General features: G+C 39.5%; 7 protein-coding genes and 1 long non-coding RNA gene across 15 annotated transcripts; 6 read left to right on the top strand and 2 right to left on the bottom strand.

Annotated features, from left to right (window-relative positions):
- The first annotated feature begins 272 nt into the window (after window positions 1–272).
- On the top strand, window positions 273–13391 carry sepsecs (Sep (O-phosphoserine) tRNA:Sec (selenocysteine) tRNA synthase). Its single transcript, XM_072687813.1, has 11 exons — window positions 273–702; window positions 1620–1774; window positions 2776–2894; window positions 3037–3195; window positions 3767–3920; window positions 4157–4259; window positions 4361–4490; window positions 6211–6302; window positions 8404–8497; window positions 10439–10529; window positions 12823–13391. The coding sequence occupies exons 1-11, from the start codon at window positions 589–591 to the stop codon at window positions 13067–13069; spliced, it is 1458 nt and encodes a 485-aa protein (XP_072543914.1). The 5' UTR covers window positions 273–588; the 3' UTR covers window positions 13070–13391.
- A 2350-nt stretch (window positions 13392–15741) lies between these two features.
- Window positions 15742–24305, top strand: lgi2a (leucine-rich repeat LGI family, member 2a). Its single transcript, XM_072687812.1, has 8 exons — window positions 15742–16091; window positions 16323–16394; window positions 18418–18489; window positions 19120–19191; window positions 19282–19353; window positions 19995–20164; window positions 20263–20427; window positions 20676–24305. The coding sequence occupies exons 1-8, from the start codon at window positions 15910–15912 to the stop codon at window positions 21491–21493; spliced, it is 1623 nt and encodes a 540-aa protein (XP_072543913.1). The 5' UTR covers window positions 15742–15909; the 3' UTR covers window positions 21494–24305.
- LOC140562286 (uncharacterized) lies at window positions 19494–36552 on the bottom strand. 5 transcript variants are annotated; one of them, XR_011980131.1, is made up of 4 exons: window positions 36450–36552; window positions 25935–26096; window positions 20577–21325; window positions 19494–20098 (listed from the first exon to the last, which is right to left on the bottom strand). It is a non-coding gene; the product is annotated as an uncharacterized lncRNA (long non-coding RNA). The 5 variants fall into 5 exon arrangements; XR_011980129.1 differs by having other exon boundaries at window positions 25935–26066; XR_011980132.1 differs by lacking the exon at window positions 36450–36552 and adding an exon at window positions 35393–35637 and having other exon boundaries at window positions 25935–26066.
- LOC140562283 (uncharacterized) lies at window positions 26824–34176 on the top strand. Its single transcript, XM_072687809.1, has 8 exons — window positions 26824–27140; window positions 29680–31635; window positions 31753–31916; window positions 32017–32237; window positions 32735–32864; window positions 33430–33530; window positions 33627–33785; window positions 33951–34176. Exons 4-7 carry the CDS (start codon window positions 32026–32028, stop codon window positions 33763–33765), a joined length of 582 nt encoding a protein of 193 aa, XP_072543910.1. The 5' UTR covers window positions 26824–27140; window positions 29680–31635; window positions 31753–31916; window positions 32017–32025; the 3' UTR covers window positions 33766–33785; window positions 33951–34176.
- Window positions 36553–38139: 1587 nt separating the features above from the next.
- On the top strand, window positions 38140–45570 carry LOC140561617 (uncharacterized). The gene is made up of 7 exons (XM_072686844.1): window positions 38140–38300; window positions 40671–42674; window positions 42809–42972; window positions 43073–43293; window positions 44070–44199; window positions 44573–44673; window positions 44764–45570. The coding sequence occupies exons 2-7, from the start codon at window positions 40685–40687 to the stop codon at window positions 44900–44902; spliced, it is 2745 nt and encodes a 914-aa protein (XP_072542945.1). The 5' UTR covers window positions 38140–38300; window positions 40671–40684; the 3' UTR covers window positions 44903–45570.
- Window positions 45571–47595: 2025 nt separating this feature from the next.
- Window positions 47596–64412, top strand: ccdc149a (coiled-coil domain containing 149a). 3 transcript variants are annotated; one of them, XM_072687807.1, is made up of 12 exons: window positions 47596–47763; window positions 49062–49223; window positions 49539–49577; window positions 49701–49808; window positions 49943–50059; window positions 51257–51429; window positions 51792–51864; window positions 51945–52029; window positions 52245–52389; window positions 53363–53439; window positions 60509–60622; window positions 62446–64412. In XM_072687807.1, the coding sequence occupies exons 1-12, from the start codon at window positions 47695–47697 to the stop codon at window positions 63099–63101; spliced, it is 1818 nt and encodes a 605-aa protein (XP_072543908.1). In that variant the 5' UTR covers window positions 47596–47694; the 3' UTR covers window positions 63102–64412. The 3 variants fall into 3 exon arrangements, with proteins under 3 accessions (XP_072543908.1, XP_072543907.1, XP_072543909.1); XM_072687806.1 differs by having other exon boundaries at window positions 60506–60622; XM_072687808.1 differs by lacking the exon at window positions 60509–60622.
- Window positions 64413–71581: 7169 nt separating this feature from the next.
- sod3a (superoxide dismutase 3, extracellular a) lies at window positions 71582–72193 on the bottom strand. The gene has a single exon (XM_072688584.1). The coding sequence runs from the start codon at window positions 72191–72193 to the stop codon at window positions 71582–71584; it is 612 nt and encodes a 203-aa protein (XP_072544685.1).
- A 6862-nt stretch (window positions 72194–79055) lies between these two features.
- On the top strand, window positions 79056–103271 carry dhx15 (DEAH (Asp-Glu-Ala-His) box helicase 15). 2 transcript variants are annotated; one of them, XM_072687805.1, is made up of 14 exons: window positions 79056–79267; window positions 82472–82817; window positions 84012–84205; window positions 84461–84620; window positions 86055–86273; window positions 90777–90944; window positions 96845–96931; window positions 97204–97353; window positions 97853–97961; window positions 99263–99454; window positions 100364–100486; window positions 100889–101079; window positions 102206–102375; window positions 102718–103271. In XM_072687805.1, exons 1-14 carry the CDS (start codon window positions 79260–79262, stop codon window positions 102833–102835), a joined length of 2235 nt encoding a protein of 744 aa, XP_072543906.1. In that variant the 5' UTR covers window positions 79056–79259; the 3' UTR covers window positions 102836–103271. The 2 variants fall into 2 exon arrangements, with proteins under 2 accessions (XP_072543906.1, XP_072543905.1); XM_072687804.1 differs by lacking the exon at window positions 79056–79267 and adding an exon at window positions 79304–79467.
- Window positions 103272–121896: the final 18625 nt, after the last annotated feature.

Here is a 121896-nt window from a genome sequence, read left to right as displayed (position 1 = left end):
TGTGAATAAATCTGCCCGAGGTGAAGGCATGGTTATGGGAAGGCTGGTAGCTACCTCACTCGGAGAGGCTGATGAACGTTGCTGCAGAAGTTAAAATATGCATTTCTGCAATTACAGAATCCCCTCAATCCCCCATGCCCGCATGTGTTTTCTATTTGGACATATAAAGGTACTGTTTGATCAGGTGTACCCTCACATACAGTCTCCCTGAAGGACGGCGCGTGAAGCGACTCTTATTTTGAAACGTGGGTCACGATGTTGTGCGAAAGCAGGAAATGCGCCTGTGAGCTGAACTGTCATGCTGACTGGTGGATAATTAGCTTTGGATAATGTTTTACTGGAGTTGAATTGGTGGAAGCAGAGTTTCAGGAGAAACGGGCGGGTTTGTGCTGTGAAGTGACCAATGCGCTGTAATTTCACCCAGCGCTCACCGCAGCTTCAGCTGTAACAGTGGAGAAACAGCCTACATGAACGCCCTGCATGTTAATTATATACCATAACATACTCATATGTGCAGCGACGTATTTAGCACGAGCTTACTGCTGAACTCTACAGGATTTGATCGCTGATTTAACCGAAACCTCCGGAATGAACAACGAAAACTTCTCCCTGAGCGAAAAGATTGTGTCCCCCTCGTATGTCCGTCAGGGTCTTCAGGCTCGGCGCGGTCATGAGCAACTGATCAGACTTCTGCTGGAGCAGGTAAAGAGACACACGCTTGTCGGACTGTAGTCTTATGTTAATGATCAGACTCCATTCACTGAATGCCACAACGACTGTCAGTGTTTTTTTCTGTATCCAGTAAACAAGCTAGCTAAATGATCCAGCTGCTTTATGGTGCAGCCCTGCTGGGGCAGTTTCACATCGCTCTGAATGCCTGTTGATAATGTCAGCGCCTGGATTAGTATGCAGTACCTTTGCAGAGTAAAATACCTCTTTGTAGCCCTTTCAACCTGTCAGCTTATTCTAGCTCTTAATCAGTGAGCTTTATTATCCAAGGCCCACCCCCCAAATAATGTCTGGTAGAGGGGTGCTGCATGTGGCAGACTTTTATTCAAAGCATGCCGCACTATACCAGTAATAGTCTTTGGTGTATACTCCTAATGTTGCATTCACCTTTTGTCTGTAATATGATGAATCTATAATTCACTGTGCATAAGAGCATCAGCCAAATGTAAATATAATGTAAACGCAGTAAAACAGTCATTGGATTAAGTGCCCCTGCATGTTCGATGTATCCTATAAAATGGCCAGTCAGTGGAAGTAAAACATGGGCATATTAAACAGGTAAGTCAGTGTATTGCCCTAGTCTTAGCTGTATGAGTATATTTTCAACCTTAAGTTTTATAAAAATGTAAGTAGCAGTGCAGTATGAACTGCCACAGGCTAATGTAATGCCTGAGCTAATGAGGAGGGGGGTTGTCTGTCTGCGTAATCCAGTATCATGATTAAAATGAGTACTTTATTGGCTCCAGTCCAGTGTTGTTTGATACACATATGTACTGAGTTTTAAGATTCATATTAAGTGATACAGTGCAATACCAAGGTTTCTTACACTCCTAAGAAACATAAATTGTTTAAAAGTGCTGGTTTAACTACTCTGTCTTTCCCTTTTTAAGGGGAAATGTCCAGAGGAGGGATGGAGCGAGAGCACCATAGAACTCTTTCTGAACGAACTGGGGGTCATGGACAGCAACAACTTCTTAGGAAACTGTGGCGTGGGAGAGCGAGAGGGCAGAGTAGCGTCCAGCCTGGTAGCCAGACGACATTACAGGTAGGTTTTCTATTTAATTTGAGATGTGCTTGCTGTTTGCTACCTTTAGTGACCAAGGTCAGCTTTCTAAAAAAAAAAAAGACTAATGATTTTCATTTAATTTCATGATAATTTCTCGTTACACTACCACCCACCCTGACAGCAGGAACTGGCTCGATACCATGACCTCAGTCATTCAGTGGAATTCTGTCATTCTGTCAATTTTCCTAGATTAGGCATGGTTATCAAGAAGGGTTATAGTACAAGTCAATAATTTAAAATCACTTGCTGCAGTAATATGTTTTTATACACTATTTGGCTAGATGCATTTGTATTTTTTCAATATTTCAAGAATTTTGTGAAAAGGACATTTAAATGGCAAGAAATATATAATTCATTATATACATACATTGACACATGTACACATTTACCTTTGATCATTTTATATCTACCTTTGAAATATGTTTAATTATGTTTAGTAATAAATAACATAAACATCATTCTGGAAATATCTAACATTTCTTCATTTTCATTTACAGCTTCATAGGGTCTTACAAATTATATAAAGATAGTGATGCAGCAAAATACCAGCATGTTATAGTAGTTTTATACATTTATCTGTAACCAAACCAATGTATTATATTGGGAAAATTCTCAAATTTTAAATGTAGTATACATGAACAGAAAAAAACCAAACAATGTTTTTAAGAAGAGTTAATCAGAAGAGTTGCAGGTTCCAAGTGTGTTCAGCTGTTCAGTGTTGCGTTAGCGGCAGATAGAAGAAAAATCAATTGGGTGGCTCCATGGGACACGGAGAAAGCACATGCTAGTTTCTACCCTCACTGATTAAATTTGGGAGACTTATTTTTATAACTTGTAGCATTTCTCAAGAAATATAGCAAGGATAGCAAGGAATCGTCTGGGGTGAATTACAGACTATGGTGCGTAAAAGCAAGCTACACTTATGTTAAAAACCAAATATGGGTTTACCTCTAGTCTGTTTATGGTCCTCCCTCCCTCAGACTAATCCATGGCATCGGCCGCTCTGGTGATATTGCTGCTGTTCAGCCGAAGGCTGCTGGTTCCAGTCTCCTCAACAAGATGACCAATTCAGTAGTGCTGGATGTTCTCAAATTTGCAGGTGAATGATAAATGATTGCTTAGGTTATTGTAAACAAAAGGCTTTACTACACTGTGTGTTCCTTGTCTTGTTGGAGCTTATTGAATATTGACTCTTTCTGTCGGTTGCATGCGGAGAGGTAATACTTATTTTCTTACCGCAGGTGTGAGAAGTGTGTCTTCATGCTTCGTGGTCCCCATGGCGACTGGAATGAGCTTGACATTGTGTTTCCTCACCCTCAGACACAGGAGGCCAGCGGCACGCTACATTCTTTGGCCTCGCATTGACCAGAAGTCCTGCTTTAAATCTATGATCACTGCTGGTATGATTTGTACAGACATGACTGATTAGTCAGTGCTAACACTCCAGGTCATCACTGTATTAAAACATACCCAATTAGAGAAGTACCATCAGTGACACAGTTTGGAAGTTAGTATGCACTGAGTTGGTAGACATCTGCTCTTCCATCCTTTCCTCCGAAAACAAGGATACAAATAGTGAGTTTGCCTCTCCCCTTTGCTGCAGCAACAGCCTCTACTCTTTAAAAAAACTTTATACAAAATGACTGAGGATTTGACTGAATTCAAGAACATTAGTCAGGTTGGGTGCTGATGTTGAATGACTAGTTCTGGATCACATTAGTACCGGTTTTCTTGTGGAAGGTTATATGAGATGTGAGCGTAATTAAACACCTGCTCCAGCAATAGTCAGTGAATGTCTAGACACGTTTTGGCATATTTTTAATATACAGTTATATGTATATAGTTTTATGCAAAAATACATGTTTTGCAATTGGGTCTCGCATGTTACAGTGAAACTTGATCTGTTAGGATGACTGTAAACAACATGAATGTCTGTCATCAAGCTCTTATATGTGCTGTAAATTTGAGCAGGTTTTGAACCAGTGATCATTGAAAACGTTCTGGAAGGAGACGAGCTGAGGACAGATCTAGAGGCAGTGGAGAAGAAAATTGAAGAACTCGGAGCTGAGAACATCCTCTGTGTCCATTCCACCACTTCATGTTTTGCTCCCCGTGTTCCTGACAGGCAAGTCACCTGCCTGCCACCTGAGTTTGTGGTCGTGCCTAGACAACTTAAATGACACCTCATGACATACAGTTGAGACGTATAGTATTGTAGTCTCATCTGACTCTGGAGCTTTGGCATTGTACTGCAATTACTGTTTTAAGATCTCTGAAGTCATTTGCTACTATTTAGTCACCCTTTTTTATTTATACAATATACGATGTGCCACCTTCCCCTCCTTGTCTTTTGTTTTACAGATTGGAAGAGCTGGCTGTTATGTGTGCCAAACATAACATCCCTCATATAGTCAACAATGCCTATGGAGTACAGTCATCGAAGTGCATGCACCTTATACAGCAAGTAAGCAATGCTTGATTTTTTTGAGTGATTTACCTGTGATGCCATGTTGCTGTAATGGGTTAAGCTGTTTAAACACAGTAGCTAAGAGAGTTTCTGTACAGGGTGCACGAGTGGGAAGAATTGATGCTTTTGTTCAAAGCTTGGACAAAAACTTCATGGTCCCTGTGGGAGGTGCCATTATTGCTGGCTTTGACGAGGAGTTCATTAAGGAGATCAGTAAAATGTACCCTGGTGAGTGTGTGAATTTCTGTTTACTTGTGTTTGTGAAATGTTTGCCAAGGTTTTGTACACAAGACAGTTGGTTTAACTGCCTTAACTGCCTGTTTAGCAGTACATTCAGAGACTTTGGCTTTGTCTTTATATATGATTAATGACAATACTATGAATATTTTGTCAAACTATATTATTTACTGTATCTGAATAAAATTGTATTTTATTTGTTATTATAAAATCTAATTTAAGTATGTGTGCAGTATGCATGTCTGTGTCGACAATAGTAAAGTGTGCTTAAATGACACTGACCACTACTATTGCTGCTGACGCATTTTGTCTGCGATCACGTGTATCGCAAACAATATTGCGATACACAGAATATTTTTAGCATATTACCCACCCATACTTTTACGCTACGTGATGCAGTTGCCATAAACAAGCATTATCCACAACCTGCAGCTAGTACTGGGTGATATGAACTCAAATCAAGATCACGATTAATTTAACATTTTACCTTGACTACAATTAATAAGCAATTATTTTAATGAAGTATATTCTTTCAAACAAGCTGCTCAAAATGCTTAGTTGGCTCTGTATTTGAGTTTTTCTCCTTGTTGCTTAATTTTGCAGACTGGACATGTTGGTCTGTAAATGTTGCAGTGTGAAAATATCTTATTAATAGTTAATTAATATCTTAATCCAGCGCATTGATTATGGTTAAATGTGCTGCCTTTGGTCTAACCATGAGCAGATACAATGTGAGCATGTGACTTTTATACTCCAGACCTTTTTACTGACAAGTACTGCAATCAGTGTGCCACCAAAACCATGTAGAAAAAGCACTCCCACCATGTTTAAACCCCCACTGGTTAAAAGCAAACTGTCCCAGAATGATTCTCTTCTATAGTGGTATGGCTGCGTGCTGCATCTAATTTAAACCAACATTTAACACCACATTCAGAACTGAGAGAAAGAAGCTGAAAAGCACACACATTAGGGAATTCAAAGCTGTTTACAGCTTGTATTAACATGCATATTTAAGACAAATGTAGCAAGTGTAAATGGCAGGCTTTTGTTTTTGGTGAACGATAAATGAAGTCCAGCCTAAGATATCCAGATTACAATCCAGATATGAATGAAATGCATGTTAATGAAAAGTGTAAAAGGCCTCATACATTTTCACAACACAATGGAATGGCTGAAAGATAAAAAAAAATCACAAAATAAAGCACGTCAAAAATAAAAAAGTGCTTTTACTGCAGATTTTACTGCGTTTTGTATATTACAAATCATCAGGGCTGTTCAAACTGGATTATAATCAATATTTAACGTACTATAATATGGGCATTTAAAAAGTTGGCTAGAAACAAAACATCAATCTGGAATGTCCCTCTTTATACTGGTGAAATGAACTGTATTAGTTTGCATATTTTACCTATATAACGTAGTTGTAGTATGTATAAAAGATAATATCGAATTTTACCAATTCGACCAATCGTCCAATGTTGGCCAATACTCCTCATTTAAGTATTGACGGCAAAAAAGTGGGTCAGGACATCTCCAGAATTCATAACCGTACGTAAAGAATTGTCATTTGCAACGGCTTAGCTCTTGTCTGCATTGTTTGCATTGAAAAATGACCCTTACCTATTCTGCCGCACCCCTTTATTGTGGTCTGCCTTTATCACCCCTGCTTGGATTTATTCTGATTTATTATGCCACTTCTGTTCTACAACAGGTCGCGCATCAGCTTCCCCGTCTCTGGACGTCCTCATTACTATGCTCACTCTGGGGGCCAGCGGCTATAAGAAACTCCTCTCTGAGAGGAAGGTAAGCCCCTTGCAGCTGCCTTGCTGAATTTAATACCCAATTCAATTGAAATTCTCATTCCTGCAGCTGTTGCTATCAGAACGGCTAAGAGATATTGATTGTGGGGAAGCTGAGGCTTTTCCAAAAACACCCCAGTACTTGTGTGCAATGCTATTGATGCAGCAGCCCACTGCAGTGCGTTCACTAGTCCATGCAGTACTGCAGACTGTGGCTGCACAGATGCTTCAAATACAACACAGTATCAGAATAGGTTTTACCCCAAAGTGAATGCATGTTCTTTATTTGACTTGCACTATTTAAAGTCATTTATGTGTGATGCATGTATGAATGTATGTATATACACTACATGCCCAACTGTTCAGATCCACACAGCAGTGCTCCGAAATCTTTTGAGAAAAACATTATGCCGCCCCCAAACCTATTACTACTTAAAATGCCTACATATTAGAAGTAGGCACTTCACAATTGCAACAAATGATAAGAGCATAGTTTGAGGAGATTTTGGAGGAGCATGTCTTATTTAAACCTCAGACATTTAGTTTGGGTTGTTGAAGTAAGTGGTATCACCATGACAAGATCCAAATCTGACTGCTTCAGAAACAAGGTTATAGATGTATATTAGTCTGGGAAAGATCCTAAAACTATTAGAAATTTACAAGTGGAGAACATTTAAAACAACTGCCAGCATGGCCCTAGAGCAGACCACACATTCCTAACAAGATCAAAACAGTTCTACATCATAGAACCTGCAGTTAGCTCTTGCCATAGCTGAAGTCCAAGTGCATTCATCTTCCATCAGAAAGAAACTGCACATGTCTGATTTTAATGGGAGGTGTGTAAGAAGGAAACCTTTGTTGCTGTCAAAAAGACACATCAATGCAAGACTAAAGTTTGCTAGAGAACACCTTGATAAAGAACAGTGAACAATGTGCTGAGGACAGATGCAGATGAATCTTGAGTATTGCCTTATTGTTTTTGGGTTTCTTCCTTACAGACATCAAGGGAGCTGCTGAATTCTATATGTTTTTAAGATCTTTACCAGACTCATGTGGATATATAGACTTCTTACAAAAGAACTCTGTGCTCTGTGGATCTTGCCATGGCCACCCCACTCATTTTTACTTTAGCCCCTCTCAAACATGCATGGTAACCTCCGGACATTACCCGAAGGAGCTGTATGGGTAAATGCAGATCAGTTGTACCAGCCATTACCTGGACTTTATCCTGCCTGCCACTAGTACAAAGTCCAGGTAATACCTGAGTAAGCCCATGTGTGACTAGAGGTAATTCTTTAGGCATTTTAAGTAATAAAATAAATGTATTTTTCCCAAATTACCATTACAGATTATTCGTAAAAGACATGGAGCATTTCTGTCTGTCCATTTATTCATCCAAATTACTATAAATGCTATCAAATGATATATGTATATGTGTGTGTGTGTGTGTGTGTGTGTGTGTGTGTGTGTGTGTGTGTATATATATATATATATATATATATATATATATATATACTCTCACACATATAACTACATCATTTAAAAAAATTATAAATGCAGTAATGTTTTTTTTAACCAAAGTACAGCTACTATTCTACATAAAGACTAATGATGGGACATTAATTTGCACGGACTTTGTTAGCAATTCATTCCATATTTTACATATTTTTTACTGATAAACTCAATGCTGTTAGCGTTTAAGTAATAAAGGTGTGATTATACAGAGGAAAAACCTGCAGCAGCACTTCTTTCCCATGCTCACGTGGGACTTGGGTTATTATTCAGTGTTGCTGCATCAGTCTCATCCCATGTTCTGCTGTAGTCTCATTGTAATTGATCCCAGTGTTGAATCTCTGTACTGCCAGCACTGCTGTTTCTGCTACAGTGCTGCCACTGAGGCACAATGAGAGAAGCTAAGCAAGCCATGAATAGAGTCAGAGGAGGAGAAAGGGAGGGAGGGAAGAACGGAGAGATAGGTGGAAGGAGCAGGCCAGCAGATGGAAAATTGCAATATGTGCAGTAAACAGAGTGAACGAGCAGCTAAAAAAAGGCTGAGTCTAGTCGGAGCGGGGCTATTTATAACTGTGCTTTTGCGTGGCCCGAAGGAACTGTACACGCACCTGGCTCAGGAGCTAAAGGCACTGGCTGAGAGGCACGGAGAGAGACTGCTGCATACGCCACATAACCCCATATCACTGGGTGAGACACACTCAAGCATTTACACATACTCTGACTGAGCCAACACACTACATAATGTTACATTCTGTACATCATGTTTGACAAGTCCAGACACACAGGGCCAGATGTACGCATGGAGAAGAAGGCACAGCACGAAATGTTGCCTTGATGTTACATAGTATGAGCTCTCAATGCGTCTTCATTGTTCACAGAGTATATTTTCTGCATGTGGCTGCATACTGCGCATAGGACAACCTGCTAGCTGGATTGTCTTTGTGAGGATGCAGGGATTTAAAACCTCAATGAAATAGACTGTTAAAAACAACGGTTCTTTGAGCAATGTCATAGAAGAACCCTTTTGTTTCATAAAGAACCATTTTTGTATAAGAGGTGAATGTGACAACCTTTACACCCCTTCTTTTACTTAGTTTTTAAAAGTTCTTCACACACAAACATCTTTCATAAATGTTATTTCATTGCTTAAAGAACCCTTTGTACCACCATTATTTTTAAGAGTGTAGAGCAGCATTAAATGTTCATTTTGTAGGGACATAATTCTGCAATCCCTCAGAAAACGGAATCTCATTAAAGCATTTGTTGTCATTGGGATTCATTTTGTTATTGTGATAACAGTATGCTCTTTTTTGCATGTAATGATGATCGTCAGATAGCCGGAAGACCACTGAAACTGCTTGTTTTATTACAAAGTTAAAACGAATAAAATTTTATTAAGAGTTTATAAATGTAACCCTGACTCTAGTGCATTTTGCCTCTTTGTCAAAATATTGCGTTGCACATTGTGTATCGAAAATGTCTTTTTTAAGGATCAAGATCATGTGTTTCTTATTACCCACTGCTAATTTAAAAAATGAAGGACTTCAAAGAGCTGAAATAGTTTTATTATGTGGGCAGATATTCATTCTGCATATATTTGAGGTCTTTGCCTTAGGATAGTCAAGTGGTCTTCAACCTTCTCCTAAAAAGTTACCTTCCTAATTCCAACTGATTACTGCTTGCAGGTGCCCTTAATTGGCTGAAGGGGGTGTGTAAGGTTTGGTTTTGATTAGAAACTTGTGGGAAGTTAGCTCTCCAGGAAGAGGGTGGAGGCAGCTGGTCTGGTCTATATAACATCTTAAATATAAGACTCCCAATGATGCATGTTCGTGCCTGGGAGTCTGACAGAGAACATTCACAAAAAAACACATTGTGCACTTTTCCATGTATCTGGCAGATAAACTGCACTGCAAGGCTAATTATGTTATGTGCAGTACTTTTTCAGGTGGAATGTGTCATGTTTGCATCTGAAACTTGAAGGTTTAATACATCTGGCCCAATGTGCTCACATTTGTGTCGAACATCTTGCTTATCAGTAATCTTGTTGTTTCTGATGATATATAAAAATTTGTTGCACATGTAATTTCTTCTGTAATACCTGGTTATGCATGCCCTTGCTTTAATCACGCTATCCGTTCTGTCAGATCAGGATTACACTGGCCTCTTGAGTCATTTTAGCCCACTCTTCCGCACACTTGCACTTCATGTCCAAGCGGATCTCTGCACTGACACTCCCACGTTCCAGGATATTTCCAACCATAGCCGTCTGCCTGTGACCTCTGCAATAGACACGATGGAACACTGGCACACTATGTCCAATCAGCAGAATCACCAGCCCTCGGTCCTAATTCTTGGTGTGAAAAAGCAGAAGAAATCTTGAAACTTTAGCTAAAATGAGCACCAATTTGAGGAGGAGTGGATTAAAAGGGATTCAGGAGCTCAAGTGACTGATGTACTCTTAACCTGACAAGACTGAGATTGCACAGGGTGTACAACCAAGTATTAGAGAAGAAATGATATATCCTAACTAATTTATTTTATGTTGAATGCGTATGTTATATATATATATATTATAGCAATATTGTGGTAACACCTGGTGTTAAATATGCTTTATTCTTTATTCTTCAGCTATGTCTCTGGATGGTCTTCAGTCTAGCTGTGATAAAGCAGTTACCCAGCTAGGCTCCATGCTCTTCACCAGACAAGTGTCAGGAGCTAGGTGAGCTATTCCGCTCTCTTAAAAGAAGGTTTGAGTCCCTACATGCATTCATGATGACAACAGTCAACTGCTCACTGCTTGCTTTTTGTCCACATGCAGTTTTACCTTTGCCAACAGCTCCTTGTGCTTGATAGTGATTTACTAAACTGCCCCTGAAAATTTTAAATACATCAATTTTGTCATTTTGTGTACAGTACATTACAGATTGAGTTTTTCCACAGTGAGAATACTTGATCTTTGGAAATTGTGAACTACAGAGAAGAAATAAACTGCTGCAATATTAATAACAGGATTTTGTATTGCTGCCAGTTTCATTACTGCAAATGCAGTCAGTGATGGAGATGCATAAATATTTAAGATGGAATCATAAATAACTAATTCAAGTCAATTCTGTTATTGCTTTCAATTTATACACTAGGAGTTTTTTCTGTTAGTGCTTGCTTACTTATGTTTCCCAGCAAAGTCCAGTTTGTGCCTTTTTATACTGTAAATCCATTTATATATTCAAAGAATAATGCTTTCTTTGATGAAGGACATGTGCACTCTGTACTTTTTCTTACATCCTTAAGTCTTGCTCGGTAGAATTCATAATGTTGTGCACGTTCATTAGATGCCTTCTGTAGGATGGAAATTGTATTTTCTGAAACCTATATTTAAGGTGAGATTCAGGTTAGGTCAGTTTTTTGAATCTGTTGAAAAGTATAGAGTGAAACAGAGTAACTTTTTCATAACGTGTCCACAGTGCTCGCCGGTGCTTTAATGGGTTTCAGTGTGCGTGCTCAAGACCTTTTGTATTGATTTTTCTGCTCCACTGATCTGATGGATATGCAGCTGCCATGCTTTTACTGGACTTCAAAGGGCTCTACTAATGCATTTTTCTAGATGTAGCTTTATGTAATCGTAATGGTCTCCACGCAGAGGTTGTGAACCTTTAAAAATGAATGTTTAGTGTTGCTTTGATCAACTTTACATTTTGTATACCTATATTCGTTTGTGTAAGTTTAGTAACTCCCTCCAGCATGGAAGGACAAGGAGTGGAGCAGAATAAATGCCGCTTGACAACTGCCGGCCTCAGTGGAGATGGCACGGTTTTGTCTTTGTAAGCATGTTTTGCTGGGATGCTAATTGGCCTTGAACAGATCCCTAGTGTAATTTAAATGATGCTGCCAGCTAACCTCAAAATGCTTTGCCCTGATAACGCAACCCCTTGCCTAGTTCAGTGGAATGGGGTAGGCTAATGGAGCAGTTTTTCAGAGAAGTCAGCAACACAAGTGCTTACTGTAAGGTGGATTTAATTAGAATGACTATCCAGCTTGGCAAATAAATTATACAAATGAAGTTAAAATACTGTTAACAGTTATTTAAGATTGTTATTTAAGATTGTATAATTATTATTATTTGCATTTCTATATAAGATCTGTGTAAATACCTGGATTAAATTCTGTATATAAAATAGATTTTTCATAGCTTCTGTTAAACCTGTTTTTAATGAAAGGTGTGTTTTAATTGCTTGCACCACTTTGAAAGAGCAATATATATTCCTTCGAAGAGTGCAGATTCTCAAGTAACGACGCATTCATGAAAACAGTAATGAAGTAAAACGACTGATTTGATTATCAGTACCTGATTCACATAGCACAGCCATGTCTCAGCGTTCTAATGTGCTACCAATATGGCCTAGGGTTGCGAATTCGAATCTCGAGCCACATCTCTTTGCCTCTGGGTGGATGGATGGCAGGCACAGGTATCTGTTAGCTGGCATGGTCTTTCTCAGAGTGTGTCAGCTGCCCGGCAATGCTGTGAAAGAGGCTTGAAAAGAGGTGTCTGACTTTGCATACCCTCAGTGTTTGGTGCATTGCTAGTTCTAAGGGGAGTTACGAAGGGGTGGGTTAATTGGCGGTACCAATTTTTATTAAAGACCACATACAAGCCAGACAAAGGGTCTATTCTTAGCACCTGTAAATTATATAAGATTCTCCACACTTACACGCCATAAAAAATGTCTCCAAAGAACCATCCACTGAAAACATTTTAGGGAACCAAAAAGTTTCTTCTGTGTCATCACACAAAAAAAACCTTTTATTGTTTGCTTAGTTTTTACAATCGTAGTGTTATTATTAGTAGGTTATGCAAGAACAGTTATTTTCTTCTTCATTCACATTTTGTCAAAATATCATCATGAGAATATTATGGGCAGAGTGTATCTTTACATCTCTAGTAAAATGTGTCAAGCCTTTTATCTTTCACTGGTGAAGGTGTTTCTAAATCAGTTTCCACTTTGCTGTTGTTTCAGGGTTGTCCCACTAGGTGTGGAACAAAGTGTGAGTGGACATACATTCCGTGGCTTCATGTCTCATGCCAATGCCTACCCATGTCCCTACCTTAATGCTGCCTCTGCCATTGGCATCACCAAAAACGATGTGGAGCTCTCAATCAAGAGACTGGACAAGTGCCTCAAAGCCCTTAAGAAAGAAGGCAACATGGAGAAGAGTGAACCAGTGACACCATCTGAAGATCCAGATGACCAAACAGTGCCCTGAATTAGACTCTAGCTTAGCAAGATGTTCTTTTTACTTCTCCAGTGGACAGAGTGACCTACATTTCCATTGTGCCCAGGAGCTGAGGAGTAGGCTTTAGAAGGAATTCTGGATTTTTTGTTGAATATGTTTGGTCAAGCCAAGGAGATAAACTGTTTGGTTGAAGCTGCCTGTTAATGAACACTTTTTCATTTAATTCCTTTAATGTCTTGCCACTGTCCTACATTTTAGTTTTTTTAGTGAAGTTGTTCTTGTCAGTGATGTGCTTAAAAGTAGCGAAATCTGAACGGCATTGATTGCAACTCAATAAACAAGAGCAACACTAGACCCCATGAGATTTATTTAACGTAGATGCTGCTTACAAAGCAGAACTTGTTTGAGGAAACTCTTTACTCACAAGTGGTGTAGGGTGCTAAGGGGTTTATAACTCCATTAGAGAGCAGATTATATACATTTGGTCTCTAATGGAGAGCTGTTGCCTGTAGCAGATTCAGTAACATTTGAGGATGCAGTAATAGCATTGCAATTTATTATCCCTAGTACTGGTAAAACTGGTGCACCTAGCCATGCTAATACACCCTGCTGGGATTACTGATCCACATCTGCAGTGGTTGAAACACTAACGGAATGCTAAAAGTGAATTTTAGGCTCTCTAGGTCTTTGAATCAATAACCTGCATACAAAGCATTATGCTACAACAGAAGCTAACAAGCCATATAAAGCGAGTTGTGGGAGGGGTATAGGAAAAGAAACCTGTGCTGACAGGTACCTGACTTGGCCATGCTCTGTCCAATAATGTGTTCTCTTATAGAAACTGTTAGAGTTTTGCAGTTGTCAAGTCTTGAAATGAAGAGACTGAACAAGACTGAACCAAACAACCTGGATGGGCTTTTTAGAGAGGGAAGGTCAAATTCTCCAGATGTTGTCAAGGAGAAATTTGCATCTAACCAACATTGCCCCCCATCATGGCAGACTGGGATTTGATTTCCCACACATCATACCACACCACCTAAAGCGGTAAACTTGTGTATTTTCAGGTTTATTCTATGGATTAACTATTAACTACTAATTAAATGCATTAAATACTAAAACATTACTGACGTCTGCTAGCCGATGCATCAGAGCTGGGTACCCCTCACTTTTCTCAGAATGTGTAGGTTGCCCTAGTGACGTTGCATTGGCAGTAGAAAAGAGGTGGTGGCTGATTGTGCATGTGTCAGTCCTCACCCCAAACATTTGTTTCCTAAGGAAAAAATGGGCTGCAGATACTGTAGGGCTTTCATATTTGCTAGTCAAATTGAATGCACAGAATCTGTTTCTCAGTGGCAGGTGTTGAGTCAGCGGCTCTCACCAGTTTAAAATGCTTTTTACAGCACAGCAACATTTACATTAATGATTCATCCACCATCACCCTGCACTGTTCTTCAAGAAGTGTTCCACACTTACTGTCACTTTTTACAGTCTCTCTCGCTCTCTCCTTTTCCCTCCCTCTCCCTCTCTCTCATTTCTTTCTCCTTCTCTGTTTTCCTCCTCTCATTGTCTATACTTTTAGCAGCCATTGTTTACTACTTCCATTTCTGCTGACTTCTGTATTTTATGCTATGACAGTATGGTTTCACCCCCCCCCCCCCCTTCAATGCTCTCTCTCTCTCTCTCTCTTGCTTACTCTCTTGCTCACTCTCTTGCTCTCTCAGACTGCTTACTCAACATTTTTTTTTTATTTCCACTCCATCTATAGGCTACGCTCCTTCATTTCCCCCTTCACTGTGTGTCGCTCTCTTGTCTGCTGCTGACTGTGCAGCCATAGTGTGAGTCCAGAGCAGCTGAGAGCCAGAAATAAACTAGCGATAATTACGTAATATTGATCAGCATCACTGCAGTGCTTTATAACTGGTACTACTTTCATTAGCCTCTAGACTCTAGTCACAGTCCTCCATGCAGGCAGGAACTCATTGTCTCTGTCCATGGTCCTCGTTGACTGTTCATCATGCAGACAAGTGGACTCTGCATCATTTCAAGCATAACAATAAGCGGCTGATAAACGTTTTTTTGGCACAATGGCATAGAGGAACGTCTAGAGCACGGTTCCTGGACCAGACTGTGTAGTTAGTTTTGACCCTTATAATTGTCTTTCGATTTATGCAGCTGTGAAAAAAAAAAATAGCCTGGCCAGTTCAAGCTGGTCAATCTGATTAAGATAGTTGCCAAGTCTGCCTCTTGATCAGCGAAGGGTTTGTTTTGGTTTTTTGAGTTTGATGGTTTAGCTGGTCGACCAGGGTAAACAACCTCAACCTGACCAAACTGGTAAACCAGCGTGACCAGCATGAGCATGCTGGCTGACCAGGAATGATCGACATGACCACCCTGACCAAGCTGGTTGACCAGCACGATGACCAGCCTGATCATACTCGTCAACCAACTTTACCAACTGTATCGGCCAGAATGACTAGATAGATGACCAGCTTCATTAAGTGGGTCATGCTGGTCGACCAGCTAGTCAAAGCTCAGCTGGTCTTGAGCATTTTTCATCAGGCACATGTGGACGTTATTGGGTTCAAAAAGACGTTAACTGAAACCACTCCATTGAGAGGTTCTTCTGGGAAGCAAGGGTGGGTGCTAGTACAGTATTTCTCCTGCTGCTGGCTGAGCTGGTCCACAGGAGCTGTTTAACCAGCAGTCGCCAGTGTTGAGCTCCTTTAATAAATAATTAAAGGGAGCGCGAAGAGCTGCAGCTGAACTGCTGATGTCAGGAGCTTCATTGCTGCATTTGATGGTGCAGACTGGACTGCTGTAGCTTCAGCTCCTTCCTCTCCGGACTCCCTCATGCGAACGAGCCAGGAGCGATGCTCTCCACGGTCAAACACTGCGCTGTAATATGGGCGATCCTGCTCTGTTTGGTCCCGTCTGCGCACTCGGGGAAGAAGATGTTTAAATGCCCTTCATCATGCAGCTGCTCCAAGGAGTCTATCATTTGCGTTGGGTCTACCAATGTCCCCCGGAACACCCCCAACGATGTCAGTTCACTGTAAGTAAAGCGATTCGGCCAGTGTTTGTGGTGTTGGTGTGAGGTGTGTGTAGGTACAGCAAAGGCTGGTCTGTGTGTGATGGAGCCATGGCAGAGACCGCACAGCGCAGTGTGCTGCAGGAGAGGCCGGTGGTCTTCTCAGAGTTGGTGGCTGTGGCTCGCTGTGCTTTGTTAGTTATGAGGGGAGTCCTTTCATTTGTCTCTGATGGACGATTCTCCTGTGCTTTTCAGGAGCATCGTGAACGGAACCTTCTCTGAGGTGAAGGAGGCGATGTTCTCTCACTTGCCCTATCTACAGCTACTGTAAGACAAAACTACTCTTCTGCACTCTGTATCTGAGATTACAGCTAACAGAAATGCTACTGCTTATAATAATAATACTAATATTATTATAAAAAAATAACTAATGCTACAACTGCTTGTGTACTAATTTATATTGTACATAAAATATTCTTGTTAATATTCTGTTTTATAAATAAAAATGTAGACTGTTCTAGAAATGTAAAAGTATGTGAAATTGTGTATGTGTTGATGATAATGATGTTCAGTCTATAGCTGCTCTAAACTGTCTAATCTTGTTTTAATATCTAGCTGAAATTGTTGCAGTTCCATTTTCAACAATTATGCTTTTATTATAGGCTGTACCTATAAGAAATGTGGAAACACTTTAGGGCATACACTCCCCCGCCACCCCCCCCCCCCCCCCCCCACTGGCCTTTCACACTGGCCTTTCACACTGGCCTGTATAGTTTCAACCCCTGATTCAGCTCATCGGCTAACGATCAAGCCCTTTATGAGCTAGATCAAGTGTGTTGGAATAGAAAAGACTGCAGTTGAAAACCACTTATTTAAAGTAGACGCTTTCAACCTCTGGGCAACACTGTTTCTATTAGGATGCCATCAGGTTTTGTTTGTTTTAACCTTCAAAAATCCTGACCCAACTGAGCTGGCTATACATATGGATTTCTGATAAATTAACATAAAAAGAAACCATTCCAGATGTTTTAGTGTGTGTTATGCGTTCATTATTATTGTGTAACAGTTCCATTCACGATAGATTAAACTCCTTCTGGGCCACCAAAGTCTTTGTGGTTGGACACTGATCCTGGTCCTGGTGATCTACCTTCATGCACCCTTAATCTAAACACTTACTCCAGCTAATGAAGGCCTTCAGGAGCGTCTGAAAATCAGAGGCAGGTGCACTGGGTCTGAACTACTTAAGTTGGTAGATCTCCAGGACCAGGATTGTGGCAGCAATAGGTTCTACGTGTTGTTACTCTAGAGCAGTGGTGGGCTGGGGTCCAGCACAGTTGGCTGATTTCCCTGCTCCAATACACCTGCTAAACCTGGCAATTAACAGGTCAATTGAAACAGGTGTCAGGAGTTGAATCAGGAATCCTCCAGGACTGTAGTCCCCCACCCCTGCTCTAGGGCAACCATATGAACCCTGTCCTTATTTACGATTCAGTTTACTGGATTCATTTGAACCCGAGTGTATTCTTGCTGCCTTGATCTTTAATCCCGAATGAGAGCTTTCTGTGATCTGAGGCCAAAAGTATTATCTGCATTGGTACTCACTTATTAAATCCTTCTTGTCCTTTGAGTATTGAACCGAGGAGGATTAGCTGGATGGAGCAGTGCTGAGTGTACGACATGAGTAATTGTGGACAGAGCTGGAGCAGAAACTCTTGATAATGCACACACACAAAGGGAAATATAGTTTACTGTGTGCAATTTGTACAAATGTTATTTCAGTGACTGCTCTTATGCTAACTTTCACTGGATTCATGAAGGAAAGCTTTCATTTTGGACATATATTGGTATAGAAGAAAGTCATCACATTAGCTACTGCCAGTAATAACTACTGTTGAAGTACTGTTGATGACTATTGACCATTTTGCCTTTGTTTTGTCCTAGCAATTTTTATATATCACACCCGACTGTCTTCAGTATCTCTGTGGACAACCTTGAAAGCATCCACATGCTAAGATGAATGAATGCACTGTGACAGAAGGTCATTTTAGGCCACATTTATCACTCTTAGTTGTGTATGATGACAACTGACTGACTCTCTCTTAGTGTCCCTGTCTCACTGTGAACAAGACATTGTCTCTGTTTTCTACCCTGTGACCCTGTAGAGCACAGTGTCCTTTCTTCGGGCACTGGAGACAATCATGGTGGTAGTGCTGTGATATACTGTGGAAAAGCTAAAATTAGATCTGAAAACTGATATTATGGGGAGGGGGTGGGATTGTTGTACAGTAACCAGACAAAGAGTCGGCTACCGGGATATTAAGCACAGGCTCTGTATCTGTGTTTCTTTCAGATTACTTAATTCAAATGCTCTTACTACAATCAGGGATGATGCGTTCTCTGGCCTACCACATCTAGAGTATTTGTAAGTGTAACCTTCGTTATGTCATTTAAATGTTTTATTGATTTTCTAGGTGAAAATATGTGAACACATCCTCTACAAAGTACACACTTTAGCTGATTATAATACACACTTACTGTGTATTGGCTTTATATAACATAATGTGATATGTGGCAGTAAAATAATGTGTTCCTGGTATTTAGTAGCAGTAGTTATTACTGACCAAAAGTGGTCCAAGGAAGGAACTGGTGAAAGGGCTTGGATGCCCAAGGCTCAATGATGTGCAGCAAACATCTTGGTTCTTGGTTTATTAAGCAAGTGGTTTTAATGTTATGACTGATGTGTTTTTTGTTTTTTTTGCTGTAATTAAACCTCATATCTTTAAAATGGTACCCTAATGGAGAAAAAAACAATTATGTTTTCTATTTTATATTCAAATAATATTTATGTATTATTTAAATCTTCAAAACAAGGTAGACTTCTGATTGTGCCTACTGTTATAGTACTGATTGCTGTTATGTTTGGCACTGAAACAGTGACCTGTTAGTGATGTTGGTATATTGTATTTAAAAAAAAATAATAATAATTTTGAGTTGTCTAATTTTGCATTCTCAGTTCTTTGTATCATTTTGAATGATCTGTCCACTCCTATAGGTTTATTGAAAACAACAAAATTGAGAACACCTTTAAATACTCCTTCAGAGGACTCAGAGACCTGACCCATTTGTAAGTTTATATCATAGCTAATCTTAATACCCTATAAGTTATGTCATCAAACTGATTCCAGTGCACTTTCATGTATCTGTACACTTACAGGTCTTTGGCAAACAACAACATCAAAGCCTTGCCAAGAGATCTCTTCGCTGATCTGGACTCACTAATAGAACTGTAAGCTTACAAATTAGTCTGTGCTGGAATGAATTCACTGTGTAGTAGAAGTGTGTTTGCCTGTGTAGTATGTAGACATGAGTAAATGGGATGTATTGAAACATATTAATATTTAATAACTAATACAAAACCAAACAATGTTTAAAAAAATAGTTTTTAAAGTTTTTTGAAGACAAGACATTTAGAAAGTGTAACATTTACAAAAATAACATTCATCAGCATTTCCATTCACAACTGGATTTTCTCAATTTGGCTGGAAAATCGTAGTCATAGTCAACCATAGTCATTTTGGCTGCAGTAGCAACCCTGCAGTTTAAAATCCCTTTGCTTTCCAACAGTTATACTATTCCAATACAGTTTTACTATTACCACTGTTTTCACACTGTGCCTGGATTCTTTAGGTTTGAGGCAGCAAACAATCCCAATTTTGTACTTTCTGATATTGTCCCTGACCATGAGTACATATTCATTGCATTGTAAATAAAGACATTTTCATGTTCAAACATAAAAGACTTTGCAAACACCTTTCTTTTTATTTGACAATGGTGTTCAACAGTCATTTAATTTGTCAGATACTTGTTTTAATATACTAGCCTTTAATATGTCCTCTCAATCCTCTTGGCTGGTCTGTCCTCCTGCAGAGATCTGAGAGGAAATATGTTTGAGTGTGACTGTCGTGCCAAGTGGCTGATGACGTGGCTGAAGAACACCAATGCCACTGTGTCAGATGTCCTCTGTGCTGGTCCTGAGGAGATGAAGGGCAAGCGGCTCAATGACATGGCAAGCCTCCACAACGAGTGCATCTCCACAGGTAGTGTGTACTAAAAATATGTCTTTAATAATACTCCAATAATAAAAAATACAAACAAACAATCTTTTATTCTAAGCTATTATTGTCTTTCCTTACAGATTTCATTCCACTTCACTCTGTGACCACTGAGTCTCTATCTGTGGACACATTCTCACACAAAAACGATGTGTATGTGGCCATCGCTGCCCCTAATATAGAGAGCTGCATGGTGCTTCAGTGGGACCACATCGAAATGAACTTTAGGAGTTATGACAACATTACAGGTAACATTCAATTAATAACCCTACTTATCCTAATCCCAAATACCCACAATGAATAACCAGTAACTTAAATTCCCAGATATGATCAGTGTGATGGATATTGGATTATTGTAAGCAGACAATATGCACAAGATGCTTGATTTGTTACTAACCTGTGACCGTCTGTATCAAGTTCTGTTAATGAAGTGATTGTTTTGAGGTTAGACGTCTGTCACAAATGCATATTTTTCTTTTCCATTTACAAACTGCAGGTCAGTCCATTGTTGGCTGCAAGTCAGTGATCATCCAGAACCAGGTGTTTGTGATTGTTGCTCAGCTTTTTGGTGGGTCTCACATCTATAAGTTTGACGAAGACCAAAGTAAGTTCAACAAGTTTCAGGACATTGAAGTGTCCAAGATTTCCAAACCAAATGACATTGAAGCATTCCAGATTGGCGACGATTGGTTCTTTGTTATAGCTGACAGCTCTAAGGCTGGACTTTCAACCCTCTATAAGTGGAATGACAAAGGCTTCTACTCCTACCAATCCCTGCATGAATGGTACCGTGATACAGATGCAGAGTTTGTGGACTTGGATGGCAAGGCTCACCTCATCTTGGCTAGTCGTTCTCAAGTCCCAGTAATTTACCAGTGGAGTAAGAGTGCCCTGAAGTTTGTATTGCAGGGTGAAATTCCCAACATGGAGGATGTAGTGGCTGTCAAGGCTTTCTGGATTAAGGAGGAGATTTATCTGGCTATGACACGCTATATTGGTGACTCCAAAGTTCTGCACTGGACTGCCAAGCATTTCTCTGAGGTTCAGGCTCTACCTTCAAGAGGTTCCATGATCCTTCAACCATTCTTCTTCAAAGATCGGTACTACCTGGCTTTAGGTAGTGACTACACTTTCTCTCAGGTCTACCTGTGGGATGCAGAGAAGAAGATTTTTGAGCGTTTCAAGGAAGTGTACATCCAAGCCCCGCGCTCATTCACAGTGGTCTCCACAGACCGCAGGGACTTCATCTTTGCTTCCAGCTTCAAGGGTAGCACGCAGATATTTGAGCACATCATTATCGATTTGAGCCTGTGATTAATTATGAACACATGGTTCAACTGACCATTTGGAAGTATTTCAGCACCCTACAAGGTCTTCCATTCAAAACCTTAAAATTTACAAGCAGAGGGGTAAGGAAATATTGGATGAGGAGAGGGTTCACATGGCATTATCAGGTATGTAATGTAGTTTTATTGTAAAGAACATGGTAGTTCATGCATTTGTGTAAAGTTATAGATTGATTTAGGAGATCCTGTGCTATTTCTCCATTTGTGCTCTATTTTATTTATTAATTACCTTTAGCAGAGATGTTCTTCAGCCCAAAAAACTAGGACATTACAAGAGGACACATAACACTGAGTGCAGTCGCTCTTGTTCCAAAATCATTTGCATATATAAAACTAGCAAAAGGACTTGGCATTACTGCAGCAATCATGCTGTGGCACCATGCATGATACAGTTGCATTAATATAATAATTTTAATGCAGGCATGTTTTACAATTTTCTGATGTTAACATACAAAACACCATCAAATCCTGTAACATTAAATTCCCTGTATGTGTGACAGTTCACTTCATTTACATATCCTTGCAAGATTATACAACAGTGTATTATTTGCTGAATGTAGGACCTGCTTTCACTCTAATTGCATTCTAAAACTTAAAACTACATTTGTTGCATCCTCCATTTAGAACGAACATGCCTACATTGCCTTACGGGTGCTTTGAGTTTTGGTGCAAAAAACACTCTGTACATATACTCCGTAAATGCTTTCTGCTTAAACCAGACATAACGTCTTTTTCTGTAAAAGATATCTAAACCTTTTCTCCATTTAACTTGACATCTTTAACCATTTAAAAATGCGCTACATCCTCTCTGCATTCTTGACATCATCTCCTGTTTGGCACATTCCAGCCATTGCTATGATTTTACTCTCCCCTTTTATACACACTTTTTTTATTTGTAATTCTGTTTTTTGATACATCTGTGGATACTATCTTACCTAAAGATACTATGCAGGTGCACTTCACACTTCAGACCTACTCATAGAATCTGTGCCTATAAGCCCTTGAAGTGGTTACAAATAAAATTGACTGCAGATCCTTACAGCCATGTTTGAAATACTGGACATATTTGTTTTCACAACTATACGTGTTTGAAGTGTTTTGAAGAGCATTGTTTGAGCATTTTTATGCAAATGTTCATTGGATGTACAGTTGTCAATTTTGTATTCAGAGGTTTTCTCCTGCTCATTTAATACCCATGCTACATTTTTGGACTGATCTTACTTTTGGTAATGGTAGAAGGTAATAGGCTTCAGACCCATTACTTAATTATCTTCATGGCTAGCATTAGGGGAAAATATCACATTGTTCGCATTATTTTGTTTCCCTCACGTCAGTTTTTTATGATTATTCATCACTATGCACCAGCAGACGGGCAAAATAATGTTAATCAATGATCCGTTTCACCTCCCACTTTTACCATGCCCACCCTTGCTCATAGACCCTCCATTATTAAGGGTTTCATTTAAAATTTAAATAAAATGAAATGCAGTATAATTATGGTTTATTGAATCTCATTAGTAGAAAACTGTTGCATTAGCTATTTATTTTGACTCCTTATTGTTGTAGATTTCAGGCTACACATCCTGATTTTGTTTCGGTTTAACCCCTTAAACAGCCTATGGCCCACCAGTAGGCCGAAAGTGTACAAACTTCCTTTACCAAAAAATAGCCCCACCAGTTTGTACAGATGTCCCTGCAGTTACTGAAAAGCCTCACTGGGTTAAGGGGTTAACTCAAGTCAGAATAAATATCTGCTCTCTGTAGCCAATAATGGAGATGGAGTTACATGATAGACCTGTGTGCAGGATCAAACATTTGCTTTTGAGGCAGGGTAAGGTGGGGTGGGGGATCCAACAGACAAATTACCAGAACATATCTTGGAAGACACAGTCTGGTATTATTTATTACCATACTAACAAAAATCACAAATATTAGTTAATTAATTATTTCTGAGGCTATTTGAGGCTCCCCTGATTAATCAGGTTCTCCATTACCTGTGGTTTTACGTCTCTGGGAATCATTAAAAATGCTGACAGTCATGGCTACGGTTGAGAAACTTTAAATCAGATAAAGAGGAATCCTCTAATGGAATGACCTAATGCAATGTGTATTGCTATAAACATTCATCTTCCTCCATTGTTTTTTTTTTTGTTTTTTTTTAATAGCTTATTTTCACACTGCTGAGAAACCATCTGCTAGTTCACAGGAGGCATTGAGCATGGCTTGAGGAGAAACTACTAGAACATCCAATGATATCATTCTGTTTAAAGACAAATAAAATAAAATTACAGGGAAAATTATAAAAGCACAAACCTTTAAACTCCTTCATCATCATGTACTGTTCCTCTACTGTTATGCTATCAGCACTCCTGGCCCATGCTGTATATCTTGAAATCATTTATTTTTCATGCCACAGTTTGAGAGAATACTGAATGTCAAACATGCTTAGACTGAGTGTGCCAAAACAGTCACTTTTTACCTGCTAGGTGGAATGTAATCACAGATTCAGTTCTTTAGTATATCATTGCAGATTGTAAGAGCATGCTGTTCAGCTCTGAATGTCTGACACATTCAAGCTGCCTACAATCTTCCGTCACGGGATAATGGAACTGCAGATCCTAAATAAAGCTTCATAGTTCCAGTTGTTGCCTAATCTAATGTATTTGAAAGCTTTTTTTTGTTGTTTTTCCCATGGCATTTATTTATATTCTGATTTTGTTTGAATGTCTTGTATGTTTTTGAATACTACTGAAATATAAAATAAATGCTTATCAGAACTGTTCAATGTTTATGTAGTCACTCTAGAAGCAAATCTTATCCTTCACTAATATTTTAAAGCATGTTTTCTTGCCAAACTTTGCAGTTGCTCACCATGAGATTTATCCATCATTTAATTTAATTGACCCACACAAATGTTTCATAATTGTATTTTACACTAAACTGCCGGTCACTCGTATGTCCTGCCACAACCATTGAAGCTCACCTTTGTCAGCCACACTCATGGCCTCGTCTATGAGATATCTGTATTTGTAGAGCAGTTCTTTAAATTTAAAAGTTAACATTCTTTTTTTATTATAAATTGGACATAAGGGTGATTCTTTAATTATGGAAACTTGTATGTCTTAGGTTATAAATTCATGTTAGAAATTTTGGTTGTTGTTTTAAACATCAACATTTCCCTACATTTGTCTTGCCCCCAACCCATACTTCAACTTTTCTGCTCCAATTTAGTTATAAAAATGTGTTAAGATTGATATGTATATTTATGTTATGTTCATATCTATTCAACTTTTGCCAATTTTTTAGCAATACATTAGTGTCCCCAACATTACCGCCATTACCACAACAGCCTATGCTTTGTGAAATGGATCACACTGGACCAGTGGGAATATTGGTGTGGCATCAATCCTGCAGCCCTCAGATTCTCATATTGGGCCAGTTTTGGATCTGTCATGTTTAGCCCACAGTGCCCACAGGGTTTGCAACGTTAGATTTTCCACTTTTCCACTCTCCTCCATTCTCCACTCCACTCTTTATTCTCCATTACTACTCACTATAAAACCACTCCTCTAACCTCTCCTTCTCATGATGCTTCAGGTCCCATCAGCGAAGCCCCCCAGAACTCCAGCCCAAATTTCTGCAGTCTATTTCCTTGCCTCAGCCAAGCAAGCATGGTCAGCACTTCACCAATTTCCCTTATAATGCAGTTAATACGTAGATCATAAACACACATAACAATGTCACCGAACATTATTAAACTGCTGATTCAGAATCTTAGAATAGAAAGTAAGTTGTCTTAAAAAACAGGCAACATCAAGCTATTAAGCACAATTTCATATTCAACACATTTGTTTTTGAAAGACAACACAAGAAGGACATCTTTTTAAGTTGTGTCAAACAACTGATAAAGCCATTAGTGTGTTAGTGTGGCCCATGGCCGAGACCAAGTACAAATACCAATATAAATAACTAATTAGTCAGCTAAATATAAATAAGAAATGTGCCAATTTTAGCACAGGGAAAACTAAGGCTGCGTCCCAGTTTTGTACTGCATACTAATACTATAGGGTGTAGATACTCTATACTAATCTTAATAGTGAGGCTATGGGAGGTTTTACACAAAGGTTTTGTACTAACAGAAAGTTATTAAGTGTTGCTATGCCAAAATATTTTTGAGGGATGTTATGGTTTCCATGTTTTTCTGCACTGTTTAGCATTGATATTAACATTTAATAACTTAATAAATTATATATATATATATATATATATATATATATATATATATATATATATATATATATTATTATTTTTTTTTATTTATTTATTTATTTTATTTTTATTTTTTATTTTTCATAGTAACCCCCTGCAATTATACCAACTGACAGATCATTCAACACAATGCTGCTTACCTCCGTCCATCAGCTGGAAGCAGGGCTGGTAGGGGTGTAGAGATGGGCAGTAGAGGTGATTTATTGGAAGAGGTATGGGGATGAGGAGACGGAACAGGTTCATTGGTAGGGGTATGGTGATGGGAGTGTAACCTGATAACAGGGAAAACTGTTCAAATCACCCTGTGCACACAACAGAGTAATAGGAACTTTACTTTTCTTGTAGTTAGACAAGTTTGTCTTTTTTCAGATTAATACTTTGCAGAACGCATCCATCAACATATATTCAACATAAACGATGACTGAAACACAATCACAGAACGTGCAGCTTACTCATCATCAGTGTCCATAAAATTAGTGTGTGTGTGTGTGTGTCTTAAAGACTTAAAACAAAATGACCTGCAGGTATTATATATTGTAGAGAGAAAAGGTATAAAAGGATGTAAAGCACTCTCTCCCTTACTTGGATCCTTACGGAAAAAAGCGAACAGCAAATCCAACACTGCAGTCAGTCTGCTGAGTTCCCCTCTGCGCTCACTGAGCATGTGCTGCTGCGTGGTGCAACAGAATAATGCTTCCTCCCTTAAGTTCATTGAAGTTCATTGTTTTTATTATTATTATTATTATTATTATTATTATTATTATTATTATTATTATTATTATTTAACTATCAGTATATTTGAGAGGGTTACATCAGAATGGATGGTTAAAATTATTATCATTATTATTATTATTATTGTTGTTATTATTGTTGTTGTTGTTGTTGTTGTTAATGGTGATGATAATGTATATATTTCAAGTGATGTAGTTGTGCGATTCAAAGATTTTGTTAGTTGTCTGGTTCACGTCACAACATCAGGGAAGTAGTAGTGAGGCGGGTCAGACGATTACGTGGAAGAGGGTGGGGGGGCAAGAGAGAGTGATTTTTGGGGCTGCTCGATTCTTTCCTTTGTTTTGACGGTAGCTTTGGCCTTACAGTAGTCAATCAATTAAAGAAACTCGATTTTTTATTCCTCCTATTTTCTCACTCATTTACGAGGTATTTGTACTGTATTACATTGCTCTGTGTTGCGCTGTACAGTAAACTCTTCAGCTCTGCAGTGTCTCGTGTCCTTTGGTAAAAGGTCACAGCGGGTTTTTCTAATCGCCTCCCGGTCTCACATCAGCAGCGACGCGGAAAAGAGTCATCCCTTCATACACGTTTCTTCTCACAAATCCCATGAAACAGTAAGCTTGTGGCTTTTATATAAAGTTCTTGCTTTAAGATCACTGTAACATAAAAGTCAAGTTAGAAAATGTAACACATAGCAGGACACACGAGGGTGGCGCCCTCAGTGCTGTTTTGTATGATGTTTATTGATGATTATTATTTAATATGAAACATATATGTGTTTTGTATGAAAGGCAGTTCACAGGGATTTTATTCTGCTACGACTCTGAGTCGACTCTGAGTCGAACAATGTGAGAGCTTCTCTCCTCCAACACACAAATACCCACAGTGTGGAGAAGAGGTCATGTATTTTCGAAAGGTTTGGTAATGCGAAATACTTCTTTACATAGTTCTTAAAAATAGTGGTTAACTAACAAGAGTATTTCAGTCATTAAAGTGTTTTAGCTCGAAGGGAACTTCAGACTGTGCAGAGAAGCGAGTAACGGTTTTACTAAACAGGAAGCGTCGTCACTTGGGCTCAGTCAAGAAAAACGTGTTACAGCGTTAGTTAGTAAATAACTAACTCCCATCTGGATCAGCTATTATTACATCCATGATACCTATACGGGTGACACACATTGACCCTGTATATATATTACATATAATAGTACATGTAATAGTCGTGTCTGCAGAAATACAGTTTTGTAGGACGCTTTTTTAATGCAGGCTTAAATCTTAAATCTAGCCCTGTGCTTATTACATTCATGACATCCAGATAAGATAATCACAGTGTCATAGCAGCAAAGGGATAGCAAGACACTCAGTTACAAAAAAGTGAATAAAGTACCAGAACATAAACAATATACATAATAAAAGTCAGACCCCTCAAACTATTTTTTAATTATTTACAGATCATTTACAAAAGAAAGAAAGTTGTAAAAGGATGTTTTTTTAAGGCAGTCCATCTACCAGGAAATGCATGCTCTTGTGGCTATGTCATACTCATGAAACTTATACATGTGTTACATGCATGTCACAAAACATGTGACTAAAATCATTTCATGCTTGAGTCTACAGAAGAGAAAGAAAGAAAGTTGTAAATGGATTCCTTTTACGATAGTCCACCTGCCTGGAAATCCATCCCATCTTACTTCTGGATCAGTTCTTATTATACCCATGATACGTGATACATACTTGATACTACATGTAATACATATTGCCCCTAATTGACTAAATAGTGATTGATTGATTAATTAATTAATCAACTTCTAGAGATCATATCTTTTATACGCAGATCACCCCTCACATTCTTCCGTGTGTTTTATTGATTCAGCACTATGTATAAACCATGTTTTTGACTGTGTAAAATGTGTTTTTATCGAAAGTCGTTGGTTGAGAATACAAGGATTTGGAGTTTAAACGGTTGGTAGGAAAAGGTGAACGTATGACTGAATGTAAAGAGCTGAGAGAGCTGATTGGTCAATAGGGAGTGTTGACGGCCAGAGAGGAAGTTGAGTCTGAGCAAGTTCTGCAGTATGCTCATGATGATGAAGGACAGACAGCTTAGAGACGGTCAGCAGAGGGACTTTCATGTGTGCAACTGGTTTTGACACATAGTCAGGCAGGATTGTAGATACATTTATTCAGATGCCGTTGCCCTCTTTTTCACAATAGTGCATGAATAGCCATCCAATGCTCCATGGATCTCTGTTTCATTTAAATAAATGAAGAATTAAGACATGCTAATGTTATTTGAGTTATCCAGATTATTTCATATTATAAATCTACATGAAGTGCATTATATGAAGAGCGGTTATAAGAAATTACAATGCAAACTCAGTGTCTAAAAGAATGTTTTATTTATATTGTATATATATATATATATATATATATATATATATATATACTGTATATGAACGTTTACAGTAATAGCCTCACAGTCACAGCCTCCGATCATCATCATCGTCAATGCTATTGTGATAGCAATGTCTCAGTCCATAGTGACGTAAAACTCCTCACAAAACTTAAAGACAGGGAAGCTGGTGAACCAGCAGCTTCCAGTTCATGGCAGGCCTGTATCTTGGCGGTAACTGGGTTGTTTTTGACCATCCAAATTAATATCCTCTCAGCTGAAGGCGAGAGGTAGTTTGGGGTTCCTTCCAGGCACTGGCAAGGTGGCTAAATTTCCAATAACTTGTACTTGTACAAGTCGTTTGCACTGATGATTGTGGCATTTGCAGTTGTTTAGGAATGGTTCCAGGAGATATTCATGACTTCCTGAATCTATGATTATTATTCTCACATCTGCTATCACAACAACCCATTAGGTGGTCAATCCAATAAGTGCTAATAAATGGCTTTGGTACATGACAAGACATTTAGAATGTTCAGCACTATTCAGTTAATGCTCTATTCAGGTAGACATCCTGCCAAATGAAATCTTTTAAATACATTAAAAAAAACGTTTTACTGTTAAATATATATGTTGTTATTTTTTTACTTATTCTGCTGTTTTTGCATTGTTTTGTAGTAGTGTGCAAGTTCTCTTTGTTTAGAGCTTTATCAATTGGATGAATATAAAGTGTTAAGCTCCCCACCCTCTTTTTTTCTCAACAGAACATTTAAGAATCTATGGCCATTCAAATAAAATTTCCAGCAGGTCCAGCTTCAGTTAAGCCTAGGGAAACCCATCCCTTAATACAATGCATCGTTGACAACGAGCTGAAGAACTTGCAGACACACCTGAGAGGGTGCGATAATAATGGACTCTATTCTTCTGAACTTTTGAAAGATGATGTTACTCTGCTGACGGCAGCAGTTGCTTGTGGAAATGAAGAGATTTGCAACTTTCTGCTGGAAGCGCACGTTGACCCCAATATAGCCTCAAGAAGAGGGCTAGCACCGTTGCACTATGCTGCTTGTACAGCAGGAGTTCCACTCAGTATAGTGACAAGATTACTTGAAGCCAAAGCCAATCCAGATGGTCATCAAAAACAGATTTTTTCACCACTGCAGTTTGCAGCCCACAATGACAGAAAGGACATGGTGAAAGCACTAATAGAAGCTGGGGCTTCTGCTGAAAGAGGTTATGGAGTGAAATCAGACATTGATAAGAAAGTGGAGAGTATTATTCTTCAGATACCCCCAGGAAATGAAGATTTTGAGAAATGCAGACTCTTTTTTTATTTAACTTCTGCAGTTCGCAAAAAAACCCAGTTAGAAGTTTTCAACCTCTTTAAGGAAACGTTTCTTGAAGAGCATCCGTTTACCCACCTTACACTATTTGAAATATATTTTAGTGTAGTGGGTCCAGATGCTGAACAATATCGACAAAGCAGCATCAGGTGGTTGAAGGATTCCAAGAGCACTGACCTTTACACCCAGAGTTTTATCAACCGCTTTCCCAGAATTCCTCATGAAAACCAAATGTCTGCACTGAAAACGTTACAGGCTGTAATTTGCATGATGAAAGAAATATCTCTGCAAGTCTTCAAAGAGATTGTACCTATTCTGATAAAGCATGTACAGCCCCCTGTCACCCCTCAGAGAGATTCATACAATCTGCTAATTTTAAACATTCTGAGTGTGACTATGGAAAAGTGCTCAAAGCACAAAGCTGGTGCTGATGGTCTTGACATTTCTGTTCTTAAGAGCATTTGCAGTGCTCTTATGACCCTCACCCATCCTAAATGCTCACCACACGTCAGCATTCTTACATACCAGTTGTTTGCGGATCTTCATAAGTTCATCCCAGAACATATTCATTCATGTGGAATATGCTCAGTGCCTGACAGGGTACTTAATGCGGCAGAGATAAGGGCGGATGAAGTTATTAAGGAGAAGCTGCAAAAACTGGACAGAAATATCAAATGTCCACAAAACTCAAGTGCCTTAGATAGTTCATGTGCAGCAGTGGAGAGCGTGCCATCCAAGAGAAGGAAGATAGAAGCCCAGGATGATGAAGAACAAGAAACAAAAGAGTGTGTGGATTCAGATGCCACGCTGTCAGTTCAGGAGTCAAATTCCAGCGAGAAGACTTTTATCTTGGTTACAGAGAGTCCAGCCTTACCCAGAAAATGGCACCAAATTAGCCAGCGTTGGAGGCCTGAGCTGGAGAAACTTGCAAACATAGATGCAAGTAAGGTTTCCAGGCTGGGCAGTCTTACAATTGGTACTGGCCCTGAATTCAAGATAGCAAAAGGAAGTGATGGAACAGAGGTTTTTCTTGGCCTGAGGGATGATGGCACTGAGGTAGCTGTCAAACGAATGCTCAAGTCCAATTATCAAGACCTCAAAATGAAGAGGAATTTTTACGGCTTCCACAACTTGACAACCCTTCCATTGTAAGATATGTGGACTTTGCAGAGGATGACCACTTCGGATATCTTGCCCTTCAACTTTGTGAGTACACACTGGAGGAATACATCCAGAAACACCTGCCAGAAGACAGTGCTGAGCAGCAAGCTGTCCTGAAGAAAATTGCAAAGGAGGTTCTGTGCAGCCTCAAGGTTCTTCACAGTGAAGACATCAAAATACTCCATCGAGACATCAAACCCCAGAATGTTCTGATTGGTAGGACTTATACTTATTACTCTCAAACCTCCCAAAATGTAAACAATCTAATGATGTACTTCAATTTGCAATCCAGTCAGTAAACCAATATGTCCTGAATTGTGATATCTTGAACAGATATAACGGGAAAGGCCAGGTTAGCTGATTTTGGCATAAGCCGGAGACTGAATTTAGGGCAAACAACTCTGAGAACGAATGCTGCTGGAACAAAGTACTGGAAAGCCAAAGAGATTATTGAAGAGGATGACAACAGTGTATACAAGAGGAGTTCCGACATTCAGGTAGTGTGCTGTCACTGACCTAGAGTATAATATTCATTTTTCTTTGTAAACTCATAGGACTTGAAGCTGCTGTTGGTTTTAACAGTCCTGTCTGCTTTAGGTTGCAGGAATGTTAGTATATTACATCCTCTCTAAGGGACACCATCCGTTCGGTAAAGGAGTCCGTTGTGAGAATAACATACTTGATGGGAAGTACTCACTGGAACATCTAAAGGATGATATGAGCAAAGATCTAGTGGAGTGGATGATCAAGGACAATTTGAGCGAGAGACCTAAAGTAGAGGAGACCCTCGCTCATCCCTTCTTTTGGACAGATGAAAAGTAAGATAAACATCCACAACAACCCACTATAAAGTTGTTAGTAAGTTTGATATTAGTTGCTTATTTAACTACATTGCTTTACAATACTGCATTATAGTACTGCCTGTGTGAAAATAGGTTTATGACTCTATAGTTTGAAATCTATGTTCGTGGGTGTTATGTTTTCTTCAAACATTAACATTAAGTTATTCTTTTGTATTTTATGGCTTTTGTTGGGCTAATTATCTAGTGTGAGGGTTCTGCTGGCCTTTGGGTTTTTATTGAAGGTTTCCTCACTAAATACTGCCTTGAAGCACCATATTTCTTAGCATTTGCATTGCTACTACTGCAGCTATAGTGTAAAGCTTCAGAAATCCTGGCAGAGTGTTTTAATCAGGAAGAGTCTTCTCTCATCTCATATTCTGGTTAATGGTATGATAATATGCTGACTAAATGGAGTAGTCTTTTCATGTAACTCATGTAAGTGTTACATGATGTCCTTTCACATTTTATTTCAGGAAAGTGGAGTACTTAAAGAAACTGGGAAATATTAAAGAAGTGGAGAACTGTCGCACTCCTGACAAGAAGCTCCTTTATGCCATAAACGAACTGACAGTTGGGAAAACCTTCTCTGGTTGGAAAGCAAAAGTGAGTTGGATAAGAACAAAATGTTTCTTTAACTACTGATTTCTCTTACACAAGCCCATTAAATATTTGGTTCTTTATTAGGAAATTTGTACAAATGAATATCTGATCTTCTTTCAAACGTTCTCCACTAATTAATTATTTTTCATACAGTGATTTCTAATTAATTTAAGATCATTTTAAGCCCCTTCACAGACACATATGCATTTACACTTTCTGAAGGCTCCTCCAAAATCCTCTCTAACAGTGTAACTCCTATAGTGTATATGTGGTGTGCCTGATTCTTTAGACATTTAAAGTAATAGTAAAGTCCTCAAACAAATAAGTAATTTGTACTAAATACATTTTACAAATAAAAAAAAGGCATTTACTCAGTTTATTTGTTTATTATTATTGTATTACCCCCATCGTAATATTGTTAAATAAACATAAAATGTCCATATTTCAAAAATAAATAAAATAAACTAAATAATAATAATAATAATAATAATAATGGGGTGCCCTATTTCTTCAGATGACTGATGACTGCTTTTAAAATAAATGCTTGTTTTCCTGTCTTTATCCACAGTTGCCTGTTGCGCTTGTGAAGAAATTGGATGGGTGGAAAAAACCCTACCCGGAGAACACACTTGGTCTGTTGCGATTCATACGGAATCTACATGAGCACTAGTGAGTTGTATAAAATATATCTGTATAAACAAATATACAATATTAATGTGATTCTTTGTGCCACTCCATATATGAGACTTCTCTGTGTCTGTGTAGCTCTGAGGATGCAGATAAGATAAACTTGATGACCACATTCCCTGACCTTTTTGGAAACGCTTTCAAGTTTGCCAAAGAGAAAGGGTGGAACACCAGACCAAATTTGAAAAAGTGGCTCAACTCTGTACCAGTGATTTAGTGGCACATAAGATTAAAAAGGTAACAATAAATTACTACTTCAGTACTGTAATAACAAAGTTTTTACACACACCACTATTATAGGTCAGTAAAGTGTGTCACTGCATGTAGTGCATACAAAGCTTTGATTAATAATTATTTTAATTATTATTATTCACTGTCTATTGCATTATCACTTATTATTAGGCTTACTACACCATGCTGATGTTCTAGGCCATCAGAAGACGTTAAGGAAATCCGGATCCAGTTTCAGCTGCTACCCCCTGGACAGGACAACCTAATATCAAATGAATAATTAGCTTATGTTTACTGCTGCTTATACTTTTTTATCAGGCAAGTGCAACATAAATCAACATGTAAGAATTTATTTTAAATGATCTCTTTTTAAACTCCACTATCAGTCTTATTTTACCCAAGATGTTATTTTAAATAAAATATTTTGTTACTTAAAGGATGTTAACTGTGTCCGCTTTATTTTAGACAGAGTCTGTCTTTCATTTTCCACTTAATCCTTTCAAATCCAGCAGTTCCAATCAGTTTCCTCTGCAAAGTTTCCTAAAACTGCTTTTCATGCTTCCTCTTATAATAATGTCATAAATCAGCATGGGATTGAGTTTTTAGCAAATGATGTGGGCTTTCTTACAATGCAATTACAATGATTTTTCAAGAAAGCATGGTAGTGTGATTTAAAAATTTAAATTGGATGTACCTTTTTTCCAAAATATGAAAATGTTAAATATATAAACCCTTGTTATTGTTTGGTTAGATGGTAACGTTCGTAGACATTCACTGTTTAATATTCTACTTGTTCAGTTTCACTTGTACGAAGGATGGTAAAATATAGTGATGCCAAATGGCATCTTTGGGAGTGAGTGGTCAGTTGCTGTGCCATTAATTTTGTAGTATAGATTGCAGTTATTACACCTAATGATCAATTACTGTCTTTTCTTTTGAAACATGATGCATGATTTCTAATATAATTTATTTACATATATTAGACCAGTTATCTGCATATAGTCTAATGCAGAGGTCATGTAGAGTCGAGAAAAACTAAAAGCTGAAAACTAAAAACTGAGAGCAGAAGACTAATTCCTGGTCAGTGATTGTCCTGGTAGTAATGTAACATTTTAAACAGGAGAAAGAAAAACAACATTGAAGAAAATATACATAAAAAGGAAACTAGAGAGTTGTGTTTATAAAATATGTTCTAAAGTAACAACATACTCAGCAGTACAAAAAATAATTGCATAACATTACAGTGATATTTTCCTTCTGCATATAAGCCATCTGTTGCAGTGAACACACACAAGTGACTTAAATGCACTCACCTGGGAAGGGAGGGGGCAGCAACCTCTGATGTATATTAGTTATCATTTTCAGTTTAGACAGATTGTTTTTTGTTTTAGTTACTTTTATTAAACACATTAATGACAATGACATTAATGTTTTTACCAAGTAAAAAAATGCTTATGTTCAGCATTAGCGAAATAACCCCTCAACACCATCAAATACAGCAACTGTCATGAGAATGGGGGGAGAAGGTGGGTAAAAAGCCCCTCTTTGTGAGACCATGCACACAATGCTTTATATAGGCTGAATGTACTTTCTTGCTGAAGGTAACAACCTACCTTCTCCATCCATTTATTCTATTCTCCCTTTAAAGATGGTTGTCAGGTTGATCCAAGTTCATAGGTCAACTATTAAAAAATTACAAAAACTCTGCCAAGTATTCTGATGAGGAAGTGAAACACAGCTTCAGTGTCTGCACACTTTGAAATCACTCAGCAAGGTTTTCCAGTACAACAATCCTAAAAGGTAAGTTATTATTGTATACTGTAGTTATTTAACACCAACAATAAAAACATAAGAATAATACAAGAATAAGATTGTTAAATGTGATAAAAGTAATAATTGTAACAGTGTTAATTTTCATCCACTGTACATAGAAAGTACTGAAAATATCAAACAACACTTCATATATTCACTAGAATTACCAAAATTAGGAGCTTTTTATGAAAGCAATGCACCGGCTGAGCTGTGTGTAGAATTTTGCTCCCTACCCTAAATGATCAAAGTGTTCTGGATGAGCTATGCTTATTTTACTGTGAAAAAGTGTTTGTGTATGATCTACACTTGAGGGCAACATGATACAATATATTGCTTCCATTACAGACATGTCATCCACCTCTCCAGGTAGCCTTTTATTCAGATATTTTATTCTAGTGCCAAACCAAGCAAAGTAAATAAAAGAAAAGTTCCACCTTTGCTTGTTTTATTTAGTCAAGTTGTTTTATTACAACTATTCACAAGATCTGTGAACAATAACTATTTACATCTGTGCATGTAATGAGCAAGTATTCCAATTGTAATATTTAGTGCTTATCGTGCCTTTGCTAGAAACCGCTGTAGCATCAATGGAAAGGGATGCAGACATGCTCTCATCCTGGGCTGGCTGGACTGATGGGCCTGCAGTGGGCTATTCTTGTGCTGACAGGCCTGAAAATCTGAAGGTTTCTTCACAAAGTTCAACCAATAATGTTTCTCTGAAGGATGTTTGCGTAAGAGAGCCTTGTCCATGTATTTATCAGCCTAATTATACATACTTGGCAGGAACAGTGTCTTTTCCTTTGAGAAACGCATCCGTTACTTTCCCGTACCAACTCTGCCAAAACCACAAATACTTACTTTTTTTGGTTTCTGGGTTTGTTTTGTGAATAAAACCGTCTGTGTCTTTCTTTGGTTATTCTGCGAGGCGCTGCGCTCAGGACGCGCTTTCCTGAGGTCTGGCTTCCTGTTTACCTCTCGTCTACTGGGTTCCGCATCATCATCACGCGGCACCTGATTGGTCTACAGACTTGATTGACGTGTCGTTGGAACGCGGAGAGTCTACGTTTTACAGGGGCGTGTGTTTGAAGGCGGGGATATAATATAATATATATCATATAATATAATCATCATATTTCAATTATGAACAGCTTTTACAGTCTTTCTTTAATTAGGATGACTAACGAATGGATTGAAGGAAAGATACAGATTTGGTCGTTTTGAAGGAGACAACCTAAGATAAGCGATGGTATGAAGTGTGTGTGTGTGTGTGTGTGTGTGTGTGTGTGTGTGTGTGTGTGTGTGGTAGCGGCCATTGCGCTGGTGTGCCTCAGGTGTGTACTTAAAATACATAAAATACATTTCAGAGGTTGATGGCTTACATCGTCGTAATCCTGAGAGTCATGAGATCGATGTATAATAATGTCCACGTTGGCTATAAATGGCTTTATGAAAAATATTAATATGCATGCTGTAATTAATATTTTTTTAAAGCTTTCCGGGTGAGGTATTTTGCGACCAACGTCATCCATGAATTAGTAGTAGAAGTAATTCTGAATTAGAATTATAAGTAATTTAAAATAATAATATATATTTTTTAAAGCTTTAATATGGTAACCTGGCTGTCTAAATTGGACTAAATTGGAATTGGTAACGCTTCACTGATAGATATTCAGATATTCACAGTGATTGATTTGTGGCCCGCTGGCAGGCTGAGGCTTTTTCAGAGGCTAGACCAGCAAAAAACCTTTGCACTTTTGTTTTGCAGCAGGTTGTAGAAAAGTAATGAAACTGTTTCTGTTCTTTCAGCTTTTTAATAATAAATATATAAGAAATTCCCAAATTCCAGAGAATCCATGCAATTGTGCCAACTGTTCTCCTCCTTCTTCCTCCTTCTTTCTGTGATATGGGACTTTGTCTATTTCCTTCTGGACATTTCATTAGGCTGCAACCTAAAGATCAAGAAACTGCAACTCATGGATGGGGATCATTTTTAACTGCCATTTCTGTAAGCCAAGAACAGAAAGCTGAGGCTGCACATGCTGACCAAAACTAAACATTTGAAGACCTGCAAAACATAGCCTGGTCTGATAAATCTCGCGGAGGCACACGGATGTAGGATCTGCAGACCTCACTAGAGAAAGAGAGAGCTGGAAGGAAGCATGCATTTGATAAACCCCAGCCCAGACCTGTAGGATGGCCGGTGACACTGGGCTTCTAATGGCTTTAAATATCAGAATCACAACCATGTGGTCAATGTAGACTAAGTGTATGTGCAATAATACACTCAGCTTGTTTTTTGGTCAGCACTATTATATGTCTAGGACTTGTGAAGAACACCGTTCCACCCAATTCTGCTATTTTCTGAGGTACTTCATTGTATTGTATGATTAACTTCAGTTCTGTTCTACTATATTCTACTGTTATTCTATTATTAGTAATATCATTAGCAGTGGGATTAATACAACTGCTAATGTTAATAATGTTGTGGGATATGCTGTGTTTTCTTGTATTGTCTGTGGTGTGCTGTGGGAAACGATCACAGGGCGCGGTGCTGTCAACGTAGTCGACTACGTTCTCTCTAAATCCCTCCCAGTCTCAGATCAGCAGTGAAGAGGAGGAGAATCATAGTTTTCTTACAAACCGAAACTTACAGATTCCCACAGACTCCCACAGACTCCCTCGTACTAATCCAATGCCAAAGCAGAAACAGTAAGTATGATTATGACTTTAATGTCAATTTCGCACTGTCATTGCTTTAAGATCACTGATGCAACACGTGAGAAGAAGTGAGGAGAAGAGAAGGAGTTACTGTAAGTAAGTGAAGTAGTAGCACAGGGCCGAGCACACGGGGATTCCGGTCGCCCTGCTGCTTTGTATTATCTGAGTTAGATTATTATTTTATATGACCTCCCAACATTGCAAACATCTAACTTACTTATTCTGATACTCGACAGTTGTTTGGGACAACGCAGGCTAGTGTACCACACATTTCAGCCTTCCTTCATTTTGCGCGCGCAAACACACGTAACGCTGGAAGTTACTCGTAGAATAAACCTTATTGACTCACCGTTCTGCTAAAAGCCCACTTTTGCTGTTTTAACGATGATTCTGATATTCATTAATGCTTTAGTATTCACTAATATTCGTATTAGTGAACAATGTTGCGACCATTAATATGATGTAGACGTTTTTTTCAGACCATTTATAAGTATATAAAGTACACATTTCAGATAAATTAGGGCCAATATGTTTAATGAGTTTCCTCAGACCTTCCATAACTAAAGCAATATGTGAGTCTCGCAACGACTAATCCGACCTGTGGGGAGTTTCCCAAAAGCTTCGTAATGCAAAGCCATTCGTTAACTAGTCCACGCTTCTCAAAAACCTCCCTACAGTCACAGAGATGCACCTCTGCTCATTCTAAAGCTGCACGACTGGATTAACTTCAAAGCTGTTGCATAAAAAAAAAGCTATAGGATTTGTGTAAAAACAAATGTTAATTCAAGTTTAAGCTTCTTTATGATTAATTCATTCATTTGTTATTTGCCTAAGAATGGGCAGTGGTGGCTCAGCGGTTAGAGCACTGGGATATTGATAACAGGGTTGTGGGTTCGATTCCCGGGCTCGGCAAGCTGCCACTGTTGGGCCCTTGAGCAAGGCCCTTTACCCTCTCTGCTCCCTCTGCACTGGAGTTGGCTGCCCACCGCTCTGGGTGTGTGTGTACTCACTGCCCCTAACACGTGTGTGTGAGTGTTCACTACCAGATGGGTTAAATGCGGAGGACACATTTCGCTGTACAGTGACAAATACGTGCACCCTTACCTTTATGAGAGGAACTAGTAAATCAAGCCTCAACATGAATTTAAGACATCATAGATTTTAAACCATTGCTGTGAGAGATTACAAAAATATTATAATAACAAAAATACACTGTTTAGTATTTATATATATATAATATTTGACTTAGAAACATTCAGTGAGGGTTGGCCAAACAACTGGTAGTGTGTTTGTGTGTATATATATATATATATATATATATATATATATAGAGAGAGAGAGAGAGAGAGAGAGATTGAAGTGGGGAGGGGTTAAACAATACTGTTATAGTAGAAAATACAGAAGTATTGTAAACAATGGCTGCTAAGAGTGCTGGTTTAAATTCCAACAAAATTAACATTCTGAATAACTGTTTATACAGTGTATTATTATTATTAATGTATTTTCACCACGATTAACAAGATGCTGCTCTTTACTGACACATAACCCGGTCAAACCATTCTGAGCAGCACTGGGCAAAACGCCTCTGTGCTTTTGGATTAGAAGGAGCTTATATTATAGCTTAATAGCTTATATTATAGCACAGTATTTTGGGTCACAGTTTTATCATGTCACCTTTTGCATTGTTGTAGAGAAATGTCAACTGTTAAGCTATAAAGTGATTGTTAGGCTTCTGGATCAAATGACAAAGTTCATTCTTTAAAAAAAAGAACATGAAACAGGAATTTTAATCCATCTTTCTAGCAGTTGATTCCAACTTGACCATTAACAGTCATAACATTACAAACTGAAGAAATGGCTACTGGGAATTATTCGCCATCTTCCTATCTTCTCCTTTCTTTTTGGCAGCAATTATTTTAATAGAGCAATTGGTAGCTGCCTAGAGGAGTCCATGGCTTCTAATTGTTGGGTCAAGATTTGAGTCAGAGTATTTACAAAGCTTTGAAATTCGCTTCCCTGGCCTCTCCTTACAATAATGAAATGTGAACGAGACACAGCACTAAAATCTCCCTTTGATCTCAAAGCTCCTCGCTTTCTTTTTCATTGAAAAAACAAATACAAAACAAAACACACTACAAATTTCTTTAAACATAAACATAAACAGAAATGTTTTTTAATTTAAATAAAACTTTTGAATGTTTTTTATGTCTTTTGGACCCTCCTACTAGTAAGGTGCAGGTTCCCTTTGTTTAGACCAATGGCTGTTTACAGTCATTGGTTTAGAGAAATATGGATAGATCGATGGATGAATGAATGAATGAATATAAAGTGCTAAGTTACCCCACCCCTTTTTCTCAACAGAAATTTAAGAAGCGATGGACATCCAAATACAGCTTCAAGCTATTCCAGTTCCACTTTCAGATAAGCCTAGGAAAACCCATCCCTTAATACAATGCATCATTGACAACAAGCTAAAGAAGTTGAAGAAACTACTTAGAGGATGCGATATTAATGGACTCTATTCTTCTGAACTTTTGAAAGATGATATTACTCTGCTGACGGCAGCAGTTGCTTGTGGAAATGAAGAGATTTGCAACTTTCTCCTGGAAGAGCATGTTGACCCCAATATAGTCTCAACAAGATGGCTAGCACCGTTGCACTATGCTGCTTGTACAGCAGGAGTTCCACTCAGTATAGTGAGAAGATTACTTGCAGCCAAAGCCAATCCAGATGGTCATCAAAAACTGCTTATTTCACCACTGCAGTTTGCAGCCAACAATGACAGAAAGGACATGGTGAAAGCACTAATAGAAGCTGGGGCTTCTGCTGAAAGCGGATATGGAGTGAACTCAGACATTGATAAGAAAGTGGAGAGTATTATTCTTCAGATACCCCCAGGAAATGAAGATTTTGAGAAATGCAGACTCTTTTTTTATTTAACTTCTGCAGTTCGCAAAAAAACCCAATTAGAAGTTTTCAACATCTTTAAGGAAAAGTTTCTTGAAGAGCATCCGTTTACCCACCTTACACTATTTGAAATATATTTTAATGTAATGGGTCCAGATGCTGAACAATATCAACAAAGCAGCATCAGGTGGTTGAGGGATTCCAGGAACAGTGACCTTTACATTGAGGGCATTATCAACCGCTTTTCCAGAATTCCTCATGAAAACCAAGCACTTGCACTAAACACGTTACAGGCTGTAATTTGCATGATGAAAGAAATATCTCCGCAAGTCCTCAATGAGATTGTACCTATTCTGATAAAGCATGTACAGCCCCCTGTCACCCCTCAGGGAGATGTATTCAGTCAGCTAATACTAAACATTCTGTGTGTGATTATGGAGAAGCCCTCAAAGCACAAAGCTGGTGTGGCTAGTCTTGATAGTTCTGTTCTTAAGAATGTATGCAGTCGTCTTATGACCCTCACCAATCCTAACTGTTCACTGAATGTCAGCATTTTTACTTACCGGTTGTTTGCTGATCTTTATGAGCTTATTCCAGAACATATTCATTCATGTGGAATATGCTCGGTGCCTGACAGGGTACTTGATGCTGCAGAAATAAGGATGGATGAAGTTATTAAAGAGAAGCTGCAAAAACTAAATGCAAATCTCAGAAATCCACAAAGCTCAAGTGCCTTAGATTGTATGCTTGAAAGACAGGAAAGCAGCTCATCAAAGAACAGGAAAAAGAAGAAGAAAAAGAAGAAGAAAGAAGCCCAGCAAGAGATGACCACAAACCAAGATGAAAGACAAGAAAAAAAAGCGCATGCAGATTCAGATGCTGCCAGGACATCAGTTGAGGAGTCAAATTCCAGTGTGCACCCTTTCACCTTGACCACAGATTATCCAACGTTACCAAGAAAATGGCACCAAATCAGCCAGCGTTGGAGGCCTGAGCTGGAGAAACTTGCAAACATAGATGCAAGTAAGGTTTCCAGGCTGGGCAGTCTTACAATTGGTACTGGCCCTGAATTCCAGATAGCAAAAGGAAGTAATGGAACAGAGGTTTTTCTTGGCCTGAGGGATGATGGCACTGAGGTAGCTGTCAAACGAATGCTCAAGTCCAATTATCAAGACCTCAAAAATGAAGAGGAATTTTTACGGCTTCCACAACTTGACAACCCTTCCATTGTAAGATATGTGGACTTTGCAGAGGATGACCACTTTGGATATCTTGTCCTTCAACTTTGTGAGTACACACTGGAGGAATACATCCAGAAACACCTGCCAGAAGACAGTGCTGAGCAGCAAGCTGTCCTGAAGAAAATTGCAAAGGAGGTTCTGTGCAGCCTCAAGGTTCTTCACAGTGAAGACATCAAAATACTCCATCGGGACATCAAACCCCAGAATGTTCTGATTGGTAGGGCTTATTATACTTTTTTACTTATACTTATTACTCTCAAACCTCCCAAAATGTAAACAATCTAATTATGGACTTCAATTTGCAATCCAGTCAGTAAACCAATATGTCCTGAATTCTGATATCTTTAACAGATATAACGGGAAAGGCCAGGTTAGCTGATTTTGGCATAAGCCGGAGACTGAATTTAGGGCAAACAACTCTGAGAACGAATGCTGCTGGAACAAAGTACTGGAAAGCCAAAGAGATTATTGAAGAGGATGACAACAGTGTATACAAGAGGAGTTCCGACATTCAGGTAGTGTGCTGTCACTGACCTAGAGTATAATATTCATTTTTCTTTGTAAACTCATAGGACTTGAAGCTGCTGTTGGTTTTAACAGTCCTGTCTGCTTTAGGTTGCAGGAATGTTAGTATATTACATCCTCTCTAAGGGACACCATCCGTTCGGTAAAGGAGTCCGTTGTGAGAGTAACATACTTGATGGGAAATACTCACTGGAACATCTAAAGGATGATATGAGCAAGGATCTAGTGGAGTGGATGATCAAGGACAATCTGAGCGAGAGACCTAAAGTAGAGGAGACCCTCGCTCATCCCTTCTTTTGGACAGATGAAAAGTAAGATAATAAAAATGAACTTATGAATGAATTTAGTTCAGGGGTCACCAATCTTGTTCATTCCAGTCAAGCAAAAGCATTCCTAAGTCCATTTGTTTAACCCTTTAAACCCTAAAAGCCTGCATGTGGGCCAATACTTTTGACAACACAAATTATATGCTAGCTATATATCAGCTGCTCAATAATTCACAGTGATTGGTAAACAAATATCAGTCACTGAATAATTGGTCTTCAGTTACTCTAATCAATAGCTCTAGTAAATTTTAGGGGTTCTTTGACTCATGGCAATTTCTGGTGCTATATAGAGTCGGTTTTAAATGGTTTTCACCAATATGAAGAACTCTAACCCTGCAAACGGCATTTAAAGCTGTTGGTTATTTAATTTGTCACGGTTCTATATAGAACTGTTGCTTTTAAGAGGTTCTCAAGTGTTAAATGGTTGGTTAGTAGAACTTAGTAAAGCCTAAACACGTCTAAGATTCCTTGTCCTAAAACATCAGGGCTGAAGGAAACGCCTTAACACAGTTTTAGCCCTGGCTGATCATTTATAGGACATACTTTAGCACTTCAAACATCTCTACATCAAGTCTGGGTTTAAGTATGGTAATGAATACTCAAATGTTATCAATATGTGGTTTCTTCAGCTGTTTCCTGTCAGCTAAACATATCTGATATTCGAACATAGTGATTCCCCATGTCCTGCATAGTTTTTTTGTGTCGCTCATATAACTTGCATACTTTCATTTAAATTAAATGTTTTCTAATTTTTGTCTCAGGAAAGTGGAGTACTTAAAGAAATTGGGGAATGTGAAAGAGGTGGAGAACTGTCGCACTCCTGATGAGGAGCTAATTCATGCCCTAGAGGAACAGACAGTGGGGAAAACCTTCTCAAGTTGGAAAGCAAAAGTGAGTTGGATCAATATGAAATAATGGTTTCTTATTTAACACTGACTTCTTTTCCAATTTTCAGAGAAATTTCAACACTTTCATCTGTGCAACTGTTCTCATAAATGTAATTTGTACTTACAAATTTTACTTGCTAACTGTGTTATGCAGATTCTAGGACAGTTGGTTTATCAGTGCATACACAGAAGCTTACAGCGTATAAAATACAGAGTATTGGGCAACTCTTCCAACAAACAACAAAGCTAGATTTAACAGTTTATTGAAATAACACACCTGACTCCACTCAGTCACATGCACTACATACATTCAACATAAAAAGCAACTACAGAAATCTGCTTTTTGGACAAAGCTTGTTTTTTGTGTTTATCCACAGTTGCCTGCTGAGACTGTGCAGAAGTTAGATGGTAAGAAAAAACCCTACCCGGAGAACACCCTTGGTCTGCTGCGATTCATTCGAAATCTACATGAGCACTAGTGAGTTGTGTAAACCAGTTTACTATATTAATGCCATTCTTTGTGACAGCCACCATGGTATCTTCAATTGATTTCTCTTTGTCTGTGTAGCCCTGAAGATGCAGACAAAATAAATTTGATGACCACATTCCCTGACCTTTTTGGAAACGCCTTTAAGTTTGCCCAAGAGAGAAAGTGGAACACCAGACCACGCTTAAAAAAGTGGCTCAACTCTGCACCAGTGATTTGATGGGACGTAAGGTACTCCAAACCCTGTATTAAAAAAAAAATATGATTTGCACTGTAAATAGTGGGATAAATACCACTATGGTAGATCAGGGTTATGGATCAGTAGAATATTGAATTCTTAATTTTTTAAAAGTGTTATTGTATGTACTGTGTATTACTTTATGCATCACTGTTAATTTGGTTACAATTCAGTTGGTTGTTCAGTTCAGTTTGGTTGTACAATTCAGTTTGGTTACAAGAAATACAGTGTAAAGAATTACACAGTTACTTTTATGTTTTTTCTGTAATGCCTACTACATTTTAATTTCTTTCCTCTAGAACAATTGATTATAATTGGTATTTAATGTAATTAGAGACACTCAAAGAAACTGAAGTTCCTGTTTCTGCTTCTATTTGTATTGTCTTTGTATATATTATATGAGAGCAAAGTTATAGATTGGATAATTAAATTACAAATATATTTCAGGGTGAAATTTAATTGAATGGCTTGATCATTCAGGGCCATTAACATTATTAAAGCATCAGGTCCAATATGACCTGAAGCATCGTAATGCTAGAATCTACCCTAATTTATGAAAATCTGATAAGCACCCTTTTTCTGTTTGTTTTTTTACAACCTTTTTAATGCCATATATCCTAAATAAACTATTTGATCTCATTGTAAGTTAATGCTGAATTGCCTACTTTATTCTCTTTTTATCCTATCCTCTTTTTAAAGCCTTCACCTTAAATCATGTCATGCTTTTAGTTTTTTGTGACGACGCCACCTATCATTTGAAAAGTAGCCTACACATACTATTAAAATAGCCAGTGTCTTCTCAGTTTATGATTTTTTACTGATTGCAAATGAGTGTTTCAACCAGTTATGGTCATGATCTATTGTTTGAACTGCGAGTAAGAAAGTTTTGATAGATATTCGGTCTAAAATAGATGGATCAATATGAGATACATTCAGTTTGTATACATTTTTAAACTATTATATAAAAAAATAAACTCTTAAACATTTTCCAAATTATTGTGGCAGTTAGTCAAGCTAAGAGCTCCAATCATGTGGGGTCACTTTCCTGACAGGTACATGGATCCATGGATACACTCACCAAGCACTTATAGGAATGGCTACATAAATACTGGTTTAGGCTCCCATTTGCTCTCAAAACAGCCTGAATTGGTAATACTAACTAGTCTTTAAGTGTGTAATATGTAATATAGATAAAAACACCATGATAAAAATGACCATGATGTATACTGGTTTTTGAGTGAGGTTTCAATGAAAACCATCTTCCCACTGTGCAATGCTTATCCCACAACACAATGCAAAACTGAAAGATAGGAGCCACTCACATCTGGAAAAAAAAAAGTAAAAAAAAAGGCAGAGCAAGTGCAGCAGTGACAGCATCAGGACATCTTGCAGTGATGTATGTAGGTCTGTACGTATGTATGTATATAGACATAGCAATGCTTCATCACTTCCTGTTAGTACAAAATGGGTTAGTACATTAATATTTTGTACAAACTGCCAAATCTGCACTATTAAGACTAGTATAGTATAGTATATACCTCATAGTATTAGTGTGTAGTTCTCACAGCCGTGGACAGCCTCTGCTGGCTGATTGCAGTATGATGTTTAGCTCCAACCATCCTCACGTTTCCATGACTGAACAGCCCCTTTCCATCTATTTTTCCTCCTCTAAACTCTAAAATTTTCTTCTTCAGTGTCTAATTCTAAAAGTTAGTTTTTCCCTGTACTTATATTATTATTATTATTATTATTATTATTATTAAATTAAGGTAAATGGGCACGTGTCTGTCACTGTACTATGTACAGCAAAATAAAAAATGTGTTCCTCGAATTTTACCAGTCTGTGGTCATGAACACACAAACACACACACACACACACACGTGAATTAGGGGCAGTGAACACACACACACACACCCAGAGCAGTGGGCAGCTAACTCCAGCGTCCAGGGAGCAGAGAAGGTAAAGGGCCTTGCCCAAGGGCATGTGGCACAGTGGCAGCTTGCCGAGCCGGGGTTTCGAACCCACAACCCTGTCATCAACAGCCCGGATCTCTAACTGCTGAGCCAGCACTGCTCTAGTGTGCTAGTTAGTTAGTTTTAAACTTAATTCTTCTGTATCGTTAGATGGGGTTACAGTGTTAGATTCGGGGCGGAGCTAATATCTGCAGGTTGGTGGATCTCCAGGACCAGGATTGAGCAGCCCTGCTCCAGAGACTGCTCTGCTGAAAATCCCAGGAGATCAGCAGTTCCAGACATACTCAAACCAGCCAGTCTGGCACCAACAACCATGCCACACTGAAAATCACTGAGATCATTTTACACCCTTTCCTTAAGCTATTGGTCTGTCCCTGCTTCATTATGTGCGCTGCCATGTTTCCATACTAACTAGTTGGCTGATTAGTTTGCAGGTCTTCCTGCTCGGTGAGAGTCTCGCATTAAGCCCTGAACAGCTTGTGAGTGTGAACTGCTGTCCAATCACGAAGAAGGAATCCTTGTAAGCGTGAACTGCTAGCCAATAACGATGAGGCAGCGCGTGTGAGTGCAACCTGCTGGTCGGCCCTAGCGGAGGAGGCGGGCTTTTCGGAATGCGGGTGGGGATTTGTCCGAATGCGGGTGGGGATAAACGCCTCTGCTGCATCAGCTGACGTGCAGTAAACAGGCACTCGAGAGAGGAGGAGCCGGAGCTTCCCTGTTCTCTCATCTCCTCAAAGCAGCGCCACTAGTGTCTGTGTGTCTTCAGGACAAAAAACTAGGGGTGGACTAATGCAGTAAGGATGCCGAATTCTGTTACAATGGATCCTTCGAGAAGAAGTGAAAGTGACTGGCAGGGTCTGGTTAGCGAGGTGAGTGGATTTAACGCCCTCGTCGGCGACGTTGCGCTGTTTGGCGTGAACATATGGAACAAGATGAACACCCAGCACACATGACAGACAGCCTTTACTGATGCCTCAACTTTTCTGCAGCTCATTCTTTCATGTAGCATAGTGTGCTATAACTCATAAAGTCATATAGTGAAGTTACTTAGTTAGTTCTTGTTAGAATATGCATATATATATATATATATATATATATTATTTATTTATTTATTTATTTATTAAAGGTATATATATGTGTGTGTGTGTGTATGTGTATGTGTGTATATATATATATATATATATATATATATATATATATATATATATAGGTATATATATATATATATATATATATATATATATATATAGGTATATATATATAGGTATATATATATAGGTATATAGGTTTAACATACAGTTAATATGTCGTTTGATGTCTTCTGTCTCCAATTGTAAGACAGCCTGCCTTAATATCTCAGACAGGTTAACAGAGATGGTTCCAGGTTTGTCAAAAAAACCAAGGCTTTTTTCTTTTTTTCTGATTCCTAACTAAGTTAAGTATAAGTATCATTCATTAGGGAACAGACAGACACGTCTGCAAGACATGTGTGGTCATTTCTTTTGCCATGAGTTTGGGACTTCTTTTCTAGATGAAGGCAGCAATGTTCATTTCCTATGGCTACAGATGTTGCTGTCAATGGTTGCTTTATATGTGCGTATTGGATTTTCACACACAATATTAATGAACTGATACACTTACTGCTTGATCTATATATTACAAGGTTTAGAATATGCTGTAATCCTCACTATCTACTCTGAAATAAACCAACTTTTAGGTTTCTTTGGCTTCGTGCGGAGGATAACAGCCAATTCTTTATGATGAATTGGCTCGTCATTTCTCGTAAAGGAGATAAAAGTAGCATCACAGACCAGCAGTTTGATTTATGGAAACGCATCACATTTATGACGGATATTGTCTGTAGTGTTTAATATTCTGGGCAGCCTTTGCATAATTCAGAAAGGCCTTACTCAAGCATGTAGTATTCCACTACGAACAAGAAACCGGTTGAGTCTTATCTCTGCCCTCAGACAAAACTCAATATTTACTTTTCCAGGAGTGCCAAAAATTAAAGCCCTGGTAAAACATGCCTTGTTTCTTATAGAAGTTGGGCCTGCAATAACAAGCTTGAGGCAAGAGTAAATTGTGTAGAATGAAACACAAAGAATACAAATGGTACACACAAGCGTACAAATTAAACAAACAGACTTGTTCTTTATATCTGCAGTTCCTGATATGCAAACGTAAGCTGGAGAGCAAGAAGGAGGCTCTTCTGATTCTATCCAAAGAGCTGGACACCTGCCAGCAGGAGAGAGACCAGTACAAGCTGATGGCCAATCAGCTCCGTGAGAGACATCAGGGCCTGAAAAAAAAATACAGGGAACTTATTGTGCGTCCTGTTAAAACATCAGTCCTATGGCTTGTGTATTTTCATAGAGTGCTTGGTCTCTGATCATTTAACAGAAGTTGTGGTCACCAACAGTCTTTTGGGAAATCTGCCTATTTTTCGGAAATCACCTCCATTCATTTAAAGACTAAATGATTCGATGGATCAGGTATTGATAAGGCTAAATGCTGCATGAAGTTACCTCCCAAGTTACAAGTAGCGTTGGTGACCACTGCCTTAAAAGAAGGCATAATGTTACCAGAACTGTACTGTTGAGACTGTACTGTTATTTTTCTTCCCTTACAACTCCTGTTTCAGGATGGGGATCCTACATTGCCACCAGAGAAACGCAATCAGGTGGGTCTTCATCAGTATGCTTCTTAAACCCATAAAGCAGATTTTAAACAGTTAAGACCGCAACAGTAACAGGACTATACAATTTCCCATGGTCAACAATTTATTTTTATTTTTCTCTCCAAGGTAAATCTGGCTCAGTTGTTGAGGGATTCACGGGAGAGGAGTAAGCAGTTGGCAGATGAAGTGAAGGAGCTGACTCAGAGACTTACTGAGGCTCAGGGAGACAACAAGGTAGAGGTGCACCCACACATACACATACACACACACACACACACACACACACACACACACACACACACACACACAGACAAGTATAGCTTTATGAATCTGCTCCTTAGTTACCCTTCTTTCTTCAATGCCTGCAGCTTTTGAGAATGACCATCACTAAACAGAGGCTTGGGGATGATGAAGTTGGAGTCCGGCATTTCCCAGCCCATGAGCGTGAGGACCTTGTCAGACAGCTGGAGGAGGCGGGACTGCAGGTAAAGTGATGTCTGGAAGCATGGAGTCAGTGTGGTCAAGCCCTTTGTCCAGATAGCCTTCTGTTATATATGGCGGCGGGTATTAAAGCATAAAATATCATGATACTTTAACACATTTATTCTGGGTTCTATTGTGATAAAAAATAAATATAATGTGCACTGTAAAATATAAAGCAAATATAAACTCCTTAAAATAACAACTTCACAATCGTTTGAAAGCTCCGCTGACTAGTAATAGGAAGAATAGCATCTCTGTCAGTGCCACTCAGGATCCAGTATGCAAACCACTGCCCTGTGTAACTTTGGTGGAATGTGTACTTTCAGTGTATCCTTCAGCTTGTCAACAAATACAGCTGTCCATGAGTAGGGACCAAAGTGCAATTTGTATTACTGACAGTGGTGTAAAAGTGAATGACATTCTGCACCTGTAGGGGGAGCTCATTGCTAAACGACCACGTCATGCATAATACTGTTTAGAGTAAATCGTTATTTTTAGGGTAAAGTAGGTCAGGATTAATATTACTACATTTGAGTGTAAACTTTATCATTGGCATCCCAGTTGCGTACTACACACTAATACTTTAAGACATATAATATATACTAATCTTAATACTAGGTGCTTGGCATGTTGGAGCACATTACTATGCCAATAGTCATTGCAAGTTCTCCTGACACTGTTGTACCATTATCACCATTTTCATTATTATTATTTTAAAGTATTCCAGTATTTATTTTAAGTATTCCAGATGTAAGTAGCCTCTCCCTTTCTGTTTAGCATTGCATTGTGAGAGTACTACATACTAATACTATGGAGTATAGACTATAAAAATAATGCAGGTTTGGCGAATTAGTACACAAAATATAAATGTACTAACAGGAACTGCAAGTTCTCCTGATACTGTCATTACTGCACTTGCATCAGACATGAGTAGCTCCTACATTTCACATTATGCTGAGGGATGAGCATTGCACAGTGGGATAATCCTTTCCATTGAAACCACACTCAAAAACCGACCGGTTCTAATGCATCATGGATATTTAAGTGTACTTAACTTTAGCACTTTTACATACTGCATACTCAAAACTAGTTAGTATTACTAATAATTTTGCTCCAAGCACTTTTCATTGTAACAGCCTGTATAAATTTGTAAGAAATTGAACTGACAATTGTACTGCCACCTATTGTACCTGTTTCAGAGAGCAGAGCTGGAGTACAGTCTGAAGGCAGTAAGTGATGAGTTAGAGGATGTGAAGGCTGAAAGGACTGTGTTCCAGGAAAAAGCTGACCGGCTCAACTTGGAGCTCAACCATATACTGGGTGGCCGGGGCAAACGCATCATTGATGTAGACGCCCTTTGCATGGAGAATAGGTCAGGAAGTGTTTGAGTAATGCCAGCACAGTTTACTAACTCCAGATAAAATGCCATTTTCTTTGATCTAGGATCTGGAATTTTTATTTACTGTTAGGATTTTAGTCTGAAATTGCTGAACTGGTTATACCCCATGACATAATTCTTATAAACATGCTAAATCACTTCATGAATTTGACAGGACAGGGCCCTGTTATGTTTCATGCATAGTTTATGTCCTGAAATGAAGCCCAAGAATTTGGACTGCATTATTTTCAAAAAGTAAACACTGAGCTATATATTATATATAATTTCCTTTGCCATATCCTTTATCAGCAAACTTTTTGAAAAGTTAAAAGAAAATAATTTTTCTTTAATTCCAGGTATTTGCATGAGCGGCTTAAACAAGTCCAAGAGGAAGTCAGTCTCCTAAAGACCAACATAATGAAATACAAGGTATACATTTCATATTCATATTTTAAAGTTTGTGATTTTCATTTGGCTCAGTTGTCCACATGCACATTTTTTTTCTGCAGACAGCTCTGGACAGGAGAAAGAACTCTAAAACAGGTGGCACATCTAACAGTAGTGCACTTACTGGAGTGCTGTCTGCCAAACAAGGTAAATGAGAAACATTTGAAAGTGAGTAGCTTCCAGACAAAGGCAAATATCTAGGTTTCAATGGCCTTTCATTGGATTCTAAGGCACCTGAGTAAGAACAGTTATGTCAAAAAATAGTCAATTGCTTAGTCTCTCCAAAAACACTAACTACAAATCAAATGATTCATGATTCTCTTCTGCTTCCCCCCCCCCACACAAACCACACTTCACTGCAGTGCAAGATTTGCTGTTTGAGGAAAGCAGATGCAGTCTTCCAGCAACGCCTCAGTCCATCTCTGACTTGAAGTCTCTGGCCACAGCTCTGCTGGAGACAATTCATGAAAAGAACCTGATTATTCAACACCAACGCCAGACCAACAGGTATGTGCACATGTGTGTGTATATATATATATATATATATATTATTTTGTTGAACTTTTGTTTGTTTATATTCCTCAAACTTATCCTTCTCTGCTTTTGTCGTTTTTCTTTTCTTTCTTTCCTTCCTATACTGAAATCACACTGGTCCCTGCTAACTGTAATAGGACTGTCAGATCTAAAGTGACTAGTCCACTAATCACTAGTCACAATGATTTTGATTCACCTAACTTTCTGTCAGTTGACAGTTGTAGGTATTTCTTCATTTTGTATCATTATCTGCATGAACAAATCACTACTGGCCCCATGATGTGACATTATGATAATTAAACCATGTATGGTTGTATATAAAATATATACAAAATATATTGAAACATTTAAAGATTTACAGTGTCTTACTTCTCACTTCATTGATGCTATTTTCTTTAAACTGCTAACTTCACTGACAGAAACCTTGGTCTTTCCAGAGAGAAACAGCAGCATCTTGTGGTTCGAGACAGAAATGCATGTTGGTAATGTGTTAGTCCATTAGTTATCAGTCCTGGTTCTGGAGTATCTCATGCATTGCACATTTTAATGTTTTCCCTGCTCCTCACACACCTTATCCAATTATATACCAAGCCCTTCCTGAGTTGAATCAGGGTTTTACGGCAGGAACAAACTGTGTATTAGTCTAACAATTTGCTAAATTCAGTACTATTATGATGCATTGATTTTTTTTCCCCCTCTTGCCACATTTACATGAGTCTGTAGTGCGTTAATCTGGCTACTGAAGATTCAGATGGATTTTTAAATTCTTCAAACATGATCCTGAAATATGATATACCTTTTAAATTTAATTTGATCACATCTTTAAAAACTGGTTTTAGTAGAAAATTTGCTATTTTTATCAGTTCCCCTTAATCAGGAAAGGTTTTTACTGTCAGATTTTGCACTGAAGTCTGAAGACTGAATGGTGCTGTTGTTCTTGTTACAGGATTTTGGGAAACCGAGTGGAGGAGCTGGAGAGAAAGCTGAAAACACTGGAGGTATCTGGGCTTTGGAGTCTACCAGGTGTGTGCTTTTAGCAAGTGTGTTTGTTAATGGTTTGTGAATGGTCTACAGTTAGATACATTTGTATCATAATACTTTTATTTGTGTTTTACACTCATCGCATGAGGATGATTTATAATTTATTTATTTATTTATTTATTTATTTAATTATTAACAAAAAAAAGTCACCAAATCCAGTCACCCCATTGCACACAAACCAAGTGCCTGATTACATTTTGAGGTCCTCATTACTGGCATTGTGTAAACAGCAGTTTGAAGTAGTAAAAGTGGTTTGTATGGTTTCATATTAATGTTCATCGTCACTTTCTAGAAAACAAATTTTTAATAATTATTATTATTATTTTTATTATAATAGCAAAGTAGTAAACACAGCTTCTATAGCTAAAAATATGAAATAAATTTGGCTTATACTATTACACAGTTACTTTAATAAAATGGAAAAAAAAAGAAAAAAAATCACCAGATGAAATAGAAACTGCCAGTTGACTCAAGTTATAAATTAAAAGCTTATCATTTACAAGGTAAAGTCTCTTTACCTTGGCCTGAGCTTGCCAACTGCATTGAGCGAATTTGTTACAAGCTGTGATTTCATCCAAAGGGTGTGTTCCGTGCTTGCCTAAAGGTGTTTAAACTTTTGTCATGATGAGGCCATGAAGATGATTTTATTATTTTATCTTTTTCATGTAATGAAAGGCAGACTAATGGTGCCTTAGGATATGTATGTTCTATTTGATTAGCTATGAAGGCTGTGTTTACATTTACTGTTTAAAAAATGTGCCCTTTTTGCATAAGACGATATATAAGCTCATCATTAGGGATTTGTGTGCATTGAGCCTGCATTCAGTTGCATCAGTGCCCGCATGTCAATCTTGCTGTAGGAAAAGCGCTTGTCAAATGCGGCCTTTGTAATGTATTTTCTCTCCTTTTCCCTGCTGCCTTGTGAAGGCCTGACCTACAACGTATCACTGGGATTAAGGAGTATGTTTCTGCCCCTCTGGCTTTTTCTCCATGACCTCCATTTTGTAACGTCAGCAAGAGTTTGGGTGGCTGCCCACGAGCCTGCCCTCATTTTTGCAGACATAATAACCACCTCCTATGCTGATGTGATGTCTGTGTTTGTCTACAGCTCACAAGTACACTAAAACATGGGATGGGGAATAACTGGCTATAACAATGTAGAGTTTAGTGGTTGTCTGTTTTAAGTGATAAAACTCACTGAAGGTTTTGCCAGTGTTTAAGTTTAATAAATAGTAATGTTAAATATACTGATGTGGAATTCATAGTTACATTTCTAGAATATATGACAAAATATTTAAAATCTAAAAACGCTGTGTTTTTACAAAGGGAAAAAAGCATTTTGGTATAAATATGATTTACACTGAACTCTTCTATAGATCCAGTCATTTCTTGTAATCCGTGTAATTTGCAGACAATATATCCTGTAAATTGAAGATGGCATTTTCATATGATGAAAAAAGTGTTAACTTTAAAAATAAACAACAACCAAAAGCATATTCTGATGACACTAATGTATTAGGATGTAAACACCTTTTGAGAAAACGCCCTTAGACTAACTTAGCTTTCTTACATTACGTATTGCTCATTGGTGACTGTGAGTATGAAATCCAGGTGACGGCATATTGAACAGTTCCTGTCATACAGAAATTCTCATTCATTGGCTCTTACCTGACACACACTAGTGTTACAAATTGGAGCAGTTATATTTGCCACAGCTGGCTTTGCATTCACATATAATGTGCAGCTAATTTAAGAATAGCTCAGTGTTTTGGGTACCCTGTTTCTTCGTTGGGAAGCCAGGCAGTACAGCTGAAAAAATGGGCTTGCGTGTTTTTGATTCATTGATTGTTGTAAAGCACACGGAGAGACACGTTCAGTGGTGTGTTAAGAATAGATGTTCTGTGGATGCATTCACGCTGTATTTGTCAATGTCGTCAGAGCGCTCCATTTATTTCCAAAAACATGAAATGACTGACGGAGGTCATAAAGTACGGGCATGTGATTCTTTAGCATAAAGGAAAGGCTAAACTCATCTATCGAGGTTAAAAGGTTCTAGCTTTCAGTATGAAATGACAACCACTTATTGTCTCATTTAAACATTTAAAATGAAAAAGTAACATTTTGGCAAGATCAGTCTATTCTGACAATGGTGTTTTCTTAACCCTTTATTAATACCTTTCTGTATAGGTCTGGTGTCATTTTAGTGTAGGTTTAGCTTAAACTAATGAATAATTGAATAATTTAAAAGCCTCTTCTTGCCGTAAAGTAGAACCTGCTCCCCATTTTCATATGTTTGTAAACACAAAATTTCCAGCTATTTAGCTTTGCACCCACATTGGTCATTTTGTCAGGTCCTCTCACTACAGACTACAGGCTCTTTGTAGGTTTACAATTACTGGGTAAATTGTACAAGGAGAGACTGGCTACAGCCAGTAAACTGACAAAGTATGTCAGGTGTACCAGTATTTGCTAAAATGGTCAACAGATGTAGATACAAGATGGGTGTTTCTTTTTAAAAAGAAAACTGTAATTGAGAAACCTAATAGGGTATGGCAAGCTAGGATTAACAGGTTTGTAAAAATGCAGTCCGAATTTAATGTGCAAAAGTATTGGGACATGTACAGGAGCTTTTATGACCTCCCATTCTAAATCCATAAGCACTAAAATGGGTTTAAGCTACCCACTTTACGGCTCTAATATCAGATTTGGAACTTTGCAGTTATTGAGTAAGCAGACTGCTAGTGACGCTTATGCACTATGCACATATCTGTACCTTTACGTGGTGTGAAACTTTGTGCTCCCTAAAATCTTCCACAATAATACCACTCACAGTTGATGGTGGAATATCTAAGAGGGGAGAAATTTCACCAACTGACTTGTTGCAACAGTGTTATTCTATCACAGAACCTTGCTGGAGTTCCTGTTCTTCTAGAACCATCCATTCTTTCACTTTGCATGGCTAGGTGGTTGATTTTATACACATGTGATTCAGTGATTAAGAGATGTGTCCCAATATTTTTGTCCATATAGTGTACTTCATCTTAAATTTGCACATATTCCTCCTTTGTCCGTAACTAATTCTATGCATGAACATACATATTTGTTACTACATACTACATATTTGGGTCACAGAATACCATATACCATATACCATACCATATACCTTATGACTAATAATCTCAGAGCATAGAACCCAGACTAGTCCTATAGTCTCCATCCAGCAGAGGGCAGTGTGGCACTTTCACTCAAAACTAACTCTGCTGCACTAAGGCCCAGTGAAACTCGCCTGTCGTAAGACTGTCATTCTACCACCATAAAGCTGACAAGCATCCATTACAGAAAATGATTGCCCACATTACAAACACATTTGGGGAATGTGGTGTTATTAGTGGAATTTGTAGACGAGACTGAGAGGGGCTCACGACTCACTCTATGAAAGTAAATGTGGGGGGGGCAAGTGGCCTTGTGAAGGCGGACAGCTACTAGCCGATAACACCAGGGAGAGAGTGGAAGGAAAGATTGACCACAGGTGCTCTACCCTTAAGGTTTTATATGCTCTCTCGTTTTCACAGCACTTGAAACTGCTCATGTTTGACTTAAAACCCCACAGAGGAGTTGAAACCTCGTGGTGGTGTTGTGCTTGTTGTGAGCATAAACCTGCCTGTAGTGCAGAAAGAGGAGCTGTATATCAGCAGAGACAAATTCCCAACTGTAAAACTGTAAAACTTGTAATCCCAGTCACTTCTTCCTCCCCTGTCACTGTCTCTTTGGATGACAGCGTGTGTTCAGGGGTTGTGTTGGCGACGGCTGCCTGATAGACTTGGAGTCATGTCAAAATACACATGTGCTCAGACAGGTGTCTACCCATCACCCCCTACCTTTTGCTTTCTATGGATACAAAAGACAGGCAGGTGTACATTTGCATGGAACCATGCAGGTACTGTTCGGAAGTGTGATGAAAAGGGCCGTGCTTACGTCTTCCTATTAATTGTGAAGAAGAACAGCAGTCTTAAATGTCGAGGATCTGTGTCTGTATGTGTGCATGTGAGAGAGGGAGAGAAAATGCTGTGTCCATTCTGCTTTTTGTATCTGCATGTGGGAGAGAGTGACAGACACACTCAGAGACAGAGAGAGAACGGATGGATGGGCAGCTGCCAGGTGGGTATAGCCACTCATCCATCTATCCTGCTTTGCACAGCAGGCCGTGCCAAGCCTTCACCCTGCTCTGCATACCGAATTAGCCCAAGTTTTTAATTGGTTCGGAGACGAGTCTCCGTATCACATCAATGACCTTTTCAAACCAAGAGAGCCGAACATAGTGCTTTTAAAGCCTCAAGCATTCACCACTGTGTGTGTGTGTGTGTGTGTGTGTGTGTGTGTGTGTGTGTGTGTGTGTGTACTACTATCTCTGTGAGGTCCATGTAACCTCACAGTGCAAATGAGGAGGTGCTTCTGCTCCTCACTTCTAAACCAAATGAGCAGAAAAATAGCTTTTGAGAACAGTACAGATTGCACATCCTGCACACATTGCGATGACGATGCTGAGATATATTGTGCAACCCTAGTTTAGGGTTAGGTTTGGGTTGGTAAAAGGTTAAGGGTTATTATGATAAGGAGATAAGTTTAGGGTTGGTATGATTAGGATTAGGTTCAGGTGCCGGTTTCTTAGGTTTCGGTTGTAGTTTGGTATAGGGTTAGTATGATTAGGATTAAGTGTAGGGTTAGGTGTAGGTTGCTTAGGTTTCATTTAGGGTTAGGTTCAGGGTTAGTATGGTCAGAATTAAGTACAGGTGTTAGTGTAGCATTACTAAGCTACATTAATACATAAACCAGTGGTGGTCTTTCGTATGTATAGTAAAACAAAGGTGTCTTTCTGTCAGAAAGACATTGGCTGCAACAGGTATAGCAATAGCTTGTCCAGATTTGCACCTTTTTACCCTGAATATATTCAGTCAGCCAAGACATGTTTGGCTCTTTATTTTTTCCCAATGGAGCTATAAGGCTAATGACTAATGCAGCTAATAAGTAATGGTTGCTTACAGACACCATCTTAGCTCTTTGTACCAGTTTAGCTTTGTGCAAACTGTCATGAATATGAAAACAGTGTGCCTGAAAGTAACAGTATGGACAAAAGTATAAAGTATGAATAGTTATCTAAGTCTGCAACTCGTTTACTGCTAAAAAACACCACACATTTTTAGACCCCAAATGTTCCGACATTTTGACCAAATTCGTGGGAGAATTGTCAGTCTGATTTTTAGTTGAACTATAGCTTTAAGGGATGCCTGAAATAAACAGGCTTGCCAGACCTCCTCTTTAGTGCAGTTGTTTGGAGTCACCAACTGACTCTCGCTGGTGAATATTACTCAGTAATGTATTTGTGCATCTGTGTGTGACACCGGCTGTCCTTTTACAGTTTAGATGTAATTTGGCACAGCATTGCTGGGGCTCTGTGACTGTGTCAGTCCTCCTGTGTCTAATATCGCCTCCATCTTTTTGTTGTTGTGGTTTGTTTCATACCCTGGCGCTCCCAGGAACCTGCTTTTTGAGACAGATCTGACAATGTTAACATGTAAGTGGTGGTGGCTGCTGTTTTTGATGGCACAAGCATATAGTGCACATTCCCCTGTGAGAAGCATATGGCTTTAGCCTGTGATGCATACAGCTAGCACTAATGAAGACAGATGAGAGGGGCGCTGCAGCCACTTCTTCAGTGTGTATGTGTGTGTGGGTAGCATGCTCCAGTTCATATGAATGCCTCTTAAAAGTGTCTGACTTTTAGGCTTTGGGTTAAAAGTACTTTTACGTAGTGCAGTCTGTATTTTTATTTATTTTATTCTTTTTCATACAGCGTTTCAATTCTGGATTGTTTTGATTTGTTTTGCTAGGTTGGGATTTAACGAAATACAAGAATCTGGAATACGTATTCAGAATATTAAAATTCAGTATTTGTATTCTGTATTCTTCATGTTGGAAATGGCAGTATTCAGTCCTAGTTACATGTTTAGGAGAGAATGTTTAAAATATTTAACCCTTAAATAACAAAAACAGATGATCTTAATAAACATTCACCATGAATGACTATTTGTGAGCTATTTTAAAGAGTGCACACAATATGAATACTCTCCTTACACAAGCTCTAAAGAGGAACTCAATAAACAGCTTCTTTGCAAACAATGAACATCATGGTAAAGTAGACTGAGTAGACTGATGCATCACTATGCTGGTCACTGGTGTTGAATAAATCCTACATTGGTTGGTATGTGAAAATGTAGTATGATCTGATTGTGATTAGGTGTACCAGGAATGCAAAAGTCCTAAAGATTGACCATCTATTAAAAGAATACACATTGTTGCCCCTCACTTCCTTCTTCTCTGCATGAAAATACAAGTATACAACACTGGTCACTATCCTGCAAAACATCCTGTATCTCCAACAGCTTTACAGGAGATGAAAAATAGTGATGATGATGATCCCTTTATCAAGTCAGGTCAAAAATTGACATAATTAAATGGCAGCAAAGAAAAAGGTTATAGTAAATGTTCTCTCAATAATGTTCTAGTAAAGACATTACTGTGGTCATATGCAAGTAATATATCTGCCTCAAGATTTGATTGCGTTAACTGTTCTATCCTCATTATAACTCTTACATTTTCAAGCCATTTTAGAATCATTTACAGCTCTAGCCAAAACTATGGACATATCAAAAATGATTCTTTTATTTGAAACCAGTACACTCCAACTGGGCCAGCATATTTGAAGCATTTTATTTCTATGTCTGGAACAGACCCCCCACCACCCTTTGTTTTCAAATTTTGAACAATAGTATATATTTGTTTTCCTTGTCTGTGTTGTAAATCGTCCTTACACACATGTTCAGTGTGTATTGTGTATTAGACATGTCCTTTCTCCATCCCATCTTGTCGCCACTTTGACCCTTCCCAGTCCCCCTCGGTCATTAAAAGCCATTTCATGGTGCCGGTGTGTTAGCAGTCTTAATGAAACGGTGAGATAACACTGTCTTTCCCTTTTGGTCATGGTGTCCAGCAGGAGGCAGGGATGCCATTACTCTGAGTGAAAGTCAGCCTGCCACCCCACCCGTCTCTCTCGGCCTTCCCCTGCAACCTGTGCCCACTGACTCCAACAGTGCGCGGCCCCCCGCAGGTTAGTGAGTGTAATTGTGTGTAACCGAAACCACCATTCCCTAATCGTGCCCTCAGCTCGGCGCTAAAGTGCCATAATTAGCTTGATCGCTGGCTGTAGCCCACCCTGCACGCCTCCCTGCTAGCCCACCTCTGCTTTTTGCACACTCTCATCGTCGTGGTGGCTAAACTGCCAATCCTCCTCAAATGCCGTGGCATTTTGCAAATGCTAGTGAATTCTTGCCCGCTGACATTCACCAACTTTTGGGGGCATTTTTTTTTTTTTTTTTTTTGCATAAGAGGCGGCCCCATAAATATGGATGCCAGGCCATACTGTGAGCTATGTTTCTCTTCCCTCCACTTCCTCAAGAAGGCTGCGTGCAGCGTTTAACCTTTTGCTTGCATGCTCCCAAATATGGGTCAGTAATCCAGCAGAATGGGTGTTGGGGATTTGGGGCGTGGAGGCAGAAGCTGTTCCCCCTCAGCATGCTCTCATCTCCGCCTGGATGGCTTTACATTAGAGTGCTATTTTTAATATGCTGTCGTGGAAGCACTCCAGTCAGGGAACGATTTAGATCATATTTTTTGCCGTCACTGCAAGCCAAATGATTTGTGAAGGCTAATTATGCTGTTGTCAAGTCAAATCAAGTGTTTTTTTGTTTTTTTTGTCTTCTCTAAATATAACTTGTATACAGTGAAACACGATGCAGTTCTTTAGGCCCGTCATGCATTAGAAAAACACGGCACATTACACACGACTGTATATTATGCATACAGAGTGGACAGACAGTAAATGTACCGGACAGTCAGTACAATAAATTAACAACACTAAATAAGCTTGATATCTAGAACAGGACTGTTATTAGAAGTATATGGTTTGCTGTATAGGCAGCATAAGAGTTTAACGTGTGCAACTGGCACTGTACAGACAACTTGTTGAACTGTCCCATAATAGCATGTAGAGTGAAAGAGTTATAGGGCAGGTGATTATGAGGTGTGATCAGTCTATGTGATTAATGGCAGCTTTTAGAAATTAAGAATATAAAGTGCAGGCATGCAGAGAGGGTTAAGAACTGTGTGGTCCGCCTCTGATGGATTTTAGAAATGATCATTGATTCAGCTGGATGCTTGGGGCCGGGGCAGTAGCGTGTTCAGTAATCTGACTGCCTCAGGGAAGGTTGGTTGGTGGAACGGATGCGCCGGTAGCTTTTTCCAAGTGGCAGGAGGGTGAAGAGTCATGTGAGGGGTCACACGCTGGTTGCCTTGCAGTGACTGCTTGTTTTGTTGATTCTCACAGTCTTACAAACACAGAAATACAAATGCTACAAATACAAAATACATGTGTTCCACATTGATGTTACTTTTTTATGGATGTTTCTTAACCTCCTAAACCCTAAAGGTTTGTATATAGACCACTCCAATTCCTCACTTATGTAACTCTACAGCCATATGCTAAGATTTGTACAGAACCCCTGTACAGGTGTCTTGTTGAAGTGAAATGTTACAAATCCTCTACAAGAAGTAAATTGATTTATGACATTTTCTGTTAATTTCACGCCACAATTGTCATACAATAATTATGTATCAACATGTGCAGAAATATATTTTCTGTAGATGTATACAATTGCTTGGGTTTAGTCGGGCTCTCTTCTGTAGACCACCGTGTGTCTTCAGAGAGTATCCCAAGTGAGAAGCTTTGCTGTCCTTTCGAATAGTCCTGAATATGAATTTTTGAAAGCGTTCCATTGCTGCCACATTGCACTCATTAGCCGACAGGGCACCTCTCCATTAGCATGGCGCTAACACAATGACCATTAATCTTCTTTGTCCCCCTGACTGGTTCAGATGACAGAACAGGAAGTGGAGGGCTATCATCATGGGAACAGGACACAGCTGGCCATGACAGCTTCCTGAACGTGTGGCCAGGCTCCCGCCCCAGTCCAGATGGAGGTGGAGACAAGGTGGAGACACCTGTCACCTCTGAGCACAGGGAAGAGATGGTCTCTGGTGGGCCGGAAATCATGAGGCAGACGCAGGACCAGCCAAATGCTGAAACGGAGGCTTATCGTGGAGTGAGTCTGAATGCTGAGCTGAGGACTGTCACAGAGCAGGGCTCTATCATGGAGCAGTGTCCTGTGGTAGAGGAGGGAGAGGTTGTAGAAGGAGACAGCAGCTTGATTGTGGAGGAAGGTGAAGATGCTGCAATGTCATTGGCTTCTCCACTGTCGGAGAGCTCTGATTATTCTCCAAGTCTCACTTCAACACGCATCTTTTCTAATGCGGATGAACGAAGCCTATCTGAGGACTATGGCTGCCACACCTATGAAGAGCTATTGAATGTAGCTACTAACCCTGCAGATATTTTGCTAGAAAAGTTCTCACGGCCTGCTTCTACTGCTGAAGAGTCCATGCAGTCAAATTCTTCACCTTGCTCACATGGTTGGAATCTGGAACATCAATCCAGAGAAATTGATAGCTGTCACAGTGAAAGTGTGGCTTAAGCATTAACCAAGTTTTCTGTATTGTCAAAGGAACCATTTGGGGTTATTTTCCCTCACACTAAGCAAACATCACATCTTTAAATCATTGCTTTTCAGTTCTTGTCTCACCATCTGGCACATGTTAAGCGCATGATCTTCTTCATAAGGGCTTGATTTGTAGCTTGATATGTGACCTCAATAAGGTGGTGTAGAACATAGGAAATGTGGACCATAGTTGAAAAGGTTTATTTAAGTAGGTTTATTAAAGGAGCCACACCTCTTGGGGTTGATTTCCAGGACATGGATTAAGCCTGGTCTTGGACTGAATTGCACTGCCAGTTGTGGATTGCCATTGGCAGATCTTTCTATCTAGGATTAGCCTCAATCTGTGTCTGGGAAACCGACCCTAATGATTGTTCTGTTTGTATGCTTTAGCTTCATGCTTCTGTGTTTTTTGTTTGTTTGTTTTTTTTTGCAATTTACAACTTACATTGTGTTTTGTCCCACCAGAGGAGCTGTATGTGTAAACGCTGATGTCTGCATCATTTGTACTGGACATTACCAGGGCTTTATCCTGCCAGCCACCTAGTACAAAGTCAAGATAATGTCAACACTTGATTGTAAAATTTCTGTTTTGTGTTCTAGTATATGGTTACATATCTCTACATAACCCCCTTTTTTCTTATTATTGTATTCATCTCTTTCCTGTTCACCTGTTGTAAATTGCCTTCTGAAATTGCATTCAAATGACACTATCTGCTAGCACACTGCTAATCACGAGACATCAAATGGGTGGATTTTGCAGTTGAACTTATTATCTTTATTCCAGTGAAAAAATCTGAAATACACTAAACAAACTTTTGCCGGTGCATGTGCCTTAAATATTATACACTATACTGTGCTTCCTGTTAGTGAAGATGAGTTGCACGTGCAGAAACTGTCTGTAACAGGCTCATAGAGCTTTTACCTTTCTGCCTCTTGGTATTGTCACATGTCACATATCTCGTATATGATGTGTAAATAATGTTGATAATGTATATATGTTTGTTTCTCAAAACTTTGCTTATAACTGTGTCGTTATTGTCAGGAAAGTGGAGTGTAATGTAAGATCTGACATCTGTGTTTGCAGTAGTAATAAAACTGGCCAACACTCTTTGGGCAGTTGTAAAAACAATTCACTGCAGAACCAGCAGAAGAGTAAAAAAAAGAAGTTCTGATGGAATCGGACAACAAGCTTTGTCCATCAGCCATGTAATATATCAGTTATAAGCAGAATGCACAAAAGTGATACAATTCCTCCTGATGTCACTTTAATAGATTTGAGTTTCTTACTACACTTGCTACTATGATTTTTTTACTACAGAGTCCCTTCATTTTCACTGGCTCGTAGTAAGTGGACAATTGACTGATGCGCAGTTTCATGGCCAGGTGTGGCCTGTTCCCTCATTATGTCATGATGGATTAAGCTGTCCAAAGAGATGTTGATGCAAGTAAAGGCCATCATTAGGCTAAAAAAAAAATATATAAACCTGCCAAAATGTAGCAGAAACCTTTGGAGTGGCCAAATCAACAGTTTGGTGCATTCTTCAAAAACTGGTGAGCTCAGCAACACCAAAATACCTGGAAGACCTCAGAGGACAACTAAAGTAAATAACAAAAACCTTCTACACAACATCTAGCCATGTCGAAAACACTTGTCAAAGTCTACAATTGCCTTAATGAATTTAAATACTGAGGTGTTTAAAGTGCAAAACACTTGTAACACTCAAAAACTGAGAGCACAGATTAGATTGAGAGAAATCATCTGATAAAAAGCCTGCCCAGTTCAGGCATGAGATTCTTCAGACAGCTAAACCAAGATTCACTTGAATGAAGACGTAGAAGGAAAGGGTTCATGACCCAAAGCATACTACATCATCTGTCAAACACGATGGAGGCACTGTTATGACATGGGCATGTATGGCTGTCAGTGGAACTGAGTGATGATGTGACTGCTGATAGAAGTAGCAGGATGAATTCTGAAGAGTACAGAGCTATATGTTCTGCTCAGATTCAGGCAAATGCTGCAAAACTGATCAGAGCACAGTTCAGATCGATTATGACCCAAAACATACTGCAAATTCAACCCAAGAACTTCTTAAGACAAAATAATTGAATGTATTAAGTGGCAGAGCCAGTCATCTGACCTCAGGGGACAAAAAAAATAAAAACAAGGATGAAGGACATTGACCTTTTAATACTTTCATTCACTCACATGCATCTCAGGTAACTGTCACAGGACTCAGTTACCACTCCCTAGATTGATCTGAGCAGTACACACACACACTCACATATCCAGCCTCAGCCTGGACTCAGCTGGCAGCTGGCTCCTCTGAGCAAATGCATCATCAAAGCCACAAAGTCTTGAATTGCTTATTCTGCAGAAGGCAAGGTTTTTCTGTTTTTAATCTCACTCTGTCCTGTACACACACACACAAACTGAAACACACTCCTCAGTCACTCAGAGCTGCCGAAGAAGCCAGACTTTGAAGAAGCCAGGCTGAGGGTGAGGCGTGATTCCAGGTAGCTGATGTGTCTCATTGGCAGACTCTGGGTGGATTTCAGTGCTAATGAAGCCATATAGTGAGCCGACGCTGGAGACTGAAGTGAGCCACTGCAATGGCAGAAAGACACACCAGTGATTATAGAGAATATTAACCACATGGAGCACTGGAAAACCACTTGCCCCTTCTTATGTGCTCATAAGAGATAGGGTAGAGCTTCATGCACTATTTCACACCATTTAAAAGCTTGGAATCAGTGTTTTCAATCATATCATAGGAAGCGGTTGTATGTTTGTATTGTGCTTGATATTTGCTATATATATACATACTTGCTTTATTTTGCAAGAATAAAGGCTTATTAGAAAAATAATATCTGCGTACATTATTATATTTATTAATTTATAATAAATGTGTTATTGAAATTATTGTATTTCAAAATGTAAAATTAAATTAGAATCTGGTAACCTAAGAAACAAACATTACTGTATATTACAGTATTACTCATCAATAACATCTTTAGGGCAATATCTTACTGTAATCCAGTTTTTTTTTAGCATTTTAGTTGTCCACTGAAGATATTTTTATTTGCGTGTACCAAAAACACAATTTTTTTACATGATTATTTCCAAGTTTAAATATTATTCCTGAACAGGCTGTTTTTGTAACTGTCTTTAAGACATACAGTACATAAATATGTAATAGAACTCTCTTTTCCGATTGGCTCATTCAAGAGCCAATTCTAAACTGCTGTAGGCTGTATAGGCTGGAATATGTAAAGGAATGATTTTCGTGACATTACAAAAACAGTAAATTCATATAAATAATAAGAATAAATTGTTTTTGAGATTTTTTTGTTTGTTTTTATACAAGGACTGTATGACCTGTGGAGAAGATGGCTTTATTTAAATACTGAAAAAGTGTGTAATACTTTTCTTAAGGTGTAGTTTTATAGACATATAGTACAGTGCAAATTTGCATTAAGATTTTATTATTATAGTTTTTTAATAGTATAAATTATTCACAAGTGATTCTAAATTTGAGTACGTAAGCAGATCACATTGCAGCAACTGATCTATCTTGCTCTCTCTCTCTCTCTCATATATATATATATATATATATATATATATATATATATATATATATATATATATATAAAACATCTCTATCTGAGTGTGTGTGCGTCTTTCTTCTTAGAGCCGTCCCACCATTGTCTCCACACATTGTCATCTCAGTCACTATTCATGACAGACAAGCCCCCTACACAGTGGAGCCCACCACATCTGAGTACTGCTCTCTCTCCGCCACCACTGCTGAACTGAGTTGTCTCGGGCTCCGCTGGGCTCAAGGTGAAATAAGGATTTTGATGTGATGCCGATTGAAGTCGACAATCCACTTTTTGCCCCCCACCCCCACCCCCAGGCCCCCTGCGTCTGCCCACCGTCTCCCCACTGTCTCAGTGGCAGCTCGTCAGTCTCCTCCTGCCACAGCTGCTCCACGGGAAGGAACGTATTCCCAGCTGCTTTAGCTTGCTCTTTGCTTCTATTAGACAGGGAGCGGTGCATTTGTACAGGAGGATGCACACAGACACTGTTCAATTATTCATCCAAGAATAAGAAGATGCCGTCAGATCTGAGTGATGGAGCAAGGTGTGAGTGTAAAATGGTTCGGCTCTCTGTTTTGGAAGGAGCAAACAAAAGTCTTTTCGGTTGTTAGAGCTGGAAGTGAGCATCTGGTATTTGAAAAAAGTGAGTTTAACATAATCTACAAACAAGAAACATAAACGTCCTGCATCTTAATGAGTCGATTTGTCCTCAAGTACTTATGGAAGTTCAGTCAGGATCCTATGGGAATAAAATAAAATAAATAAATAAATAAATCCTCACTCTCATAACTAAGGTTACTCACCAGACAAAACTTTTTCTTTTTGTATTACTTGGTTATGCGTCCCTTTGCCTAAATAACAGCTTCAGTCCAGGTCAGATAAGGAGCAGTTAAACTTTTCGACCTCCTGTCGATTTTATTCCACTCTTCCACAAACTGGGTGCACTTAGCTAGAGTTCATGTGTGGCCTGTTTCAGCATTGCACCTGCTGCTCCACCCCACAGCTGTCAGTGCCGTGTTTCGCTTGGACACAAAGCATAAAATTAGTGAATTACTGATAATAATAATAATATGTTAGACTCATGTACCTCCTTTTATTGTCCCAGGGTTGCTTTACAAATTGCGGGAAGACAGTAATAATAATAATAATAATAATAATAATAATAATAGTAATAATAATAAAAATCTATCTAAAGGTAATGGTTAAGAAGGAATGAAAATATTCTAAGAGAAGTGAAACTGGAAGGTTTTAAGTAAGCTATTAAGCTTTAAAGGTAAGAAGAGAGGTACACAAGTGAATACATGATAGTAAGGTGTTCCAGGGAGAGGGTACAGCAACACAAAATTACTTTCCACCTATAGTGCACAGCCTGACCCTGGGCAGATAGAAGACCCAAATCAGACGGCCTTAATGTATGAGATGGGGCATATAGATGTAGCACTTCTAAGAGATAAGTTGGTTTAAAGCCGTGCAGGGCTTTGAAGGTTAACAGCAGAATACACACTTTCTGTGACCAGTGTAACTGCTGAGGCATGGAGGTAATGCGGGCAGATTTCTTAGTGGGTGCTAAAACTCTGGCAGCTGAATTTTACATATACTGGAGAAGGGGAAGAGACATAAAATAGAAAGTTACAATAGTCTAACCGAGATGTAATGAAACATGTGTCAGGATCTGAACATCTTTAGAAGTCAGCGTAGTGAGCAAAAATGGTCAAGAGGCTGGTGTAATCTTTATAAATCTTTAGAATAAGTAACTGAACCAAAAATATGTAATGAAACCTTCTTCCAGTTCATATAGCGAGATCAATCAGGCCCTATTGCAATTGCCTCATCTGAACTGCTGTACCCATCGCAGAGTATAATGAATATATTGTGAATAAAAAGCACTAATATGCTCGTATCTCTGTATAGTAGGTCGCTCTGATGGAGGGAACATCATGTGCCATTCCATGGTTGCGTATCTGAACAGTTCAGTCGGCATTGGGCTGAGGACAGAGTGGCCGTGGAGACCATTCCTGCCTGACAGGTACTGGAGTGTTCCCCTCAGTGTGAGCTGATTGAGTTTGAGAGGGGGGCCACTGGAGCCAAGGAGGAAATGAGGGCACCTGATCTGTGCCAGGTAAGATCTTTTGAGATGTGTGTGTGTGTGTGTATGTGTATCTTTCAGGTTAACCCATTAAACATTGAGACATTTTGATGGACCCACACAAAAGTTACTTGTTAAACACTTTAAACACCTTAAAAGCATATATATCTGTGTACATGATAGTGAGAATTTGGTAAGACAGGACCTACAGACTTAGTTGAGTTTAATCTTTATTTTAAATCATTCAAATTTAAAGTTGTAATTTATATGCTGCTATTGTTATATATGTTCTGTTGCCCCCCCTGCCCAGACAGTGCTTTTAAACAGCTTTAGATGTAAGCATATTTGGCTCATTGAAAAGTGCTAGTAATCAAAATTGAATATTTTACTTTGTTGAGTGAATTTTGCGTGAATATGGTCGACAGAGGTTACCACTCTTGCTTTGTGTTTTCCGATGCATATCGGTGCTTATCCCACACTTACGGCCAACTAAAGTAGTGAAATATGAAGACATGTCTGATTTATTTAGGCTTATATTTATTTCTCCATCACTCCAGCGGCTTTCTAGAGGGGTATTGCTCTCGTACGACACTGCTGCTCTCTCCATGGGGCTAATTACTTCAGGTGAAACAAGGCCTCTGGATGACATACACTGGCACTGACATGCATTTCATACATTTATTTATTTACACCAGCCTAGTCAGTAGCCTGCAGAGACACTCTCAGCTGAGAAGTCATGGTGCTACAGGGGCTACCATTGCAAACCATATTTCTGCATTTAACTTCCAGCAATGTTTACAAAGGAGACTGTAAACTAGCTGTGCAGTGGCTGAAGTCACCATCAGGTGTGATATAGTTTGTGTGTGTAGTTTTTGCAGCCTTATGTTTGAAATAATGTTGTTACGGTACCAAAATACCTACACTCAAAAGGGTTCTTTGACAAATGCCACAGAAGAACCATTTTGGTAACAGAGAAGAGAGTGTGAAGAACCTTTCAACTGGTAAAGAAACTTTGCATCGACTGTGAACATTTGAAAGGTTCTTCTTATTTCCAGAAATGGCGCCTAAAGTACCCTTGGTAGCACGTAGTAGCAAGAGTGTACCGGGAATAGGTGTGGTACTTTCAGTGTGTCATTATGTTAATCCCATATCCTTAAAACATCACATTAAATGACAAAATTTAAATAATGAACAATTAAACTATTAAATGAATTGGCAGATCATCCCAATCCATCTAAACAACCGACCAAACACTCAACAGAGTGTGGTCTCCGAACACTCTTCCTTAAGTTATTTATTGGGTCCAATTATTTTTGTTGTGCTGCCCACATGGGCAATGTCCCAAAAAAACCTTCTGAGGAAGCACTCGGGACATTGCATTTTATGCCTTTATTTATAGCCCATTTGATTTGTTTATAGACTGGGGCCTGTGGTGGTGGTGTGTGTGTGTTTTTTAAGGACACATAAATCCTAAAGAAGGCCTCTGCCATTGGCTGATTTCATCTAAACTTAGGCGGCACATATTTTCCCTGCTCATGACGCTCTTCCTGATGTAGCTTCAGTCAAAGCAGTGATCCAGTCAGTAACAGTAAACTGATCTAAAATCCCACAAACAAAATCATGCTGTGTCCAAAAGTTTCCCAGGTACCCCTTGTGATTAGTGCATTATGTTTCTTTAAGGTGTGTCCATTGCCAGGGGCGGTTCTATGCCCCCCCTAAATGAGGCCACCTCACCTCTGCAAACACACGGCGTCAAAGCGACACACCAGTGTAAAAACACTACTACACAAAAAAACACTACTACAAAACCTGTGATCTGTTTGTATTAAACATGAGAATCTCTCTCTCTCTCTCTCTCTCTCTCTATATATATATATATATATATATATATATATATATATATATAGCAATACTCCAAAGAAGCCCCTTTGGAGTATTGCTGTAAGAGCGTTAGTAAGGTCAGGATATTGGATGATCACCCCATCCCATGCCTGGCATTGGGCATGAGTTGAATCAGGTGGTTCTATATATTTAACCACTAAGGCTAAACACTAAAGTGATTTCTGTTGTCTTGAGAACTGTCAAACTTTGACTTACAGTCGAATAACAGTTTTAGTTTAGAGCGCAGTGCCTCTTTTTCTGCTAATGCTGCTTCATTTTTTAATGGCTGCACATACAGAACATCTATAAGTACTAATTTTAGATTTGCGATTCCTATATCCAGATCTCTTATTGTGAAAACCCTTCAGAGCTGACCTTTTGTAAGTCCAGTTTTAGAGAAAATTCTGTCTTCATAACAATGAGGTTATAGAAAACAACTCTCCCCAGAATAATGATCCATTTTTTATTTAGAGTCCTCATGAAATAGATGTTCATTCTAAGGTTTTTTGATTTAGTTTAAATTTGAATGTGTTAGATTAAGACAGTCATCAATTTATATATAAAACGATTAGCTTCTATGAATGTGTCTATGTAGAACCTTTTACTTTGTGGAACTGTATAATATGACTTTGACATACTAAAAATATGACATGTTTGAAAACAGTATGATAAGATGAATTCATCATTATCAGTCCAGTCTGTAAAAAGACATAGATCCTACAGATGAGGACAGCGCTTGGAAATCATGCCAAAATAATGATTCTTGGTAGTTGACTGTGCGAAGTTCTTGTATGGACTTCTTGTGACCTGTCTTACTTTTCTCCTGACATTTTTCATTACTGCCTCTTGCTCTTTTCTCTCTTCTTTCCTTGTGTCCTGTTCTTGGTCCTCAGTCTTGCTCTTTCTCTATAAGTTCAATGGCTTTGTCCCACAGGTTTGAAGAGGAGATGCCGATGACACATCCAGCAATTCTCCTTCCAGCATTGCCACTTCGTTTGCTTTCCTCATCCGGCCCCAATCCTAGATCATCCTCTTTCTCATGGATCACCACAGCACGGCCCAGAATGGACTGACCTCCAAAAAGTGTGGCTTCTTTAATGGTCAGACGTCGCCTTATGGTTCCATTGCTAGAGAAGAAGTTTCCCAGGTCACCAGGGTGACTTGGATGATCCACCCCGAGGGGGTTGTAGTGTGGACCCGCAGTGACGAACGCTTCACTCAGGTCTCCATACTGATGGATGTGAATGGCGCGTTGCTGTTGGTCATTGGTGGGCAAGCCACGAAGGTTGACTATCGATTGCATGGTGCCTGATGGGTAGAACTGTCTGAACAGAACTTGTCCATATATTTGAGGCAGACCGGCGGGTAGAAGAGGATCAGGAATGACTTCACAGGTACCGTACATAATCCTGTTGAAGAGTTCCAGCTCCATAGGAGCTTCCATGACAGGTTCTTCTGCATGGACATGTATCAGCAACGTCAGCAGAAGTAGCGGTAACATTTTTTTTTTCTTTGTTGATTTACGTCACCTGAAATATACATAAATAATGTTAGGTATATACACCAACATTTATGCAACATAACTTTGTTTTTTAATTTAGAATGTCTCAGGTTCAGTTAATATGGTTAATAAATGGACAGGAAACTTTGCACTAGAAATAGTCTAACATGACTTGTAATTATGTACATTGACTGTCATTGCAATTTCTTTCTATGCTTAGTGTTGCCATCTGTGATATACTATATTATATTATATATAGTTGAAAAGAAAATTGATGGAATTATCAAAAAAAAAACATAATATTTGAATGTAGTTTGTTCCCTTCTTTGTTATAACCTCATCTTATGATGTCATTGTTAACATTATAAAAAGTACTGTTACATGTCAGATACCACTTTTAATTGTTTTAATTAAAAACTGCAAATCTGCAAGTTACTTATTTTTAACATCGGTTTTACAAAACAGAAATGTCTATTTAACAGAAAAACACACAAAAGATTCAACCACTTCATTAAAATATCAGATGTATTGCATTTTTACTTGACAGGAGACTAGTTTTTCCTAAGAAATCTAATGTTTCCACAGATTTGATCTTAGATGTCATATTAGGAGCATTATATCCTTCTTACCATGCAAATAACCCCACTCACATGGGACATCTTTTCTTACAAAAACATCTGTAGATCTTTTTACAGCCAAAGTTAGTTTAAAGTCTTTTAAAGTTTAAAGGTTCATGGTGTTGCATATTATTGCTGTTCTCTACTGTATTAATGCATTCAAAACACAAGTATTAATAAAAACTCTGCCTGAACAAAATATATGGCAAAATGTTCATTTAAAGGCTTTATATAAGCTTAAAAAAGTCAATTGATTGTTAGCATGTGAAATATATTTTGAGTCGCACAATGTGCACCAAGTTGAACTTTGTAGGGTTGGAACTAAGCTTCTTTGTTTATTTCATGGACTTCGGACAGACATGGATTCCAGTAAAAAAATAAATGAAACGAGCTTTTCACAAGTGTATCACTACTAAGAAAGGTCAGTAAGCAACAGACAAGCACCTCATACAAAAGTAGTAGTAAAGTAAAGCATACATTACCGTTTCTCTGAGGTCTGGTCTCAACTCTGTGATTGCAGGACTACTGAAACGAAATCATTTGTGTAATCTGTTAGTGCCCTCCCCCACTGCTTCCCAACTCACCACACACAGGGCTGTGTTTTATTGATTACCTTTGCATTTATAGACCTGGAGAGAAAGTGTTGGTGGATGAACACTATGGATGTTATAATTTTTTCAGCAGTTTTAATTTCAATGTTGGATAACAAGAATGAGCAAAACACTTAAATTATATCTTGTTAGAAAGTAGAAGATATATTTTTTTATATCTATGTTTTGTAAAAAAAAAAAAAAAAAAAAAGAAAAAGTCACACAAACCTTTATTCATTGACATTTCAAGCAGAAACCATCCGTTAAGAAAATTTGTCAGTGTCAGGAATAAAAAAACTGGAAACATACATTTAACTGAAAATTACAAACACAGAAACCTCAAGAGTTTGAGGTTCTTATGATACAAGTAATGCCATTCAATGATGTTGAGGTCTGATCTGTAGGCGATAACTCCCATGTTGTGAGAACACCAGCAGCATCTGCATAATCTGTTTAATCTGCAAACAATACTCTTTGTTGTCTGTTTTCTTTTCTTAGTATGGGCTACACGAGGAGCTACACATCTTGGACATGGTGAAAGGTGAGACCCTAAACACACTAAATACTAATATGTTATGCATTATGTAATATGTATCTGCTGAGGGCCCCTCATGGCATAAAAAATAAAAATATTATCATTTATAGTTATGAATTAGATTTAAGCCTACTATACATTTCCATAGATGAATAGAAAAACATGAAGTGGTTGGTGTAGTGTAATGGTAATCAACACTGCCTGCCCTGCCCAGACTTGGGATCGATTCCCTGGCCAGGTAAGCATGGCACGCTACACCAATAAGAGGCCTTGGGCAAAACTGCTATTGCTACATTTGCTCTTCCTGTGTAACATGATTCAAATGTACATTGCTCTTGATAAGAGAATCTTCCAAGTGATGCAAACATAAACATTCAACACATCATAAGTATTATTCATTAGGTTAGTGGTGGGGTTTCTTATGATGATGAGTTTAAATCACATTCACATTCATACACATACATAAGCATTGAATAATGCATTTATAAAGCAATACTTGAATATTTATTAATTGCTCATGCTAGTACTTGCAACATAAGACATGATAAGATAAGAGATGAGATAAGATATGGGTGGGGGGGGTATTGCACATAGTATTTTTACTATAAATGAGATTGTATTGTATTGTATGCCCCTAGGTAACATGCCTCTAGGTGTTGATTATGGCATTGTGTTGATATAAGTAAAAATAAACTTGTGAAATATCTCCTCCCTCCGTGGTATAGATAAGCTGAATGATGTACTTATGTGATCACATTACAAGGTAGATTATAACACAGAACAAAAAGGAATGAATATATGAAATATGAATTTTCCTTTGCTTAATATACTTTTCCCTGTCTTAGACCACATCGATGGAGTCTTGGTTTCTCTCAGCAGTGTATTAAGAAGTATGTTTTTTCCAGCATCATGATGCCCTTAAACTAAAGTAATGGACCTGGGCTTCATTTATAACTCTGTTATGAAGTATTTTTATCATAGTATGTAGAGTTTATAAGACAGGCGCCTATTTATAAATAATGTATATCAGTCCAATAAATGATTTTAAAGCCTTCAAACTAAAGTACATTTTCCATCCGTAAAGGTAACATCAAAATGATCAGAATGAATGAAGAAAGAAAGAAATGACAACAAATGAACTGCTACAATTTCAGTACACTGCTACAAATGACAAATAACTTTACTGCTACAGTGTAATATATATTTAAATATGATATTCAACTCTCATGCATGTTACGTCAATACAATCTTTTTTATTTATGATCAACTTTCTTATGTAATGTTGCGAGTACTGGCTCTTCATAAATATTTGGATTTGCTTTATAAATGCATTATTCAATGCTTATGATGTGTTAGAAAGGCCCTATGTAGGTGCCCTACATTACTCCTGGGTCAACATGATTAATAGCATATGATATTTGGTAATTACGGGGTGTATGTGAACATTTAATATTATAAAAAAATGCAGATCCAGTTTGAGAGGTCGGAGAGCAAGTCAGATTATGCTTAGAGTCCTATGAAGGTTATAGGACTGGCACTCATTTAGTTGTTGAGGAGAATGAAGAACTTCTGCTTAATGGAATAAATAAAGGGTGGCCTATAATACTTTATGCACTCTGCTAGTCAGTCTGCCCAAATATGAACTTAACTAACATTAAGTACACCTAAATGATTTTAGTTTTAGTCTTTTTGTACTTTTTTTGGGTAACAATATCACTGGCACAAACAGAGCCGTGACTGTCAGTTCTGCTGTTTGAAGAAGGCCAGCATGTTTCAGAAATCACACAAGCATTTTGTTCTGCTGAAAGAACTTACCAGAGGCATGATGAGGCAGGATTTACTGGTCAGCTCAGACTCGCTGTCCCCAATTCCACTGTGAAATTGTACTAAATCCAGACATTTTGAAACTCATGTGGAGCTGCTTGGCTGGATGTCTGTCAAGATTGGTCTGAAGTGCAAAGATCTTTTTAGCGAGAAATATACACAAATGCCCCCATTGTTTAGTACAATGATTCCCAACCCTGATCCTGTGCCCTGCACATGTTCATGTTTCCCCTGCTTCCAAAAAACGTGATCCAACTAATCAGCTCTTTATTAATCAGCTCAGAGACCACTCATTACTCATAGACTATTTAATTTCCAGATATTATATAAAATTATTTTTTTCAGAGCTAAGAATAATATTATATATAAAACAATTTATATAAAAATAGTGTGTTCCTTTTCTACACTTACAGCTGCCACTCATTTGACATTTTCCATGCTGACCTTCCCACAGACATGGTGGCACATCATGGAGAATGAGATCAACAGGTCCATTAGATGTGCCCAGTTGGGGAACCAGTATCACCATTGACAACATAACCTACATGGGTTCAAAAAGGTCTGTTTTTCTTAGGGGATAAGTGAAGGAGAGTCTTTTTGAATAGGAGGGGCTCCAATGGCTGATCTGTTATGTTGAGTATGCTCTTTGTCAATTTCCTTTTCTAAGTAAGGGCTTCATAATCTGCTTCACATTCCAGCATTGTGTTGTCTTTTTACTGGGATGTCCTGTTCAGGTTATTTTGGCCCTCAATCCAGACCTGAGTCTCTTAATACTGAGTATCAACTGATACAGGTGCGATTGTTTTGCTTGTATTAGTAATGCAGCCACACAATGTATATAAAAAGCTCTTTAATTTTAGTAGCATTTTTATAAAGAGACATTCAGGACTGGTGTATTTAGTTTAGTAGAGTTTTTTTTTTTTAATGACTGATTGTAGTGTTTTTAATACCTTAGATTTCGGACTGACTCACCTCCCTGCCCATTCAGCTCCCAGTTCCTTTAAAAGTCACTTGTTTGTGTGAATGTGTAGTGGTACGCACTCTGGACTGATATCGGTTGTTGTTTATCGACATCTGATGTGAAATATCTGTGTTATAGTGGGTGAATGTGCTATAATTTGGGTTCTGAGGTACTGTGTTTAAAAACAAAAAAGCAAGTGGTTGTCCTGATAGTAAAACATACAATTGTTTTATAAAGTTTCAGACATTATGTTCTGTTTTCATGCTCCAATATAAAATAGCTCCACACTGCAGACTCTAAACTCTATTATCCACTTTCTGACAACGTCCTTTCTGTTGCCGGCTAGGCAATAATGTCCCTTAATGGTGCCTTAAGGCCACCAGAATTCTAAACATTGCTGTTAACACAAAGACTCTGGTTTTGGATTAAAATAGGTAATACCTGATCCATTCAAATATACCTGGATCAGCCCCGATCCCCTTCCACTGGATCGGATCAGGCCTTCTCGCCGTGGAAGGGTGGAATTCCAATAGTTTTATAATGATCTTACAATTATCCTAGAATTTTTAAATATATTGTCTACAAATATGCGTTTAATTGCTAAAATATAGTTTGCAGTGCACTCCTGGTGATGCGCTACTGGGATCTTGTGTTAGTTCTGCAACATGGAGACTTTATTTTATATAGATTTCTAACCGAAGTAAAGCGGCCAAGATTACTGAACATAATACAGCAATTCACTGGTTTCATGATGTTCCTTTTTGTGTGTGTGTGCATGTGTAAGGGCTGGCTGTCAGATCTATTTCACACACAATTGAACGGTTACTTAATTGTCTGTGAAAGTGGGAAAGAAAAAACGGTTAATTTTATATTAGCCTTGGATACAGAGCACAGTATAAAGACTTTGTTATAATGTTAACTTTGTCTTCCCAATCACCGTCAGTTGCTAGTTACAAGCAATGAGCCAATTGCCATTATGTGGCTTGTTAGAAATGCCCAGGTGGTATAATTACTAGTGTCAGTGGCAATAATTACCTTCTGCACTAGCTGATTCATCCCAGTGTAATATCAGAGCCAGGATTATCTACGAAGATTCATGCAGGACAGCCCATTCATTATATAAAAATTTACATCCATAAAACAGCAGTTTGCTCAGGTTGCTCAGGCATTTCATCTGTTTACTTCTATTCAGATATAGAATATTATAAGTGTCTGTTGTCACTGGCTAAAATCTGCACCCCCTGCTCAATTTTCACCTTGCATTTTACACACATGTTAGCATGATAAAATATTAAAGCCACTGTTTAATGCTGTTAACCCATTGTTCTAATTTTAAGTCACACTGTATGACGCTTTAAGAATATCCTTGGCTGAATGTCAAATAATTCTTCACTCCCTATGTAGTGTACTATATAAGTAAAATAACCTACGCATAAATAGATATTATATCTAACAGAAGCTTTTCAGGCTGTATTCATCTATAAGCTCAAAGACTCATTATTTAACATTTAGAGCGCTGTTTGGGTGTGAATAGTTTTATAATGTAACATATAGGAAGTGTGAAGTGTTTTGAGATTTAGTAACAAGTAATTTAAAGCCATATTAAGCTGATAGCTTAGCCAGATCATACATTTGTTCATAACTGATATTTTAGACTTCAGTATTAAGTCGGAAATATAATTTACATGCAAAACACACCACTGATTCACATAATCCCAGCAATATCAGTGATATTAGCCCTGAAGTGTGCCTTTGGCAGAATGCACAAGCTGTATGAAAATGAGAGGCAACAATCGTAGTGGAGCTGGAAACATTAACTGCAAACATATGTGAAATATATAGTGTCTAAATATGATTTATATGTATTAATTGTGTTTCTCACTGGACACCGCAAAAAAAAAAAAACCTATGCTTTTCTAAAGTAATATGGCGAGGTTCGTGTTTCAGTCGCATGAACCCTGCACTCACAGGGTGAAAATAAAATATATGAACAAATTATTGAAAATAATATGAATATTCTGATTAATACAGAGCTACAAACAGGGTCTTTCTTTGGAGTCATCTTTGTTCCATTGATTTAATAGCTCATTCTCTCAGTCTAATCAGTTGCTTCCTCATTCTAACTAAAGCTTTCCCCTCTAAACTTCAAGGTAACATTTATTTAAAGTGAGGTGATTATTTATTAATCGTATCGATATTTATTAAAGGTATGGATTTATTAAATCGAGGGAACTCGGTAATATGCAGGTGGCTGGATGGGTTGCCTGTTCCGTGTACTGAGCTGCTCTCAGTGCTGCCCCGCTCGGTGGGTGTTGGTACTGCAGGCTGGAGGCTGCCGGAGAGGGGAAACCGTAATTTGGCGCTACATGCAACATCCTCCCCGAATCCCTGCTGCACTGCACCCGCAACGTGAGCTCTAAACCAAATTAAAGGGTGCACTCGGCGTAAAACATATGCCGTGTTTTTTTAATAACAGGGGCTGTTTTATTCTTCGCCCTCGCCGCTGAAATCTTTCCCTGTCTCAGTCTCAGAAATAATAATGATGAGGTAAGTGCTTCCGGTCGCCATCTTGTCGTTTAGCGGCGTGTGTGTGTGTGTGTGTGTTTGAGGGTTTGTTTGGAATAATCCTCCGAACGCTCTCCTTTTTATTTTTTGTGTTCTTAACCTTTCTATTACAAGATGTCTAAACGACATCGTTTGGACTTGGGCGATGATTACTCGTCGAGTAAGAAGAGGTCTTCAGACGGGTGGGTTTGAACCGCTGTGGCTTGTGGAGAGATTGCTGCGTGTTTGTGCGGCCGCTGCTCGGCCTCTTTGTGTCTGTAGGACAGGCAGGTTTTAGATGTAATGGGACAGCCGGCGACACTTAAAGCGTTAAAAAAAAATGCAATAACCGCCGTATTCTGCCTTCACGGGGTTGGTATAAAAAAAAAAACGTGTTGGATAAACCAGTAAACCAGAAGAGCGACCGGCTGGTTTGGGTTCGCGTCCGCAGCCGCTAGCTAGTGCTAGCGAGCTAGCTAACATTAGCACGTGGGCACTGCACTCGGCCAATGATGGTTTTTCATTAGTTTGTAATACGCTAACTCTTATTTAGTTCTGTGTGCATGTTCATAATTTAGCCATTTACTCGCAGTGCTGTTAATACTGGTGTTGAATGGATGCTAGCTAAGACAGTTAGCCGGTGTTTTAGCATGGACGTTGCTCACTTGCCCCTCTTCCATGCGGCCTGTGCAGATTATTTTCTGCTTCTCCGTTTTGAGTAACACTGGACTGCACAGTCATGCAGGGTTTACTGATTAACCTACATGTGTGCTTAGTTGATGTCTCATGCTACCTGTGTTGCTCCAGGCACCGAACTGCTCAGTAATATAGCTGGCGCTAGCCAGCAGCTTTAGCATCTGAAGCTAACTCGCGAGCCAGTTCATGTTTGGCGCCGACCGGTGTGCCAGAGACACTTATCTATAGCTAGCTAACGTGAGCTGCAGCGTTAGCAGCTGCTGCTGTTTTGCAGTTACTTAGATGCGATTTTCTCCGATTGTTTGCCATATTGATTCAGAAACGGCAGCTGTCGCCTAAAAGCTGTTCATTTTAACCAGAAGCTGAATGTCACAGCAGCCCGCAAACTCCCAGCGTTGAGCTCTAAACTGAAGCGTGGATGTTGGCCATGCTGGAGGGGAGGGAAGGGGGGGGGGCGTGTTGCTGGATGTCAGGTAACTTTATCTACTTTGAGTAACTAAAGGTGGAGCTGGTGCCCGTTTAAGCAGAACAAGTTACCAGAGTTTCAATAGTAAAACAGAAAAGGTGCTTTAGTAGATGGTTTTTCTTTTCTTCTGTAAGTAGGTAGTTATTTTTATTTACAGGTAGTGCTTCTGTAGGTAGGCAAGCAAGCATACAAGCATATAAAGAAGAAATGTAATTAAACTGTAAATGTATGGCTGTATTTATTCTGAAGCTGACCTGGTTTATAATTTTAGGAAATGTGAAATGGAGGATTGATCTTCAAGGGAAGTTTATCCTGCAGCATTGTTCTCCTGTCCTCTCATATCTGACCTAGTTTATAACAGCAGGCTTTTTAGCTGATGAGTTGAATCATCCGGTACATTGAAGGGATTCCATCAAATGTTCACAGCTTTCCCCTTACCCCAGATATAATTGAGCAAAATAGGGATGTGAAAATGTCAAATAATATTTGTATTGAAACATTGTTTAAATATGTTTAGCTTTAATCAGTAGTTATTGATGTAGGATGTTTAGACTACGCTGGACTACTGTGTTAAAATGTACATTTTACTGCATTTGTAACTTGTCCAAAAGAAATTGTCCAGTTTCTTTAATGCTAATTAAGTAAATAAATGTTTCCGTATTTCCATTTCAGTATATTCCTTCAAGACATGCTTGGTATCTGAAGTTTGCATCCTGAACTACGAATCCAATTTCATTAACAAAAGTAATGAGTCACCCAAAATAGAGCTGGGCAATATGACGATATTGTACCGTATCATAATAAATTTTGATGCACAATATGCTTTTCTAGGCATATTGAGGATATCGCCAGTGCTTAAAAAACACTAATCAACTGCATGTGTCATTACAAACAGTGTAATTAGACTGGTTTAATAAAAGCAGAATATGTTGAGTAAAAATCACTGTTCAGTACTGGAGAGTGTCTGAATTGTAGTTTAAGAATCTGTCATTTAGTCTATGATTATAATTATGATGTGATAAATATTGTGTAAGGTGAAAAAAATGTCTTAAAATATCGTGATGGTGTTTTTACCATATCGCCCTAACCTAAAATCTTATTCAGTGATGTAGAACTTAGCCTTGTAGGTCTAGTGAAAATGTTAAAGAATCGAACTTCAGACACCAGACTTTTGTCGGTAATTGAATAGATTTGAACACAGAGTGGGATATCCATGAAAAAGGGTCATTTTGTTTACAGATACTCTGCTGTGCATTCATTGTGTCTATTGCTCATTAGCAAATTGTGATGCTAGAAAGAATTGCATAAACACAGCATGTAGCAATAGCAAGCAAGCCCTGTGCCTTAAACCACTGACATTTAGTTTTTATTGCATTGTGTGCAAGTACCTGGTGTCAGTAAAATGGATTATTCTGTTGTGCTTTCTGCTGCAACATTTACAGCATACAAGTGGATGCAAAAGGCACAGTGTGAGCCTCTTACGGTGTCCTATATTTATAAGTTATAAGCTGTCCTCTGAGCGCACTGGCTACCTAGTTGAAGCTACATCAGCAGCAGTTCACAAAAGAGGTGCTGCCTGGCTTCATATGAGTCTGAGGAGACTTGCTAGTGATGGGAGTGGGTGAGAGGGAGTAGATCACATGAACAGGGATTTGGTATTTGGCCTTCCAAATTGGGTAGAAAATGGGGTAAAATAAATAAATTTTTTTAATAATTCTTCTTTATTTACAATTATCTTACTGACTGGAAAAGATCCTATATCAGCCCCCCACCCGTGGTAAACTTTGAGTACCAGCCACTGCTGTTTGCATGTTATTTGTATACTGTATTCGGATGGATTAATGATTGATGTTTTTGCCCACCTGACGAAATTAAAAGCTGTGTATTTAGATTGTTGTATTAATGTTTATTAGACGCAGGCTAGCCCATGTTAAAAGTCTTGGTGATGGAATGCAAAGATATTTATTGACTTTCATGTATGTGTAAGTACATTATTTGTTCTTGGTAATCTCTAATTACAAATTGCCCTTTCAATCTCTCAACAGAAAGGACCGTGATAGAGATAGAGATGACCGGTCGAAGGACCGGGATCGTGATAGAGATCGGGACAGGGATCGAGAGAGGGACAGAGATAGGGAGAGCAAGGCCCCCAGCCTGAACCTGAACTCGAGTATGGTGCCTGGAGGAGGCGTGCTTCCTCTTAAGCAGGCGGCTGTACATCAGCAGATCAACCCATTTACCAACTTGCCGCACACGCCACGCTACTACGAGATTCTTAAGAAGCGCCTTCAGCTGCCTGTCTGGGAGTATAAGGAGCGATTCAATGAGATCCTCAACCGCCACCAGAGTTTTGTGCTGGTTGGAGAGACCGGGTCTGGAAAGACCACACAGGTTTGTTGCACTGATTACAGTTCACCAGGGGCAGGCAATATGGGGAAAATATGATTGTGATGCTTTGTTTTTGATCAATTAACTGTTAGCAATAATCTTCATATGATTACTGTTAGCTCCAAACAGCACAAAGTATCCTCTTTGTAATGGAATATGTGATTGTTTAGTGGTAAAGTATTTATTATAGTCACAATATGCTCAGACTACTATTCAGATTCTTTCCCAAACTTAATGCATGGGATGTTTTTTATTCAACATCTGCTGTGCTTAATCTAATTAAACCAGTGTAATTACACTGTTAATAATGAAACCTGCAGCTGATCATTAAGCACTAACAGTATCCTTGATATGCTAAGAAAAGCGTATTGTTATCATAATAAAATGTATCACAATATGATAAATATTTGGTTGCTGGGATTTCCCTCTGTTTGGCACAGATTTGGTTGTAAACAAATTGAGTGGGTTGTCTGTGATTGTAGGTAAAAGTGTGTCTGTTATGTGTACCTAGTCAAACTTATTAGCATCCATAAGCCATTCATCATGATTGTTTCCAAATATTGTGTAGTGATTGGTATTCTATTAATATCAGCAAATCATGTTAAATCTCCTAAATTATATAAAGTTCCTATATATAACCGTGTGTTCATCACACCAAAGCAGCCTGTCTAGCGTTTTATCGTAAGTTCCAGTCTCTTCCAGTTTTCATGTACAACATGTTTGAATCTTTTTCAGGTTTTAGGGCTTCAAAAGTTTGCTCCAGTTTTCAATGTTTACAGCCAAAGGTCCTCAATTTCGAAAACTGTTACTGTTAGAAAATATTGATTTTGACAGATCTTTACATTACTTAAACCTCAAACAGATTTATTAACCTGTTAAGTGTGAAATGTGCTTAATCCCCTGCTTCAGAAGGCCAACTCGGCATTGAGGCACTTGTAAATGAAAGACTAATACAGAGACTAATACAGTTAACTTTTAACGGGTGTGGTCAGTAATGTGCCACTGTGGCAGCCAAATGATGCTCTCACAGGTAGTTTGCAGAGACTACAGGTTCACCAGGTTATGACCCTTCTTTTTGACTGGTCGTTCCAATGCCCATGTGATCATGACTGTTTACTTGATTGTACGCTGACTGTCTCCACTGAACAAGATGACTGAAAGATATGCTTGTCTAAACTGTGCATGTTTTACAAATAGATCCCTCAGTGGTGTGTGGACATGGTCCGGTCTTTACCGGGGCCTAAGCGTGGTGTAGCCTGTACTCAGCCCCGAAGAGTGGCAGCCATGAGTGTGGCTCAGAGGGTGGCGGATGAGATGGACGTCATGCTGGGACAGGAAGTTGGTTACTCCATCAGATTTGAGGACTGTAGCTCAGCAAAAACAATCCTTAAGTGAGTTCATTAATCTTTCATTAATGATATTTTGTGTGATTCAATTTCAATGAAACTAAGATTGTTTTAAAAGTTCTCTAGTACATATAATACATTACTCAAAACAGTCAAGGGGGAGGGGGTAGGAAATGTGAAGGGTTTGTAAGGATTTGCTGCTTATTAGTTAATTTGTACTATGTTTTTGAGAGTTGATGTCATGTCAGTCATAATGTTTTGTAGCTTTAGACTAAGAGCCTAATGCTATTCTGTCTGTAGGTATATGACTGACGGTATGTTGCTCCGTGAGGCTATGAACGACCCCCTCCTTGAGCGATACGGTGTTATCATTCTGGACGAAGCCCATGAGCGCACGCTGGCCACAGATATTCTGATGGGTGTCCTCAAGGAAGTCGTTCGCCAGAGGTCAGACCTAAAGGTGCGTGTGCCTTTAAAAATCACCCGTCATCCACATCAGTGCTAGTCTGCTCCGACATGACACCGTTCCATCACTGTCAATTTGTACAATCCACCCATTTCAGTTCTAGCTTGAGCTGCGGTGGGAGGAAAAATACAAGAGATGAAAATACAACTCTATTTCTCTCTCACTGAGGGACTGCTCTCTGTCCAAGTTTGGAATAGGGTGCTGTAATATGATCTTGTCATCTGAACCTTCTAACCTCATCAGAAGTCATTTCCTTGGTAACTGCTCTGACCGAGCGAGTGCTGATATGTGATTCTCCTGGCGTTCCACATCAAAGGAGAATGGCATAGGGCCAGTGACATGTTACACTCTTCAACATTACCTCCTACAGTACTGCCTTAAATGGTGTGTACCGTCTTGCAAAATGTTTATTTTCAGGAGGGTAGACTAAAGTTGGAATTCATTAATTTAGCAGGAATTATGCTTATCTCGGTTAACATAGCCAAAAATGAATAATAGGGGCTCACTTTAGCTCATCTATTAGGTGCAGAAGCAAAGGACAAATGAATCAATTTGTAGATTAGAGATAATAAGCTGGGTAGAACCAAAATGGGACTCTTTTTGTCTAGGTCAGTGAGGGGCTTAGTATTTAGTCATACATTATAGCTGCGGAAAAATTGGATGGTCACACAACTCCATTTTTGTACTTAAACCACAAAGACTGCCTTTTGAAAAGTGATACTTTTTGAGTGCATTCCTCACCCTGCCACTGCTTTGCTCAGCTTTAACAATCCTGGTTCTCTTTCCCCGCCTTTGCCTGGAAATCAGTGATGAAGCTTCTTCACTGCTGAACGGCTGACAGCTGTGTGGCTGTTTGTTTGCAGACGAATGCAGCCATTCTGCTCAGCAATGCGAGGCCATACCGTTTTGCTGCAGAGCCGAGCCTGCCCCTGGGTCATCCCATTTTAAGGCAATCAGCCCAAGGGGAACAGAAGCACATCGCCTTTTATGGGTGGAATGTGCCGGACCCAATTCTCATAAAGCAGATGGGTAATGACTACTTGTTGTCGGGATCAAATCAAAGGTTATACATGTGTTCAGAGACTGTTAAATGAGGTCTAGGTGACTCTAAATGGTCCCTGGCCCTGTGTCCCCATCCGAATTTGAAGTTTAATTTGCCTTGATTAAGAGCAATTATAATGTCTCTTGGTGCGGAAAGGCGGCAGGGTGGACCTTGGAACGTCTCAGTTGAAAGGCATAGAGGTTCATTTTCCTCCATCAAAGTCCTAATGTGTCTTACAGAATGGGCTTCAGGGAGAACCTAGCATGGCCGCTCGAGCCTGACCTGGGTGAGACGCAGCAGGGTTAGCTCAGCCTATTGTTGCGAAGGGGCCACTTAAAAGCCAATGCAGCGCTCTTACCTCCATTACAATTCTCTTTCTGTCTCAGGTTATTGTCATGAGTGCCACCCTTGATGCCGGAAAGTTCCAGGTGTACTTCGACAGCTGCCCCCTGCTCACTATTCCTGGCAGAACACATCCTGTGGAAATCTTCTACACGCCAGAGCCAGAACGAGACTACCTGGAGGCGGCCATCAGGACGGTTATTCAGATCCACATGTGTGAGGAAGACGAGGGTGACGTTCTGCTCTTCCTCACAGGACAGGAGGTAAGACCCTGTTTAGTCAGAGGTCAATGCTGCCTTTGTGCTTGCGTTTTGGGACAGTGCACCTGTTATGCAGAAAAACAGGTGCTAGGGGCGCTACGTAATGATTTAAATGAAACAATCACCTCTTGTACTGTACAGCTTGTGTATTGCGTGAAAACCATGAGTCAGTAGATTAATTTCCTGACTGAAATCGGGTGCTAGAGGCGCTACGTAATAATATAAAGGAAAACGATCCCCTGTTGCACTCTACAGCTTATGCAGAGTTTATTCTCTGGCAGAAACTTCAGCCAGTACAGTGCAAGATAGGGCTACAGATATATTTACAGGCTGTTTGGACAGGAATACATTAACATGGGTGCTGTGATAATTCTTCTTGTCCACAGGTGCTCCTCCTGAGTTTTGTCATTCGGATCAACCATCCCATGTCCTCTAAGAACATTACAAGCTAATTTGCCTACTGTTTTTCACTGAACGCAGCGTTGGTCTGATCATTTTAGGATACACATCTCCATGTTTTTCCAGTAGATGTCTGTTCCAGTAAAACATGCTGGATTGGGGAATGAAAGTGAAATAAAATAGTTGTTGGAAATCTGCCCAGAACTGAAATAAGAGGCAGTGTAAGTTTGATTAAATGTTGTGGATGACGTTGTGATGTTATTATGCAAACGTTTGGACCCTAGAAGCTCCCTAATTTTGTGGTGATTCTATTGCCGTCTGGATGCAACAGACGCCATGTACCCCTTACTTCAGAGAGGATTACTTATTGTTAGAAATGGTGCTTATGTCAAAAATGCCTCCAATGAGTTTGACTTCTTGCATCACATTTAATTAAAAAACACTGATTTTGAAAAAGAAAAGTTAAAGAATTACAATGCACCACCCACACACTTTTTTACAAATCTACCTTCAACACTGTCCCACAAAGCTGAGATCAATGCTTAGATTGATAATGATTGGCCTTGGTGCTTGGGCAAAGAGCCTGTGTGTGATGTGACCCAGATTCAGACCTGAAATTAAGTCATTTGTTATTTTCCCTTTCTTGCAACTGGTGCCCACCCAACTGGAATAGGGGGTTACATTCCCACCCAGAATGAAATATTGTTACAGATAAAGGGATAGCAACATGGTCGTGCATGTGTGTGTGTGGGGGGGGGTAGCTTGGTGAGAGCAGAAGCATGTAGGTGTTTTGCATACAGTGTGGTCCATAATTAGTTAAACAGTTATTTTTTTTCTTCCAGTTTTGGCTCTGTACTCCAGCACATTTAAATTAAATCAGTGGCTGAGATTAAACTACGTAATGACAATTTTGTTATAAATTTAGAAGTGGTAAGCACAATCAAAAATGTGGGGGGCCGGTGGCAAGATCTTGGACCTTGATTAGCACCATGTGCTCCTCTAAGCATCTAAAAAAATGAAAGCAATCGATGCTTGCAGGATGGGGGAAAACATTTCAGCTTGAGGTTTTGCGATGTGGAACGAATAGAGGAGTCATAAGAAGGTAAAACTTGCTACCGCAAAATTACCACCACATTTCGGATGCAAATGTCAAAGCATCTATTAAAAGGCTCCGGTTGAAAGTAAATGGCTTCTACAGCAGGATAATGATCCAAAAGAATACTTTTGGAATGGCCCTTGCAGTCCACTGACGTGGCTGCAAAAACCAATTGCGAGCTGTGCTTCTGCACAGGCCACGTTGGTGATTTTTCATTTATTAGTTATGAAGTACTCTGCATTAGCGTTTGCTGATTAGCTACAGAGGCTTTTCAGTGCATCTTAATTTAAAGCCAAAATAAATTGGCCATTTGTGCCTAAACTTTTGCTTAAGACTATATAATAATTCTGTAAGTGGATCATTTTATAATTAATTGGACAATTGATTGCTGTTTTCTTGTCCAGATGTGTCGTCACATCATTAGCTCGTGAGTCATAGTCCAGATAGTGTTGCATGTGCTCCTGCTGTATGCTTGTTAGCACAATCTTTTAAAAGGTTCAAATGGTGCTGCACAGTGCAGCTATTTCTCTGCCTATGGGTGTTTTAGGTGCACGTCATGGTGCAGTGGTTTGCTTTAGACCTTAAGCGTTCCTTAAACGTGTGGATTTCATTAAGATTGAATCCCTTTCTGCATCACATGACTTTTCATTTATTAAAGTTTAAGGTCTTTTATCTGAAACCACTGTGATTCTGTTGAATTTTTGCCAGATGCAGCGATATCTACTTGCTGTATCTTAAACAAGCTCCCGCAGATGAAATTCTGTTATTTGCACAACTGCGGCGTTCAGATTAGCCCCAAACTGGCGAGGCTGAAGATTATTTTTCGCTTTTGAATCTGTTCCAACTAATTTGCAACTGCACTATGTAGATTAAAAAGAGCGTTTCAAGAATGTTCATCCAGCATTGTATCAAGCCGACTGTGCAGACCAAGTGGGCTTGTGCTGGCGTCCCACCCCAGGTGCAGGCACTCTTCTTTGGGCACTGCCTCTCATCCCTCTCCCTGGTGTTTTGGCTGTGGGGCCGCCAGTTCTCCTGACAGCTGCTGCATCCAGAGGGCTGATGGTCTATTAATACTTTGGCTAATTTGATCAATCCATTCACATTTACTCTGTCCCGCGTTGTTGTGGCAGGGCTTTGATTAAGAGGCGCGTGGCCATGGGCACCATTTTTGCTCAGTGTTCCCTGGAAGGGGATGTGTCTGCGTGTATTGGCCTTATGAGACAGAGTTCTGCTCATATGGTCATGGTAAACTCGCTCCCTTTTTAATTGTAGATGCAGTATGGTCTGAATAGGCATTTTTCCCCTTTTACTTTCAAGAAATTCAATAGATTCGAATGTCCTCAGTGTGGCATAGTAATGTTCGCATAATGCTTCAATATAGATCTCCAGAAGTAGCTGCAGTGTTATTAAACTGCCCCCACAGTCTAGTGTAATAGGAAGCTCTTTGTAGAATTTCAGGCACATGATCTCCCTTTCTCTTAGCAGTCTTGGCTGCATTGCACACTTCAGCCTGAGGATGGTGCTAGTGCATAGGCTTTGGGCTCTATGTGGTGGCGGCAGTCTTGGCATGTTTTTAGCATATTGTTCCGGCAAGAAGAGGCAGATTTTTGTACCATTTTAAGGCAGGATCTACATTTGTTTCTATAATTGGTGTGTGTACTATGTATAGCCGGGTGCTTTCCTGATGTTCAGAAGTAAGGCTGGTGATGAAGTGATTGCAATTGGCTAAGAGACTGTTAACAATCAGTATTTCATGATTACATTGACAGTAAAATATTGATTTTACTTTTAGTATTGCATTTTGTAGAAAGATCATCAAAGTCACAATATTAAATGTTTCATTACTTACAGCAGCATTGTCTAGCTGTATTGTACTACACTGTATAAATGCATTTTAGGGTGGTATGGATACTTAAACGGGCTCTGTTATGTCTCTTAATTTTCTGTCAGCGGTCTTTTGCCCATTTTGAGAGGAGCACATGTCTCCTGTGTGTAAGTCTACTAGGTTTGTAATGTTCAGCTTCACTTAACTGATCCTTTGTGATTTGCTTCTGGTTATGCATCAGTGCAGCTTTCTCATTTCACATTAGCCCTTCTACATTGCCATCTGGAATAATGAACCGTGCCTGTCTGTATGTATGTGTGCACATGCCCTTGTGACTGCTGCTTTTGACAGCAGAACCACAGGGAGCTCACCCAAGCACCAAGCACTCCAGGTTTAATTTTCTCAGCCACATAACAACTGGCACATGAAGTGTACTGGCACTAAAGCACCATGGCCTCACCAGTGTTGGTGTTTGGTGCCCCTGGGGGCCGGTCGAGGGACAGTTAATGTGATTTATATGTGAAGGCTGGGGTCAAGATTAGTGGAGAACTAATTCAAAATCAACTGCTGGCTTCAGTAACTAGGAGACATGAGACAGCTTGTCTGTCTGTTATGAGCAAGGACAATATAAGGTAAAATCTGAGCTGCCTTAAGTTGCCTCAGTTGTAAGGCTTGCCTGATATTAAAATTGCTCTCCTATATCACACTTCTTAAACTTGAAGGGACATTAGTCATATAAATGCGGTGGCACTGAGGGTGGGTTGCCTGCATTTGCACTTGGGTTTTTGTTTTTGCTTTAGTTTTCATGTTTTACAGGTCTTTATAACTTTTTTTTTTAGTTTTGCAAGTTTGTTCTGTTACTGTGATAGAACTGGGTTCTCCTGTGGCTCAACCATCTAAACTTGAGTGTTGAGTGGCATGAATAGAATAGGGGGGGGGATGATCAGAATGTGGTGTGTTCGAATATACCCAAGACCCAATCTGTTAAAAAAAAAAAAAAAAAAAAAAAAAAAAAATAAATATATATATATATATATATATATATATATATATATATATATATATATATATATATATATATATATATATATATATATGCCTTCGAATGGGACGTCCCTAGTCAATGTTGTATAACCTGACAGCCTTCCATCTTGTGCACTAAGTTGAATCCGAACTTCTTTTCCAGGAAATCGACGAAGCCTGCAAGCGGATCAAACGGGAAATTGATGACCTGGGCCCGGAGGTGGGAGACATCAAAATCATCCCTCTTTACTCCACACTCCCGCCCCAACAGCAACAGAGGATCTTCGAGCCTCCCCCACCTCGCAAGCCCAACGGAGCCATCGGCAGGAAGGTAAACGTCACCTCTCATCTTCCAAGCAGTACTCTACTCAATCATTCATTAAGAACAAGACAGAGAGAGAAAGGGAGGATGGGAACGTTAGCCGAAGTAGTAGAGACAGGCAGGACAGTGAATGGTTGCAGGAGGTTCTGGAAGAGTTTCTTTTCCTCCCCCTCCTTTTTTCCACACTGTCTCATTGCTTTGGTGCAGCACTGACTCACAACATATGCTGCTTTTGTCACATATGCTGATTTTGTTTCCTCTAAATCGCAAGCAGATTATTACTCATGCACTCTTAGCCACTGGAGGATGATCTAGTTATTAGCTTTCATTCACTATGAAATGTTTTTCGTCTCAGCTCATGTATGTCTTGGTTATGGGTAGTAGGCACCTTCAGTTTTTTTTATTTATTTTTTTATTTTATTTATTTATTTATTTTTTTGTGTGTTCGTGGTGATTTCAAGTCCCCTGGTCTCTTATGCTCCTGGCCGTTTCAGAGGGGCAATTTGAACCACCCTCCAACTTGGCACGGATCTGCCGGAATATAATTGAATGCAAATTTACTTTTACTAGGTATTATAGAGACTAATTGAGCTGCTCTGTTTCAGTCTTTTTGCTGTAGCTCTTTTCAGTCCGTTTCATCCTTTAGCAGGTGTAGCATTAGGAGTCCCTTCAATTCATTCTCCCATAGATGCCTTTTGAAGTGTGCACAGAATCAAACGACTACCTCGGCCTCCCTCTCTTCCCTCTGCTCTTCTCCTCTGTGGCTTCATGTCATCATTTCATCTTCCCCAGCCACTTCTATGTTTAAAGAGGTGCAGGAATTTGCACCGGTCTGATTGCCCATAAGCCAGGGTTCTGGCTGCTTTAAAAGTTCAAACATCAGCCGGTGTTTGCTCAGGCTGTTCAAAGGAATGTTGACATGAAACGGCGACATGGATACACTGCCGTGACGACAGTGGCACTCCTGGGATGCAAACCTACTGATTTCCGACTGGAATGGGGAAGCAACTAGTAAGAGTGTCTGTCTGTCGACAAAATGCTGGGAAAGCTAACATTTTCTTGTAAATTGTCAGTTGTAATCCGCCCCTTACCCAGCCCCCAAACTCCAGACTCAGGCTTTGAAATGACCGCAGTTCCGCCCACACCCTGGTGATTTTCTTAGAGGTGTCTGACCAGCCTTCTGGCGTTCCAGTATTATTTTTCTGCATCCTACCTTGTCTGTCCCTGGGTGACTTCAGTTGCATAGAGATGAGCTCAAATTACCTTGTTAAAATGTCATCTTGTCAGACCCCCTGGCATACATTACCCACAATGCAAATGAGCCTCCTTTGGTGCGCGTGTGGGACAGGGTGTGGATGTTGACTGCACACCTGTGCAGGAACACAGTGGCCAGTACTGCATTGATGACAGTGGTTTTTGTGGGACTCTGTTAAGCAGTAATGCACGTCTTGATTAGCTTTCAAATCAGTCCAGCTTTGATCATATGTATATAGGGATTTGAGAAATGTCACCTACTGAAGTGCAAGGAAAGGTAATCGGGGAATTAAAGGACAGAGACAAGGGCATCTGTCTTAGATGATTATATTTGATTTATATATATATTTTTTTTACATCATCTGTTGCCTCAATTTTTTGACTGTCATTGCGATGCTCTAACCATCCTTTAAGATCCACAGAAGATAAGCATCCAGACTTGCTGTCTTCAAACGCAGACTAAAGACCCACCTGTTCCAAGAGTACTTGGGGCATATTGTAGTGTAGAGTATTGTGGTCTCCATACTGATGTTTGTGTTTAGTGGTATCTAAGCTTTGAGGTATCTTTTGGATCCAAGTCTATACAAACTAGCTTAAGGTATTTTCTGAGTAAACAGTGAAGCACTTTTGTAAGGTGCTTTGGATAAGAGCATCTGCTAAATGCCGTAAATATAAATGCAGTGCTCATCCCTTTCTGACCTAATCACGCAGTCTCCTTTTTTTAATTATTTAATGTGTCATTGCAGCACTTGATCAGTTGGCGCTGGTAAAGTATAGGTACAGTTAGACAGTGCCTCTACCCCATTACTGTCTAAGACCCACAAGTATCACACCACTTTAATGCCCTAATGATGAAAAAGTTGTTTAGTTTAATACTGCATCAGACAGAGTGGACCCTGCAGTGCTTGTTTGGTAATGCTTATGGAGCCAAGCACAGACACAATCAATGCAATTGATTGGGTGTCCCATGTAAATATGATTATAAGCAGATTGTTCTCTCAGTGGTGGGAAGGATAACTCCACTATAAATACTGGATATGATTACCCTTGATGTTTTATGATGACCCTGTTTTTTTTTTTTTGTCTGTTTTGTTTTTTTGTTTTTTTGTTTTTTTGTTATGCTCCTGTTAAAAGCTTTTTTTCCTGTCCATACAGATAACACTGAAGTGCCAAGTTTTATGTAAAATTGGCATTTTTCATAAAGCTCCCCACCTCTGCCTAATGCTTGATATCTTTGAAGACTTTGTTGAAATTCCTAAGATTGTGATCAGTTTAATGATTACTTGATTCTGTTAGAACTGGTCTATGAGAGGCTGATGAAGCTTGTAAACATGTAATATCACGATACTTCAAAAAGTTTACAATGTGGTTGTTTTTAAATCCACTAACTTCCAATCGACAGAAAGCCAGTGAAGGCAAAATTTAATACAGTATGAAACGATGAGAGCACACTAGTTATGTAATCTTTCACAAACTGCTAACCATTTTCCAGTGAACCACGACTGACTCTTTTCTTTTTTTTTTCTTTTTCTTTTTTTTTTTGTTGGTTGTTTTGTTTTTTTTCTTTGTTTGGCGCCCCTTCTTTCCTATTTGCTAATTGAGCTTTTGAATTCTTACTGTAGGTTGTGAATTGAGTGCGTATGCTGCCTAATTACTTTGTCTTAAACTACCTTTTTTTGACTGGGAGGTAAAATAGTGAGAGGGGAAACTATTCTAAAGAATTTAGTAAATTTAAATTGGGCTTGCTCAGGTGAGAGATATCGCCTGTCCTGGCCAGCCACATTTATTCTGGACCTTTTGCATGTGGATCATTGAATCCACAAAGATGCAATTTCTCTACACCTTATGGGTCAGTGCGTATGGCTCTGGATGTGTAATGCATTCAGTGCTTTTGCCATGCAATTTAAGCTGATGATTTCCATGACTTTTCCTCCCCCTCCCCCCTTGGAATATTTTAAGGTAGATATTTTTCCAGGTGTTCATCCCCCCCCCCTTTAAACTGATAACCACTGTCACCAGGCCTTTCTTCCGTCAGACGACCGGAACGCTCCAGAACCCTCTGTCATTCAGTAGTCTGTTTTGAGTGTGCTCTGTTGGCTTGGGTCGTGGCCCCCTGCCTCCAGGCGCCAGATGGGCCTTTTTCAGCTAGCTCTTCCATCCTCTCCATGAATATATAGCCAGATGATTCCTTTTCAGTGGTTGAGTTACATGAGGTCAAGGCAAGGGAGGCTGCATTAATAGCTAATATTAAAAGGTAGGAATTAATCATCTTGGAAATATGCCTTCAATGTGAATTTTTTTTTTTTTTTTTTTTGGTGTGTGTCTTAGACTTAGAAATGGGTCTGAATTGCAACAAACCAGTTCAAATGTGTGCTTCGGAGTGATGCCACGCAAGGCCTACTTCTAGGTCCCCTTAGAAGTTTGGTTAAGAAGGTTAAGGTTTTCTACAGTGTTTTCCCTTATTATCTTTAATATTAAGGGCATGTATTTCGGGACGTCTTGGGTATTTTTGCAATAGCGTGTTTGGTTTTCAGGAGCACTAGCCCTGAAAATTCAGTATGTTTGGTTGTGAAAGCTGTTTTTGAGCCTGGGAGCAGCCTAGAGAACCGATCCCTGATCCTCCTGAAATCTGGACTTCGCTTCAAGCAGACTCTCATTTTGTCATGTGACTGCTTCGACTTATTGCCTGCATGGCTAAAAACCTCCTCCTACGAGAACAGCTCATCATTTGCAGGTGTTCACTGCTTGAGTGTTTGTATCCAAGGAAAATAAGCAATACGGATCATCCTGGATCCTACCATTTAGCAAATACGTGTTCAGAAAAATGATGTTTGAAAGTGCACAGTCGATATGCAGTTGATGTTAAGAATAACTGGTCATGGTAAACTGCAACCTTTTTAGAAGTTGTTCCAAGTAACACATGATTGTCCAGTGGCATAGCAAATTTATTAATGTTCTAAAAGAATGTCATTTTGGACAGAGAATCCAGGCCGTGTCCAGTGCAGGCTGGATCGTGCCGGCGCCTCATGCTGCCCAAAGGGCGCTTTTACGTAATGGAAGCATCCACCAGTGGGGCAAGCTTGCGTGCAAGGAACTGTTACTCTCCTCCCTCCCTCCCTCCCCCTCCCCTCCCCTCTGTACGACGCTCTCTCCTCACGTTTGTGTAAACGCTGACTGAGAGACCCATAGGGTGATGTGACTCATTTGATTTCTTCTCCCCGATTCAGCTTTCATTTTTCATAGGCAGTCTTGCTTTAGGGGATAATTGTAATGGAAAAGGATCTTTGACTGAAGGAATCTTAACTCCACAGGCTCCTGCACACTCCCATCTCTTCTTCCAACCGAACTACACTTCCCTGGTTCCCTTTTTGCTCTTCCCATCTTCCCTCTCTTATCTGTGCATTTGTATGCTCTGTTATATCTGAGAAAAAACATAAATGTTGCAGCCACCCCTGCTGCTTTGATCAGGTGTGTGTGAATCTGACGACTGATCCCCTGAACTCTCTCCCTTTTCTAAATCTGTGGTGCAGTTTGCTGTTTGAATACTTCAGTTCTTTCCAAATGCAAAGTTGTACTGTAGCTTTTATTCTCATGATTTGCAGCCTTTACCTCAAAGCAGATAACTCAGAAAACAATCACCTTTTCCCATCTTCAGTTAATTAGATATCTAACTTTGTTTTTGGACTTTAGGAGTTCCCCCTCTGTTAGTCAGTGTGAAGGATTTTAATTTGGCCCTCTTTCTTATGCTACATCATGATTTGCATGTTGTGAACGCCTCGGGGTGTATGAATCATCTACCTCTGCGTTACTATGTTTGTCCAATGTGACAGGCTTTTCTCTGAGGCGATTTACAGCTCAAATCCCTTCTACCGCCAACCTCTTCTCGGGGCTTTCGTTCTCCTCTTGAGCAGACACTTTGTCTCGGCATATCAAAGACGCCAGCGGTCTCCAGCTCTTGGTGTGCTCAGTGTGTCACTATACCACACGCGTGGGCCACCCGTACTCCAAGACCAAGAGCCTGAGTGAACGAGGGAGAGTGACGTGGCATGAATAATGGAGATTTTTGGAGGTGGGCTGCCCCAGTGAGAGGAAGCTCCACACTGTGCGCAGGCATGTGTCTTCCCTCCAAAAAGAGCAGCAGTAATGTGTCTGGACGGGCTGTTCGAAGGAGAGCAGTCCAGCTCAGCCTGCACACAGCCGATTTGACTTGATTGCAGCAACTGTTGCTGTACTCCCCTGTTGGGTTGCGTTAGGCTTCTGTGCCGAACAGCTCACTGGAGTGTCTCTAAGGATTTCGTTCCTGTGCGCTTTTGCCTTTTATATCCTCACTGAAATACAGTGCTAATTTACATGTGCATACAGTTTTGCAGATCACTTTTACAGATCTTGCATATCCTAACAAATGAGGTAGGTATGCATCCATGCAGTGGGTTAGTTGGCCGTATGTGCCAAGAGAAACATTGCATAGAAAACGAATCCTTTTAGATGTCTCTTTAAAATGGGTTAGTTTGCACTTCTTTATGTGGGAAATAGTTTATTAGGGTATGAGACAATACTTCTGACATGATACTTAAATCTAGAGTTTCCCTGTCTATTTACCACTGTAGCTATTTCCTCTGCTTAATCTAAACCTCATCGCTGTTCTGCCTCCGCAGGTCGTGGTGTCCACAAACATCGCTGAGACGTCCCTGACCATTGACGGCGTGGTGTTTGTAATTGATCCAGGCTTTGCCAAGCAAAAGGTTAGCCCTCCTCCGCCGCACTCTGCTAATCTCACCCCATCATCTGTTTCTCCTGCTTCTGAAATCCCCCGATAAACCGAGTGGCAGGGCCCTGACAGCGGTCTGAGATGGAGAAGCTAGTTAGTTATTCTGCTGACATTTCCCTGTCCTTGCTGCTCCTGTCATACATGTAGTCCTGTCGCAGTTGAGTGATGGGATCACATTGGCATATTGTACTGGGACTCTGCTGCAGTGGATGTCACATATTCAATCTGCATTCCTGCCTTGTTCAGGTGTATAACCCACGTATCAGGGTGGAGTCACTGCTCGTGACGGCTATCAGCAAAGCCTCAGCCCAACAGAGAGCGGGGCGTGCTGGACGTACACGTCCAGGGAAATGCTTCCGCCTCTACACAGAGAAGGCATACAAGACCGAGATGCAGGTGAGTGGCCTTTTAATAGACGTTCAAAGAGTGTACGAATTGCGTACATGCGTCCGTATGCATAACGTGCTTTTTACACAGATACAGTATTTAATTATAAATCACTGTAAAGCTTGCCAAAAGGTACAGTGTACTGAATTTAGTATGTGCGATAGTGAGAGTAGTACGAAGGCTTATACTAATTGTATTGCATGCTGTGAAGACCTCCTGCTAGTGTTCCTACTGAACCTCTCTATAAATCTCTGGTAGTTTTTTTTTTTTTTTTTTTTTTTTTTTTTATAAATAAATAACCAGCCTTATTTAAAATAAGACATCCTGACAAATGGCAATGTGAAAAGTCTTTCCCTTAAACAGCCGACAAAGTGAATTTTAAAATGTGTTAAATTAGATCCTCAATGCGCCACTCTCTGCTCTCTTGACACACGAGAACCTGTTGGGACATGATGAGACTAATTCATTCTCTTTTTCGTCTCATTCTCTCTGTCCTTCTGTCTGACAGGATAACACGTATCCTGAGATTCTCAGGTCAAACTTGGGCTCTGTGGTGTTACAGCTGAAGAAACTTGGTATTGATGACCTGGTGCACTTTGACTTCATGGACCCACCAGGTACATTAACAATTGATGAAAATAACTGAGCCAAAAAAGGTTGATTTGAGGTTTTAATTGCAGTGAAATTGCAGAAATGTACAATGGCATGCAAAAGTGTGTGCCCCCCTGGTCAAACTGTTACTTTGAATAGCTAGGATTTCCAGTTCTTTTCATAGCCATATAAGTCTCAGTTCTGTTTTGGTTGTCTGATTTTATATGTGGGGAATGTTTCCAGACATTCTGGCCATTCTGGAAAAAGTGATGTTTACTTTCTGTACACTGAATAATTGCAATCTGATTTCAGATGGTGGATCTTTCCTGACAAGCCAGTGTTCCAAATGTGCACGTTTTGTAATGGAAATGGCTAATAATGTAATATTTAAGATTCCAAAGTAAGCTGCTGGTTTAGCTGCATGGCTAAGTGACACAGCTACTACAGACACACTTCTCTTTTTTTAATGAATTTAGGTTTTGCTCCTCCTTTTGCCACCTCAAATGAAAATAATGACTGTAAATTTCTCACACTTCCTCTACATTTCATGGATGGTGCAACAATGACCACCCCCCCATACACAGGCACCATAAACCAGATTTTTTTCCCTGAGAAATGTGGAGGAATTTGTAGTGCTAAATGAAACCGAAGCAAACAGTTTGCCTGGTGATATTTGCTGAGCGCTCACTCCATGCTCTGCAGTTTAATGTACCTTTTAGTTTTCTCTCTTATTGATTTGTTCTTGGTTTAACATATCAGCACCTCTCGTAGTATAGCAGTCAATAGTTTATTGCTGATGAGGGTGCACAGAAGATAGATTACATTTTCCAACTTGAGCCAGCACATGTAACGCTACATGCTTTCGCCAGGTGTGTGTGTATGTATATAGTACATACGATCAATACAAAGTGTTAATGACCCAACTAATGGCTGCCTTTTATGAAATGAAGTTTTCCTGAGTGACAAAGTGAGGAACTTTGCATTTTCCACTGTTCAGCAGCCTCTTCGAAGCCCAGGGCGAAGCTAATTTTCACTTAACATGCAACTGGTCGTTAGGCCCTGCCTTTCCTGAGCCAAAGGTCAATAATTGAATTTTGTGGTGCGTGTGCATGTGGCTAGGGTTCACTCTCCTGATGTGTGACTAGTGTTGATATATTAACTGCAGAGTTTCTGCTTTAATTGTGTTAGTGGCCATGTTTTGGTGTGCTGTTGGGTTGGATTGATTAATATCCTTTGCCTACGTTAAAAGTAATTTGAGTATCTGGAGGATGTGTTTTTATGTTTTTTTCCCTTGTAATTAAAAAACTTTTTTTATATATGAAAACAGCTCCGGAGACTTTGATGCGTGCCCTGGAGTTGCTCAACTATCTGGCGGCTCTAAATGATGATGGAGACTTGACTGAGCTGGGCTCTATGATGGCAGAGTTCCCACTGGATCCTCAGCTGGCTAAAATGGTTATTGCCAGCTGCGAGTTCAACTGCTCCAATGAGATCCTCTCCATCACCGCTATGCTATCAGGTAATATTTACTCAAAGCCACTGCCAAATGCGGCCATAAATTAGAAGTTACATGCATGTTTGAGTTGGTGGCTTAAACACAAGTTCTCCTTTAAGATGGTTCAAACTTTCCTGATTTGGTGTGGTCATGTTTTATAAACTCCTAGAAAATCCCTTTATGGATGGTTTTTGTCTACTGTTTCCGTGCTGAACATTCTTGAAAGCAATATTAGTAGTATCCTACCTTTTTGTGTTTTGTTACATAGCTAGTTGATGTTATCCAGAAGTCAACTTCTGTAGTACTGTGGAGCAATCACAGTTCAATACTTGCAAGCTAAGTGTGTCCAGTTGTCCCTTTTTAGATGAATTCAGTGTCTTTTGGAGGGGTGGGGGAGAGTATGGATACAGAAACAAAGGGCTTTAGGGGAGATGTGTATTATTGCCAGGTTAGCTTGCAAGCCAACTTGGGTATGCCCAATGTGTCAGTCTAACCTTTTATATGGTGTTATATGGCTGATCTAAATTATCCATATAAGATTTGTCTATCAATTAAGTCTTGTTGCAGATGCCTAATTACGGAAGCCTTTAAAGCAAAGCTCTTGCAGAATATACTGGACGAAAATGAGAAGTTTGAATGATTCAGATTAGTTTTTGGTAAAATTGACGTCTATTCCTGCTAACTTGCCCTGATTGGGATGGTTCCCGAGACTGTTTGACTGAAGATGAACTTTATTGCTGCAGTGCGCACCTCTGGAACATCCCACTTTAAGGCAAATGGAAGCTGCGTGTGCGCCTACTCCTACCCCCCTCTTGGTGTAGCATACCCTGTGCCGTGCTCTAGCCTCTGAACTAGGCCTTGTGTCCTGTTTGGGTGAACACTTGACTCATCCCTATGGGCGGCTGTGTTGGGGCCCATACCAACCTTGTTTAGTCCCACAGTGCTTCGTGCGCCCAACTGAAGCCAAGAAGGCAGCTGATGAGTCCAAGATGAGGTTCGCCCACATCGACGGAGACCACCTGACCTTGCTGAATGTCTACCATGCCTTTAAACAAAGTATGTACACTAACTTTGATTACAATTTAAGATTTTATTTATTTATTTTAGAAAAATATATGTATTTAAGTAAACATTTTGAAAATGCTTTGCATTTACAATTTTACTGTTCTGCTGCTTCTGTGAATAGTTGTGGTGTGCTGTTTTGTTTGCTATGTAGTCATTTAGTTTTCAGAGTTAATTTTCAGTCTTGTTAATCTTTTTAATTTTGAGAAATGAACGTTGCTAAATTATTAATGTTCTTTAGCCAAACTTCCAGGTCTCTAAGTATTTGCTTATACAGCAGACACGATAAAGACAAGATTAGTTAGTCAGATAACATTTTGGAAGATGGTTCAGGTGTTCTTAGGTTGTTGTGTAACAACTTCAGTTATTACTACGCTGTCCGTCCTTTCGTTTCAGACCATGAGTCAGTGCAGTGGTGCTATGACAACTTTGTGAACTACCGATCGCTGATGTCCGCCGATAACGTACGGCAGCAGCTGTCGCGCATCATGGACCGCTTCAACCTGCCGCGGCGCAGCACAGAGTTCACCAGCCGAGATTACTACATCAACATCCGACGCGCGCTTGTCACCGGCTTCTTCATGCAGGTGTGTTTGCATGCGTTTGCTCAGCCGTGTGTGTAATAGGGAATGGAGGTGGGGGAGGGGTCAGTGCTGGGTTATCTCTGGTACTTTGTGTCTGATGGCTGATTAGTAACTGTTTTAAATTCTGCTCCAAATACAAGAGACAATACTTAAAGGCCCTGAAGGGCACAGCTGAATATTCGTCCTCTTAAATTCAAAGGATGCTGAAGTTTTGTCCTGCAGCTATCTAGAATGCCTTGCACTAATATATTGGAATTAGTCTGTTTTATCTTGGAGGCTCAGAGCTAATGTGTTGACATGTGAACACAGAGCCATTTTGATGTGGCCTTAAGGGTCTCATCAGAGAACTTGATAAATCAAGTTGTATTGGCTTTCGTCGCCAGAACAATGGGCATATTGCCTACATGGTAAACATCTCTTGCCAAAAGGGACAACGTAATGGAGTTGCCAAGTCATGGAATTGTGGTCACATGTGAGCGTGGCTGACAGCTTATTAGGGTTAATGGGCAGATAATTATTTGGCAGACATTTAACAAATGATGCATGATTTTGAGCTTCATAGTAGTCTTGTATTTGTTATTTATTTATTTTTACAAGAGTTTCTTGCTGTCCAGAATGATCACCGTACCTTTTGTACTCTTTCCTCATAATGAATAAGTACAGACCTTGTTGCAAGCATGTAATCACTCATGCGTGCCATTATAATGGATGGCTCTATTTCAAAGTGTGACCATTTAAGCACATAATAAGAAATGGTCCCTTTTTGGGCTGCCTAGAGAAAACAAATGGCATTTTTAGTGGGTCTGTTTCTAGAAAGGGGTACTTGAAAACAAGCGACCTGACTAGTTGAATTGCTCCATTAATATCAAAATATTTGTCAACATTAACCTTTACCGGCGAGACAAATTTGTGCCTTCATGTACGAATTAAGAAGCACTCTATTGCCAACGTCTCTGTTTGCCGTGGGATTTTATTGAGACTGATTGCTCAGGTTAATCTCCATGTTCGTATACTGCATGTTTAAGTGGCTGAAGGTGTGTGTAGGTGTGTGTGTAGGTGTGTGTGTGTGGAGGAGGAGGGTGAGACTGTGTAAGATTTATTTGTTAATTTGCTTCTGGGGTGTTATCAGGTGGCCCACCTGGAGCGTACGGGGCACTATTTGACGGTGAAGGACAACCAGGTGGTCCAGCTGCACCCCTCCACTGTGCTGGACCACAAGCCTGAGTGGGTGCTCTACAATGAGTTTGTGCTGACCACCAAGAACTACATCCGCACCTGCACGGACATCAAACCCGAGTGGTAAGCTAAAAATCTTTTTCTGGAGCTCGTTTGTGTGCCCTTATGCAAATACAGGATGTGTCTGCAGCCTTTTTTTGGGGGTGGGGAGAGAATGTAATTTACGCAAGTGAGCTCACGCTGTGTAAGGTAATGGGAGCTGGTATTGGAATTGGGGTGATTTTAAAATTGTATATTCTTCTTTATAGTTTAGTTTTTACCAGTAAAAATGTGGACTATTGGTCAATACTCTGAACAGTCGTACAGATGAGACCCTCTTAAAGGTTCTACAAAAGATAGAAGCCCAATGCATCTACTGATAAAGCTGTGTGACTTGATTATTTACTCATAAATGTTTGCTTTTAGGCTGGTGAAAATTGCTCCACAGTACTACGAGATGAGCAACTTCCCTCAGTGTGAAGCCAAGAGGCAACTGGAGCGCATCATCGCTAAACTCCAAACCAAGGAATACTCTCAATACTAAATGCCCTGGTTGGCATATTAAATTTAACCCTCAGCTCTCCATGAGCTTTCTTCTCTGAACTCTGAAAGTTGTACATTGTCATCTTTTCAACATTAGGTTGCCATTTATATATATTTTCTCTTTTTGTTTCAGTTTAATGTTAAGATTATTTTTATAAGATTTTTTTTCTTGCTCCCATCCCTTCCTTTTCTTTCTTTTTTTGGTCACCTGAGATATTGTGAAGCGGTCACTGTAAGGCACTAAGGGATCGGTTGAATTGGGAGTGAATGCTCAACAGGGATACAGTCATTGACCATCTTTATGCATGATCATTCATGTGGATGTTGACATTCCTTATAGACATTGTGAACTTTTACTGATGTAACTGAGTAGACAAGTCCTTGTTTATTCTGTTTAAAATTTTTTGAATTCAATAAAAAAAAAAGTATTGATATCAGCTGCGGTTGCCTTGATTGAGTGTGCTCATTTGAAGTTGCTGCCTTGTTTGTCAGGTCTCAAGTGAAAATGTTCAGCAGTCAAACAGAACATGCTGCTCCATTTCATAATCTTGACACGGGTCACAAGTTAATGGCACTGCTAAGTAAGTACTGCTTCAGTGGGAATATCCATGTATTGAAGTGTGAAGTAAGTTGATGGTTAGTATCTGGGATCCTAAATTAGTCACCAACTAGTATCCTTGTATCCAAAAATACTAAAGTTCTAAGCTACTGTGGGATAAGTGAAATGTCCTGCATCTCATAATTGGGGTTATGCATGGGGCCCAGCCCATTCATTTTACCCATATTCTTACTAAGCTCCCAACAGGTGATTGAAACAGGCAAGGTATTTGTATCTGTTGAATACATAGCTGATGGTGTTTGAACCTTTTACAGTGGGCTGTATATCTGTACAAACGACCTTTAAATGTGATTAGATCTATGTAGATGTAGACTGCACAATTTCAGAGACCTGGACTCCCTTCCTTTTGCAGGGTCTGCTGCAATTGCTGACAGGCAACTTTCCTGATTTGTCATGTAAGATCCTTGAAAAAGTAGACTTGGACATAATTGTGTCTGCTCAAGAAAGTTGACGGCACCCCGTTGTGAAGATTCTTGAAAAGCCGCTTCATTCTCTGGGTCAGCTCCCCAAATGAAGGATACCGAGTTAGCCAGAGCGTGAAACCACCAGGAATTGGGCAGCAGGACATCTCTGAAGCGAAGGTCCTTGAGGACTTGTTTCTTCAGGCTTAGGTCAGCCAAGGTTCACTGGAGCAGTGCAATGATTTTGGGTAGGGGGCCAAGTCATGTGCTGAGTGGAGGAGCCCCCTGTGGACCAAAATTCCTTTGGCTCTTTCCAATTCATTATTGTATTTTAGCGTTTTTGCATATATGTTTTTTTTTCTTTTTTGCTGACTTCTTTGAAAGCAATCGTTTAACTTCACTCCTGACAGTTGAAGGAAGTCAACTGATTCCTCCCTGTAGAGTTATGAGTAATATGCAGCTGCATTTAGACCTTACTGCAGCAGTTTTGTAAAGCTAGTGCTACAATATGTTTAGTAAACGCTCTCTGACTTCTCACTTTTTAATTTGAGGGTATTCTTAGAATCCTAGTGAAGACATCAGGCCTAATCCATCTCAGTAAACCCCAACCTCAACATCCCCCCCCCAGCGCCCTTTAGCCTGGAATAGGAGACTAGAATATTCGCTGCTTCATTATACTGTGTTCATGAAGCACTTCAGCTAAGCGAGAAAGTATGTTTAATCACAATACCCAGGGGCTCTCTTTGTTCTATCTCTCCGTTAATCCATTAGCTGTAGATAAAAACCATTCAGTACCTGTGGCATCACACGCCGAAAGAAGGGGATGAGCGTTCTGCTAGGCGTCACGTGTAAGAGGCGCAGGAGCTTCAAAAGGGACCTCAAGTTAGCATTCGGCCCTGAATTCAAGTTTCAAAGGCCTGTCACCAGGAGAGGAAAGGCCACTCATAAGTGCTGCACAGCTTCGGCTGTCTTCGGCATTGAACAGCAGAACAGAGGCAGAGGGAAAATTGCCTTTCTCGTGCTGTGGGAGTTGCACATCAAGGCTACTGTGTGTGTAATATGCAAAAGCAAGAGATTAGCATGTTTGTTTTGATCTTTAGGCGAATGTTGGGGAAGAAAGCTCTCCAAGCCCAGAGTTACTTAAAGACACGGCTTTACACACTCAGCCATGAAAACTGGGCCGGAAAGCAAGTCTCTCCAAAGCCGATAGAAAACACATTAGTTTGAGTTGATTGGGAAATTATGTGGGATTGATTTTGAGGGCAGAAGGGATTCATTTTTGTCAAACCCAGTTTTCAATTGATCCTCGTAATTACCAGATACTCTTGATATTCTTGATTTCATATCTTGGTACTATATCCACGATATGTTCCGCTGAAGTAGTTTTAACCGTTCCAATACACCTAAATCCCCTTTGGGTTTGATTCCCGGGCTCGGCAAGCTGCCACTGTTGGGCCCTTGAGCAAGGCCCTTTACCCTCTCTGCTCCCCGGGCGCTGGAGTTGGCTGCCCACCGCTCTGGGTGTGTGTGTGTACTCACTGCCCCTAACATGTGTGTGTTCACTACCAGATGGGTTAAATGCGGAGTATACACTGTACAGTGACAAATACGTGCACCTTTACCTTTACAATTACTACCAGCCGGGTAATCATGTTAACCCAGTGTTCTTTTACTGACTTGAAAAAGTTACTGAGTGTGTTACTTAATTTGAAGCTGTTGTTCTTCTAAAAATGTTCATATAATTTGTACAAAAATAATGCAGTATTTGTCTATAAGGGAGTATGGATCCTCAGGTTTTACTGGGAAGGATAAGGTCAGCACTGTCATGGACTAGGCACTTTATAACTCCACTGCTGCGTTCTCCACACTGGCTTCCTGTAGCTGCCCGCATCAGATTCAAAACCATGATGCTGGCCTACAAAGCCAAGAATGGACCAGCCTCTCCGTACTTGATGGCAATTTTCTAAACCCGATCTGTACCAAGAGCCATTCGAGCTTCAAGTATGGCTTGGCTTGACCCACCATTCTTTAAGATGCATGGAAGCATCCACACTTTTTTCTGTCCTGGCATGGAAGTTGTGGAAAAAACTTCCGCTGGGTGTCTGAACAGCAGAAGCGCTTGCTGTCTTCAAACGCAGACTGAAGACCTGATTAAGATTGTACTCATGTCTAACTGGATTTGTTTGAGAGTCAGCCAAAGTGCAGTGCATATGAGCATTGTGTATCTATGTATCCGTACTGACTTTTGTACTATAATTGGCAGCATCTAGCTTGAGGTATCTTTTGGATTCTAGCCAATACAAACTAGCTAAGGATATTTTCTGAGTGAGCACTGAAGCAGTTTAAGTATCTGCTAAATGCCTTAAATGTAAACGTAATCTTGGATAGTTTGTATATAGGAGGAATTGGCACAGATCACAAATTTTATGGAAGGATTTATGTGGCACATGAAGGAATACTAGGCACGCAATTTCAAAACATTGTCCTTTTCAATGTATTTCATTTCATTGGCTTGTAATGCTGATAAAATTATTAGTGAAGTGGCATTCTCCATAGATTACAATAATTTACATTTCTGTCCAATCAGAACCCATTAAAAGATCCAGCGAGGACTTGCAGAAACAGCACTACATTCACCCTGAGAAAATCTGTGCTTGCAACTAATTTCAGTAAATACTGTAAATGTTGATGTTTGCCGTGTTTGACTTACTCACTTACTAGTGCCTCCAAAGGACGTTTGTCCCTCTCACAGGACTATCGACACTCATACACGTGTTTACCTCCAAGAACTGGCAACATAAGTAGACTATCCACCAACCTAATTTTGCTGACAGTCTCGACCATGGCCCCATCAGCCAGACGGCACCAGAACATTGATCAGCACTTTTTGCCTTGTCGTCCCTCCACATGAGACCCCCCACGATGTTCTAAGGATGTTCCGTCAGGTTTGGAAGGGCGTTTATTGCAGACACTTCAGCATTCCCCGGCCCTGCACCTCACCTTCCTCTGCCAGTTCAGTCCTGAATGAAGCTGAGACAGGTGTCTTATCTCCATCACATAGCGCTAGCGAAGCCAATCTCCGAGATGATGCTGTCGACTGGAATGTGACAAATCCATCTGTCCTGGTTTGAATTTGTATGCTAATTTGAAGTAATGGCCCCTCTGGTGACTGAACGATGGAACAATTCAATCGTGGTATCTCTGACAAGAAGTTGCCAGCCTACGTGTGACAGCAGGTTCTTGTGTGATGTACAGTGGGCTGGTGTTGATGTATAGGCCCTTCAGGGGTGGAGGCGTATTCCGCATGATTCAGATATACTGGAAGTGGAGGAACCTGCGAGGAATTAATCTCAAACCAGTTTACATGGAGTTCAGGGAGATGTTCCAGTATGTGCAGTGCTAAGCAATTAATGAGGAAACATGCACCGAATTCAGCTTCAACTTCTTCAGAGGCTACTAAATGAATAGGGCCTGATGAACGCACAATGGGCATAAATCCCATCATCTCATGATTCATGGGACCTTTTCCCATGAAAGTGAAACTTTCCTGTGCTATAAAACAGCATGCAGATCTACATCACACATTTGTGTTTATTTAAACACAATAAAAACAATTAAAAACAGGACAGTAGTTATGAAAAAGTTATGAAAAAAAACCATGCACATGTATTGTCAAATTAACAGAAACTTTCATTTCTTGGTCTATATGTATATGTACTTTTTATGGCTTGATAAAAATTTTATAAAAAATCTGTTTTAGTGGGAAATATATAGAATTATTTAAATATGCATTTAAACATTTTAGTGGTAATTGTTTTCATTTTGTGGGTGATTAAAATTAAGACTAGAACAACACTATATCTTTTATTATGTTGTTTAAACTTATAGGACCAGTTGTCCTGGAATGGATTTGACATAGTCATAGTCATAATAGGTCGTAAAACCACCTGATGTTTACATTTTATAGTTTTATAAATCTGGAGATTTTATAGATTTTTTTTTACAGTGTATTCAACATTTTGGGGACAGGCATGTTAGCAACTTCAGGGTTCCACCTACCTAAGCATTTGCCCCATCATCCAGGGTTAGTGGGTTTGAACCCCAAATATGCGAGTGTCATCCATAACTGGGAACCTAAGATGAGGAAAGACCTGGTGAGACTGGGAAGAATCCCAGCTAGTGGGGAAATAGAGTAAAAAGAAGTAAACAGTATATCATCGCTGTCCAATGAAAAACGTGTCTCCAAAGTGGTGACTTTACAGGAGAAAGTGAAAACGTCAGTAACTTTGAATGGAAGTCAATGTAAAATAAGAGTTTATTCCAAGTAATTTAGAGCATTTCTATTGGTTCATTTATCTAGAATTACAGTGTACAGAGCAGCTACAGAGTTCAAACTATGGAGAAAAATAAAAACGATACTGATTTATACTGATTAACTAACTAAGAAACATAGTAGTTAGCCATAAGTGATCCTCCAGACAATAAAGAAATGAAGACAAAAGTCCTCCTCTTTCGATCCCTGTTATGTGATATCACTTAAATATCCCCTATTGATGTATTAATTCCTTTTCTATGGTCATCCACACACCATAACTTATCTTCCACTACATTACATAAGTCGCACTACATTTTCTAAAACAAAAAACAATTCTAAACACAAGATACTGTAAATACAAGATACCTGAATAGGGCCCCACCACCCCCCGTTTCTTTGTATACGATGCAAGTACTTGTTGTGATTCCCTGTACACAATGTGTTTCACTTCATTTAGATTCCACTGCTTTTAGACATGTTTTTCATTATCTCTATTTAAACATACACAGCTGTGACATTGGAGGCCTCATTTAAATTACCAAACTTTACAATCAGAAGATAAAAGCCTTTCTATGACTGCTGCATTTGTGGATAACCCTCGATATTTTGTGAAAAATATTCACGTGTTAAATGATTTGATCCATGAATGAATTAATTACACTTGAGATGTGAAGTATGTAGAGATATATTATCAGCTATTTCAAACAAAGGCTACACCATCTCTGTTGCTTTTTTGGTACATGACTTTGTAGGGGACACAACAAACACAGAACAATGTCAATTTCATCTTCTCATTACGTTAGTCACTGAAGTGGATCTTGACAATTTCGGTAAGCCTGAACATGCCTCAGCACGGAGCCATTCAACCACAATACAAGAGGTTACTGTCAGTGTGGGATGAACATAATATCTAGTGGGAGGAAAGAGCACATTAGTCTCTTATATTCTTACAAAAAGTGTTCTTCAAGGGTTCTTTAGTAAAGGCAGTGGATTTATGTGGGATAACTGGATAACCATTGCTTAATTTTTATATTTTGGATGAAGATCAGTGGAAACCTATTGAACTCTTTTTGCTTAGAGTGTAAGAGCAAGGATTTTTAGTGGATTGCTAGTTTGCATCAAAATATATTTTGGACTAAATGAAACAAGAATAACCTGGCAAATGTAATGATACAGTGCCCCCCATAATTATTGGCACCCCTGGTTAAGATGTGTTCTTTAGCTTCTAATAATAATAATTTTCTAAATAATATAGGACCACGATGGAAAAAAAGAGTAAAATCCAACCTTTAACTCGAGTGAATTTTAAGGGGAAAACAAAATCCCTGACTAAGAAATAATTATTTTTCATAAAATCACCTGTTCCACAATTATTGGCACCCCTAACATTTCTTAGGAAATAAATGTAATTAAAGTATTTCTGTCAATTCTACAGTAGTTTACGAAGTTGATCAGAGTATGTAGGAACATTTAATTAGTAATTCACAACTTCCTGTTTCCCTGGGGTATAAATATGACGTGACACAGAGGCCATTTCTCTTCAACATGGGAAAGACAAAGGAACATACCATTCAAGTAAGGCAGATGTGTGTTGACCTCCACAAGTCAGGCAATGGCTACAAGAAAATCACCTCACCTACACCTGTCCATATCTACTGTCAGAGGAATTATTAAGAAGTTTAAAACAACTGGAATAGTGGTAAACAAGCCTGGATGAGGACGCAAGTTTATTTTGCCACCACGCACAGTGAGGAGGATGATAAGAGAAATAAAAAAGTCTCCAAAGCTCACTGTTACAGAATTGCAACAAATGGTAGCTTGGGGTCACAAAGTCTCCAAAACAACCATCAGGCGCTATCTGCATGCCAACAAGCTGTTTGAGAGACATGCACGGAAAATACCTTTTCTCACTCACAATCATAAACGCAAACGTCTGGAGTTTGCTAAGCAGTACTGGAACTTCAACTGGGACTGTGTGCTTTGGTCAGATGAAACCAAGATAGAGCTTTTTGGCAACAAATGCTCTAAGTGGGTCTGGCGTAACACAAGAGCTGAGTATGCAGAAAAGTACCTCATGCCCACTGTGAAATATGGGGGAGGATCAGTGATGCTGTGGGCCTGTTTCTCTTCCAAAGGCCATGGGAACCTTGTTAGGGTGCATGGTATCATGAATGCTTTGAAATACCAGGACATTTTAAAACAAAGTCTGGTGGCTTCTGCCCAAAAGCTGAAGATGGGTCGTCACTGGGTCTTTCAGCAAGATAATGACCCAAAACATATGGCCAAATCTACACAGAAATGGTTCACCACACACAGAATCAAGCTCCTCCCATGGCCATCTCAGTCCCCAGACCTCAACCCCATTGAAAACCTGTGGGGTGAGCTGAAGAGGAGAGTGCAGAGGAGAGGACCCAGGTCGCTGGATGACTTAGAGAGATTGTGCAAAGAGGAATGGTCAAAGATCCCTCTATCTGTATTCTCCCATCTTGTGAAACATTAAAAGAGAAGATTAGGTGCTGTTTTGTTGGCAAAAGGGGGTTGTACAAAGTATTAACATCAGGGGTGCCAATAATTGTGGCACACATGATTTGATGTTAAACAATTATTTCTTAATGTGGGATTTTTTTCCTACTGAATAAATTCACTTGAGTTAAAGGTTGGATTTTACTCTTTTTTTCCATCGTGGTCCTATATTATTTAGAAAAAAACTCTAGAAGCTAAAGAACACATCTTAACCAGGGGTGCCAATAATTATGGAGGGCACTGTAAATCTGAATGTAAATGTTTTATTTACACAGCATTTATACATTAAATATATATATATTGTGGGTCTTAGGCCCTGTCCACACATATCTGGATATTCCCAAAAACATTTTGGCCTTCATTCCACATGAACATAAGTGTTTTCGTGTGGATGGGCAAACACAGGCTTTTTGAAAACATCACACAGTTAACCTGCACATAGTTTTTGCTGACTACAAACTGGGTTTATACTGTGATATACAGTACAAAACAGGTTTTGTGTCTTTATGAGAAATTGGATTATGAAAGCCTGTTGTTTGATAACATGTTCATCTTTGTGCTGTATTTAGGTCTATATTGGCCATTTCTTGTGAGAAATATGCAGCTCCTCCTGGGCTAGCGTGCTCTCGTGAGCATTTTAGAATTGTTTTGCGTTCTCGTGTAGTCGCTGTTGGAGTCAGAGAGAAAATGACAATATCTTGACACACATAGACAGGGACTAGTTGTAACACTGTGTTCAACAAACCCCTGTGGAGGCTGTACTTTAGTCTGGCAAACTCACTGTGAGTTATTCTGCATTGAAATCATGCTGTATTACAGCCACCGAGAGAGTCAATAAAATACCCTCAGTGTAAAGTCTGTGCTTTACACACACAACTCAGTAATCAAAGAAAACCTATGATTAAATATTATTATAAGATAAATTAATTATAACACTCAATGAATACATTTTTATGGCTCCTGTCAGTCACAGACCCTCAGAAACCTCACCATACAGCACATCTGGACGTGGTAGTCTGCTTCAGCTGTACAACTTTTTAGAGTAAATTTACCTCTGATCATTTCATTTTTTTAACACCACTTATCAGTTCAAGGGGCTTTCGTGTGGGCAGTTTTAGAAAGACTGCATTTAGGGATCAATAATCCAGGAGCACCATAATGCAGGGACTTTAGCACCAGTCTAACCAGCCTTGAGATGTTAAGTTACACTGTCATGTCCTGCAGGATAAAGATAGAGAAAGAGTATATGCGTTATCCTTAGTTAGCATCACATCTGTCAAAGTGAAAGCACTAAAGCTGCAGGATCTGGCAACCCTAGTTTAGTGAGAAATGAAAGGGGGCAACATGCTTTATTTTTGCTCTGATGTGCGTTTTGCATTCTCATCTTATTTATGTGTATACGTCCAAATAATCTCTGCGTTGCCCTTTAAAACAAGAGCAGCTTGCACCCTCCTCAGAGTAACCTAATTCAGCACTAATGGCTACCAGTAACAGTGGCTACGAAAACTACGACCATAAGTCCATAAGGGGGAAAGAGTGAAGAGTCTTGCGCCTCTGAAGGATTCCCTCTATTTAGTGAGGGCACCACGTGACTCAGCTGAGCAGCAGCAGCAGCAGCAGCAGCAGCACCACCACCGGCTCCACCACAGCTGCCGTTTGGCTACACAGGACGCAGCAGAACCGAGCCGACACACGAACAAACACACTCGTGTGAAGACGTATCCCCCCCCCCACCGAAGAAACCGTCCCCGCTCTCCTTCCCCGAGCCCTCAGACGATGGAAGGTTACGGGCTGTCAGAAGAGGACCTCTTCTCCTCTTCCCTTCTTCACAACTTCACCTGGGAGAGCTCGGTCGAGCAGGTAAGAGCGACAGTGTCCGCTTAGCCCGCTGGCTTAGTTTCTCCTTAGCTTCCCTCCGAGTTGCAGGCTAGTTTTGGGGAAGCAAGGGCGTTATCCTTGACTACAGACTTATCCAGAAGTACCTTCCAGGACGAAATGTAAGTATTACAGGCGAATTTGAATCATTGAAGCTGGCAGGGATTTCTGAACCGCTGTTTGGGAGCAAGCACTGATAACCTTGAAGATACTTTCAGGAGTTTCAGTGTGGATGTGGAAATACAATAATATAGTTTTTTTTTAAAGTCCAAGTTTAAAGTGTCCAAAAAAACAAAAACAGACCAACGTGGCTCTGAAGAAACCCATGACATACTGAGCCAGGAGTTGTAAAATGGACTACATGAACAGTTAGTGGTGGCTTGTGGTGTGTTTTCAACTTTTTAGTGGACGTCAACAAACATAATAGTAGATGGAGCAACATGCAGCCTCACAAACAGCAGCCTTTAACAAGGGTAACAGTCTGAAGTTACATTAGACTACGAGTGATGTCCAAAAATTAAAAAAAAAAAAAAAAAAAAAAAGCTAGTCATGCCCTTGATGTTAATAATTAATACACACAATAGACGGAATAAGTAAATCCTCCCTCAAATCCCATCAATAAAATAAAACCAAAGAGGTTCATAGCTGTGCTTTGAAGCGAGTCAGACAGGAGTGTGAGTTTTGGACAGTTGTGGAGGCGTGCAGGAGAGATGTGGATCTATAAGTCAGACTTACACCGACATCAGTGTTCCAGAGGACTTTGGAGCGAAATTACACTTGACGTGGACCAGGTGAGGCGTGTGAGGAACCAACTTTAAATGATGGATGAGTGTGTTGGTCGGAAAAGACGTCTGACGTTCAGCAGTATTGGCATGTTGAATTTTAGAGCATAAGGCCGGTATTCAAGGCTGCTTGAATGTATTGGATTTGTTGGAAGGCAATGATCCTTTCTTTAAAATTAAATCCTGACGCACTGTTAACTTGTCTTGACATCTGGGTACGCAGTTCTGGCCAGGTGTGTAAAACTTCATTCATTTTGTTTCAGGAAAAAAAGAAGGAGATTTCACTGGCTGTGTCAGAGTAGTCGAATGAAACCTCATTTCCTGTGAACTTTGCTTGATTTTGCCTGATCTGTAGCTCATGGACTCGAAATGTCTGACTCGGCTAACTGGACAATGGTGCTTCTTTTGCTTACAGTATTGAATAAAATGGGAAGTGTTCAGGCTCTGGAGATCCTAGGTGTAATGTATATTCTCTGTGGCCTTGTACAGTACACATACTGTGGGGCTTTAAAGTGTAAAATGTACATATTCCGGACCTCTAACTGTAAAAGTTTCATACTTTGAGGCCTCTAACTATAAAATATGCACACTGAGGGACCTCCAGGTGTAATATGTACATACTCTGGCGATCTTAAGTGTAGAATTGACATTATCTGGTGCCTGGAAGTGTAAAATGCACATTTTCTGCTGCCCCTAATTGTAAAATATCAATACTGTGGGGTCTCTAAGTGCAAAATGTACCTATTCCGAGGCCCCTAAGTGCAAAATGTAAATTCTCTGGGACCCCTAATTGTAAACTGTAGATACAGTGGGGCTTCTAAATGTAAGCATAACATATTCCGGGGGCCTCTAACTGTGTGTAACACTTCCATACTCTGAGGCCTCTAAATGTACAATATACATACTGAGGGATCCCTAGGTGGACATATTCAGGGCCCTCTAAGCTACTGCACATACATGCTTATTGCAATAAAAAAGACCAGAGATTTGAATCTCAGACAAATGTGAGCTATTGTGTCATGGACCTTATCGTAGTACTACGAACCCTTCCCCAAAGTCAGCACCAAAGCCTATAAAGAACTGACTTGCAGTTGTTTAGTCATTACACGCATCAAGTGCTGAGAAAGACTAAGCAGCGTTCATTATGTATTCATGCTAACATAAGTGTTTGCTCCCAGCTAAAAATTTCCACGTGCTTCCGCAGCACAACGAGCATCCATAAGCCACTGTGACTGATGCTTCTCATGCCAGTGGCATATTTATATTGTCTTTTGTGTCATTGTTTAAGCTGAAGAGTCTTAACCATGCATGTGCTTGACTAGCGCTGGCTTCAGATGACAACAACAATTCACATTATACATTATACATTAATGCAAATGTATCCCTGACAGGTAATGGGTACTGCTCCAAAAAATCAAACAACCCCTTGCTTCAGTTTTTAGGTATTAAACAAGAGTCATAAAAGAGTTGTTTTGTAAAATGCTGTATAATTGCCCCGTCAATAAGACTGCAGGGAGCACAGTTCCTCAAAAACAGGCTAAAAATGGGTGGAAAACAGAATTAAGCTAGATAATTAAAAACCAGTGGCGCTCCTTGTTTCCTGCCCTTGCACAGCTGATTATTCTCCCGTCCTATTGGGAGGTTTATGTTCTTGCATGGTCCACGTGCATGCAAGCCACTGTGGGGTGATGTAGCCTAAAAGCTTCTTAAAAAACCCTTTCCTTAAAAGAAGCGGAAAAAAGAGAGAAAAAAGGCTTGCATGAGAGGGAGAGGCTTTTGCTTTCTGCCCTCTTTTTTTCTTCCTCGTCTTGGATGGCGGGTCCCAAATAAATAAATAAATAACTAAGTGCAATGTTGACACAGTGTGTCCTTGTGGCCAGATTATCCACTCATGCTTGAGCAGCGGGTAAAGCCTTTATATTATTCAGTCGGCTGTGCGCGGCACGCCGGGCCTGGTCTGTGGGAGAGAATCATTGGGTGCCGCCATGAGGGGTGGGGGGGTTGGCTTGAGGCACTGCTATAGTCTAACTCCAACTCCCTGACTCTAAGAGCGTACATGACTCTCTCAGGCTTCGCTAGGAGGAGGCTGACAGGTTCATTTAATTCTGTGTGCTGTAGTCTAGAGCTGCTTCAGCAAAAGTGAGGGAGAGCCAAAGAGGCCGACAAGCTGCTAGTGTAGGTACTCTGTCTCCTTCCGAGGCGACTGCTGCTCCCATTGCTGCGTCTGTCGAGGCAGCTGTCCATGGTACTGATATTTTTATCCCATATTTTGTGCATGCCTTTAAAATTCCAGACTCGTTCACTGCCTGGTCTCTCGTGCTCTTCAAAGGTGATGCATCCGGTTTGTCTCGCCAAAGCACACTCGTCCTCCACAGTGGCTTGAAAGGGTGAGATCTATCATCCCAAGCCTTCAGAAAGGCATCTGGTAACAGTACCAGCCAATCAAAACTGCTTTTGGAAGGCTGTAAGCATTTCTGTTTCTATGGGACTGCTTTTTATTTACAGTGCTCATGTCCTTCTTAGCCAGAAATAGCCTGGCTAATTTCATATGAGTGAAGTCTGCTTTCCTCGGTATGTTAGGCTAAAATGTGCAACAATTCCCACTGCTTAGACTAGACATTGACCCAGTGCAACCAATGTAAAAACAAATGTAATGGAATATATAAAGTAGTAACCACAGAATCTAATCAAGGACCATGTAGGCTATGGCATATGTAGACTTTGTCATAGATTAAGCCAAGAATATGCAAAAATGTTTTGGAATACAGTGGAATTGTCAGGATTTCAGTTTAAATGTCTTCTGATTCATGATAATAAATAAATGCAGTCTTATTTATTGTGCCCCACATTAGTTCTGTGACTAGTCGCAAGACTAGAGAGAGAGACTAAAGCAGTTTAAACCCAGATTTTGTTTATTTGTGTTATTTTGCCAATTATTACTGGCCTTGGTTGGATTCACAGCGGGCACCAAACAGCAGGGAACTTAAGGCACTTAAGACATCTTTTATATTTTTAAATGGTAAAAAAAATTAAAATGGTATTTTATTATGACTTGATTTTAAGGGAAGTTAATGTTGTTCTGACAAGATCTCGTCCAGAAAGGATTGTGCTATTACAAGCATTTCTGTTTTTTAAAAGCATGACAAACTGGTGGGTAAAACTGTTTCTAACACATTGTAGTAAACTATGTTAAAATGCTTAATCTGTCATAACATTTGATTTACTGGGCTTTAGGTTAAGTACTTACCAAGAACTTGCTAGGTAGCAAGCTAAACATCAAAAATAAACATGATACACCACAGCCAGACAAAAGCATACACATTAGATGTATGAACGTCATGTTTAAACGCTTTAATAGCATTTTTTAGTGCAAAGTCTGGTTAGCACACTGAGGCTAACAAACCTGAGCCATTACACTACTATATTTCTTGATTTCCCTTTCGCTTCTTCTGCTGCAATTGGCCACTTTGAAAAAAGGGACATTGGGACAAAAAGTATAGAAACAGGGCTGTATTTTTCTGGGTCTTGATCTTGACTCTTCTTCCCGCTGTCATTTAGACATTAACAGTGATCAGAAGTATTTTGACTAAGTTTTATTTTGTGTTTGTCTTATAGCCTGGACTAGACACAGTTTTCCATCACATACATGTATTTACCTTTATACAGTATTCTGCTGTATGACCTCCTGACACTTCCTGATCCTAGGACCTCAGGCAGCAAAGCATCCCTGTCATGCCTCACAGCTGGGATGAGCTTTTTTGTGTTTAGATGCTTTGTTCTGTTACCAACACTTACCAAGGTCAGCTTTCACCTCATATGTGCACAGAACATTGTTCAAGTAGTGCTGTTGTACTAGATCTAGGTGGTCTTTATCAAACTTAAGATGGGCAGCTCTGTTCTTTGCGTTTCCTCTGTGGTAACCACCCATGAACACCACTCACTCTTGTTCAGTGTATTTTCTGTTGCTAGACTCATGAATACAAACGCTATCGAGAGATGCCTGCAGATCCTTAGCTGTCCTGCTGGGGTTCCTTTTTACTTGTTTGAGGATTCTGCTGCGTGCTTTTGTCCTACAAAATGCTCTGATCTTTGTAGGATGCTCACTCCAAGGGAGACTAGCAACTGTGCAGAATTTCTTTGATTTGTAAACTACCAGTGGAGGCCCAAGTTTTTAGAACTCTTTTTGTAACTGTTCCCAGTCTTATGAGCCTCTTTTGATCACAACGTATTGCACTCGAGCTGAATTTTGTTCTGGAAACTGTGAACCAACTAGAACACTTGACCTTTATTACTGTCTGTTGAAGAAGTCAGAATTCTAACGGAGTTGAAAAGAAAATGTTTGTTTAATGTAGAAACACTGTTAGAAATAAAGGGAATTCAAATAATTATCTGACTGATGCCATAGAATTTTTGGTTTTTGGTTCCATAAAGAATCATGTTTATACTAAAGAACTGTGAATGTAAGGAAACCCTAAAATTAGTAAATAACCATACATGAAAGGAGGATTCTGTAGACTTTCAAAGGGTTCTTCACACTCAAAACTCTGTTATTTTCTCATGACTTTGCCTCACGGTAAGATTAAAAAGCCAAAAGAAAGCCTTAACAAAGCTCCTGCACCAGTCCGACAGTATGGCCACAATGGGAGATAGCATGTGCTTTGCACGGTAAATAAAAGTCATAGTAATAACTTGTAAAAAGGTCTCTACATCAGTGATGTGCTTATGCTCTGCTCTTCGCTATGTGCACCAAAGGACAGGTAGGCAGACAGATGTCTAACAGGTCAGCTATGAATCTGCAGCAGCACTCCTTAGAAAGTAATTGTTTAGATCCAATTAAGCATCTGTCCATATCACTGCAATGTGGTGTAAGGCAAAGACAGGATGAAACGGGCCCACAGGTGGAATCTACTTGTAAGAATAAACAAAGATCAAAGATTGTTTTTTTTTTTTTTTATCTTATTTTATAACATAAATAAAAAAATGTAACACAGACAAGAAGTTGCTTGTGGGTTATTTGAAGCAAAGCACCGATCCGGTATACTGGATTAGTACTGGCACTGACATTACCCTTATTATCAGTCAGATAATTAGCCTGTTCTGTATATTTATGAAACATGAGTGTCTTAAAGCTGCAATATGATGCATTTATTTAGTGTTTTCAATTGTTCTTGTATGTCATTGAAGCAAAAAACACTCTATGTTTTGGCAAAGGTGGGCTCATAAAAATTCTTTACACTTTGTAGCATCTTTAACAGAACCCTGGTATCAAATTGTTAGTCGGTACAGGACAAAAGTTTGAGTTTACATATCAGAGTCCGTAAAGTTGGATTGGAGCATCCCTTATTATTTGTGTGAGTAAAGCAGAGAGTTTTGATGATGATGATGATGATGATGCACCTTAAGCGCTTAAGTAGTTTTTAGTCAGATCCAGCATTTTGCCCATGCATGGTGCCTGTGTTTGATCATCTCAACAGTGCCTTAATTGCTTTCCAGAGAGAGAGAGAGAGAGAGAGAGAGAGAGAGAGAGAGAGAGAGAGACTGTGTTCGTGAATTTCCGTCTCTACACTGCCACTCTGTGGATCGTTCTCTCTTCCACACAAACTTACCCGCAACCGAAACACGAGACACAATGCTATCTCACATTCCCTGGCAATTACTGACCTCCCTACTTTCATTTTGCAGGGGTTGTTGTTATTATTACCACTATCAGTACAGTTCACTTGTTTGTTTTTTTTCCGTATGTGCTCTGTAGGGCACCAAGCCAAATTATTCCAGTAGCTCCCCCTCGCATTTTGGTGGCAAGCCCCGGTCTTGGTTTGGCTATCGCGGGTGTATTAATTTCCGAGGCCGGTTTTGTGGTGAATGGTTGAAATGAGTTTTCTGGTGGTGGGCTTTTTGCTGTCTAAATATATTCCATGTCATAAAAGCAAGCCAGCGCCACTGTCTCTAGGTCACCAGCAGAGGTTGCGGGAATTTTTATGCAGGGAATATTACGTTGCCACTTCTTGAACTGTCCTTATTCAGTGATTAAATAGATTTTGGCCTTGAGATCTGCTGCTCCAGCACTTTCTTCAATTCTGTCTTCCTCCCTTTTTCCCCTCTCCTCCTAAAGCCTTTCCCCCCTTACTTTGCCTTTGAAGCGTGTGCTGCATGTGGTTCTTTAAGAGACCACACCTCTGTTGGGAGGTAAAAGAGGGTGGTTGATAAATCTGGGAGGGGTTTATATTAAAAAACACACCCCCACCCCATGCTGACCTTGACCTTTGTAGGACGTCCTACAGGCAGATCTATTGCCCATGTTGGTACTTAAATATATATGCAGGACGCCTTTCTTTCAGTACAACCACCTTGCACAGTATTTTGATGGCTACATTAAAAAGAAAGCCTGTATCCTGTCATGAAAGAAAAAAAAAATTTCTCTTGTTTTTTTTTCATTTTCTTGCACAACTGTTGCTTTGTGTAGGAGTTCAAACAACATGTCATTCTGATATTGATGATTTGTTAAACTGGATTAGGTGAAATGGATCTCATTTCACTCTCGCCTAGTCACCCTGACACTATCTAGAGTTCCAAAGTTTGCTTGTATGTGTTTGTTTACCTGCTTAAATGTGTAAAATCATTGTACTTAAAGCAGCATTATGTCAGAATTGGTATTTCTTGCGACTGGGCTTCCAATGGTCTGGAAGTGTAATTCCTGCTTTGAGCCAATAAAGGACACATGCTTTTCTGGACAAGCTGTAAGATAAAGAATCAGCATCTGAAAGTGAAAATCATGTGGACTGACACAGTAGAATAATATTAATAGGATTTTACACAATCATGACTCTGGTTGTCCTGCCTGCCAAAGTTGCATAGTGGAGGAGCTGGAATGCTAAACCCAAGGTAGCAACGATAGAAATGCTGTTCTTCCTTTTACAATTCAGTGAAGCATTAATATGATTTATATGAAGTTGTCATTGAGGGGAAAAATAGTTTGATGTACTGTGAACATTATCTGAGTTAGCTGAGCAAAGTCTAGCCTAGCAACTAAACAACAGATCTAAAACCACAAGGGAAAAAAAAAACATTACATTCAGCTTCCTGTCCTGCCAAGTTTCTTGATCTGAGCCCTTATTGTCTAAACATTTCATAAGTTGCCTTTCAGTCAGACAGACTTCAGTTTGTACTGTGGCAAGCAGAATGTTATCCTGCTAACTGCTAACTGATTCAGAGTAGTTTTGGATTAGTTGTCAGACTGACATTTATTGGATAATCACCCTTGTCACCCTTGGTTTTAATATAATGCGGGATGAGATTGTACGGAAGTCATGTAAATATAGAACCACTAGTTGCGCAACCCCTCACCCCTGGTAATACTGTATGCTGCAGATATATTTTGAGATGGCATGAATGTCTGAAAAATAGATATCGCCCACTATAATTATACAGACATATAAAAAAGATGCTGTGAAAAGTGATATAACAAACCTTGGGTATAAATCCACCTATCCAGATTACAGAGGGCATCAGCACCGCCCATTTATGCTTCACAGAAAAGAGTCAGGACAACTCGCAGTACAACTCATTTTTATTTCACTATTAAAGGCACAGTAACAAAATCGTTGATTAAAGGGTTGGAGGATGAATAATAGAAGTCAGTAAATTGGTTTTGCTGCATAAGGCCATACAGACATCATAAGTGGATCTCGGCAGGGGGAAACTGCTAGAAAAATGTAAGATACGAGGCCTTTAAACCTGCTCAAAGAAAGAGGCATGCAGCCAGTGCAGGGCTGCAGATCTTGGACAGTGTTATAGTGCAAGACGACCTGCTGTTTTCTCAACTGGGTTTATTTATTCTCTTCCCTAAGTTATCCCATCAATTAACATCGCTGAAATTCAGCAGTCCAGCAGGTATCGCCGGAGTCCAGGCTCGTTAAGATGAACTCTGTGGGGTTCCAATCCATAAGAGTAGGACTGCTCTGAGCCACTAGGACACACAGGCATATGCACATGCACATCTCTCTCTCTTTGTCTCTCTCTCTCTTTCTTTGTCTCTCTCTCTTTCTGTGTCTTTCTCACTTGCACTCTCTCTCTCTCTCTCTCTCTCTCTCTCTCTCTCTCTCTCTCTCTCTCTCTCTCTCTCTCTCTCTCTCTCTCTCTGTCACATGCTCATTCCCCCCTTCAGCAGAAAGAGCCAGGCTGAGGTGAGCTAATTGAGCTGGGAGGCCCTGCAGGGAGAGAGACTTTTCTCCAGACAAAATCCACGTCACTTCCTCTCACCTCTCTCCATGAAGGTGCAAACAGTACCAGTCCAGTCTGACATTGCCTTGCTTCTTTAACTCACACCAGTCAGAGAACAATAAGATGGATTACATGCCTTACGGGCCAGGAAACTAATTGCAGTCTGTCTTATCTTTCATGTTTTTTTGTACTAAACAAATATGACTAAAAAAGTCATGAGTGCAATGAGTCACGCAGTCAGCTAGAGTGTTGCTTTTTATTGTGTTGCTGGCAAGCACTGAAAAAAGATGCATCATAATGTGATCTATTTCAAGGTAATAAGACAGT

This window comes from Salminus brasiliensis, chromosome 9 (genome assembly GCF_030463535.1).
Source record: "Salminus brasiliensis chromosome 9, fSalBra1.hap2, whole genome shotgun sequence".
NCBI lineage: Eukaryota > Metazoa > Chordata > Actinopteri > Characiformes > Bryconidae > Salminus > Salminus brasiliensis.
Note: the sequence above shows the minus strand (reverse complement) of the source record. Positions and strands in the feature narration are given on the sequence as shown.

Excerpts from the sequence above, each read along its gene's own strand:
- sepsecs (XM_072687813.1), top strand. The coding sequence starts at position 589 with ATGAACAACGAAAACTTCTCCCTGAGCGAAAAGATTGTGTCCCCCTCG. Across the intron at positions 3,921-4,156 it reads GCTCCCCGTGTTCCTGACAG|ATTGGAAGAGCTGGCTGTTA; the intron begins GCAAGTCACCTG and ends TTTGTTTTACAG. Across the intron at positions 6,303-8,403 it reads AACTCCTCTCTGAGAGGAAG|GAACTGTACACGCACCTGGC; the intron begins GTAAGCCCCTTG and ends CGTGGCCCGAAG.
- lgi2a (XM_072687812.1), top strand. The coding sequence starts at position 15,910 with ATGCTCTCCACGGTCAAACACTGCGCTGTAATATGGGCGATCCTGCTC. Across the intron at positions 18,490-19,119 it reads CTACCACATCTAGAGTATTT|GTTTATTGAAAACAACAAAA; the intron begins GTAAGTGTAACC and ends CCACTCCTATAG. Across the intron at positions 20,165-20,262 it reads CAACGAGTGCATCTCCACAG|ATTTCATTCCACTTCACTCT; the intron begins GTAGTGTGTACT and ends CTTTCCTTACAG.
- LOC140562283 (XM_072687809.1), top strand. The coding sequence starts at position 32,026 with ATGTTAGTATATTACATCCTCTCTAAGGGACACCATCCGTTCGGTAAA. Across the intron at positions 32,238-32,734 it reads TTCTTTTGGACAGATGAAAA|GAAAGTGGAGTACTTAAAGA; the intron begins GTAAGATAAACA and ends ATTTTATTTCAG. Across the intron at positions 32,865-33,429 it reads TCTCTGGTTGGAAAGCAAAA|TTGCCTGTTGCGCTTGTGAA; the intron begins GTGAGTTGGATA and ends CTTTATCCACAG.
- LOC140561617 (XM_072686844.1), top strand. The coding sequence starts at position 40,685 with ATGGACATCCAAATACAGCTTCAAGCTATTCCAGTTCCACTTTCAGAT. Across the intron at positions 42,973-43,072 it reads AGAGGAGTTCCGACATTCAG|GTTGCAGGAATGTTAGTATA; the intron begins GTAGTGTGCTGT and ends TGTCTGCTTTAG. Across the intron at positions 43,294-44,069 it reads TTCTTTTGGACAGATGAAAA|GAAAGTGGAGTACTTAAAGA; the intron begins GTAAGATAATAA and ends TTTTTGTCTCAG.
- ccdc149a (XM_072687806.1), top strand. The coding sequence starts at position 47,695 with ATGCCGAATTCTGTTACAATGGATCCTTCGAGAAGAAGTGAAAGTGAC. Across the intron at positions 49,224-49,538 it reads AAAAATACAGGGAACTTATT|GATGGGGATCCTACATTGCC; the intron begins GTGCGTCCTGTT and ends CTCCTGTTTCAG. Across the intron at positions 49,809-49,942 it reads AGGCTCAGGGAGACAACAAG|CTTTTGAGAATGACCATCAC; the intron begins GTAGAGGTGCAC and ends CAATGCCTGCAG.
- sod3a (XM_072688584.1), bottom strand. The coding sequence starts at position 72,193 with ATGTTACCGCTACTTCTGCTGACGTTGCTGATACATGTCCATGCAGAA.
- dhx15 (XM_072687804.1), top strand. The coding sequence starts at position 79,400 with ATGTCTAAACGACATCGTTTGGACTTGGGCGATGATTACTCGTCGAGT. Across the intron at positions 84,621-86,054 it reads GCCAGAGGTCAGACCTAAAG|GTTATTGTCATGAGTGCCAC; the intron begins GTGCGTGTGCCT and ends TTTCTGTCTCAG. Across the intron at positions 86,274-90,776 it reads TCTTCCTCACAGGACAGGAG|GAAATCGACGAAGCCTGCAA; the intron begins GTAAGACCCTGT and ends CTTCTTTTCCAG.